The 144,179-nt window shown below is 42.3% G+C and overlaps 1 protein-coding gene across 3 annotated transcripts; it reads right to left on the minus strand.

Annotated features, from left to right (window-relative positions):
- Positions 1-26,914: 26,914 nt before the first annotated feature.
- Positions 26,915-119,683, minus strand: LOC310922099 (transportin-1-like). Of its 3 annotated transcripts, XM_083882441.1 has the most exons (25): positions 119,592-119,683; positions 119,172-119,285; positions 116,539-116,614; positions 111,308-111,457; positions 76,658-76,764; positions 75,938-76,071; positions 71,156-71,237; positions 70,057-70,179; positions 62,971-63,089; positions 55,739-55,799; positions 54,901-55,072; positions 52,069-52,221; positions 50,689-50,914; positions 49,769-49,940; positions 48,174-48,260; positions 47,311-47,418; positions 46,931-47,089; positions 46,746-46,833; positions 45,754-45,852; positions 45,438-45,533; positions 42,587-42,662; positions 41,680-41,779; positions 40,167-40,241; positions 34,076-34,218; positions 26,915-28,485 (listed from the first exon to the last, which is right to left on the minus strand). In XM_083882441.1, the coding sequence occupies exons 2-24, from the start codon at positions 119,274-119,276 to the stop codon at positions 34,111-34,113; spliced, it is 2,676 nt and encodes an 891-aa protein (XP_083738567.1). In that variant the 5' UTR covers positions 119,277-119,285; positions 119,592-119,683; the 3' UTR covers positions 26,915-28,485; positions 34,076-34,110. The 3 variants fall into 3 exon arrangements, with proteins under 3 accessions (XP_083738567.1, XP_083738569.1, XP_083738568.1); XM_083882443.1 differs by lacking the exon at positions 46,931-47,089; XM_083882442.1 differs by lacking the exon at positions 34,076-34,218.
- Between the last annotated feature and the right edge of the window lie 24,496 nt (positions 119,684-144,179).

Raw genomic sequence — 144,179 nt, forward strand, 5'->3', positions numbered from 1 at the left:
TTAACAAGTGTGCCTGCACCAGTCAGTTTAAAAAAAAACAATAATCAAATGTATGTCAAAGCTTATGCAACACTTCCAAAGTAGTGCTAAGAAAACTGTAAGTCAAAGATAATGAATACTGTACCAGTACGAGTGTACGCAAAATGACAAAATCTAGCTATGTATAATGGAAATTACAAGAACACTTACTTTAATGTTTCAAACCAGCTAGTCACAATGAAAACAAGTTTCATTTCATGCAAGGATCAATAATCCAAATCCAGATTTTAAGTTTTTCCTCCATGTATAACTATCCAATTAAAAGTATAAATATTTGCACAGAAATTACTGACAAATCATGTTTCTAAAACAGACTAGAAAGTGTAGTTTCTCTAGTTGGCTACTGTTCAGACTACCTTCTGTCATGCAGATAGAACTGAGTTGTCGGTACAGAAGTATAAACTTCTGAGATGCAGTTTTGCTTTGACATGAAAGAACTGTGTAAGTTGTTACGGTTAATGTCGTTCCCCCAAACAACTGCATTGGATGGGAGACAATGAAGAGATCAAACTGCAGTAGAAGTCCCATCTACGCACCAGTGGCTGCAAGTGTTAAGATCGCCTAGCGAATACTGTCCTGCTCGTATCTGCACATCCCTTGGACCAGCAAACCCTCTCCCCCATCGTTTCTCCCTAATGGGCCCCTGAGCACTGCGCAGGGCAGGGAGCTTCCCCCATGGCCTAGCCTGGCTGAGGAGAGGCTAGGCGCGGCAGGTGAAGGAGGCAGAGGGCTGCAGAGAGAACAGCAACCCCCATCCCTCCACCACACTCCCCGAGGCAAGGCCCAAGCCCAGTCCCCAAGGTGACATAAGAGTCGAGGTTGCTCCTGCAAAAAGTACGCCAGCTGCTCTGTACTGCGCTCCACCGCAGCGTGCCCTCCCTGTCCGATTCACGACACAGAGGAACCGGCCCGCGGCACTTCCCTACCCAGAAGCTCTCCACGAAGTACGCCATCATCACGCCACCGCCATGGCCCTGAGCGAGTCCATCCTCAGCCGCCGAGACGCAACACAGAAACAGGCGCCACCACGGCGCACCACCCTTCCCGTTACAATGGAATCGCCTCCTTCCACACAGCTTCGCGACCCCCAGTCCCGCGCATGTGCTCAGCTGCCGTCAGGTGCTGTGGCTCTTGCGCAGGCGTGTCGCATTACCCCGGGTGGAGGAATGGCTACCGCATACCCAGAGCATTCGCCCTACTGCAGTTTAGAAGTGGTATCTCAGAAGTGAAGAAACTCTGATCTCTATAGAAGTATGAATATACTTGCATAAGGTACACAGAAATCTTGAGTAAAAGTCCCTCTAAAATATTCAGTTACCACTAAGGAGTGACTATACTGAAGGCTAGAATGCATATGAATTATTTGACACCCAGGAGAATAGATTGACACGCGGAAGGACTCTAAAACTCAGAGACAAAGTGGGTTTTAAAGTAGGTATGTGATTTATTCAGTGCTGGGCAATATGAGTGATAGCTCCCAAAGGCATGCGCAACCCCTTGCTCACTCCCATTCTCTTTTAACCTCTAGAATGTTACATATGCATCAATTTTCGCAATACACCTATGCATATTCATTCCTTGGCTCCTCCTCTCTCCGCTTCGTATGCTAATCATCTTATCAATCCTTTGCACCTGCGCAGTTGTCTCTGGTGGTCATCTCAGGGGTCTCAGAGGTGAACTTCTGACCTCGTTGCCTTGCGCATGCCCACTGATCTTTTGGTCATAGTTCAATCCCTAAGGTCGGGTTTATCTGGTCCTGGGGGCCCAAGGCGCCTCGTTATCTCAGTGTCTGGTAGTCTTGTATTCCTGTCTTTTGTTCTGGTATGCATCTCCCCCCTCTTATCAGGCTTCTTTGCATTACTCCTTGCTGTTCTTACACGCAGCCCTGTCTCTTCCTTCGAAGAGCAGCAATACACCCCATCTGAATGCCTATCCTTTAATCAATATCTTCTATTTTCTATGATTAATATCCCCTAGTTTTTAACCCCATGTTTCAAGATTAATGCTGTTTGAAGTGGCTACATAACCAAGCATCTTTCCATCAACACATTGTTGGGAAAATCTTTAATTGTAACAAATAGTGTTTAAGTCTTGTGAATTCCTTTAGCTTTAACCAACAGTGTTTAGTCCTGTATTAATATGTGCAAGTGGTTATCTTAGCCCTAAAGACTGTGGGCCTGAGCAATGCTGATAAGAAGGTATATCTTGGCCAGACCACATTGCTGAGATGCAGTCAAAGAGAAAAAACATTTTTGTAGGCTTGTGACTGAAAAAGGATAATTTGAGGAATAGGATGTTCCCCAAATGACCAACAGAGACCCTCAAAAGACCCCCTACTCTAATATAAATAAGCTCTGATAAGTGATTTAAATATGTAAAAAAATTTGCGAGGATGTTTAGCATATATGTATGAATTTCAGAAAATATCATGAATATGCATTAGTTACATAGATATAAACTAGTCTGTTAGCTGTGGTATGTGTGATAGGAGGAGATATCCCCTGCATGTCTGGTGCCAAAATAAAGTAATGCTGCTTTCTAATACTGAAATTAGAGTGTTAGAGAGTTTTACTCCTGACTTTCAGTCACAATATGATCTTTCAAGGCATTTGGTGACTACTAGGTGTTGGAGTCCAGGACATCCCCTTGGATGACCTGAGACCTGGGAAAGAGAATTTGAGCCCTGGACAGGGGGGTGTAGAACCGGTCCAGGGGGGTTGGAAACCTTGGCACAGAGCCCAGGAAGACACTGAGTTTGATCTTAGCCCATGGGAAAAACTTCCAGCATTAGGAGAGGAATTGCAAATCACCAGGAAGTGAAAATAGTAGTATAACACAGTAGAACATACAAAATTCAGTAGTTTTAAGATTCTTAGAATAGAGGTAAATGGGGGACAAGATGGTGGAATTTGGGTGGTACCTCGTGTCCCTCTCCTTCTTCCTCGTCCTCCATCTTCTGGGGTGGTGATGAAATAAGATAGTTAGAGTGGATTGGGTCAAAGCAGAAGTGACCCTCTTAGTGTAAGCACTAGGCATTGGTGTGAAATAATAAATATCCTATACGTAATTATCTGTATAAATGTAAGGTGACGTCCCATCGGTGGGCAGTCGCCTCGTGTCCCAGCCGCTGTCCGGACCTCGGCTGGGAGCGGAGAAAAACTTTGTGATATCAAATAATAAACAACTCGAGAAACCAGAAAGCAAGGCCTTGAAGACTCCGCTTCTTTGTACCAACGCGACTCGGGGCTTTTAGAGGGCCAAGGACTTTAAACAACTTGAATCTCGGGTGAGAAAACCAACCCGAGAATTGGCGTCCCTGGGTACTTTCCAGTGGACACACCAAGCCCTCTGAAGCCAGGAAAACAGCCACAGAAGACAGGGAAAGATTTTTGGCCAAAGCAGCTGCCTTCAAATTCGCCTTGGACAGACGAACTTCAAGGGCCCTGAAGTCGTCACCCTGAGATCTGCTGGTCGGTGATCAGGACACCCCCGGGACGAATTTGAGAACACCTGCACCCTGTTTTTCGGCTTTGGTAAGACCGGTCGAATTTAGAACACATGGGGGTGGGAATCTCCCAGGAACAGCAAAGGATCCTAGCAAAATTAAGGGTAGTTGTGTCTGCACATCCTGCAGGCCTTTCTGAGAAGGAGCTTCAAGCTCTTCTTTTGTGGGCTCGGTGTAACTTTCCACATTGTGAGACCCACGTTGTATTTGAGCCTGCAGTTTGGCAAGAGGCAAACAGGGAACTTTACAACAGAGCAACTAAGAAAGATAAAGCAGCTGCAAAGCTTTTGCCCGCAGCGAGAACCATGCTAGAGTCCATTTCACGTAACAGAAAAGCAGTTCCTCCTTCTTTACAACAGCAGAGGACTGTGCAAGAGGGACAAAGCAAGGTTTCTTCCGCTGGGCAGCAGCCAGCAGCGACTTGTTCTGCCTCTCAGCAGCAGGCGGATCCCAAATCTCCTAGTGGGGATGTGGGAGGGGAGAGCCATCAGCTCACCCAGGCAACATCAGGGGAAAGCCAGCAGCTTCCCCGAGGTGAGGCACATGATGCACAGCAGCTTGTCTCGGTGCCTCAAACCCCAAAGCCTGATTCCCCAAAGCCAGTCCCGGGAAGGCAAAAACTTGTACTTTATCCCAGCGATCAAGATAGAGATATGCGTTCTTCTGAGACATGTCCCCTGGACATGGGACAATTGCCCCAGGGGGGGAAACAGGGAGATTTAGAACATATTCCATCTAGAAGCCCGTTTACCCCCCCGCAGATATCACGCGAAATCGCTTCGCCGCCTCTCCCTCCAGCAGAGCAAGGACAAACACAGCAGGGGGGAGGGGGAGGGCGCCAAACACCAGAACAGCAGGGAAAACAACCCCAAATCGCGTCAGCCGCGGGAGATAAGACTGCAGCGCATGCGCGCGAAAGTGATCTGAATCAGTCGCGCCGGGAACAATCATATAGCGGTGACGGGGAACGTAACGGGGGGCAGTGGGAAAACATACCGTGTCAAGGGGGCGCGGATCGCGGGGAAAAACAACTCGCGGGCGATCGTCGGGATTTTGCAAACCGCGGGACCGGGACAGCAGCGGGGGGAAAGTCCATGCCGGTAGCTGAGCGCAGGTTGATGACGCAAGCTACGGGGAGCAATGTGGACCAAGTTACGTCCGCATCGCAAAGCATGGGCAAAGAGCCAGAAAGGGCGGCGCAGGCGCAGGCGCAGAGCCATGCACTGCAAACCCCAGAGGCGCTTGCGGCGGATTTTGGCGCAGGCGCGGTGGGAGTGGGGTGGATTCCAAGCCGCAGTCTCGCTCGGGGCGGGGTAAACCCCGATGGCGAGCGGGACGGGGCGGTCTCTGGGGGCGGGCCGAGAGGGAACGCCTCCCAGGGGGGTGCCGGGACAGCGCAAGCAGGATCGGAGCAGGCGGGGGTGGCGCAGGCGGGGATGGAGAGTGGCCAGGGCGGAGAATTTCTCCAGGGAGCCGCCCCCTCACGGCAGCCGCAGACCATGACCCCGCCCACGAGCGGCGCTTTGATACCAGCACAGCAGGCGCTCAGTGATTCAAAATCAGCTAGCTCGTTCATATGCATGGGCGCACGTCCAAAAAATATTACAACAGTTTCCAGAGATCCAGAAACGGAGAATTTGTTACAAGCACAGCGTCTTTTGTCGGAGCTGATGGAACAGATCCCAGAAAAAATACCTAGTGCCGGACAGGGTCCAGCTGTCTCGATGACAGCGCCACCTAGTGGCGGGACTGTACAATTACAGCAAACACGGCAACTTCCATACTCAGCCAGTCCAGCAACAGCGCCAGCTAGTGGCGGAACACCCACATTACATAATTTTTTCCCAATTACATACAAAAAACAGATTTATTCTCCAAAGCAGCAATTTCTACAGGAACAAACACAGCCTGTGTCAACTTTAGAGGATCACGAAACAATTCAACTACAACAACAAGCAGTCAGCACGGATGAAAGCATGATTCATATCACTGCTTCGCAAGGCATCCCTTTCATATCAACAACAACAGCAACTGCAGATTCTTCATCTCAAGCTCCTTCAATTTTATTATCCAAAGATTTCATGAAGCAATTTCTCCTGCAATTTAAAGAAACAGCTTTGGAGCTCAACCCAGATTCAAACACTCAATTCCCTCAAGTGTTCCTTTCACCAAAAGCCAATCAAGCTCCTCTTCAATCAACTGCACAGACGCATTCTCCATTTATCCTCCGGCTACCCGATGGATCAACCCTCTCCTTTGGTAGTGCTGCACAGGGATCACGTGCTGCACAGAAATCCCAGCTTCCTACTCCTCAATTAGGAGGAAAAGAAATCTCAAGAAGAGATATATCCCTCAGGGATGAAGGGATCACATCTCAAGAAGATGTGAACAAACACCAAACACAAGAAGACTCGGGAATGACAGGAGCAGCATCATCATGGAAATCGCAGCAATTAATTCCATTTTTGGAAGATTCACAGATATCTGATGCACAGGTACCCAGTGCAACAGATTGGACTGAGATAAAGAAAAAAGCATTGAAAGAATTCAATTTAACAGGTGCAAGAAGTCTAGCATTGCCAGTGGCATACGATGCGCAAGGTCAGAATCCGAGATGGGAGCGATTGGATCATGATGTCATCAAGGAATTAGTGAAAGCCATCCGTGATAATGGATTGGGATCCCCGTACTTCAAGCAGCTTTTGAAGGCAACATTCAACATATATGATCTAACGCCTTTTGATCTCAGATCTATCGCATCAATGATTCTAACAGATTCGCAAGTCCTTATCTGGGAAGCAAAATGGAAAAGAGCCCTTGAAGAGCTCAGAAGAAGATATCAAGGAGGACCAAATGCAGGCATCACCGTGGCAGAAATGGCAGGTGATCCACCAAATGATGACCCAGGTCGTCAAGCAAGGAATTTGCCACGAGAGGTGTTGACAGATATAAAAGAAGCAGCAAGAAAAGCAATAGTGCAAATTCCACCAGCAGGAATTCCAGGAAGCATTTATACAGAGGTAAAGCAAAGCCCAACAGAATCTTTCTCCTCATTCATTGATCGTCTAACACAAGCAATAGACAGGCAAGTCAATGATGAGGGAGCGAAGCCACATCTGCTTCGAAGTCTTTCTTTTGCAAATGCCAACGCAGACTGCAAACGCATCATCAGTGCAATGCCAGGCCAGCCGTCCTTGGCAGAAATGTTGGAAGCATGCAGCAAAGTAGGAACACCACAGCATGTCGCATCCATTCAAGCAAGCATCTGGGGAGAACAGATGGAAAAAATCATCAAAGCCCAGACTGAAAACCTTAAGGAGGCTTTGGCAGCTCTTCGACAAAATAATTCCACAACAGTAATGACAGCAAAACTTTCAGGAGCACAATGCTATAAGTGTGGCAAACAAGGGCACCTCAAGAGAAACTGTCCAGAACATGCAAAAAATGCAAGTTCATCAGGTGTTTGTCCAAGATGCAGAAGAGGGAAGCATCAAGCAAGCCATTGCCATGGAAAAACAGATGTGGATGGAAGACCTCTGCCTCTCTCGGGAAACTCCAAGAAGAGCGCGAATCGTCAACGCGCGACGACACAAGTGATGGCGATGACTCAAAATCAAATTCCACAAACAGGACAGTTGTCGGGGAACGTCAATGTGATACCCTCAGCAGGACAATCTACAGGATCCCCAGTGATCCAGACTTGCTGCCACCAGGGGCACAATGTGACTTGGCAGCTTCCAAAATGACTTGTTTCATGAATGAGAGCCATGCAGTGATACCCACAGGGGTCACTGGAACTTCATTGAAAAGCCAAGAATTTTTAATTATAGGTAAAGACAGAAGTAGTATTTTAGGTCTCATCATTTACCCAACACTTGTTTGGGCAAACTGCAATGAAGAATTGACAATCTTAGCCAAGGCTCTTCGACCACCGTTGGTCATTCCTGAGAACACTTCCATTGCCAAAGCCATTGCATTGCCATCTCACACCACGGAACAGGTCATGCCAGTGTTTCGTCAACAGGATTCCCCTTCGAGTGAGCACGTGGAGGTTCATGCCACATGGGTAAAGCACCTAGGTCGAGATCGACCCATCATTACATGTTCTTTGACCTACGGCCAGAAGACAATCACGCTCCAGGGAATGATTGACACAGGGGCCGATGTCACGGTAATTTCACATATTTTTTGGCCCAGAGAATGGAGCCTGATTGCACCTTTGAGCTCACTTTCAGGCATTGGAGGAAGTTCTGTTTGTCCACAGAGTGAAAATGCAATTCTCATCTCAGGACCAGGAAAAAAGACGGCAGTCATTCGTCCGTTCATCATACAAAAACCCATCACAGCGTGGGGAAGAGACATTTTGGCACAATGGGGTGCGAGATTGGAACTGGATTTTTAGTGGGGGTCACTGTGGCACTCACCACTTTGAAACTGACCTGGAAAACAGACGATCCTGTCTGGGTGGATCAGTGGCCCCTTGAGCGGAAAAAGTTGAGTGCACTTAAGTTTTTAGTTAAAGAACAGTTAGAAAAGGGACACATCAAACCAACCAATAGTCCCTGGAATTCTCCGGTGTTTGTGATCCGCAAGAAAGCCTCAGGTTCATGGAGACTGCTTCATGATCTCAGAAAAATCAATGAGGTCATTGAAGAAATGGGTCCACTTCAATTAGGACTTCCAGCTCTCTCAATGATTCCGAGAGACTGGCCACTTGTGATCATCGATCTCAAGGATTGTTTCTTTAACATTCCACTTCATCGAGATGATGCTCCTCGATTTGCATTCTCCATCCCAAGCATCAACAGACAAGAACCTCTGGAAAGATACCATTGGGTGGTTTTACCCCAAGGACTCAAAAATTCTCCAACGATTTGCCAATGGTTCGTGGCACGAGCTTTGTCTCCAGCGCGAAAGAAATATCCGGAGGCAAGAATCGTTCACTACATGGACGATCTGCTCATCGCAGCATCGACACAACAGGAGCTGCAGAAAGCTCGTGACTGCGTGATTGCAGAAATGCAAAATGCAGGATTGGAAATTTCTACTTCGAAAATTCAAGAATCTGCACCTTGGAAATACTTAGGATGGAAGATCTCAGAACAGACCATAAAACCTCAGAAAATTCAAATCAAAGCAGAAGTCAACAATCTGCAAGACTTGCAACAACTTTTGGGAGAAATCAACTGGATGAGACCAGTCTTAGGAATCACAAATGATGAACTTACATCATTGTTTAACCTTTTGAAAGGAGACTGCAATATAAAGTCTCCCAGAACTCTCAGGCTAGAAGCTCAGAAAGCCCTCGAAAGGATTGCAGAAGCTCTTCAACAGAGACAGGCACATCGTTTTGTAGAATCATTACCATTCTTCCTTGCAGTGTTGGGAAAGAAAATACAACTGTATGGTTTGATTTTTCAATGGGATGCATCTCACACAGACCCATTGCTGATTTTAGAATGGATCTTTTTATCTTACAGGTCTCCAAGAACAATTCTCACAAGTCTGGAAATGATAGCTCAGATCATCATCAAAGCTAGGTCCAGACTGTTGACAATGGCAGGCAAAGATTTTACAACAATTTACCTGCCTTTGAAAAAAGATTATTTTGACTGGGCATTGCAAAAGTCAGAAGACTTGCAAATTGCATTGTTAGATTATCCTGGCACTTGCACGATCCACTTTCCAAGCCACAAATTGTTGAAAGCAAAAATAAGTTTTAGAGAAAAGCCAAAAATAAGTGAGGTGCCGTTGGACGCAATAACCATATTTACTGACGGCTCAGGAAAAACTCACAAATCAGTAATCACATGGCAAAATGCAACAACAGGAAAGTGGGAATCAAACATAGAAACAGTGCAAGGTTCACCACAGATAGTGGAGTTGGCAGCAGTGGTTCGAGTCTTTGAACTGTTTTCTCAACCTCTCAATCTGATCACAGATTCAGCATATGTAGCAAATGTGGTCAGAAGGCTTGAAAATTCACTTTTAAAGGAAGTTGACAATGAAGATTTGTATTCATACTTACTTTGTATGAGGACTCTATTACAAGAGAGAAAACATGAATATTTTGTTTCTCACATTAGGGCACACTCTTCCCTTCCAGGATTCTTAGCAGAGGGCAATGCACACGCAGATGAATTGGCTATGCCAATTTCAAACACTTTGCCAAACATCTTTGAGCAGGCAAAGTTGAGTCATGCATTTTTTCATCAGAATGCTCAGGCATTGATGGAAGCCTTTCGCATTTCCAAAAGCCAGGCAAAAGAAATCATCAATACCTGTCCAGACTGTCAGCGTGTACAGCCTCCTGCATCCATGGGAGCAGTCAATCCAAGAGGATTGCACAGTCTGCAACTGTGGCAGACAGATGTCACCAAATACCCATCTTTTGGCAAACTTAAAAACATCCATGTCTCAGTAGACACATTTTCAGGTGCAACTTTTGCATCATTGCACACAGGCGAGATGGCACAACACGCTTGTCGACACTTTTTACAAGCGTTTGCATCATTAGGTGTGCCGCAAGAAATCAAAACAGACAATGGTCCGACCTATACAGGGAAAGTGCTTGACAAATTTCTGAAAAGGTGGGGTGTCCATCACACTTTTGGTATCCCACATTCTCCAACAGGTCAAGCAATCATTGAAAGGACACACCAAACACTAAAAGCCCTTTTGGAAAAACAGAAAAGGGGGGAGGCGGATGCAACACCACACATGCGCTTGAACAAAGCCTTGTATGTGTTGAATTTTCTAAATGGCTCTTTTACAGAGCCCACTCCGCCAATCATCAGACACTTTTCAAATAATACAAAAGCAAAACTGAAGGAGAATCCTTTAGTTTTGGTCAGGAACCCAGACACAGGACAAATTGAAGGACCATTCAAATTAGTAACTTGGGGCAAGGGTTATGCTTGTGTCTCCACAGGAGCTGGACCAAGATGGGTGGCTGCAAAGAACGTGAAGCCCTACCGAGTCCAAACGCAAGCAGACGCGGACCCCAAGACAGGCACGCAGACATGAACAGATGTCAAGACAGCGGACATCCCCTTGTTCTACATGCAAGAGAGACTTTGGGATTTGGGTTTCCCTTGGGACTTGGGTGGTGGTGCATTTTAGGAGTTCCTAGGGGAAGGAGGCCTCAGATAGCACACATTTGCCTCATTTTCTCATTGGTTGCCTTGAGCAACGCAGCAGATTGGCCCATGGCTCAACCAAAGGAAAATGTCTGGGAAACTCTGGCCAATGCATCAGGGCTGGACACCATTTGTTTGACACACTCAAAACCAGGGAAGCCTTTTTCAACATGTTTGGTAGGGTTGCCAGTGAGCAAATGGCCGATTCCAAAAAACGTCCCTCCAGCAATCTTAAAGATCATTTCAAATCCAGTGGACAAATGGGACGTTTGGACAAAGTTCCTTCCTGTGGCTCCTTTTGAACCTCAGGAACTGGAAATTCTTGGATCGGTCAGAATGAAATTTTGTGTGAAATTTAATCACTCTGGAGTGGCAGAAAACAAAACAATAGATGTCACTCCAAATCACATAATTTATAGAAAAGCATCGTCTTGGTGTAACTACACTAAGATGGTGAGCAGACCATCCAACCATGATCCAGTGCAATTGCCAAGAGGAATCTTTTTTATTTGTGGGGACAGAGTTGGCTGAGTAAGCATGCCCGAGCCATTTCTCTTACACTGAGTGACATGTTAATGGACACCGATAGTGTAAGACGAGCAACTATCCAAAACAGGGCAGCAATTGATTATCTTTTGCTGTCACATGGGCACGGGTGTGAGGAATTTGAAGGGATGTGTTGCATGAACTTGTCAGATCATTCTAAATCAATCCATGAGAACATCAAACAATTGCGGGAAAGTGTGAACAAAATTGGAAAGGTAACAGGGTCGTGGTTGGATGGCATGTTCAATTTTTTAGACCTTTCACCTTTGTGGAAGGAAATTTCAAAAACAGGTTTTTGCATCCTGTTGGGATTTGTAATTCTTCTCATGGTCGTGCCGTGCTTCTTTCAATGCATACGGCGACTCATGCACAAGGCTGCAAAAGAGGTCTTTTTGGTGCAAACAGGAGGGGGAGATGTTGGAGTCCAGGACATCCTCTTGGATGACCTGAGACCTGGGAAAGAGAATTTGAGCCCTGGACAGGGGGGTGTGGAACCGGTCCAGGGGGGTTGGAAACCTTGGCACAGAGCCCAGGAAGACACTGAGTTTGATCTTAGCCCATGGGAAAAACTTCCAGCATTAGGAGAGGAATTGCAAATCACCAGGAAGTGAAAATAGTAGTATAACACAGTAGAACATACAAAATTCAGTAGTTTTAAGATTCTTAGAATAGAGGTAAATGGGGGACAAGATGGTGGAATTTGGGTGGTACCTCGTGTCCCTCTCCTTCTTCCTCGTCCTCCATCTTCTGGGGTGGTGATGAAATAAGATAGTTAGAGTGGATTGGGTCAAAGCAGAAGTGACCCTCTTAGTGTAAGCACTAGGCATTGGTGTGAAATAATAAATATCCTATACGTAATTATCTGTATAAATGTAAGGTGACGTCCCATCGGTGGGCAGTCGCCTCGTGTCCCAGCCGCTGTCCGGACCTCGGCTGGGAGCGGAGAAAAACTTTGTGATATCAAATAATAAACAACTCGAGAAACCAGAAAGCAAGGCCTTGAAGACTCCGCTTCTTTGTACCAACGCGACTCGGGGCTTTTAGAGGGCCAAGGACTTTAAACAACTTGAATCTCGGGTGAGAAAACCAACCCGAGACTAGGCACTTTATTAACAAAATTTAGCTTATCCTCTCCAGTACCTACTCTTACAGTATTTTGCAGTTTCAGTGACAGGCTCCTAAACACTATACACTTCATCTAAAGTCAAAGAGTCTGATGAAACTGCTTCAAACCTTTATCTGCTTCAACGATAGTTCAGTTTTCCGGACTCTTCTTTTGCTTCATATAGATTATTAGCCAATTTGGATCATATTGATTGCTGGACTACAGATTCACTGAATTGCTGTCTGCAGCCAGTCTGGACCTGAACTGCTGCTTTTCAGTAAGAATATCTTTAGATAGTCTTCATAAGAGAGTCAGCACTACTGATCACTTTCTGGGATCCCAAAGAGTTCCTTATTCTACCTTAAGAAGATAATTCATTGTTCAAGACAACAGTGGTTTTTCATTATTGAATAAAAATAGAGGTCCAAATCTAAGTAATGATGTAAGGGGCTGCAGCTAACAGTCCTAGGCACACCACTGGTTAAGTGCTTTATAAAAATTTTATTTATGATTTTGTCCGCACAAAACTTTATCCAAGATTTAAAAAAAAAAGTAAGAAGCTCATATTCTATGTTGGGTTCCCCTGTTACCCCTGCCCTTAGAGGGGCAACACGTTGTGACGTGGGCGTGGACCCTCACAGAGGACAGCAGGCAGCAGCAGAGTCAAACATGGAAGGCTCTTTATTATCTGACTCCAAACTACTTATATACATTTTGTACAGAGGGCCAAGATTGGCCCAAGGACATTACAACCTCCTGACTCCATTGGTCACTATGACCATCAGTCAAATTCTCCTCTCAGAGAACAACTATGCAAAACATACAGATAAATTCTAAGAATACAATATTGTTTATGTGAAGCAGTGTGGGAAATCTGCTGCAAAGGTTCAAACACTTGAAAGCAAGAAAGTCGGGGCGACATCTTACCCTTTTACCTTAAAAAAAAAAGAAAAAAGGAAAAAAGAAAATTAACATAGTTCAATTTCTGTTCCCATGGGAGGACCATCACAGTGATCACCTCTGTCATTGACATCAGAGTGATCTCTCAGTGGTTCCTCCACTGTTGACCTTCATTCAGTCACGGTTTCTTGCTTTTCACATTGCAGGGTTAGTGAAATTCTGTGGCACCTGTAAGGTGCTCAATGGCATGCAAAGCCTTTGCCAATTAAATTTGCGGGGTTTCACCCTGCATTCCTCATTTTTGTTTTGAAGAACCAGGCTTCTGTGGCACAACACAGGTTCTTCAGCCAATGGAACAAACAACATTGCTGACTCCCTTTAAATTGAACAACCCATCTGTGTGCCATGTCGGCCACAGAAATTAAATCTGTGACTAAATGAAAACGCTTCTGGGAAAACTGTGAAAATGCCATGACAGCAGCCTCAATACACCCAAATGGGCTGCGCATCCTCAGGGGCTTCCAAAACTTTGCCCTCAAAATCATCCTTCCAAGGAACACTGGCCTACCTCATCCTCCCAAATCATCTGTAAAGACAGTGGGCCCTTGCACTAAATTTCTGAATATTTTTGGGCCACAAAAAAAAATCCAAGGGATTCTTGCCACTTGCAACAGCTCATGGCTCCAGAGCATTTGGCAGAGAAACACTGCTTGCAAAGCTCCAATCAAATTCCTCCCATAATACTGAGAGTAGAAATTGTACAAAAATCTGCACATATCAAATCCGCAAGCATTGTTGCCTGCATTTATCAATCGAGCAATGAGCTCATACAAAAATGATTGATTGCCATCTTTTGCGGCTGAACTCGAGCAATAATTAGCTCAAACAAAAAAATTATTTTTGATTGTTTGTTTGTTTTTTCAAACAATATTTTTGCCGCCTTGTGGCAGATGGGGCAAAAATGACCCATTCCAGAACGTGCAAGGGATTGGACATTCATCAGCCAGTGATACCTGCAGGATACAAATGAATCACAGAAGACGATCATTCAGATTCACAATTGAGGATTGGCTTTTTGGAGGTGTTATAAAAACCTCCAGTCCCCAGAGTTCTGTTCTGATGCAGAACACAGGAACATCCCAAGACTAGTTGAAGATTCCAGATGATCCTGTTCCAACATCTCCCAAACCAAGTCACGAAGGGCGACGAATGGATCTTGAAAGACAGTCCATTCCAGCTGCCAAGCAGCTAAGGAGAAAATCGCAACATCCGTTCCAAATTGTACCAGGACACTCTCTGATCAGAGCAACAGTCCAGTGAAATCCAGGGAGCTCAGTAACTTCAGAGCAGCTGCCTTCTCACCACCGACTCTTTGTCCTGTCAACAGAAACTCAAACTCAAATTAAACAATTCTGGTCCCTTCAGGGACACTGACAGGGAGAGGTGGGTGTGGGACTGAACTTTCCCAACAGACCTCCATCGGCTGTGAGGATTGGGAAGACTCTTCTGTCCGAGCACACTTCCTCTTTGCACCCCACTGCCCGTTTGACAGAGGCTGGCCATTCACATGGATGGCCTTGCAAACATTTGCCATGTGACCCAGCCATCCTCAACTTCCACAAAGAAACAAGGGAGTGATTCCTCTTTTTTTGCACTCTCTTTCTTTGTTTCTTGCTGGCCTGAGCATTAGTCTTGCTGGCCTGAGCATTAGATGAGGCATCATCGACCTCTAAATCCTGTCCCGTGTGCTTCACGGAGACAGGGGTGAGAATTTTTCTCATCGCACCTGCAGAGCTGGGGAATTCATCCCCGCCCTGCAGGGGGCGCCTTGCTGACCCACGGCTGCCCACAGCATCAGCCTCGGTTGGGACATCATTCGAGACTGAGGGGGACCCGAGACACCAGGATCCTCTGCAGCAGGGGAACACTCGCTTGTGGCCACCTGTGCCCTGCCGTCCCTTTAAAATGAACAGCGCAGAGCCGGCAGCTGCCTCCGTTGCGCTGCTTCTGCTCAGCGCAGGGGGGATTCGCAGCACTGGGGGGGGTGTGTCCCGCTTGCCAAGCGCTACCCCTCAGGCACGGGCGATTCGGGGGGAGTGCCACGATCGGCACACGGAGGAGGGGGGCTGGGAGGGTGTCCCAGCTCTGCATTCCTCAGTGGAGCCACGGCTACGGGGGCTCCAATGCCGGCCGGTTTCACTGCCCGGCGTGGGGCCGCCCCGCCCCTTCTCACGGGCAGGACCGGTCGCTGCGGGGGGGTTTCTTCTTGCTCTGGGGCCGTGCGGACTGGCCCCGGTCTGGCCCATTCACTCCTTGGGGCTGCTCCGCCCCGCGCAGAGTGGACGGGCTGCATTGCCTGCCCCGGGCTGGCCCCGCCACTTCTCTGGGGCCACCGCCCGCTGAGCGCGGACTGGGCGGTCAGTGTTGCCCGCCCCGGGACCCCGGGACGGCACAGCCTTGCGCCGTCCTGCTGCACGGAATATCTTATCGACATTCCACAATGCGGGCAGTCCGCAAAAACCACCCCGCCCCCCCCGATCCAAGAGCGCTCTCGGCGCTTCCAAGGCCAGGAAAGCACGGGGGGAGGGGGGAGTGAGGGAGGTGATCTTTCGCCTCCGCTGCTGCTTCTGTGGCTCAGGACTCGGAGAGGGGTGTCCCTCCAGTCCCATGGGGCTTTTGCAAGCCCCGAATTTCTCCACACTCCATCGCCAATGAGGCATGGGTGCGGAAGGGGTCTGCTCTGCGGAAGACCCTGTGCCCACCTGAGCAGGTGTGCTGAATGCAGGCAGGCTTCTCACCATGCTGCTGCGTTTCTGAGGAAGGGGGATCGGTTTTTCTCCACCATCTTCCCTGGCACCCAGCCCAATGAGGCTGGAGCTGTCCTCCGAGCTGGAAGGCTGAAATTTAGGCAAAACCTTCTCCAGCCTGTTCCAGGTCGCTATCAGTTCCAATAGCTTCACACTGCGATCTGCAAAGAAAACCTGGAGCAGATAGTCACCCAGAGACTTCCACTCTGCTGTAGAAAAAACTTTTTGAAGGCTGCAAAAAAACCCATGAGTTCTAGCATTATAGAACAATTTCTGGAGAGCATCTCCAGGAAAGGAGACTTCTTCTCTCCGGAGGACCTCAAGGCAAAGGTCCACCATGAGGGTTTCATCCTCTGAGGAGGGTTTAGCGATCATTATCTCTTACCACGATACCTCAGGCAGAGCAGCTGCAGTCTCTCACTGGGCACAGAGGTCCACCCGACGTGCAGTCTCTCACGCAGTCGGAGGTCACCGGTGTGACCTGTTCTCCCACGTCAGGGGTCCGTTCTCCGACGTTCGGGGTCACCAATGTTATCCAGACACGAAGGGGTCAAGAGATGTGACCCAGCTGAAGTCCAGACACGGACGGGGTCACCAATTGTTACGGGGGACCCCGTTCTCCGACAGTCGGGGTCACCAGATGTTACCCCTGCCCTTAGAGGGGCAACACGTTGTGACGTGGGCGTGGACCCTCACAGAGGACAGCAGGCAGCAGCAGGGTCAAACATGGAAGGCTCTTCATTATCTGACTCCAATAGCTTATATACATTTTGTACAGAGGGCCCAGATTGGCCCAAGGAGGTTACAACCTCCTGACTCCATTGGTCACTATGACCATCAGTCAAATTCTCCTCTCAGAGAACAACTATGCAAAACATACAGATAAATTCTAAGAATACAATATTGTTTATGTGAAGCAGTGTGGGAAATCTGCTGCAAAGGTTCAAACACTCAAAAGCAAGAAAGTCAGGGGTGACATTCCCCCTCTAGGGAAATTCTATCAGTTCTGGTTTGAGAATCTCCCCTACCTCCCGTCTTAACACTGATATCCTTTGCCCTTTGTGCTGCAAGATATTAGGTAAGGCATATTAGCAGAACATTAAAGTCATCCTGAAGAATCTGATGAATTCACAACTTTTGTCAAATTTATGTTACTTAAAAACTTCCATGAAAGTCAAATGGTTAGGAAAAATAGAGTTCAGAAGTTTACAGAACTATACAAGTTCATCAGGCAAAAAAATATTAGGGTAAACTTAAGACAGCCAAATCAGTAATATTGATATGTCAGCATGACTCATTCTACATTATGAAATTTCAACTATCTTTACCAAAGATACATTCATGAAAGATAAACAATATAATTCTTAATTGGTATAACAATCACTGGTAATTTGCTATACCTTTAGTACACCACTTCCTGTAGCTCCATGGTAACTTTAGGAGCTCCTTTCTTTCTAGGAACATTCTCACAAAGTTTCAGTATATGCAAAGTTTGGTACATTGCCAATGCCAAAACAGAAAAAAACTTCTGGACTCCTTTCATAGTTAAAACTTCTTTAAAAGTTTCAAGACTGTTAGATCTGGATCTCTCTCTTTTGATAATAGGAGTAAGCATGTGTATTTTAAACAATAACATGCTATAGGACTACATTTTTTAAAAAGTACATTATGTATCTGTTTGCTTGACATAAGTAAGCAGCCTGTATTATAATTATCATAGACTTATGGAAGACATGACTATAGTACTTTTTGCAGTCTGTGTTGCTATTTGTAAAGATATACACCAGGGCAAACAATGTGACAAAAGCTGCATTATCAGAGCTGAAGCTTTGAGATTGTTTTCCCAAATACCTTTTACATAGATGGATACTGTGCTACTAAGGAAGGAGAGTCAGATTCACTTCTACATTTTAGAGAGAAGTCCACATCTTCCACATTTTCAAAGCTATATAGCAATCCTTAATCTACTTGTTATAAATGCATATAATAAAGTTGGCTTTTTGCAAATATTAAAATGAATACTATATGTGTAGTATGGGAAGGTTTTACTGTTTATCTATTATTATTAACAGAAGTTTAGAAATGTGATGAATGTATATTTTGTTTGAGTTGCAACACAGTAAAGACTTTTTTTGTAACATCTAAAAACCGGTCAAACCAGAGGGGGAATCCTCCTGCATTCCTGAATTAAACTAGATCAAGATAGCGGTGAACCAAAGGCTACAAGAAGGAATTTATTGATCTCCTGATGTCAGAAGAACAAGACATAGGATGACTAAAGGCACCAACAAGAACTTTATCTACGGAAAGTAATAAAATGTTAATTTGGTGACATGGGACAGGACAGGTTGAAGGGGACAGAAACCAAGAAAACATCTGAACTCAAAGGAATGTTTGAATAATGCATTAGGGTCTATTGAATAAGTAACATACAGGTCCTTAAAAACAAGAGATCTGTAGGTGTAAGGGGTGCTCACTGGCTGTCTGCCAGGCACCCTCAGCTGAGAGCATTTTGCTTTATTTCTGTCTCCTAATTGTCTTTTTATTTATTTATTAAACTTACAAATTTTTCTAAGAAAGTGAACCTTGTTTTTCACATACTGCTACATCAAGATTTGCAGCAACTACTCCAGTGCTGCAACAATCTACCATCACACAGGTATAAAACCCATTATTGGGTTTTGAACAACAGCTTTTCATGAAAATCAGAATGAAATGCAAAATCTTAGACTTGAACTTTAAGGCATCCTGCAGCATATATACAATTACCTAGAAAACTACTTTGATAACGGATGAAGATCAGGATCAGTAGTTATATTCTTAAGTCACACTGGAATTACCCTCAAAAAATTAATTTCTTCAGGAGCAAACTTGCTCTTGAACTCCATATGCAATCATATAATCAAAGAATATCCTAAGTTGGAAGAGAACCATCAGGATCAAGTCCAATTCCTGGCCCTGCACAGGACACCCCAAGAATCATACCATGTGCCTGAGAGTATTGTCCAAACACTTCTTGAACTTTGGCAGGCTTGGTGCTGTGACCAATTCCCTGGGGAGCCCAACCAACCTGTGGGTGAAGAACCTTTTCCAAATATCCAACCTAAACCTCCTGTGACACAGCTTCATGCCATTCCCTCGGGTCCTGTCACTGGTCACTAGAGAGAAAAGATCAGTGCCTGCCCCTCCTCTTCCCCTCACGAGGAAGCTGTAGACTACAATGAAGTCTACCCTCAGTCTCCTCCAGCCTGAACAAAGTGACCTCAGCCACTCCTCATAAGGCTTCTCCTCTAGACCCTTTACCATCTTTGTTGCCATCCTTTGGACTCTCTCTAATGGCTTTATATCTTTCTTATATTGTGGTGCCCAAAACTGCACACAGGACTAGAGGTGAGGCTGCACCAGTGCAGAGCAGAGCGGAACAATCACCTCCCTTGCCTGGCTGGTGATGCTGTGCCTGATGCACCCCAGGACACGGTTGGCCCTCCTGGCTGCCAGGACACTGCTGACTCAAATCCAACTACCCATCGACCAGGACCCCCAGGTCCCTTTCTGCTGTACTGCTCTCCGGCCTCTTGTTCTCCTGTTTGTACATGTAGGGTTGCCCCATCCCAGGTGCAGAATCCAGCACTTTTCTTTGTTGAACTCCATATGGTTGGTGATTGCCCATCCCTCTCATTTAATAATGAATTCTACCAGCAACAAAGGGCTGCTCTTAAATTTTACCTTCCTATATTCTGTATGCTGATCTTGTCATCTGTCTCTAAAGTAGCACATGCTGAAAAACCCTTAGAAAGGACAATCCTATTATGCACACTTCCTTTTGAGACTGGGCTGGTTATGAAAGTCCTAGATTACTGATTGCCTTACTTTAAGTGCTGCTGGATATAAAAAGAGTGATATGATATAAATATATATAATGTAAAGAGAGATAGAGCAACTTTTTACATAGGCAGATAGTGAAAAGACAAGGGGGAATGGTTTTAAAGTATAAGAAGAGATTTAGATTAAATGTTAAGAAGAAATTATTTAGAGGGTAGTGTGCCACTGGAACAGGTTGCCCAGAGAATATGTGAATGCCTCATCCCTGGAAGGGTTCAAGGCCAGGTTAGATGGAGCTTGGAGCAACCTGAGATAGTGGGAGGGTGTCCCTGGCCATGGTGGGAAGGTTGGGACTAGATGATCTTTAACCTCCCTTCTGACACAAGTCATTCTGGTTCTATAAAACATTCATTTAAGATGCTAGTACTTACTCTATTCATCTTGTTTGTTTATAGAAGTAGTAATTAACCTCAGACTCAGGCCTGAGTCAATAGACAGATGTTTTGTTCAAGTTCCCCCTTGACAGTAGCATGCTCTAAACAAGTACCCCATGACAGAATTGGCATGGGGAGGGCTATTTGAATGCACACAAAACCAAAACTACACCCTGCCTTCCCAGTCACTGGTTTACTCCTGTTTTATAGCCAATAGGAACTGATCTCTTTTCTAATTAACTCAGTCTCTACACACCTACTGTGCTGTCAACAGCTATTCCATGGTCTTCTCTTTCTGAAGGCAGAAATCAAAGTCCTTATTATAAGCAGACTTTCAGCCAAATATGCAGCAATTAATTTCTACTATATATTTTATTATGAATTTACTTAGCAGTTATATCATGATAATGTATTTTATTTAATTTACTACAATACAGAAGGTCCCTGTGCTAGACATGTAATTGTCAAGATTGTTTCTAGGTTATTGACCAACTGTAAATATTGGAAGCAAACAAAACAATCAACTTGACATGGGTAAATTTTGTACAGGGAGCTACTAATGTTAGTTTCATACTTTCATTTTAGAGACTCCTATATCAGGAAGTTAAATAAGTTTAAGGACAGATCTTTAATCAGTTTGTATTATCGCCCCATAAAAGCTAGATAAAATTAGACTAAGACCATTGCAAGATTTGGTTCAAGGTCTTGAATAATTTTCATTTAATTTTAGCTTATTCCAATTTTTACTTAGTAATTGACATACACAAATAATTAGAATGACACCACAATGCCCCATTGAGAAGTGAGAACAATATAACACCATACATCTACTAAATAAGTGAGCGGCAGAGGAGGATGGCACCATAAATTTACCAAACAAGGAGATAATGCAGGAACAAACTACTGATAGCAGGAACAAGCTATTGATAAGACCAAACAAGTCTTCGGCTTGAACTTTTGTGCTAACTTTAGTCAGATAACCAGCATAGCAAAATTCACATCTGTACAAGCCCCTTACTCACATAAGCTCCTTCCCTATAAAGCATGTGTGATAAAATAAATGGGTACTGTTGTTGCGGTGCATTTGAGATTTACCCAAGTCCTGCATGCTTTTGTTCCTTGTTTTGTAATGGTTTGTCCCTATATCCTCTGTCCAAACCCCTTGGTCTTTCCTGGGTGGTGGGTCCTGTCAATCACCTTGCCATTCCACCCAAAAGCCTGGAAAATTCTGATGGGACTGTGGGGTGATTTGTCAGGTTCTCAGTTCCCTTCCCTCTTTTATTGTTCTGTTAAGTATCCCCTGTCACCCCCTCCCTTTGGGATTGGTTCTAGATTGCCCCTTGCTCTGTCTATGCCCCCTGTACTAAAGCCGAAATCCAAGGTCCAGAACTCACTCTGTACGTGGGCAGCCCTCTGGGTGGAATAAAGCCTAGTTGAAGCCCACATGGGAGTCCTCCTTTCTTCTTCCACACCGTTTGCCACGTTTCTGCCTGAGGCTCAGACCCACCAGATTGCAAAGGTACTAAGCTGTACCCCTGAATGTGGACTTTGTGAGCGAGCTAGCTGGTAAGCAGCTCAGAACCCCTGCATACTGTGTCTTTAACTGAAAGTGAATTATTAAAAAACTATGAATATTGATCTAATACCAATATCCAACTATGACGGACAAAGACTCTCTAACAGTTTAAAGATAGAAAGTGTATGTTTATTACGATGTCGGGCAGCGTGCGGGATAGCTCCCAAATACACACATGCAATTTACAGATGATCACAGGGTCTTTTTAAGTACAGGAGTATTGAATACCCAAAACACAAATGCATATTCATAACTCTGGTACATCCCATTCCCCGCTTTGTATGGTAATTAGCCCAAAAAGCCATTAAGCATGCTTAGTTTGTTCTTTGAAATGGGTCGGTGGTCTTTTTTATGGGGTGGGGTCCCAAAATGATGAAGTAAGATGGGTCTTCCTCTCTTTGACTTTTTAACCTTTAGTGTTACGTGACAGCTGAATCCTGTTTTCCAGGACTGTTTGATTTATGATTGTATTGTATTCATGGGGTCTATTGATTATTCAGGATGCAAAGGCCTAGTTTGACAGCTTCCATGATTTATCAGTTCCTTCCATGATTCATCAGTTCCTTCAGTCTGGCTTCTGTTAACAAAAGGGAAGTTTAGCTACCTTACCTCAGCAATATTTATTTTAACTAAAGTCTTTAATTCTTCTAAATCAATGTTTCAAAAGTGAAAACATATTTCGCCAATTAATGTAGTTTTAGATCGTTGCATATACTGGAAGTTATGATCTTTCAATGTTTGAAGTTTATGGAAGTGGGTAACTAGCATACTGAAGGTGTGCCAGCTTTGTGGATTCATCACCCAGCACCCATCTCTCTGCAGACATGAATTAAACAAATACCTTGACTGTGTGTGGATTGGCTTCTTGCACACTGGGTAGAATCTACATTTGGGACAACATCCTCATTTGGTCAGATTTAGCTAGCTAGCCTCAGCTGTTTCAAACAAAAATATAGGCAATGTAACATTTCTCAGTAGTAGAGCAGTCACCAGTATCACCCCATGAACATTAATTTCAGTTCAGGTAAACCTCCTATGTCTACATTTATCATCCCCCAAGAAGCATAAAACATCTAAACTGACCTTAACTAATCCAAAGATCATTTTCATTCACAAAAAATTAAAATCCTTGTTATTCAAGAGACTCCAGAACTTACATGTGTGAACCAAAAGAGTACCCTACTGTCAGACAAAACACAAGCTGTACATGACATTTTCATCTTTAATTAAAAATTGGAATGCAACATATATATTTTAACAACTTTATTAACATGGTCAAGCAATGATTGGCATCCACATCTATTATGTCACATCATACAAATGTAGATACAAAATTACTACAGTACAATATATATTCTCTGCATGATTCAAAATATTTGGTGGCCCCAAAAACTCTAAAATTCAGCAGCTTATCAAAAATTAAAACAATATTCTATTTAAAATGAAGTTCTGTTAGCAAATAGGCAGACTTCAAGAAATATCACTCAATTTAGTAGTTTGAAAGGTTGCAGAAGGATATGTTTTAAGGATACATTCCAACATTATGGCAGACACAGAAACATCAGTTTTAAAGCTTTCAAGCAAAACTCATACAACCTAAGTTGTCAGCAGAAAGATCAGTCATCTTTAATTTTAAATTATTTTCTATACTGCATCCAGTTGAAAATTTTAGAAGTGCTCAGTATTAGTAAGTCAGCCATACATAGCTACCTATTTCTTCCCATGAAAAAAGAAAGTATTACATTAAAGATTTCAACAGCCAAAGAAGCCTGCTTATATCCATATTTTTTTTCTAATCGCTTTCCCACAAAGATCACGTAGGTCTTCTCAGTTTTGTTGTTCACCCAAAGTAAGAAATTAGATACTTTAGGTGAAAGTAGCACAATAGAACCAGCTTATAGAAAAGTGATATACTATAAGCAATGAATTCTTTGAGATGTGGACTTGACTTACTTAAAAAGTATAGTGTAACACCAGACAGGGATTCACCTTTTATAGAGACATTTTAACTGCCCTCACAAATACATTCAAGTAAGTATCATTATTTTAGGAGAATATACTCTACAAGGCAAGCAACAAGAGTACTCACCTCAGAGTTTTCCATTTAAACTAATTATCCAAAACTGGCTTGCTCCAACCATTACGTGCAAAGAGCAAGCATCAGTATCAGACAAAAAAAAGTAGACTGATGGTGCAAGTCATTCTGGTGAATGCATAGTGAGTGAAATACACAGCTACTGATCAAGCTTTACTTACTCAAGATGAGGTAACTGGAAATACGCAATATATCACAAATATGTATACAAACCACATCAGCATCTACCTGAAGTAACTGCAGGATGTTTTGCAATTTACATCAGTCATTTCACTGTAGAGCTTAACCTTTATCTAAGATAAAAAGTTACTCTTTAAGACTCTATGTAGAAGCTTTATGCATTTATGCTCATAAAAGAGAGAGCATCAAAGCAATTCATATTAATTTGCAACTTCTTTCCTTGACAAAATCTGAAAGAAAAGATTTCTAACACAATGTTACATTTGAAGCATTTTTCAAGAAATATTTCAGTTGTTTGAATATGGATGCATTCTCCTCAAGGGAAGAATATTTTTGCACTTTTATCTGTTAATACATTCAATATGAATACAATAGGTGAAACAAAAGTCATTATTGTCCAACAGTAGAAGGTTAATTTAGAGTAAGTTTAAGACACAGGAGCGCCGTAATATGAAATACATAAACTGATATAATTAGGACACATTTTATAAGCATGTGTTCTGAACAAGAAGGGTACGAGAGTATTCACCTGAGAAAAAGCTAGTATTTGAATATTTCTAAGTAGCAACGGGTTTCACTTGAGTAAAACTACTTGAAGCTTTAAAATATACATTTTATTATACAATATATGCAGTATAAGTAATTAAAATTGATGCTTACATAAAAGTCCTAAAAAAACCCCCACCAAATCCACAGTGTATCATTAAGTCTAGTTACAAAACCTATGATGCTTCATAATTTTTAAAAATTACAGTTATTATAAATTTTAAACTCATTCTTCCAAAATTGATCTTTCGAGTACAAGCTTTAAGGAGTAATAAACAAAAGCATAAGAATTAGCTCATTACAATTTAAATATATACATATTCACCAATTTAGAAAATAATCAAGCTTTGGAAAAAAGTTACAAAATTGATTCTATTTTCTTGCCCTGCTTAGAATAATGAACTATTCTAATCAGTTTTTCCAAAATGAAGAGTTGTTTCCTGAATTTATAAAGAAAAACATTTAGTATTGAACGTATAGTTTCACAGCAATTTAGAACTGCCAAAAAGATGCATTTTATAAGGATTTTAAATACCCTTTCTGTTATCAACTTAGGTTGATCAGCAGCTTTTCTTCACGCTGAATCCTTCAAAAAGGTAAACTTAAAACAGGAAAAAGACATATAAAAAACAGTAAACACTGACCTCCTGAGGCTCCTACAACAAAACTATTCAAGTAGAAAATCTACACCATTACTTAGCAGTGGCTATTTTTGTAGCGTAGCAGACTAACAGCACTTTATTCAGTGTGTAAGGAGCAAATGAAGCTGTACTTTTAGCATGCCAAGAGGCAGAAACACTGGAATGTAACAAACTCACAATTCTACCAATATAAACATTCAGTAAACATTCAAGAACTGTCAAGCCTACACTACAAGAATTGAAATGCTTTTTATTTATCCCATGATGCAATAATTGAATTATAACTGTTAATGCTGATTCAAAACTTTTCTTGCCTCAGATTAGACCGTAAATGGCTTCTGCAAATCTCTGCACTATATTATGCATTAGGAATATAGTTTATTTGCTTTAAAATATACCACAAGGGAACTTTACTTGCTGATACAACATACTATTTTGTCAGTACTTTTTATTTCTGCCCTAATTATTTTCTTTGCTGTTATACCAGATCAGTTCATATCTGTACAAATACCTATTAAAATACTATGTACAAAAGCAGTATCCTAAGGTAATGTGAGGTGAAGTGGGTTTATGTGGTTAAAGGGGCTTTCTGAAATTTAAACAGTTTAGCTAAACCCAGATTCTAGCTGTAATGGTACAATATTATTTAGGTAGGTTTTCTATTCTACAATTTGCTTTAATGTCATTTCTCTGAAACTCTTCCCTAATGTTCAAATGCACTCAAAACTATAGCCAATTTGTGTCTAAAATAATATCCTACTGTTTTTTTTTCTTCTTCCAAAATTGATTTCAAAGTGTTTTTAGTGACTAAAGCTCTTATGAATTTTCTTCAGTGCTATTAGTTAAGAAAGAATTTTGTATTTGCTACCAAAGCAATGTAATTTGAAAGGAAGTTATCACATGCAAATTAGACCAAATTGAATAAATACTATGTACTAGCATTAGTGAATGTACTTCATACATGTTGAAACTATTCCTCAGGCATAATCCATTCATATTTGCAAAGCCACAAAAACCAAAATAGGATGGGGTGGAGAGTGGGACAAATTTAAAATGTGCATGTAAACACACCCCCCCAAACTCTTAAAACAGCATAACAGCATTTATAAGTCCACAGTCATACAGCTCAAACTGCAGTGCAATGGCTAAATCATTTAGCACTCAAAGAACAGAACCATGCAAAGAGCAGCAAGTTCTTAAAAAATACCACACAACAACTGCAAACAAACAAAACAAAACCCCACAAACAAACCACAAACCACCAAAAAGAAACCAAAATCCAAACTGTTATCCAATATCCAATTTTGCAATGCAAAGGTGAGAAAAGAAATCTATAAAAAGGCTGCTATGGCTTAGTTTTGTTTTGCAGGTTAATTATGTAGCACTTGAAAAATGGAAAGGTGTGGTTTCACCTCTGACCAGCACAGTTAAGTCTCTCCATTTTCCTTTAACATCATGGGATACTCTTTAGGCAATCTAGAGACTTGCCATTTTCAGATAAACACAAGATCAAGTTTACCAGTTAGGATTTCACATTCACAGTACATAAGAAAATACACATTGAAAGAAAAGTAATGGATTACCTTAACAAATATTTATTCACAGGAATACATGTAAGTAGAGAAAAAAAGAAAAAAATCAACAGAAAAGCTAAACAAATGAATTTGAGGATCCAAACCAGCTTTCACTCTTTAGCTTTAAACTTGCACCCTTGTGCATTTAATTATATCACAAAGGGCCACCAACATGTGCCCATACATTATAGAAACCCTGCATTACATCCACTAACTTAAACATTTCTAAGACCATGCTGTGAACAAAAATTAGGCATAAAAGGTAATATACTGAGTGGGAATAAACACAAATATAGCAACTGTCATCAACTTCTACAATTGTCTTTATGTCCGAATTAACATTTATGCAGTCTTTAATGGGTCTTACCATGTAACTCATTTTTAGAGATTCTGCTAAAAAACACTAGCATATAACCATGCAGAAAGCACATCACACTGACAGCACAGAGGCAAATATTTTGCACAGTTATATTAGCTTTCCACATTGTGCAGGTTTCACACAATACGATAGGAATCTTAATCTTAACAGATCCTAAAAAGGTATTTCAAGGCCTAATTGTTAACTACAGTACTTTATAACTATATTCTTAATAAAAATAAGATCCACAGAATCTCAGAAAAAAGAATTTTAACTGCAGGGCTATATTAAATTGGTAAACTGCAACATAAGACTGGTGCCACATAGGTAAATGTATACCAATTTCATTCTATGTGATGCAAGCATGCTACTTTCCCACTAATTTAAAATACCTCTGATCACTATGAGTCAGAATACATGCCTGAACCTTAAACTGCATGTTAAGAATAATGCCTTACTCTAGAAATTAAAGCTAATTAATTACAATAACCAAATTATGCTACTTCAACTTTTTTAAATGCAAAAATTAAGATGTGAATCTTTCCTTTGATTTGTCCCTCCCCTTACCCCAAAAATGAAAGGAGTGACTCATTTGCAGCTTGCAGGTTTCTTCATTTCGTCCAGCTAAACCTCTATTAATTTTCAATCGGGTTTCAATACTGTACACTGCAAGTGCCTGCTCCTAATACTGACACAAGCTGCATTTTAAATTTATTAATTTAATTTGTTATTCATTAACATGCAAATTATCTAGGAGTCCCATTAAGCAGGATGAAATAAAGTAGAAAATCCTTACTTTAAAAAAACAGAAGAAAAAAAGAAAGCCTTTTACTGTCTGTGACCTCCATTTGTAGGTTTCCTTTATTGTGCGCAAAATAGTATGCCTCTTTATGTATCCCTATGGTTCAATTATATGGTTCTTATTTTGGTACAATTCCCCACAGTAATCCAGAATGTGCTGTTTTGTTAATAGACTTTTTTTCTTCTTCACATCCAGTGCAGAGTTGTAATAGGAGACTATTTCCACCAACAAAGGCTCCAGATGTTAAAACATTTCCCAACATTGACTTAATACAGTGACAGCAACACCTCCCTCCCACCCCTCCCAGTAGGGTTGGGACTGTACTGTATTCCCTACTGGTTTACCCTTCCCCCCAGTAAAGGGTAACATTTTCCCTGGATGCAGAGTCTCCCTCATAGTCTCCCAGACTGAAAGACCTGTAAAAAGAAAAGACAGAGGTATAGTTAAATCTTATCTTGAACCTTAACTGACAGATCAGTGCATAAACAAAGAGGTTTTTGCCTTTTTTAAGTGGTAGGTGCCAACCTTTAATGTAAAAACAAATTTAAGCCTAGATTTTCCCTTTTAAGAAAAGACCCCCTTCATACCAAATAAATTCGTGAAACAACACCATATGCTTTAAAGGTAGACTGACAATTCCACTATTGTGGCTTAGAATTAAGATAAAAGCAGTCCTATATATTCTAACAAGCTTGTGCCTTTTTAGTACAAGATTATGAGGTAGTTTGAGAAAGAATATTAAAGATACCTTCTACTAACCTAACAATTTCACTTTTAGGTGGATTAAACAAGATGTTTTGTACTGAGGAGACACTATGGCTGAGACTAATTGCCAATTTTACCACTTTGGAATCCTCTCCATTAGGATGAAAGAACCCACTTATTTCAGAACTAAAATTCCCTAATTTATAAATATGTAAATGCTTGAAAATGGTTTATTTTTTTAAATTCATTGTTCAGATAAAAATGTAATTCAATTTCTTATGTCACTGACTGACAAATCTTAGGCTGATTTTTAAATAGTTGTCCATTCAACAATAAAACAGAATTGCATGATTCACTCATAATTTCAGCGCAAAAATTCTAGAGCAAGTATCAAATTTATATAGACAATGAATAAACTTAATTTGCCCTCTTTTTCTGGGTAGTATAATAATCTCTTCACAGTATCACACTACATGTGGAAAGCTTGATTTATACATTGTGAACAAACAGCCTACAAAGCAAGGGAGTATAAGAATAAAAGTATTCTAGAGTGCACAGTCACTGTTCTTTTCTGAAGTTGAATCATTCTCCAGACAGAATTATAACAATTGTGAATTGGTCCATAAAGGGGAACATAGAAATATTAAACACATCAGCATGCAGAAAACATCAATGTCTACAGTCAGGAAAGTTACAGATTACATACAACACCAGGCCTGCTGACACCCGACAGGATGCATTTTTCTCAGAGGGGAAAAAGGGATTTTGCACTGGAGTTAGTGGGACTCATTGATAGAACTTTAACTAGACTGAAATGGGGAAAGGGACAAAACCAGGCTCAGCAGAGATGATCAATGGGATGGCACACCCAAATCTGAGGGACTGAGTGCCAGTGAGATTCTTCAATCTGCCACACAAGGTATCAGCTACAACGAACCACACTTGAAATGTTTCTGTGCCAAAGCACACAGCATAAGGAAACAATCAAGAGGAGCTCAAAGCCTTGGTCCAGTCCCTGAGGTATGGCATCGTGTCCTAGTTTTGGCCAGGATAGGGGTAATTTTTTACAGTAGCCAGCAGGGGGGCATAGCCAGACCCTAATGTTATTTGATACCATCTCACCTCACTTGTGAAGGCCTCACGTGTGAGGGTAGTAGGGACTCACTCTCTCCTTTCCAGTGGCAGGTGAAATGATCCAGTATTGTTTGACTTTCTATGTAAATAATTTCTTTGTCTTATACATTTTTCTATTAATAGTTGGTATCACTGTTTCCTTATCTCATTGCTGTTTCCAGCAAATTGTTCTTATCTTGACCTGTGATTTTCACCTTTTTGTGCCTCTGTCTTGGGTTGCAATGCAAGATGTATTCTATTCCCAATCTGTTGAAACCGGTTGAAGAGGTGTTTTTTTCTTTATCTCATAACTTGGGAGGGGAGGGGGTAGGTGTCTTTCTGTTAATGAGCAGCTGTTAAAACCAGGTGGGGCAGTGTTTCTTTATCTCTTCCACAACCCATCCTCCCTCCAGGGGGATATCTGCTGTTAATAGGCCATTAAGACTCACTGCATGATTGATAAAATTACATCATTCCATTGTGAGATGCTCCACCGAGTGGGGAGAGCCAAGCATTCCTACCGGGATAAAAGCTGAGATTCAGAACAGCAGAGCAGCCTGTTTTCCACTGGATTCCCAGAGGGAAGACTGGACCCATCTCACCACCACTGGATCCTTCTACAGGATCATCTCCACTCCAACAGAACCACATCTGTCACTCCAGAAGGACTTATTTGGACTGTTCCCAACACCCTGACCAACAGGATGTCAGGTCGTATTCTGACTCTGTCAGTGTTTCTAGGATTTTTTTGTTTGCTTGTCTTTTTTTTTTACTACTAAATTTGTATTTTTAATATTCCTAGTAAAGTGTTATTCCTATTCCCATATCTTTGCCTGAAAGCCCCCTAAGTGCAAAATTATAATAATTTGGAGGAAAGGGGTTTACATTCTTCATTTCAAGGGAAGCTTCAGCTTTCCCTGGCAGACTCCTGTCTTTCCAAACCAAGACAGCCTCCAATTCTCAACTCCATCCCTGGAGTGGGAAGGGGAAGGTGAAAGGGGGGGAGCGAGTGAGTAGCATCTACCTTGGAATAGTCTTGGTGGAAGCACTGAATTGGGGAGTACTATTCCTAAACCACAACACAGCGGTATAAGCGAAACCTAGTGGGATGAGTCCTGTGACTGGAGTGCCATGTTGGATGGTTACAGGCTCTTCAGGGGGGATAGGTAGGGCAAGAAAGGTGGGGGGTGGCACTGTATGCAATGGACAGGTGAATGTAGGGAGCTTGCAGTTGGCAATGGCATGGTTGAGAACCTCTGGGTAAGGATTAATGGACAAATAATGTGGATGTAATCAAGGGAGTCTACTATAGACCATTCAGCCAGGACAATGACACCAATCATAGAATCATAGAATGTTGAGTGGTTGGAATGGACATTAAAAATCATTTAGTCTCAAGCCCCCCTGCCATGGGCAGAGACACCTCCCACTAGACTAGGTTGCTCAAGGCCTTATCCAGCCTGGCTTTGAACACTGCCAAGGTTGGGGCATCCACAACTTCCCTGGGCAACCTGTTGCAGTGTCTCACCACCCTCACAGTAAAAAAATTCTTTTTAATATCTAATCTAAATTTCCACTTTCAATTTGTACCCATTGCTCCTTGTCCAATCATTACAGTTCCTAATGAAGAGTCCCTCTTAGGCTTCCCAATAGGACCCCTTCAGATACTGGAAGGTCTCCACAAAACCATCTCCAGGTTTAACAGCCCCAACTTTTTCAGCCTGTCTTCATAGGCAAGGTGCTGAGTCCTCTTAATCAACTTAGTGGCCTCCTCTGGACTTGCGCCAACAGTTCTGTGTCCTTACACTTATGTTGGGGACAACAGAACTGTACACAAGCAGGCGGGGTCTCACAAGAGCAGAGTAGAAGGGGAGAGTCACCTCCTTCAACCTGCTGGTCATGCTCATTTGAATGCAGCCCAGGATTCTGTTGGTTTTCTGGGCTGCTAGCACACATTGCCAGCTCATGTTGAGTTTTTTATCAACCATCATCCCCAAATCCTCTACAGGGCTGCTCTCAATCACTTTGCTCAACGTGTAGATGTGTCTGGAATTGCCACAATCCAGGTGTAAGACCTTGAACTTGGCCTTGTTGAACTTCATGAGGTTTGCACAGACCCACCTCTCAAGATTGTCCAGGTCTCTCTGGATGCCATCCCTTCCCTCTAGCCTATAGCGTGTCGACCACACAGCTTGGTGTCATCAGCAAATTTGCTGAGGGTGGCCTCAATCCCACTGTCCATGTCACCAACAAAGATGTTGAACAGTATCACCTCCAGTACCTATTCCTGAGGGACACCATCCATCACTGGTCTCCATGTGGACAACGAGCTGTTGACCACAACTCTTTGCATGTAGCCATCCAGCCAGTCCTTTATCCACTGAGTGGTCTGTCCATCAAATCCATGTGTCTCCAATTTGGAGACAAGGATGTCATACAGGACAGTGTCAAATGCTTTGCGTAAGTCCAGGTAGATGATGTCATTTGCTCTGCCCCATTCACCAATGCTGTAGCGTTACTCTAGGAGTTAATGAAAAACACCTCAAGGAAAAGTCATGGGTCACAGCCAGCATGGCTTCATGAGGGGAAAGCCCTGCTTGTGAAACTTAATTTGCTCTTATGACAAGATAATCCACCTATTTGACCAAGAGAAGTCTTTGGAATTTCAGTAAAGCTTTCAATATATTCTCATGGTATCTTTCTGGACAAAATGTCCAGCACACAGCTGGATAAACACATCATTCAATGGGTGAGCAACTGGCTCATGGGTCAGGCATGAAGAGTTATAGTAAATGGGGTTACATCAGGCTGCTGACCAGTGACTAATGGGGTTCCACAGGACTTCATCTTAGGCTCATTTCTCTTCAACATCTTAATAAATGATTTGGACGCAGGACATGAAGAGATACTAAGTAAGATTGCTGATGACACTAAACTGGGAGGACCTATTGACTCCCTTGAGGGCAGAGAGGCTCTGCAGAGAGAACTTGACAAATGAGAGGGATGAGCAATCACCAACCATATGGAGTTCAACAAAGAAAAGTGCTGGATTCTGCACCTGGGATGGGGCAACCCTACATGTACAAACAGGAGAACAAGAGGCCGGAGAGCAGTACAGCAGAAAGGGACCTGGGGGTCCTGGTCGATGGGTAGTTGGATTTGAGTCAGCAGTGTCCTGGCAGCCAGGAGGGCCAACCGTGTCCTGGGGTGCATCAGGCACAGCATCACCAGCCAGGCAAGGGAGGTGATTGTTCCGCTCTGCTCTGCACTGGTGCAGCCTCACCTCTAGTCCTGTGTGCAGTTTTGGGCACCACAATATAAGAAAGATATAAAGCCATTAGAGAGAGTCCAAAGGATGGCAACAAAGATGGTAAAGGGTCTAGAGGAGAAGCCTTATGAGGAGTGGCTGAGGTCACTTTGTTCAGGCTGGAGGAGACTGAGGGTAGACTTCATTGTAGTCTACAGCTTCCTCGTGAGGGGAAGAGGAGGGGCAGGCACTGATCTTTTCTCTCTAGTGACCAGTGACAGGACCCGAGGGAATGGCATGAAGCTGTGTCACAGGAGGTTTAGGTTAGATATTTGGAAAAGGTTCTTCACCCACAGGTTGGTTGGGCTCCCCAGGGAACTGGTCACAGCACCAAGCCTGCCAAAGTTCAAGAAGTGTTTGGACAATACTCTCAGGCACATGGTATGATTCTTGGGGTGTCCTGTGCAGGGCCAGGAATTGGATTTGATCCTGATGGTTCCCTTCCAACTTAGGATATTCTATTGTTCTTTGATTAACATAACATTATTCAATGCCAAGTTAATATAATATGTGGTTATGAATGTATTTACCTTCTCATTGCTAAAGTGTCTTAACAAACTTGCTTTCCTATACTAGGGAAATATTCCTGCCTTAGACCACATCAGTCATCTACTAATTCATAAGTCATAAGGGAGCCTGTTACTTTAGTATGATGGCATGAGGTTTATAATAATAATTTTGCTTATTAAACCTAAACAGGCACATTGTTACACCTACATTTCCAACTTTATCTTGATACACTACTGTGTATATGGAAAGGTGGCTGTTCCCACATATCTGAAAAATTTTAGTCTAGTGAATTAATTATGTTTCATATAATGTAAGCAGGGAGGAAGACTTGTTATACAGCTCTGTTTAGCAAGGAAGATTTGTGTGCTTACCTCTAATTATGGGACTGCAGCCACAGTGAATAAGGTTAAACTCCATAGTAAGCTGCAAGGCGCTCTTTTAAGGGAAGAGGAAACTGGTCAGAGAAACGCCTCCAATTCTCCTCCCCAACTTGATTTTTAAATCCATGAAGAATCTACAAATGAGAGGAGGGAGGGAAATCAAGATAATCATTAAACAGTAGATACACTAGATTTACTAGCAGTATATGCAGTAAGCCATAAACTGCTGGATTCTGCATCTGTCCATTTGAATGTCTCATTTTAATATTTAAATGGTACTAAGAGAAAAAGGAAGTCCAGGAAACTTCCTAGCCTGGTTCGGCCTTTGGACTACTATTCATTGCTTGTCCTCCATGCGAGTGGCAATGAAGTCACAAAGTGTAGTTCAAGGGTGATCAAAAGAGACTTTAAGCCCTTGGGATGGTTGGTGAGGGAAGCAGGAGCACAGGTTATTTTTTCCTCTGTTCTTCTAGGTGCAGGCAGTGACATTGAAAAAAACAGATGGACCCAGTCTACTAATGCAGGGCTCCATGAATGGTGTTACTGGCAAAATTTTGGTTTCTTTGATAATGGGGTGGCCTACATGGTACCTGGCTTGCTGGATTCAGATGCAATTCATCTTTCTCAAAGGAGGAAGAGGATCTTGGGTCAAGAGCTAGTGGGGCTTATTGACAGGGCTTTAAACTAGATATGATGGGGGAGGGGGATATCATCAGGTTTAACATTGATAAGGTGTGGGTTGGCATGCCATCTCACTCATAGCAGATAGATGCTGGACCCAGCAGGAGATGCCCAGAGCCTGAAGAAAGATTAAAGGTCAGCAGGAAAGAACCTGAAAGGCAGCACAAAGGAATTCCAGCCACTCCAGACAGAAAGTCAGCTTCATCTGGGGCCCAACATAAATGCCTCTATGCCAATGCATGCAGCATGGGGAACAAACAGGAGGAGAAAGACGAATCTTATTGGCATCATAGAGACGTGGTGGGATGATTCCTATGACTGGAGTGCTGGAATGGAAGGATACAGGCTCTTTAGGAAGAATAGGCCAGGAGAGATGAGGAGGGTGTGTGGCCCTCTATGCCAATGGCCATCTAGAGTGCATGGAACTCTGCCTGGGGATGGATGAGGAATTGACTGAGAGCTTATGAGTCAGGATTAAAGGGAGAGCAAGGACATGTGACATTATAGTGGGAGTCTGCTACAGGCCACTCAACCAGGAAGACTGAGATGATGAGATTTCTGCAGACAGATAGAAGTGGCCTCACGTTCACAAGCCCTGGTCTTCATGGGGGACTTCAACCACCCTGACATCTGTTGGAGGGATGACACAGCAGGGCACAGGCAATCCATAAGGTTCCTGGAATGTGCTGATGAAAACTTCCTTCTCCAAGTGAAAGAGGAGTCCACGAGGAGAGGTGCTATGCTGGACCTTGTTCTCACCAACAAGGAGGGGCTGGTGGGGAATGTGAAGCTCAAGGGCAGGCTTGGCTGCAGTGACCATGGAATGGTGGAGTTCAAGACCCTTGAGGCAGCAAGGAGGGTGCACAACAAACTCACTGCCCTGGATTTCAGGAGGGCTGACTTTGGCCTCTTTAAGGATCTGCTTGGTAGAATGCTGTGGGATAGAGCCCTGGAGGAAAGAGGGGCCCAAGAGAGCTGGATGGTATTCAAGGATTGTCTCATCCAGACTCAAGAGCAATGCATTCCAAGAAAGAGGAAATCAGGGAAGAATACCTGTGTGGATGAACAAGGAGCTCCTGGACAAACTTAAACACAAACAGGTAGCTTACAGAGGGTGGAAGCAGGGAAAGGTAGCCTGGGAGGAATACAGAGAGATTGTCCAAACAGTCAGGGATCAGGTTAGGATAGCTAAAGCCCTGATAGAATTAAACCTGGCCAAGGACATCAAGGGTAACAAAAAAAGCTTCTTTAGGTACATCAGAGATAAAGGAAAAACCGGGGAAAATGTGGACCCTCTCAGGAAGGATACAGGAGACCTGGTTACCCAGGACATGGAGAAGGCTGAGGTACTCAATGACTTTTTTCCCAGTCTTCATCAACAAGCGTTACAGATAAACTGTTCAAGTTCCAGAAGATGAAAGCAGGGATTGAGACCGGGTTCGAAACCATTTAAGGTACCTGAAGGTGCACAAGTCCATGGGACCTGATGAGATACATCCACTGGTCCTGAGGGAACTGGACAAGGAAGTGGCTAAGCCACTATCCATCATATTTAAGAAGTCATGGCAGTCCAGTGAAGTTTCTCCTGACTGGAAAAGGGGACACATAAATCCCATTTTTAAAAAGGGAAATAAGGAAGTCCCAGAGAACTACAGGCCATTCAGTCCCATCTCGGTGCCAGGCAGGGTCATGGAGCAGATCCTCCAGGAAACTATGCTAAGGCACATGAAGAATAAGGTGGTGATTGCTGACAGTCACCGTGGATTCACCAAAGGCAAAAAAAGCCTGAAAAATTTGGTGGCCTTACATTATGAGGTTACAGTAGTGATGGATGAGAAAAGAGCAACTGATATCATCTACCTGGACTTGTGCAAAGCATTTGACACTGTCTCGCATGACATCTTGGGCTCTAAACTGAAGAGACGTGGATTTGATGGGTGGACCACTCAGTGGATAAGGAATTGGCTGGATGGTCACACTCAAAGTGTGGTCAACAGCTCGGTGTCCAAGTGGAGACCAGTGATAAGTGGTGTCCTCGGGGGTCAGTGTTTGGATTAGCACTATTTACCATCTGTGTCAGTGACATGGACACTGGGATTAAGTGCACCCTCAGCAAGTTTGCCAATGACACCGAGCCGTGGTGGAGTAGACACACTGGAGGGAAGGGATGGCATCCAGTGGGACCTGGACAGGCTTGAGAGGTGGGTCTGTGTGAACCTCATGAAATTCAACAAGTCCAAGTCCCATTGCCCATGGGAATCATATGAGGTTTAAAAAGACCAAGTAGTGGTGCTGCACCTGGGTCAGGTCAACCCCTGGTATCAACACAGGCTGGGTGATGAACAAATTGAGAGCAGCCCTGCCAAGAAGGACTTGGAGGTGCTGTTGGATGAGAGGCTGGACATGAGATGGCAATGTGTGCTTGCAGCACAGAAAGCCAATTGTATTCTGGGCTACATCAAGAGGTGTGACCAGCAGGTCAAGGGAAGGGATTCTGCCCCTCTGCTCTGGCAAGACCCCACCTGGAGTATTGCATCCAACTCTGGGGTCCCCAGCACAGGAAGGACATGGACCTGTTGGAGTGAATCCAGAGGAGGCCCTCAAGATGATTAGAGAGATGGAGCACCTCTCCTACAAAGATGTGCTGAGAGAGCTGGGGTTGTTCAGCCTGGAAAAGAGAAGGCTTTGGGGTGACCTAATTGCAGCCTTCTGGTATCTGAAGAAAGATGGAGAGGGAGTTTATACAAGGCCGTGGTGGTAGGTTGGAACTAGATGATCTTAAAAGTCCCTTCCAACCCAAACCTTTTTGTGATTCTATTATTCTAATGTCTTTCTTAAAGGAAAAAAAACCAACATTTCAGTTAAGGGTGACATATACAATAAAGCTACACACACAGATTAGCATAAAATATATAAATATACATATACATATGTGTGTGTATGTAGTTTTAATGACTATGGTCACAACCTAGAGTTAGGCTAAGTATTTTGTCAACTGACATAGTTTATATGTTAAGATTACTGAGTTCACAATTATTTTTTTTTAAACCTGTAATATGTTCTTGGAGGAAAGCTGAGCCAGAAACACCACCAGCATTTGACAGAATGAATGCCTGTCAATTTCTTACAAAAAAAAAAAAAGTATTCTGTGAGACCTGTGTTTTTTCCATGGAACCTGTAGAAAACTGTTACTAAAAAGGAAACTATTAAAATCTTTTGAGTTTTGAAAGAACAGGGATCCACAGCATAAGAGGGGAAAAATTAAATAATCAAATCTACAGGTTTCAGTCTGGACCCTCCAATGTAATAAATTAACTGAAAGCTACAAAAATTGAATGACTGTCAAAAAGGTCTTAGTATTTTAGCTCCTCTTAATAGAAAATAATGAAGTCCCTAAAGCTTTGGTTTGTTTTTCTTCTTTAAACTGAAGGGTACTCAGTTGTGGAACAGTCTGTCATGAACACATCCTCACAAAAAAGGCAATGTCAGAGTTAAAGCTCATGATACTGAGTTCACCCTCAACACAACTTTCTCAAGCAGAGCTGTTCTTAAACAGCATGTAGCAAAAATATTACAGTGTCACAAGTTAATTTATTGCTTTTCTCCCCGAAAGAGACCTTCCACATAGACATTCACCTCTCTTTCCTAACCCAAAGAGTCTGATTTGCCAGCTGCCAAGAAACTACCAAAAAAATCTAAGAATGTTCAGGTACGACAAAAGGAGCACTTTAAAAAAATTACCTTACATGACAATTTTAGCAATTGAGCTTTAGTTACAGTATTTGGATATCTTGCTTTTATAAAATGTGATACAATTAGGGTATATATCAGATCTCAACACTGGCAGCTCATGTACCTTTGCTCTTTGAAAGAATATTTTCTCTCTTAGCTCTAGTGCTCCAAAACCAACAAACCAACCAACCCACGCCCCAAAACCCAAACACTATCCACTATAAAGAGAAACCTCGGGGGACTACAAAATTTTTTTCTCATTATTTCTAAAAGGCATAATTATTGCTGGAAAATATGCAACTGGACTACAATAATCATGTATTCAACTAACATAAAAACTCATTCCAATGGGGAAGTAATCAAAAACGTTTGTGTGCCATCACTTGAAGAAAGCCTTGTCTCTGTCCTTGCTTGGCAAAAACCACAAAAAATACACTTTAAAAAGCAAGGATGTCCTTAAGCCAAGTGACCAAGAAACACTGTGTCTACTTTGAATGCATTAGATCCCACATGGATATCCTGGAAAGAATCTGAAAAAGAGGAGCATAGCTTATTGAAGCAAGTATTGAATGCTGAAGGACCAGGAGAGAAACATGTACTGAAACTGCTTTGGACAATCATCACAGACAGCATCCTGGACTTTGTTTTAAGCTTGTATTTTCTGTTTCCTTATGCTGATGCTAGAATACTCAAAGCCATGCATTTCCTGACCCTGATATTCCTTCAAAGCTTCTCAGATATTTGGTCTCGTAACTAGGACAGTGAGATTTTTGTCTTTGATACTCAAGACAGGATTCCAGTGTTCTAGTCCGTTCTGATGCACACACTTGGCATTACTTGAAGAGGAAGTACCAATATTGGCCTACAATCCAAGTATGTACTTAGAAATATGTTCTCTTTTATCTTTAAGAGGACCATTAACTTTTGACACATACTTGCTAAAACTGGGGATTTCACTTTACAACATACAAGGAAAGCCACACTACTGAACAATAACAGCATCTGTGCATGAAATTGAAATAAGTTTATTTTGTTCTGGTTTTTAACTGAAGACACCAGTGCATAAACACAATATACTACTTTCTGTCTCTGTGTGTGTTTTGTTAATTTTACACGAGGCAAACAGTCCTTTTGCTTAAATTCGATTGACATTTTGTCTAGGGATGCATTCTTGGCTATCTCTCTACGTAAGTTTCTTGAAGACTTGCTTATCCAAGAGGAATTCTGAGGAGGATTAAGCAGTCCCAAAAACTTATTTTCAGCTGAAGCAAGATAAACAGATCAGGATACTACTGGAAGATTTTTCCATTTTCAATTTTCTAGATATTTCTAAAAAATAAAAAATTCTTCTTGGGAGGGGTGGGTCTTAAACCACATAGATCTTATTTTCTAGAAAAGAAAAAAAAGGGAAAAAAAAAGTTTTCGATGTAGTATAAACCCTCCTGTTCTTCCAAATGCAGGCAAAACATAGTAGGCTGGACATTATAAAAATATAGGTTAAAAAAAAATCAGGTTTTTATGATATTTTGTTTGAAAGTTTATGACTGCAAGAAAGCCTTCATGACCACAAATACAGTAAGTGCTAATAATGGAAATAGAAAACAAGAAAAAAATAAAAGGATCCAAAAATAACCACAGTTCAGATATACTGTCATACTAGAAACATTACCTTACAGAACATGTCTCGGAGATCATCTTTTGGGTTAATCCACGATGCAACAGCATCACAAAAAAATATAAAGTCCTATAAGATTAAACAATCACATAGGTTAGGAACCTCACATTTATAGGTCTGAAAATAATGCCCAATGTTTGTTCTATGAACTATGCAGGGTATCTGATCCTAATTCACAACTGCTTTTAGTTTTATGCCTTTATTTTCTAGTTAATTCAGGCAATAATGGTAAGCTATTGTATGTTTAAGTATATGGAAATAGAAATAGCTGAGTGTAGGGATACCTTTGTTTAATAGGATTTTTTATTAAATCGAACCACAGTTAAAAACACCCCAAATCAACAAACACCTACCCTCCCACACCACACTTACCTAACTAATTCTTTCAGTACACGTTACAAGTTTGAGAACCAATTATCTTAATAACAATCAACAAACTCAGGATCATACTTGCAACTTACTCTCATGTATTTTCAGGTGGGGAAAAAAGCTGTTGTATTTTGTTAAGCAGAGCCAGAAGTTGTTTCTGGGATATGCAGAATGTGTACATGTTCAAAACTAAAGCTACCCCAAAATCAGTATTTTGCATTACCTCCTACTATACCATTAAAACATCAGTCTTAATGATTAATTTGATAATGCATGTTTTTGGATAGGAACTGAGGATAACAACTACATAGGAGGAGAGCTGGGATAATGAAGAGAGTCCTTAATTGCTCCCTCTGTTTAGGCTGTGTGAAAGAACAGACAGTAGAAGAGGGAAATGCTAAGTACAAGATAGGGAATAAGTGAAATGAACTGAAAAATTCAAAACATGATAGAGGTTCAATTCTTGCATTTCAGGGAGAAGGATTCCAGGCAGAGGAGGGGGAAATTCACCTTTATTTTCCTCTTAGAAAATATTATCTTCATACAGCTTTACCTTGGAGTTGCACAGACTAAAGAGCAAATCATATTCTATTCTTGAGATGTACAATTTATTTTAAAGAAATGCATCTTCCTTGTCATATTGACTATTTAAGCAATATATCCAAAGTTGAAAGAGAATCTTCCCTGCCCAAGTTTTAAGAATGAAGGGGTGTTAATTGTTTTTGTTCTGTTTCTTTTTTTAAAAACCTAGATTGTATCTGAAAAATAGGTTTCTGTATGTCAGTTTGCCTTGTATTTTCATACATATCATCAACATAAAAAAGAATGATAGAAGTATCAAAACACAGTTAATCAAAGTTCATTATTGACATATTCCTTGTAAGTAAAAGACAAAAATGAATTTAACAATGCTGTCTTTTCCTTTCCATAGTTGATAATTACTGAAGCATAAATCCTGAAGTATCATGATATGTATAATTTGAAATATAAACATTTTGGTCTCCTTGATGCCTAAAAAGAAGTTACAGCACATACTACTGGGAATTGACATCAAACTAAATTTTTTCATACTCCGTACACAGCTTTCACTAAATTTCACATAAGCAAAGAAAAAAGAAGATCTATTTATATATCTTACTTGGACTACTCCACTGGGGTTGACTGAGATCATAGTACATATCCCACGGAACGCTGAATCCTTTTCCTCGTTGTCTCTTATATTTCGCAGAGAAGTACACCTAGTAAGTTGGAGAGCAAAACTTAAGTAATTCTATTACTTTTTCATTCAATCAAGTCAGGATTACATGACAGCATTTGATGGAATAAGTCACACTGATAAAATTATCTGAAACACTATCTTGAACACTTAGAAAGATACTTGTTGCACACAGTATTTACTAGTATATTCCCATTAGGTATCATCTACAGAATCTTGCTCTCCTGTTGCACTATATACAGTTAGAAAGTGTGACCTGTATTCCATTAAATACAAAAGAAACACATATATAAAATAATTATAGAAACTATCATTATTAGAAGCAGAACATATGATACTATTGCAGTATGAATAATGTCAGATATCACTTAAAGAACAATTATTTAACCTTTACAGCAGCAAGCAAGCTATTTTATACATAACAAGTATAGAAATATATTCCTTACAGCAATTCAAGCCTCAGACTGGATTTTAAGTAAAGTAATGCACAGTAAATTTGAGAGTATTTGCATGCATTGCATTATCATTCTCATGGATTTTAAAATGCTCTTTCATAGTCAAGCTTTAACACGCAAGCATGTGACAATCTTATCCCATGCATAAATTAGTCGTTAGCCACAACATAAAGGATACATGACGGTGCTACTAAAAACTCACAAACCTGATAGGACAAGATTAGTCACATGGTTGGCAATGATTAAGGATTGAGATTTTGTAACCAACTGAAAATATATCTAAAAGTGAGATAGAAGAAAGAAAGAAAGAAAGAAAGAAAGAAAGAAAGAAAGAGAAGAAAAATGAATTAAAAAAAAAATTGAATAATACACACCAGGGTCTTATAAACTGCTGTAGCATGGGGGCCACCTCTTGAGGACAAACGTAACCAAGACGACCAATTGTTATTGCTAAGGTAACGCAATCACGGTTATACACCACCAAACGCCAACCAAGACATGAGCAAATGAGGGGGGAGGAGAAAAAAATAAAGAAAAAACAACAAATAACTCAGAAACAGAAGCCAACAGAATCTGTATATGATACTAAACATAAGATTTCAGTGCTGTTTATTACAACCCCTTGAATAAGAGACAGCAACATATATGGCATAGTCTCCAGGGTAAAAGAAAAATTAAAGAAGTAAATGAGAGAACACCAAAAAACACAATTTGAAATACAAAGGCTTTCTGATGTAAGCAGTCATTCTGCTCTCTTCAGAATCACCTCTTACAGTAAATTTACCTACTATGCACTTCAAAGTTTTTAATAAAAAGTACTATTATGGATACTATTGATAGAAAGGAATTAACCATTTTCAGTTTTAATATCAAGTAGTCCTAAATATTTTATTTTTTCAATATTTAGAATTCAAGATTTTAATAGGCCTATATCAGTAAAAATACATTTATAAACACTTTTACACGGAATACATTGTGGTCTATCTAATAAATAGTAAATAGATTAAACACTCTCAGAAACCCAAATATTTGCTTTCTTGTAGAAAAATTAAAGTGGTTTCTCGCTCATAGCAACTGACTGGAGAAAATCAAATTTTTAATCCAAATACTTCTCCTGTTCAGAAAAACTTCCTCATAAAAGTTGTATAATAATCTGACTTCTGATATAAAAGCATAAAGACAAAAAAAAAAGTAAAACTGCTTCTCTGAATGATTAGGTATTGTGGTCCTTTATTCTGAGGGCCAGACTGAAGATAATATCATCATACAAGTGTGTTTTAATGGTGTTTGCTCAACTCACAAAAGATTAATCTTTAGAAAAAAGAGAAGGTGAGAAATAATGTATCCGGATTACTTGAAGCAAAATACATGAATAATACTAAAATCCAGCAGATTTATATGAAGCAGAGAAAAGAAACCTATGTTCAAGGGACATACTATGCAACACTAATTAACAGGCATTTGTGAACAGATTCATGAAACATGCAATAAAGCAGATGATGCCTTCTCCAATAAAAGTTTAGTGTAGGATACACTAGTGGTTTAAAATGTACCCATTCCATGAAAGCTACATCTCACCAGTAATGTACTATTTTGCCCAGACATTACTTGATTTCAAATTTTCAGTAGATCTAACATAAAACTTCATTTGAAGTGATACTTTCAAATGAAAATGCACTTTTAAGGTTTATCTGTAAATTCTCACAGCTAGAGTCTGTATGAGGAATAGCAATTTCTGTCAAAGCTTAACTTTTTGGCATGCACTTATTATTTTCTATGCTACTATTTTACTTAAGCTGATCTCATGTTTCCATAACAGAAGTGTTTTCATAACTCATTACATAACAACCCACAGTAGAAAGTATTAATACTCTTGCGCATACCAATGGCATATAGCACAATATCCCACAACAAACTTATAATTACACCACGCTCAACATTTATTTGCAGTTATGCATCTGCATTTAAAGTAACTATTAAGATACTAAAAAAAAGTCAGTGTTTGGATGCCTAAAAAAATTCTCTAGCAGTGATGGAAGCAAACTTTTAGGTACTGGATGTTTCTCAGATACAGATATTACATATCCATCAGTGCAGATGAAGGAGGTTGCAAGCAACAGGTAAGAAAATTTATATTGCTATACTATCCATGGTGCATTTCATAACAAGTAAGTAGCATAAAAATTATCTTTTCAAAAAGCAGTACCTATAATATGCCAGACAACTAGGCAATTTTTCCTTCAAGTTCACCTTCTATACTAAATGAGGGGATGGGGTGTGGAGAATACTGAAGGAAAAATATGCATAGAAAGAAATCCCAATTTATCTCATACTTAGCCCAAGCCCAAATGTAACAAGCACTGAATTTGCATAATTTTCAATTATGTCCAGTATAACAACTAAGCTATCATTTTTCTTACAAGACGGTTTTCAAACAGAAAAAAGTCAAAAGATTCTCAGTTAGTAAAATAGTAAACCTGAAACCTGTTAAATTATTAATAAAGTTTTGCTGAAGTATGGAAGGTGTTCTTCATACGAGAATGTGCCCTCTATAAATGCAAAAAACCAAGCCTCAGAAATTTCAGTTCAATAAGGCATTTGGGGACTGCTTCCAATTTGGAAGGCAAAGCAACTGGCCAGAACATAGAAACATACATGCCACTGTTAAGACTTCTTTTCAGAAATTTGTTATTATGTGACCAGGTAATAGAAATAATACATAATTTCAGTTATGTTGTGGTAAAGCTGCCATCATAGATCTAGATTTTTGTGCACATTACTCCAAATTAATGTTTAGAAACAGTGCATTACTGTAAATTCAAACAGTTCATTATTTGTTATATATATGCCAATTACATTTGTTTCAAACACTAGACACATACAGTACACATGAAAGGACGTGCATATATTAAAATCAGTGCTAAGTCTTTAAGTGTTACTGCATACATCTGTCATATTGTATACATAAATAAAATTGGAAGAACACTTAGATTATAAATAAATATAAAATGCTATAAAGGTGAGAAAGCAATAACTTTATTAATCAAGATATATGATAGATGTTTTTCTGCAAGACTGAGACTTGTAAGAGTTTCTGCAAAACAGTTATTTTTGCTTATAAAACCCAAATATATAGCAACAAAATAAGCTCTATTCAATATTTTTAAATCATTGTAGAAATAAACATTAATTCCCTTCACCATAAATTATTCAGTTTTTGGATACCTGTGTTCTCTAACAATGTCTTTGGTGTGTTGGGTCTGTTAATTATTTCTACAAGCTGGTGCAACACCATAGGAATATAATGCTGCATCTCTATACCTGAAACAGCAAAAAAAAAACAAACAAACAAACAAAAAAAACATTCAGAAGAAAATGATCATTAATATACATAATCTATTTAGATCTGGTACATCAAACTTACTGTCAAAGACAAGAATGTAAAACTGAATTTAAATTTTTAACATGAAAACATCACTAGAAATAAAAAACAATCCACAAACCATTCTAAATATGCAAATATTCAAAGAAAAAATCTTACCCATTTGGATGGAGATTTCTCCAATTGCCCAGGTGGCATTGTTACACACAGAAATGAATTCAGGGTTTAGGTTTGTTCCCAAAATGGGCATGAAATCAGCTAGAAAGAACAACATTTTAAAATCTCATCACACAATACAAACATCTTGTTCCATTACTGTAAGATCACAAGGAGAGGGAGTTTAAAAAAATCATCTAAGCGTATTTAAATTCTTGTAAAGCATTATGCTTGAATTAACAAGAGCTGTATTTTTGCTATATATCAGATTAATCTGGATGATACAATCTAAGTAGATCAATGCAAATCCTTTCAAACTATGATTTTAAAATATTTCTAATAGATGTACATTTATGTAACTCTAGAAACCTTTTTTTTCTCCTTCCCAGGAGTAGGGAAAGAAAAGCACACCTGGATAGCTATGTATTCATCTGTGCTAAAAAAAAAAAAATCCAAACACCTCTCCCCAAAACAAACAGCCCCTTCAGCAACAAAAACAAAAAAACGCCAAACACAACACCAAGCCCCCACAAAAAAACCCAACAGCCAACAACAGTGAAGCCTAGAAAGCAAATCCCAGCCTTGATTAAAATGACAGATGTTATAATCTGTCTTTGTGACTAATATTTCACTAACATTTAAATTCCAAGCCTATCCAAGCATCCATAGATTCTAGTAGAGCAAAAAACCTACAAAACAACTGTTCTAATTGAAGTCTAAGTACATCTGTTTTTCTCTATTCCAGCAAAACAGGAAGCATCTTACATTATAAAAAGTCAAGCAACAAAATGAACTTTTGCACTGTCTACAAAAAGAACAACACGTCTTAAACACAGTTTAAAGGAGAAAAGACTACGGACCCTTGCTGATAAAGGAAAACTAAAATCTACAACACCATGACAAAGTAACCCACAGAAAACGTAACTTAATGGCTGAACCAGCCTCCTATCAGTTTGTAAAACAAGTTAATTATTTAATATGTAAAATAAACATACCGATGCAAGGTTTAACATGCTGAAAACACGCCTTTGTCAGATCACCTAACAGTGCAAAAGAACTCTGCCGTACCTCAGGCATTTTATCCTAAAGAGAGGAAGAAAAAAACCCCTGACAATTCTAGAAGTGTTTCTGATTCTCTTTTGAAAGAAAATTCTTGGATTAAACGGATTACTCATCTCACCTGCATACATTGGTACATTAGTGTCAGGATATTGCTGCAAGCCACTAGCTGTTCAATGTTGCCTCCAAGTCCTTCAGCTAAACCACTGAGTAAATCAAGAGCTACAATCATGAAATCTTTATCTGGAGCCTCATATTGGTCTGGCTGAGCATTGTGCAACTGCAACAAATAATTATGCATTTTCAAAATGAGTATTAGATTTTCTCATGGGCATGCATAAAAGTAAAAACAAACAAACAATTAAGTTTCATAACTGCAGCTTCATTTAGATATTCAATAGTTAATACTACAAACCTCCCTGGAAACCCCTAACTTTACATAGTTAATATATTGGTTTAAGGAGATATTCTGAAAACATTGGAATAGCAATAGAAAAATACCATGGCTTGTGCAAGAGTCTTCTGCACCAGATTTACACAACGCTGGTACACAGGCTCACAGTACGGAAGAAATCCAGATTGCAAGGCAGTAGCAACTGATGACAGGCACTGGAATAAAATAAAGAAGAAAAAAAAAGCGAGAGAGACACTGACTTTCTTTACCTCCTCCAATTACCCTTTACTTGTGTGAAGTAAATTAAAAGCTTTTTAAGTATACCCACAAGTAACTGTTTAAGTAAAAACAACCTGGAAAGGGTAGTACTGATTAGCTGAGCCAAGGCAACCATCAGCTAATTGTCACTCTCTCCTACATATGTCAGTTGAGAAAATTTCTCAGGAGCAGCATCTTCTTTGAGGTGCCTAGGCAGTTTATATGAAGACAATTACTATAATTCAGCTAGCATTTACACTAAGCTTCACTATGCTGGCAATGTGCAAGCCTTAACTTTACCCAAGAGTTATTAAACTAATTTCTCCGGAAGTGCTTTCCTGCTTCACACTTGGAAAGTACAGAGAACAAACTACATTGTCTGGTTCATACCTTCAGCCTGTCAGTAATTGTTTTAATGAAGGGATGAAGGGAAAGCAAGGAGAAAAGACAAGAACAACAGGGATGAAACAATTTTTTAAAAACAAAGAATCCCAAATAAAACACGAATGGCAGGGGAAAAAATAATTCTAAAAGATTTCTGCTAAACTTAATAACATTTCTTCAGTTAAAAAAATTCTCACTATTGTCATAATATTTTCTCCATAATGGGAAATACCTAACATTGACAGCATTTAGTCACACTTCCTAGCAGGAACATCCTTAGTAAAAGAGGCGATTCCCAAAAGACACATATTCAAATTTTAACATTTACCTCTAATAAAGGGAAGAGATCTTTATCTTCATCCTTCAACATGTTCCACTTCTGGATTAATGGAGGCATTAGCATCTGAATATATTCCTGTTTAAGATGAAAATGCATCAGCTACTGAAGCACTCAATTGCATACTAGTTTATTTCAAAGCTAGAAAATTTATATATTCTACTTTTTCAGGAGAAAAAATTATATACTGTAATTCAACCATTGTTGAAATATATAGAGGTAGTTGAATATTAGAACTTAAAATTTATGTCCTAAGATTTTTTGCTGAGGCACATAAGTACCTTTGCAAAACAAAACAAATCTTTTCCTCCAGGTTTGGCTTCAGTCTAGCAACTTTTAATAGCTGCCTGGGTTGTTACATATCTATAGGATTGACTTGGGCTACAGAAAATGTTTTTACCAGCAATGCAATCTGGCTGTGCATCTGCCAACTGCTTTTCTCAATCATCTTCCATTGCCCCGATGCTACAACCCTACCCCTAGAAGTTCCTGAAACCTCTTCCTCATTCAATTATTTATCCATGAAGAAAGTAATTTTCTATCCCTCCAGAAATGTGCACTTACCGATTCTGTATAAAATGTTGCATTTTCCTGATCACTGCTGTCACAGTCATAAGGACATTAAGCAAGGCATCCTTGTAGTACTGTTGCTCCCAGAAAGTATGCAAAGAGGCAACAGATGCTGCCAGCTAATGCTATGTCCAAAGATACAATATTCTAAGTGACTCAAGAAAGTCCCACCATTACCAGGAGCTCCCATTTAGCTTCCTCCTGGTGCTGTCAAAAGTCAAGCTGGCCAGGGCCAGAGAGAGATTGGAAAAGATGTCCTTTGATAGTGTGGAGTCTTGAATGGCAAGTAAAATGCCATGGCAACAACCCAAATTGTTTTATTTTAGTTTGTCTATGTCATGTGAAGCACTATAGAAAAATAAACCAAATTTCAACAGCCATCATAAGATGCATGTGACATGTATGTGTATCCTATTAATGAACATGTACACTACAAAAACCCCACTACACTTGTCTGTGCTCTTTGTGCTTTACTCAAAGGATTCTGTGTTTTTAGATATAAAATGCACATCTATCCCTTTCTCAGATAAAGCAATTTCTAATGATGATGTGCTTCGATGCATTGGAAAGACACTCAGAGCAGTTTAGCTATACTGAAAGTGGTTACAAACAACAAAAAATAGTCATTATCATTAGAAATTAGCACACACATTTCACCAATTTCTTTAAAGTCCCATTTCATATCTATCTATCTATCTATCTATCTATCTATCTATCTATCATCTATCTATCTATATATATATCTCCTTTGAGCTGAAAAATTCTGAGAGTAAGGAAAAAAAGTCGCAATAATGAGAAGAACATTTTGCAAGCCACGAAACACACAATTATTCATTCAAAATGGGGTATATTTTTGTAGTGCGAAAATTACACAGTCTATGTATATTACATGTAAATATTTATTATTATTGAATCCAGCATTTTTGTTTTAAAACATATAAAGCACACTACAAAAACCACTCAACCAGTTTTTCAGTATATGATGAGTGTTTCTACAGAACATAAGGTATACTCACAGGTTTATTTAGATGATGTCCTACAGAATCTGCTAGAGTTCCTATAGCATCATAAAGAATGAGCAGGTTTTTATGCTGGTATTTACTAAATGCGAAGACCAAAGTGTCAAGTATATATGCAAGATAAGGAACAAGCTCTGTACAAGCCTCCTCTTCTAGAGTAGCAAAGGCACTGAATGACAAAAAAAACCCCACCCCAAACAGGTCAGTCAGTATCTTGTAAAAAACAAAACAAGACCATCCCAAAATGCCCCACATTACCCATTCCTGTTTAAACATAGAACTGTGTTTAGTCTTTAAATTCATCCAAGGTATACTCCTGCCCTACACAAACTGACATGTAAAAGCGTTCTTTGTTGAGCTTCCTGAACAAGTGCTATATCCATTCCATTAATGGTTTGTTCATTCTTTTTTTTTTTTAAATATCGGCAGACAAGGGACAGAAGGGAATCTTACCTCCAAGGACCTCATTTCAAGAGAAAGGGAACATCCCTTGAAGTAGTTTTAACCCAAATTTTTTGGTAATCCTGAGCTAAATATAAACATTACTAATGCAATGATAGGATAGTTTTCCAGTATTGACCTTGCTCATAGGCCTATAAAAGCCAGATTCCTGGTCAATGAAATTACAAATATTGAAAATAAACAGGTGTGACATACAGATAATTTCTTTTACTGCAATAGATTGTTTAGTTTGTTTTTCATATATTCTAAAAGCAAACCGGACAAGAGAAAGACAATTATTTTACCACAACACAGTTGTGACAATTTCAGAAGCAGAACCCACTCCAATTTAAAAGGAAAAAAAATACACTAAGAGCTAGAAATGGAGTTATAGAATAATCAATTAAGGCATTAAAATATTTTCTCATGAAAAAGCAGTGTCATTGATAGTACTTTTTGTTTAAGCTTTGGCTCACCTGCAGGCAGCTTCTTGTACTCTCTTGTTGCTATCCAGAATGCGCTTTAGCAACTCAGTCATTAATGGCTTCAAGTATGTGTCTGGGGGTTGACTAACTACCCAGTGTGCATAGCGACTAAGAGTCCAGCAAGTGATGGAGCGCACAAGAGCCTTTTTATTAGAGAGGCACTGAATAAGGTGAGGAATCAGCTCAGGAAGATATGGAATCATACCCTGCATGCAGCCTAGAAGGAAAAATATAGCTATTACAGTATGAGAACTAGAAAACATAATAGAGCTTTTTGTTATTTCCTAGAAGGGATATATTATCTTCTTCTATCATGTAGTAATACATTTTACCAATATACAAAGCAAGTCTACCTAATTTATGTTAAGTCCTAAAAAGAAACCCCATAAACAGTAATTAAATCCTCAATCAAATTTACATTCATTCCAACTACATTTCTACTTCAGTGCTTCCCCAATCCCCATAAATTCTGCTTTATTAAAGGGAGTACAGCAAGAACGTCCAAATAAAATTAGTTTACAAAGCTTGGAAGTCTTATGCCAGTCTACTCAGAGTTACCAAGACAACAAGAGGAGAAAGATTAGGCCTTGATAACTAATCATCATATCATTAAAAAAGATTTCTTAAAAATTTTAATTTTCTTCTTGTTTTCTCCTAATATAACACAAATACTGACCAGCAATAAAAGCTGCACACTTTGAGTCAGCAAGGGCAGTAATACACTGAGATTTGCAAGAGGTACTAACTTTTACCTCGCTTGACTTGAAATCAAAACCAACAAAAATGCTTTCTAGCAATAATGAAAATATATGTTCACTAGGCACTGCTGGAAAAGATAGATAATCCAGGTATGGACCCAAACATATTCCTTACATTTGCAAAATGGATAGAGATTATGGAAATACAGGCAAAAAGCCAAGACTGTGAGTAAATACAAAGAAATGGAAGTTAACACATTTAAATCAGAGAGCCATCAACAAAAAGCAGTTCAGGGCACTGAAGTCATGGGACTTGTCTTCTCCATTCCTGAAAACACTGAATTAAATGTAAATATTCCTGTCGTATCAAATCAAGGTAGTATTTCATGAGAGACCAATAAATATATGCTACAGAGTTAAGAAAGGGAGGAATAAAAGAAATTATCTAAGTTATTTAAGCCTCCAAAACTGCACAGATTTGAAAATGAAAAATTAGACAAGTAACTGCAGTTATCAACTAGTAGATGTAGAGATTAATCACTAAGAAAAAAAAAAAAAAAAACAGCTAAGGATGTATACTTGCTTTCACAAGTAAATTCACCTAGAAGGGATCCCAGAGCTGCTTTAGAACCAATAAAAATTCAGTAACCTGATTCAGTAACTGTTACCTTACCTTCAGCAATTGCTCCAAGAACAAGGATACCAGATTCCTTAACTACCCATTCGGGATGGAAAAGCAATTCCTTCAAAAGGGGCAAGATGTGTGGCAGAAGTTCATCACGAAATACATTAGCCAGGACATCTAGAGCAGCAGCAGAACATTTCCCTGAGGGGAATTAACAATGTTAATCTTCTTATTATACAAGCAGTTGTAGTTACAGTATGATTCTCATTTTAACTTTGAGATGTCAGGGTATCAGGAGGAAATATACTTTAATTTCATTACAGTACACAGGGATCCATTGTGCTCTGGTACAAAGCCATAGCTTTTAGAGAGCCATTTTTGCAGCATTTTTATAGCCACTAAAAGGACTTATACACTAGGGATATTAAAACACTCACTGACAGGAACTACACCATTATTTTGCGACATTATATACACTACATAACTTCAGGATGGTGTAACACTACAAAAGTGGGAAGGTCTGTGACATGAATGCAACATGTTGGAAAAATTAAGGAGAAAGAAATAGCAAAAAAATACTAGCAAGTAATTAAAAGAAAATGTTCAAACATGATCTATGTCTTAAAGCAAAAAAAAAGGCAAAATCATCAATCTCTAGAGACTGAAAGAAATTTACTGACTTCTGCTCTGAGCTTACTCCTAATTCCGTGATGCATCTATACAAAGAACACGACTTCAAAATTTGTTTGGAAGTTTTTTATCTCATATTTTAGCACACAAAAGCTCATAAAAGAACAACTTCAAAACATGATTCAGAAATCCTTACTCTGGTTTTCTGCTGTGGGGCTGACATGTCTAGAAAAATAATGCTAAGATTGATTTATAAAGAATGCTCGTATTACAGAATCTATAATGCATTTTTTCCAGCTTATTATGATCTCAGTTCCTTGATCCAACTGAAACAAAAGTATATACAAATCAGGTAATCAGGCAAAATATACATAGCAAATGTAACATGCAAAAGCCCTAAACTGGATCTAAACTGCTAGTAGGCCCAAACAAGACACAGACAATTTTTCACTTGGGAGGTAGCAACTACTAGAATAGACAATAAATACAAATTTTTTTCTACTCTGCTCCTAGATGATGTCCAACAGGTTTGAATAAAACCAAACATGAGCCCTCAACTCAGAGCAGATCTCCACTAAAAAACAATAATAAACACCACAGACTCCCCAAGACCAGCACCTGCTGCTTCAGTTTAGACTGTTTCAGCTTTCTACTAGAGGAAAAAAGAGGCGGGCTCCCATATTTAGTTACCAGGTCTCATTAGTAACCAATGCTGCTGTCAGGATGTGCTGATGTTTCCTCTCTGTTCAAATTGGAAGTCAAATATAGAACATTGGATAAGAAATTGGGCACACAATTCTGAAATTCAGATAATCCAAATTCTCTCTAGTACAGATGACATACATTAAAACAGATTTCCTAACTGTTTTGTTTTCTCTCTTTTCTAGACAGCTTTAGCTTCCTCATCTTAACCAACTGTGGATCACAGAGCACCCTCTGTCATTTCAGTTATGTTTTCCAGAAAATATTGATTTAATTCTGCAATCTCTACACACGGCGACTACAAGAATAGCATTATGAATTTAAAACTATAAAAAAGATACTTTACAAAGGAAAATATATTTGTGTTTTTTGTCTTCTAAATTATAATAATAATAACAGTAGTTTCAGTATTAGTATTTTAAATTTTAGATATGTCTTAAAGTTGTTCGATCCATAAACTTCAAGGCACATTCATCTGTACTACATCTGAACAACTGGTGATAGTGGTCAGTAGTAGCATGTAGGAGGAAGAAAAAATTGAACACAAACCAGATTTAGAGGGAAGACTGAACTAAAAGAAAGGATTATTAAGCTAGAGAACAATGTGTAAGATTGTATTGGATCTGGCTGAGCTGGAGTTCATTTCCCCATAGCAGCCCTCACAGTGCTGTGCTTTGCATTGGTAGCTGGAAAAGTGTTCATAACATACCAGTGTTTTGGCTACTGCTGAGCAGCACTGGCACAGCATCAGCACTCTCTCAACATTCCACCCCCCATCAGTAGGGTAAGAATGGGCAAGATCCTGGGAAGGGACACAACCAGACCAGCTGACCCAAACTGACCAAAGGGATATCCCATACCATATGATGTCAGCTCAGATATAAAAGCTAAGGAAGGGAGGAGGAAGGGGGGGACTTCATTATTTAGAATATTTGCCTTCTGGAGCAGCCCCTACGAGTGCTGAAGCCCTGCTTCTGGGAAGGGGCTGAACATCGCTCACTGATGAGAAAGAGAGAATAAACCTATTTTGTTTTCCTCTTTGTGTGCACATAAACTTTCACTTTTGTCTTAGTAAACTGCCATATCTCAACCTACTAGTTGTTTTCCATCTTATTTTCTCTCCCCTGTCCAGCTGGGAAAGGGAGTGATAGAGCAGGCTTGGCAGGCACCTGGAGTCCAGCCATGGTCAATCCACCTCAAAGACTTCTAATAAAGTAAACAGTAATAAATGTTTTCTATTACCTTGTAGAATCAAAATTCAAAATCCAAAGCTTCTGTTGAATTGCATCTAGTAGATGTTTGCAGGTCTATTGGCCATATTCAAACTAAGTTTGGAGGTGGCTAGATTTTTCAATAGTTATATAGCCAAAACATTACCTGAAACAATCCCCCTCTGCCTGAAACACCAATTATATCAGCAGATAGTTAATTTTCTATTCAAAAGCAAAGCCTCAATATTGCTATACAAAAAACTCCTCTGTTTACTGTGGTTCTTGTATTATGCAAGTAGCTATATTTTAAAACATTTTACACATTACTTTGACATACTTAAATTCCAGTCAGAGATAGTATCATCATCATCAAGATCATTGTCATCATCATCATCATCATCTTCAATATGATCTTCTTCATGTGGCTGAGCTACAGTCCGTGAACGATGAAAACGAGGTCTTATGTCCTGTTCACTATCTGGAATAGCTTCATCTTCTTCAACATCCCCCTGTCAAAATATGTCTTATCAGATAAACCAGTGCAATTATATTGCTGAAGGAAGTTAAGAATGTAGTGCAAATTTTAGTTCAATATTTCATAAACGTGAAAAATTCACATCCCACTTGTGCTGCCTAGCTAAGTAAAAATGTCATTGTTCCTGCATTGTGATACAGTATTTACCAGAAAAATTTCAGGAAAACAGAAGCAACACAGGTAATCTCAGAGAAAAGCACAAAGTACTCTTCTTGTTAAGAAATTACTCTTGATGGAAAGGAATTAGAAAGAAGAAATAAAGAAATTCTAGTACACAGAAACATTGTAAAATGTTCTGATGGAAAAAGCTGTGTAGTTCAAGCTAGAAGTGCATTAAATTAATTCTGATAATTTCTTTATAGGCTGCTTTGCTGCAGTAATTAATGGGTAAAAGTATCCCAGCTCTGCCAAAATTGGGTGGAAGGGGAGAGGAGCAAAGCAGGAAAATCCACAGATTATTTTCCAACAAACATGGCAGCAGTTGCATTCAGTTTTTGGAACAACACACCTTGCCCCAGAAAGCTAAAACTCCATTGAACAGATGGCGGACCAGATCTGGTCTACCAGCTCAACCATTCTGATTTACAAGTCAGAAGCTAACCAGATATTCTTACTGAGTATAAAAGAAAGGAATGCTTACCTTTAACAGAATAATATCAATCTCTGAATATTTCATACCATTTACCAGCACAGGTATCAGTCTACAAAGAAATATTGATACATGTCAAGAAGGAAGACCCTGGAAACTACAGGCCTGTCAGTCTCACTTCAGCACCTGGTAAAATTATGGGGAAAGTTATTCTGGGACTTATTGAAAAACACTTGAGAGACAATGCAGTCATTGGTCACAGCCAGCACAGATTCATGAGAGGGAAGACCTGCTTAACCAACTTACTTTCCTTTTACAACAAGGTCACCCATCTAGCTGACAAAGAGGCACCAGTAGATGTGAAGATTTTTAGCAAAGCCTTCAATACTGTCTCTCACAGTATCCTTCTGCACAAAATGTCCAGCACACAGCTAGAAAGGTTTATAATTGATTGAGTGAACAACTGGCTGACGAGTCGGGCTCAAAGGGTTATAGTAAATGGGGTCACATCAGGCTGGCAACTGGTTATTCATGGATTGCCTAGGGTTCAATTTTAGGGCCAGTGCTCTTTAATGTTTTTATAAATGATCTGGAAGCAGGAATCAAATGTACATTAAGTAAGCTAACTGATGATACTGAAGTAGGAGGAGCTGTGGACTCCCTGGAGGCAGAGGCACCCTGCAGAGAGACAGATAAATGGAAGGGCTGGGCAATCACCAACCATATGGAGCTTAACAAAGAAAAGTGCCGGATTATGCACCTGGGACTGGGCAACCCTGAATGTACAGACAAACAGGAGAACAAGAGGCTGGAGAGCAGCACTACAGAAAGGGACCTGGGGGTTCTGGTCGATGGCAAGTTGAATGTGAGTCAGCAGTGCCCTGGCAGCCAGGAGGGCCAACTGTGTCCCGAGGTGCATCAGGCACAGCATCGCCAGCTGGCCAAGGGAGGTGATTGTTCCACTCTGCTCTGCACCGGGGCAGCCTCACCTCAAGTGCAGTGTGCAGTTTTGGGCATCACAATATAAGAAAGACATAAAGCTATTAGAGAGCATCCAAAGAAGATGGTGAAGGGTCTCAAGAGTAAAAGACTTATGAGGAGTGGCTGAGGTCATTGGTCTGTTCAGTCTGGAGAAGAGAAGGCTGAGGGGTGACCTCATTGCAATCTAATCCTCAAGGGGGCCAGCAGAGGGGGAGGTGCCGATCTCCTCTCTCTGGTGACCAGCAATAGGACATGAGGAAATGAAGCCACATCAGGGCAAGTTCAGACTGGACATTAGGAAAAGGTTTTTCACTGAGAGGGTGGTTGAGTCACTGGAACAGGCTCCCTAGAGAAGTGGTCATGGCACTAAGCCTGATAAGAGTTCAAGGAGCATCTGGACAACAGTCTTAGTCATATGATTTAGTGTTAGATAGTCCTGCGAGCAGCAGGGAGTTGAACTTGATGATCCTTATGGGTCCCTTCAAACTCAAGATATTCCATGATTCTATATCAAAATAACACATAAATAAAGCAAGCTGGTTTTCAGTTAGCTGGTCCATAATTTTGGCTGTAACCACACTCCCCTCGCAACAATAACAAAAAAACCCAAACAAAAAACCCCAGACAAAAACTTAGCCTGATAACAAGTCAGTACCTTAACCATACTCCATTTCATGAAGTTCATTAATACTTTGTAAACTGAAAAAGTGGTAATTTCTAACTAGATGTAGCCAGATGGCACAACTGAGTTTTAGACTTTAAAAGTAGGATATTCTTCCACATGATGAAATCTATTTTGAAGTACCTTTCAGAAATTAAGTCAAAAGCTTTTTGGTAAGAATTCACATTTCCAAAATATGCTTGATAAACAAGTTATTATGTTGGTTCTCCTGTATATTATTTGTCACTTTACTTACCTGTGGCTGAAAACTCTACCTTGCTACTCTTAAGGATGGAAGTCTAACTACATTGAGCCCGCCTATCCTTTTGTGATTACTTCAAGTATCACTTATTAAGACAAGTCCCTGACATTGCAGAGATCTTGACATTAGTTGTCATTAGTCTATATTAGAACGTTACTTAGTTATTAAACTGATTATGGCCATTGGTCTTCAATGGTAATGATATATGGCAAAAAAAAAAAAGGACTAGGGAAAAAAAAGTCAAGTATTTCACATATAAACACATTAGCTACAAAAATAAATCCATAAAAATAAATATATATATTACATGCCAAATCAAGCTAATACTGAAATCACCATGGACTGACCAAGCACCAGCAACGGACTCAGTCTCTATATTCTGCAGCTGAGGAGTATTGTTACTGAAGGTATTCAAGCCAGCAATAATAGTCACACATCTCAATAACAATATGAACTAAACAAAAATTTCCCTCCAATAACAACTGGAACATGACATTAACCTGTGTATAGGCACAGAGGCAAGAGGTGGCCACACCACTGCTCTATGGAGCAAGAGAGATTGATTTTAGTCATGGGGGCATTGTGGTGGTGCATCCCTCCCATCCTTGGGCCTGCCCTATGACCTCAGAAGCTCCAGACAAGTCTTGACTGAACCAGCTGAGCGGTGAAGCATCCCTTGACCATACCACTTGGGCACTGAAGTGTCTCTGTGTCAGGAGCTCCTGTATGATATAGGTGGGAACAACATTGACCATGACAGGAATATCAGGGACAGCAACAGGGTTGCTAGGGCATGTAGGAAGAAAATTAGGGAGGCCAAAGCTCAATTTGAACTTAATTTGACAACTTCTGTAAAGGATAATAAAAAATCCTTTTACAAATATGTTAATGGTAAAAGGAAGGATGAGAGCAACCTTTGTTATCTATTGGATGCAGGAGGGAACTTAGTAACTGTAGATGAGGAGAAAGCAGAAGTGCTTAATGCCTTTTTTGTTTCAGCCTTTAGTGGGAAGATGGCTTGTCCTCAGGATAATTGTCATATTGGGTTGGTGGATGGTGTCAGGGAATAGAGTGGTCCTCCTGTTATCCAGGAGGAGGCAGTCAGAGAAATGTCGAGCTGCTTGAATGTCTACAAATCTATGGGCCCAGATGCGATCCATCCCAGGGTGATGAGGGAGCTGGCAGATGAGCTTGCAAAGCCACTCTGCACCATTTACCAACAGTCCTGGCTCACTGGTATTGCCATAATGCTAAGCCTTCTGATGACAGTTTACATACTTTCTTTCAAAGTCTCTCAAAACAATCTATATTGTTTTCATTCCTCTTGGTGATGGACTTTTGGATTCACCACTGGGGTCAGAGAGGTGTTCCTCTCAATGACCAATCCTTGACCAAATCCCAAATACTATATAAACCCTAAATCATAATAAACTGTTTCTTCTTTTCCCTGCTTCTACCTGACGGGTAAGTGTGGTTCTTTTCGTGTCCTTAACTGTGACACACTGGTGAGGTTCCAGATGATTGGAAACTGGCCAATGTGATTCCCATTCATAAAAAGGGTAGAAAGGAGGATCCTGGTAATTATAAGCAGTTAGCCTGACCTCAGTACCTGGCAAGATAATGGAACAGTTTATATTGAGAGCTATTATGCAGCACTTACAAGATGGCCAGGGTATCAGACTCAGCCAGCATGGGTTTAGGAAGGGTAGGCCATGTTTGACCAACCTGGCCTCCTTTTATGACCAGGTGACCTGCCTGGTGGATGCAGGAAGGGCTGTGGATATTGTCTATTTGGACTTGGGCAAAGCCTTTGACACTGTCTCCTATAGCATACCCCTGGATAAGCTGGCAGCCTGCGGCTTAGACAGGAGCACTCTTTGCTGGGTTAAGAACTGGCTGGATGGCTGGGCCCAGAGAGTGGTGGTGAACAGTGCTGCATCCAGCTGGCGGCCAGTCACCAGTGGTGTCCCTCAGGGATCGGTATTGGGGCCAGTTTTGTTTAATATTTTTATTGATGACATGGATGAGGGTATTGAATCTTTCATCAGTAAATTTGCAGACGACACTAAGCTGGGAGTGTGTGTCGATCTGTTGGAAGGTAGGAGGGCTCTCCAGAGAGACCTGGAATGATTGGATGGATGGGCAGAATCCAATAGGATGAAGTTTAATCAGTACAAGTGCCAAGTTCTGCATTTTGGCCACAATAACCCCCTGCAACATTATAGGCTGGGGACGGTGTGGCTGGACAGTGCCCAGGAGGAAAGGGACCTGGGCGTTCTGGTCGATAACCGACTGAACATGAGCCAGCAGTGTGCCCAGGTGGTCAAGAAGGCCAACGACATCCTGGTCTGTATCAGGAACAGTGTGGCCAGCAGGAGCAAGGAGGTCATTCTTCCCTTGTACTCGGCATTGGTGAGGCCGCACCTTGAGTATTGTGTCCAGTTCTGGGGGCCTCAGTTTAGGAAGGATGTTGAGATGCTTGAGCGTGTCCAGAGGAGGGCAACAAGGCTGGTGAGGGTCTTGGAACACAAGCCCTATGAGGAATGACTGAGGGAGCTGGGGTTGTTTAGCCTGGAGAAGAGAAGACTCAGAGGTGACCTTAATTACTCTCTACAGCTTCCTGAAAGGTGGCTGTAGTCAGGTGGGAGTTGGTCTCTTTCTCCAGGCAGCAACTGACAGAATGAGAGGACACAGTCTTAAGCTGTGCCAAGGGAAATATAGGCTGGATATTAGGAAAAAGTTTTTTACAGAAAGGGTAATAAAGTATTGGAATGGTCTACCTGGGGAGGTGGTGGATTCACCATCTCTGGATGTGTTTAAGAAAAGACTAGATGTGGCACTTGGTGCCATGGTTTAGTTGAGGTTAGGGTTGGGTTGGACTTGATGATCCTGGAGGTCTCTTCCAGCCTAATGATTCTGATTATCTACCTGACCAAAGTGAAGAACAAGGATATGCAGTTATCCTTGTTAGACTTGGTAAATAATTTACCTGATTCATAGCCCAAGTGACGTGGTACCATTGTTACAAAACCTTTTTAAAATTAATCACAGCCCAAGTAGAACGGTACCATTGTCACCGGACTTTCAAGGAAAAAAGCCCAGTAGTTACCGACTTGGGTTAGTGAGGCCCTTTGAGGGCCTCACTGGACTGCAGCAGGCTGAGTCAGCACCTCCCTCTGAGTGGGGCCTGTCAGAGCTTGCAAACCCTCAAGTTTGTGATACTCAAAGGACCATTGCTGAAGATGAGACCTAGGCTGATATTTCACCTCCCATCTCCATGCTCCTCCAGGTGCAACCCTTGCTGGTTGGGAAATGCAAAGGGAATTGATGTATTTCACTGAACTCAAGGGGAATTTTCGATAGGTGCATTTACACACATAGAAATAGGTGCACACATGGGTTTACCTGTGCATGTGTGAATTGATTATAGTATGAATGTTTTCATAGCGAATCTATAATTAAGTCACTGTTATACCTGTAATAAATCCTACTGAATAACTTTTTAAATGTTAAATTACTCAATGATTAAGTGCTGCTAAAGTCTTCTGCACCCTTATCTTTTGTATCCATAGCCTTTGCACCCTTATCCTCTTTTGCATTCCTGGTCTCCATGCAAATCATTCTAAATTGATTCTAACCCAATTTTCCTATGTATGCTTCATCTATGTAGTAATGGAATGAGCCTTGCCATCGAACTCTGTAAAGTCACACTTTCACAAATACATATCAAAACTTGCTTTATGCCAATAGTTTTGATGGTGACTGAGAAGCTGAAACCACTTGTTCACAACAATTACCTTCTGAACTTTCAATGAAAGAACAGTAAGTATTCAGATTAACACCCATTACTTGTCATTTCTGCAGCATACTTCATGAAGTATGCAGGAGGTATATATTTTATAAAAAACCTACAGGAGCAAAATGGAACAAGATATTAAGCAAACAGGTTTCTAGAAGATCTTGTCCCACTTAATCTAATATAAAAAAATTAAGGTTATCAAGTATTGTAAAATTTATATAGTGCCCTAATCAAAAAGACTCACCAACAAACAAGTTGTTTTCAACAAATATAACATTGAAAAATAAGAGATATGTAATGTTAGTCTTACCTGTTTTACTAGAAATTTAAAAGCTCCTTTAAAAACCACAAAAACACAAAAACCAAGGATGAAGCTGTTGTAATGTCAATGTTCATGTCAGACAGAAGAGGTTTACAATTTATACTGAGAAGGTGACTAGTATTAATATTTATGTTGGGAAGGAGGTAGGTAGAATCAAGAACTGTGCTATCATTCTTTTGCATTTAAAACTATAAGAGTAGAATTTAAGTAAAAACATTTTAAAACTCAAAAGTGATTTCTCATAACGTTGGTTCTTCTGTTTTTAATTCCTATTCCTGTACTGCTACAGAAGTTGCTTTAATCTCAATTCTGTTTTCTAAACGCTTATGAAAAATGAAATTTGGAAAGCCCCTCCCTTTTTTATAAAATTGCTTTACATCTAAAATGGTCATTTTTGCTGAGAATAATGCATCTCTTCTCTCCACACTTTCTCTGGAAGAGCAGAATCACAGAGCGAACTGCTTTAGTGTTTTCAAAAACCTTCCATGCATATATCAAAAATTGGGTCTTCATTTACTGGGAACACAAGAATTTGTTTCCTATTGAAAAAGTCTTTAGTCTGGAAATAAGTCATCAGCACTGTTGAAGACATGCAGATGTTTAAATCTCAAGCATGGGTATTCAATTCCCATTCAATCAAGGATCTACATTTTAACGCTTATGATAACTTTTTGAAACTTACAAAAAAGTTTTTGAAGCTTAAAAAACTACTGTCAGTCTAAAGAAGAATGAAAAACACATTATACATGCTTTCAAGCCTAAATTGCCCTGGCAACTGATATGAAATTTATTCCTAAATCTAAATGATCTTGTCATTTTGTTATGTCTTCATAAAGATTGGAAACCCCCGGCATGACTATGCACATAGAAGCATTGCACAGAAATGCTCACAATAGCAATTGTCAAGAAAACATGTTCATGGTACACCTAATATTATAGGTAACATCACATGGAGATGTTTGTTTAAGCTTAAGTGCATGTTAGTATACCTTTGCCTCCACCTGATACTTAAGCTTGAGATAAAGCATCAGTGACACAGTTCAGGTTGTCTCAGGAGCCAAGTCTGAAATCCTCAAAAGTCCTTTCAGTGACCTCTGTGGTACAGCCATTTTTAATATGCACAAGAACTAGCTACAAGAAACTCCTCCCAAGCATACAGCAATCTAGATACAGTCTCCAAAAGAGTAACCAGGAAAAAGTTAATTGAAGTTAAAGGATGACTATTTCAAAATATCTAGTTCTAATTCTTCATACTTACTTAGCAAGATGCCGACATAATACATCTTTACAAATTGGCTGTTCAGCCAAAGTCAGCCAAAATTCACAAGCCTCCAAAGCAACATTTTCATCTTGGTCCTGGGTCCTTTGAAGCATATACTACACAAAAAAAACCACAATCTTGTATAAGTTTTAAGTGAAGAAGCTATCAACATTGCAAAGTGTGTTTGCAAAAATAAATTATGCTCCCAGAGTAATTTTGTTTCTTTGGGGTGATGGGAAGAAACAGATATAAAAGACTACTTAAGACTATAGTGAGAATAAGCCAAGAGAATTATTTCTCAATGCTAGATGATTCAGATTCTAAGTTTTTTCCCAGTTTAAGTGAGAACATTATTACCAAGAAACTATAGACAGAGACCCAAGATAATAAAGTTTCCTGAGAATAGTGGGGGGATTTAAAATTATTTTACCACTCCCTCCCTTCTCCTTTTGAATAAAAGAGTATAGCTACACACTTAGTAAGATGGAAATACTTTTTATATCCAGTACCATAAAAAAGCCTCTCTTTCAAATATTGGTTATCAGACAGGATGCAATTAAGCAAAACCCATAACAGAAGAAAAAAAGTCTCATTTTTTCCAAGTATGAATGGTAATTCAGAGATTCAATGTCAAATCTTTAAGCTTACTGTTAAAATTTAAACCCCCTTAAACAAAAAATAATCAAATACCTACATAAGCAGAAAGGCTAAATATACCACGGCTACATCAGTTTCTTGTACATGACTGCCAAAGCAATTTAGAGAAAGTGCTTGCAACTTCCAAAACAGAAATTTCTGCATTCTTCCATGCCAGCTCTTATTTCTGAAACAGTTGGTTCTTCCACTCATTTTAGAAGCCTCATGGAAGTTCATGCAGCTACCTTTCATCACATATTCATTTAAAATGAAGAAAATTAATTCCCCTTCAGAACAACATTTCGTTCTCAAAATTAAATAAATTTGGGACAACCTATATTATCCTTATGCATTTCAGGGATGCAACATTTACAACAAACATATCCCTTCCTACAGAACTGCATTCCTACAGGGCTGCATCCAAAGCAGCATGGGCAGAAGGTGGAGAGAGGGGGATTCTCCCCTTCTACTCCGCTCTCCTGAGACCCCACCTGGAGAATTGTCTCCAGCACTGAAGTCCCAACACAAGAAAGACATGGACCTGTTAGAGCAAACCCAAGGAAGGCCACAAAGATGCTCAGAGGCCTGGAGCCCCTCTTTTATAAAGACAGGCAGAGAGAGTTGGGGCTGTTCAAACTGAAGAAGTGAAGGATTCGAGACCTTCTAGCACCTTCCAGTACTTAAAGGTGCTTCAAGAGAGCTGGAGAGGGACTTTTGTCCTGGTTTAGGGCAAATTTGGGAGAAAATCTCCAAATGGGGTCCCTCCAGAATAGCAAATTCAAGCAGCCCCTCCCTCAACTGGTTTTGGAAAAGATTTCCTTGGAGAAAAGTGAAAAAACTATTTCTTTAACAAGCAAAGTATCCACAAGCACAAAAAAATGAATAATATGAAACAATAAAACCTCTCGCTGTCCAAAGAGATGGCAAACCCAGAAAGTCCTTGTCATAGAGTGTAGCTCGGCTTGCTCAGTCTCTTATCAGTCCCTCTGGCACTGGAAAATGCTGTCCTGGGCCCTGGTGGGCCGCAGGTGTGAGCTCCTGGTGCTCCTCTGGGTTTTCAGTCCAGAGCAGGTTTAAATAGTTCCCAGAAAAAGAAAAAAAACAGTCCAGGGAACTTCTCTGCCTCAGCTAGCTAAAAACTAACTAAAAGCAAAGGAGATCTTTGTCCTGCTGTCTGTCCATGCTGCAGACAACACAGTCCAGAAGCAAAATGTGGAGGAGTGAGTGCAGTTTCTCAAAACAAACTTGGCGCTTCTCTTTCTCCCCGCTTCGCTCTCAGAACCAGTCTTAAAGGTACAGAATATAGTATCCAAAAGAAACAGAACAGACGATTGGAGATACAAGCATCATAAAGTCACCCTAGGACAACTTTTTACACGGGCATAGAGTGATAGGAACAGGAGGAATGGTATTATGCTGAAGGAGGGTAGGTTTAGATTAGATATTTGGCAGAAATTCTTTACTGTAAGGGTGGTGAGGCCCTGGCACAAGTTGCCCAGAGAGATTATGGACTTCTCTCTTCATTTCTGGCAGTGTTCAAGACCAGTCTGGATGGGGCTTCGAGTTGTAGGATATGGGGTTATAATTGTTAAAGTTATTAAAGCTTATGGTTACCAGAAAGCTCTGTAGGAAGGCACAGCAGCACCCTGGATGGTTAGAGGTTGGTTGGGGAGTGAGAGACAGCTACGCATGGACAGCATGTGAACGGGAAGCTGATTGGGTGATGGAATGTGTGGACAGCAGACTACAGCTGGGCCAGCCAATGGGTGCCCTTCTTCTGTTAAGTTTTTGTTATGTCCGAAGGAAGTTGAAGGTATAAAAGGGGAGTGTTTTCTACAATAAAGTGATTTTATTTGCATGCACAAGGGGATCCGTGTGTCTTTGTTCCCCATTGCTACACCGAGTAGCCTGGTCTAGCAGAAGGTAGTTTTGCTTGTGGGGGAGGTTGGAACTAGATGATTTTTAAGGTCCCTTCCAATCCAAACCATTCTGTGATTCTATGAAGTGCACTAAATTGCAAGTGTTCCCTAAAAGGTCATTTTTGTGATTAAGAACTGATGGCAACAAAAATACTGCTCTATTTTGAGTTATGAACAGATTACAGCTTGGAAAATTTGAAAAACATCCTATCCATTTGTCTGTAAATTGCACACTGCTTCTCCTCCCACTTCGCCTTCTCCATCTCTCTGGGTCTAGCTTAAAGCTACAGGACCCATTTCCAAGCAAAAAGACAGACAATGGGGATACCAGCATCATAAAGTTGCCCCAGGACATCATTTCAAGTAAGGTTAATACAACTGAAGTGATTTGGCATTTTTCCCCAGTGGGCTTGAAAATCAACACTTTTGTTGTATCCAGTTATTTGTCACAAAGACAAAACCAGAATGACAAAAAGTAATGTCTGTTTGAAGGTTCTCCTCACACTGTCATTTCATCTTTAAGCATGTATTATAATATATGCTCCATGAAGTTAGATAGCAGTAGATTGAAAAGGAGGCTACTTACACTCAGTGGTATAAGAGCCAGATACACAGCCTGCAAATCATAGAATGGCTTGAGTTGGAAAGTTGGAAAGGACCTTAAAGATTATCCAGTTCCAACCCACTGCCGTGGACAGCAAAACCTTTCAATAGACCAGGTTGCTCAAAGCCCAATCTAACCTGGCCTTGAACACTTCCAGGGATGGGGCAGCCACAGCATTGCTAGGCAACCTGTGCCAAGGCCTCACCACCCTCATCGGGAAGAATTTCTTCCTAATATCCAATCTAACCCTGCTGTCTAACAGTTTAAAACCATTGACTCTTGTCCTGTCACTACACTCACTGACAGAATCCTTCCCCATATTTCTTGTAGGCCCCCATAGTAAAAACAGTGATACTAGTATAAAAGCAAAGTATGGGAACAGTATTTGAAGGCTTTTAGGTTTATTTAGTATTCTTGTGCCATACTTTAATGAGTACTTTTAATGATAAGCTTAAAAAGTGACTTTAGGCAATGGAAATATTTGCTTCCTAATAAAAAATTACAAAATAGCATAGGAACATTATTCAGAACTGGTTTGTGTACTCTGTAACAGTGTTGTATTAGTCTTGCTATGTCAAACCATCAAGTAAAGAATGATGCACAAAGCATTAAGAAAAACCCTTTGAGCAGTAAAAGAAAGCAACAGGATGCAAACAATCTTATTTCTTTAGCAACAAGCTGAGTTTCTGTGTTATAACTTCATACTATCAACACCATTCAAGTAATCTCATTATGCATTGTAAAATAAAAAGTCAGGACTTCTATTGAAAAAGATCTTAGGCACCACGTGCCTGGATAAATATGCTGTATGAATATACAAGTGTCATCTAATAACTGAAATCTATTAGGTCAGTCTACTTCTGATATCTCCTGTTGTCATATTCTCAGACAAAGGAAGGAGGAAAAAAAACTCACAGAGAAATACTGTTGCGGTGTGCATTTTGCATTTTCTAAAGTTCTGTATGTTTTTTGTTATATTTTTATAATGGTTTGTTCAGACACCCCCATCCCCAAACCCCCTGGTGGTCTTCCCCTCGTGATAGACCTGTCAATCACCCTGTGAGGGTCTGGAAAATTCTGGTGAAGGTGCCCTTTGATTCGGCAAGGTACTCTGGTACCATCCTTCTTCATTGTTCTGTTAAGTTTCCCTGTTCTGGGTCACATCCTCCCTCCCCTTCTATTGGTTCTGGGTTCTCCCCTATTCAGGGACGCCCTCGGGTACTTAAGGTGAAAACCGAGGGCCAGAGCTCACTTCTGCACGTGGGCAGACCCTGGATGGAATAAAGTCTAGTGAAACCCACATGAAGAGTCCACTCTTTCTTCCACGCTGTCGACCACGCTCCAGCCTGAGGTTCAGACCCACCAAACCTTCATTATATGGTGGTCAGAGAGCAAGCTAGCTGGTAAAGCAGCTCAGGAAACCACTATAAAATACATATCTGCTTCTGCTCACCTGGAAGTACATGCTCAAAAAACCCACTGAAATTCAAATTCAACCATCCCTGTTCCTCCAAGAACTTGGCAAAACAGTTAATATTAAACCTGTCTGGTTTAAAAGCATGACACTGGCCAAGACCTTCTGTCTTAGAATCACTGCCGAATCATTAATATTCTTAACTACTTTAAAAGTAATTCTCCATAAGCATAAAAAACCCCTATCATGTGGATACAAGTTTCTCTCTCTTTAAGAATACCTTCAGTTAGAGCAGCCACCATTAGAAACATTCAGCTTGGAGGTATTCAAGCTTCAAAAGGGCAAAACCAGACTAATTTGAATGAAAACTAGTTCAGATATTACATTGTCACATATGAATATGTATGTATACAGAACCAGGCAAATCATTAACAGTACACAGTAGTCCCAAAACGGGGGGGGGGGGGGGGGGGGGAGAAGTCTGAACTTCACAAAAAAATCACTTCTGCTGTCTTTTGTAGAGAAGATGTCTAGTAATAGTTTTCCCAAAAAAATAAGGGATACAATGAGAATACAATATTGGATCTTCTGGTTGCTGACATAATTTCTACCTGCAAAGTCCAGAAGTTCCTTACTGATTTGTTTGCTGACAACTCCAAGTTGTGTGGTCAAGTCGACATGCTGGAGGGAAGGAATGGCATCCAGAGGGATTTGTACAGGCTTGAGAGGTGGGTCTTGTATGAACATCATGAAGTTTAACAAGGCCAAGTGCAAGGTCCTGCACCTGGGTCAGGGCAATCCCAAGCACAAGTACAGGCTGGGCAGAGAATGCACTGAGAGCAGCCCTGTCGAGAAGGACTTGGTAGTGGTAGTTAATGAGAAGCTCAACATGAGCTGGCAATCTGCGCTCGCAGCCCAGAAACCAATCGTGTCCTGGGTGGCATCCAAAGCAGTGTGGCCAGCAGGTCAAGGGAGGGGATTCTCCTCCACTCTTGTGAGACCCCATCTGGAGTACTGCATACAGTTCTGGGGCCCCCAACATAAGGAGGATGTGGAGCTGCTGGAGCAAGTCCAGCAGAGGCCACGAAGATGATCAGAGGGCTGAAGCACCTCTGCCATGAAGACAGACTGAGAGAGTTGGGGGTGTTCAGTCTGTTTCCAGTTCAGAAACCTGTTCAGAAAAGAAGGCAGATCATAGAGCACCTTCCAGTAATGGAAGAGGGGTTGGAACTAGATGATCTTTAAGGTTCCTTGTTCCTTCCAACCCAAACCATTCTGGGATTGTATGATCACAGGAGGATGAAGAGTCAGAGAAGTTATCACTTGTTGACAATATAATCTCCAAAGCTTTATTGTCTCTCTCTCTCAAAAAAAAAAAACAACAAAAAAAAAAACAAACAAACAAACAAAAAAAAAACCCCAAACCAAAGAAAAGAAAAAAACCTATCACAAGTACTAACAATACCTACTTGTCCTCTGTTAGATGAGAAGATATGTGCCAGGCTTGGTGTCATGGAATTCCAGACAACACTAGACAGATGCTACAAGTCACCTCGATTTTATGCCTCTCTAATGCCTTTGTCCAGAAGCAAAAAAAAAAAAAAACCAATAACAAAAAAAAAAATACAAAAAAAAACAAAAAAAAAAAAACCCAAACAAAAACAAAACCAAAACAAACAAACAAACAAAAAACCCCACAAACAATAAAAAACCAAACAAAAAAAAAACCCAACAAAACCCAAAAAAACCAAACAAAACACCTGCTTTATATTGTCTGGACTTGGCACTTATGGAATTTGACACTGGGTTATTTGTTCATATATGTGCATGAGAAAGATTCTGATCTTTGTTATATTTCCAGCCTAGCAAGTAGTGTATGTAAAGGCTATCTAGAAACTGCCAGTATTTCCCAGAAACATGGAAATTACAACTCAGTTGAGCAAACAAGTACCAGTTGATTGGTCATCTGGTAGGCAAGTCTGCACTAATCTAGAATAATCAAGGAACTATCCAAGGACATCCACCTATAAAATTGAATGCAATGTCAGGCAGCTTTGTTAGTAGCTCAAAGAGTATCTCAGATATTTAAAATTACATTCCTTATCCTTGCTGTGGCAAAAGATCCAAAAAAGGTGACAGCTTCAATGTGTAAACTGTAACAGTATCAGCACCAGAATCAAGATTTTTAACATGATCTCACTTGTGGTCAGGCAATGCCTGGCTGCTCCATGGTATAGCTGGTCCTGGCCATTTCAGGATCAATTAACTTAAAGAAGAATGAACAGCTGCCATATGCACTGTCAAATACAATATCATGTTGGCAATTAGCTAAAAAGAAACTTTTGCAACCTCAGTCTTGAAGGAAAACAAAGAGTAGGCAAGCACGAATATAAAACAAAGAGTAGGCAAGCACAAAAGTAACATACCTATTCTGATGTATGCTTTTAATTTGCTATTATTTCTGCAATCCAAAACATGTTTCATCATACAATCTGAGAAATAAGACTCACCTCAACTATACTAATCATATGAGGAAGCAGGCGATCCATTCGAACTTCCAGCAACATTACCAGAGCACGACAAACATTTTTGCGTACTTCAGGCTCCTCATCACCAGCCAGTGCAAAAAGATTCTGTTGGAAAGTAATACCAGTAGAAAACTTTAACTTGTATTAAAATTTACATTATTGGAAACTAAAGTATGCAAACATACTTCTGTACCATCCCATCCCACACCTCAGAAAACTGTATTATTTCCTAGACATATGGTTTAGCAAATGAACTCTTCAGACTTTCAATGTGTATTGTTACCCAGTGTTTTGGTCATGAGTACATTAGACACAAGAACATTATTCCCTGATTTTTTCCCTAAACATTAATGAAGTTCTGAAGCTAGAAAATTACTTCAGAACACAACAGCAGCAAATAAAATACCCTAGTTAACCCACAGTATCATCCTTCTAATCCACATTCAGTAGCAGTATTCAGAGAGACCCATAATCTAGACTCAGTGACATGGTGATCTGTCACTTTGATTCTTTAGCCTTCTGATTATTTACATTTTTGAACTGGAGTTTCTCACACATGTAACATAAACAAGTAGATTGTTTTTGCATACTTCACTGTAATAAACTTCTAAATGAACCACTGGAATCAAAAAAGTGTTCCTCTCATCTACCAATCCTTGACCAAATTCCAAATCCTATTTAAACCCCAAATTATAATAAACTGCCCTTCTTCTTTCCTCACTTCAACCTGACAGTGAGTGTGTAGTTCTTTCATGTCCCTAACAGTAACAGTGATCCCTATAGTGAACTCTCCATCACAGGTAAGTGACAGACTGCTGCCAGTACCTCTATGCAAGAAGAGTTTCCTGTATTTATGAAAAGGAAGCATTTTCAAAATACTAATTTCTTGGGCTGGGAGAGTGCTTAGACTAATTTGAGCATTAGCATGTAGAATGACTTTCAACCCACGGGGATTGAAGATAAGAATGGGAAGCCATCAATGTGGAGTTTAGGGGTAGTGGTGGTTGTAAAACATTATTCAAAGCTCTTGATAAATTAGATATGTTATTTGACTTATCTCTCCAACCAAAAATGCACTCACCTCAATAAAAGAATCTATGTGCAACATAAGAGCTTGAGTTCTGCTGATGATAAATTGATTGACACACGCAACAGCATGAGACCTACAAATTGAACAGTTAAAATATATATTTTTTTTACATCTTAAACATTTTCTAAACTGTACATAGGCATCAAAAACATTAGGAAGGAAATCACACTGTCCAAGCATCTTCTAGAGGCAAGAGGGATTAAATCTGAACATCTGTATTGTTACCAATAAAAATTACTAAACCACATTTTTAAGTACTACCTTTTACTCCAATATATCTAATAAATAATTTTAAATTAAGTATTCAGTAAATAAGAACCATAGCAGGATGACTACCTGGCTCATTTGTTCCAAACAGTATGTAAGGATGCTCTTTTTCAGTATATTATGATTATCAATTTTCTCTGATATTGTTGCCAGATGAAGAATCATTTGCACCTGGTGAGCTAACACAATACTTATTTTTCAAAGACCACTGGCTTATGGAATCACACAATGCTTTTCTGTAGGAAGAACTGGAAAGCAGCTAGCCCAGTTATGCCAACTTTTACCAGTTAAATGGGCAGTCAGGTATGACTTTGGGGTTGCTGACCACTGGGGACCACTAAAAAGAACCTCAGGACAGAAGAATGCATGTGTAAAAGGGAGGGAAAATATGTTAATGACTTTGGGGAAATGATTATAATACATATGTTTCTTCTGGGAATGCCTACGTATATGTATGTAAAATATAGTATATGAGCAGGAGCTTTCTGTACTCAGGATGCACAATATTTCAGAGGAGATATCCCCCCCCCCCCCATGCATCCGGCTGAATAAAGAATGCCTGTTTCCTAATGCTACATTAGTGTTAAGGAGTTTTATTTTCACAGATTTTTGGTAACAATGTTAACAATTCCATACAAGTTAACATGGTGAATTTTTAGCATGTCCTTCTTCATTGCTAAGTATCCAACAGCCTTTGCAAGATTTTTACTATTGAATGAGACCAATATGCATCAGTAATATAGTTGTAGCTTAGAACAAATACACACTTGCATTAGGATACATAATAAAACACTAATGGTAGAAACAAACTAAAAGTGAAGAGCTGGTTCTTCTATTCCATTTCATGCAAAGCCATTGCTTACAAGTCTTTTTCATTCTCAGAGACACAAAAGTCAAATTATATAAGTAAAGGCACAAGATAAAGCTACCTTTAAAAGCCTCTGAAGATCCATTCAAGTATTTTTACTAATGTAACTCCAAACACCTAGTCTCTTCAGACATTTCTTGGAAGACAGTCTCATAAAAATATTCAAAAGTTGTCTCTTCACAGATTTAAATACTGATAATATTTAAATACTGTTAAGTACTAATAGTATTTTACTGATACAACTAATATTCTTCATACTTCAGTATTATGTACTGAAACCAGGCCACAGGTCAGCAGATGATCTGCTTTAAAGTTGAAACTGGTTTACCTATCTCAAAGCAAAAGCTTATCTTTCTACAAGTGCCAGTTCATGCTTTGTTATATATTTTTCTTAGTGTATCTATTTTAGGTGAGTTTCTAAATCTTATTTAAGTCCTATCAAGATTTATTCCTAGTTATACTCTTCCTTTTCCTCATCTACACTACTGCTGGCAATAACTGAGCCCTCCAAGTTGTAGAATCTTTCAATATAATTTTCAAAGAGGAGTCCAAAAACACATTTCAGAGAATCACACAGAATGACTGAGGTTGGAAGGGACCTCTGTAGATCATTTGCTCAAGTAGGGCCACCTACACCTGGTTGCACAGGACCACATCACAGCAGTGTGAGACTGGAAGGACTGCTGGCTTGAAACATTTTGGGTGCATGTGTGAGGGAAGGGGCAGGTTGGGCCTTGCTCTGGTGAGGCAATGCCCTGCTCTGCACACCTCACGCCCCCCGGGCCTGTATCCCAGCCCCTGCAGGGGCCACCAATCACTGGCACACTGGAGGCAATGCTCCATACCCTGCCCCTGGAGCCCCAATCTAGCCCCAGAGTAGTCAGATGACTGGAAGTCCCACCTGGGGGAAGGGCCCAGGAAAGCCAAAGGGTATTTAACCCAGGACATGAGGCGAGCACATGTTTTGACCCTACTTCCTCTTGGAATTTCTATCAGCTGAACACTGCTGGAACTAGGACTGGTAGCTATATTTGTTCTTTTCTATATCTTTTTTTGTCTGTCTCTCTCTTTCTTCTTCTTTTAATTCCCTCTTCTTGGAGTTTTGAATAATTTAAAATTGGATGGGCTTGGAATTTGCTAAGTTGAATGGGCCAAGTTAATGCTTTGAGAAGTGTTTTATGTTGATTGAATGCTGCTCTAAACTTTTGCCAAAGTTCTCTGATTTTACAAAGTTGACAGTAAAAATTTTTGTTGTTTTGACCCCTTGAGAATATCTTGTCAGTATATCTCCCGTGCGTCAAACTCAGAGTATATGAACAACTGTAAGCCCTTTTAAGAGTCTTATCAAACAAGTTTTCTGGGGCCTTAAAGATTGTTTTTGAATATCTCCAAGGATGGGGACTCTACCACCTCTCTGGGTAACCTGTGCTAGTGCTTGGTCACCCTCACAGTAAAAAAAGTGCTTCCCAATGTTCAGAGGGAACCTCCTATGTCTCAGTCTGTGCCCATTGCCACATGTCCTGTTATCGGACACAACTGAAAAGGCTCTGCCTTCTTTGCACCCTCCCTTTGGGTATTTATACACATAGATGATGTCATCCCTGAGCCTCCTTTTCTCCAGGCTAAACAGTCCCAGCTTTCTCAGTCTTTCCTCATAGGAGAGGTGCTCCAGTCCCTTCATCATCATTGTGGCCCTTCACTAGACTCTCTCCAGTAACTCCATGTCTCTCTTGTACTGGGTAGCCCCGAACTGGGCACAGTACTCCAGGTGTGCCCTCATCTGGAGGGTAAGAGTAAGGATCACCTCCCATGCTGGCAACACTCCAGCCCAGGATGACATTCACCTTCTTTGTGGCAAAGGCACATTGCTGTCTCATTTCAGGGTAAAAGCTACTGTTCTTGTTGATAAATATTAGCAATAAAAAATTAATTTTGTAATTTTTTTTCTGTACTTCTGTTACTTTGGAGAGATTAATACTGTATTAAAGTAAAAGGATGTTGAACCCATTTAATTTGATCTAGCTGAAAGATAAAGAGCTTTATAAGTTTTGGTGGAGTTAAAGGAGAAAAATACTTTTCTGCAAGAACTTAGAAACCATTATCAGCAAATGATTTTTTACTCTCTCATTGCTGCAGTCATAACAAAACAAATGCAAGATAGCTCTTTCTAATCAGAATTTGAAATTTTAACCACAGCATTGAAATTTTCATAATAATATGCAAATTCTTAAAAAATAATTTGATTTTCAAAGAGAGATTCTTGATTTGGAAGATGCATAAAGAGGTGAGTCTGATCTATTAAATAAATAGATAAGCATGGAAATGACTTATGCATGAAATTGTCTATTTGGACTTTAGCAAGGCTTTTGACACTGTCTCCCACAGCATACTCCTGGATAAGCTGGCAGCCCGGGGCTTGGATAGAAGCACTCTCTGCTGGGTTAGGAACTGGCTGAATGGCCAGGCACAGAGAGTGGTGGTGAATGGTGCTGTATCCAACTGGCGGCCAGTCACCAGTGGTGTTCCTCAGGGGTCTTTGCTGGGACCAGCTCTGTTCAATATTTTCATTGATGATATGGATGAGGGTATTGAATCTTTCATTATTAAATTTGCGGATGACACAAAGCTGGGAGCATGTGTTGACTGCTTGGAAGATAGGAGGGCTCTGCAGGGAGATCTGGAATGGTTGGGTCAATGGGCAGAGTCCAACAAAATGAAGTTTAATGAGTCCAAGTGTCGAGTCCTGCACTTTGGCCACAATAACCCCCTGCAGCATTATAGGCTGGGGATGGTGTGGCTGGACAGTGCCCAGGTTGAAAGGGACCTGGGGGTTCTGGTCAGCAGCCGGCTGAACATGAGCCAGGAGTGTGCCCAGGTGGCCAAGAGGGCCAATGGCATCCTGGCCTGTATCAGGAATGGTGTGGCCAGCAGGAGCAGGGAGGTCATTCTTCCCCTGTACTCGGCACTGGTCAGGCCACACCTTGAGTATTGTGTCCAGTTCTGGGCCCCTCAGTTTAGGAAGGACATTGAGACGCTTGAACGTGTCCAGAGAAGGGCAACAAAGCTGGTGAAGGGACTGGAAAACAAGCCATATGAAGAACGACTGAGAGAGCTTGGGTTGTTTAGCCTAGAGAAAAGGAGACTCAGAGGTGACCTTATCACTCTCTACAACTTCCTGAAGGGGGGTTGTAGACAGCTGGGGGTTGGTCTCTTTCTCCAGGCAGCAACTGACAGAACGAGAGGACACAGTCTTAAGCTGCATCAAGGGAAATATAGGTTGGATATTAGGAAGAAGTTTTTCACAGAAAGAGTGATTAAATATTGGAATAGTCTGCCCGGGGAGGTGGTGGAGTCACCATCCCTGGATGTGTTTAAAAGGAAACTGGATGTGGCACTTGATACCATGACCTAGTTGAGGTGTTAAGGCTGGGTTGGACTCGATGATCTTGAAGGTCTCTTCCAACCTACACATTCTGTGATTCTGTGATTCTGTGATTCTGTGCCTTCTCATATTTGCATATGCAGGATCATTTAAAAAAACTAAGTGTGTTTTAAACTGATCTACAAAATATCAACCTCGCTGCTCATGTAGCTCATGTAAATAAATGTTTAACAGATAACTTTAGTATAACACCTACCTTATTTTTGGACTGCTGTGTTTGAAGAACTGCAAGAATTTAGGTATCATGATATTGAGTGGTCGGTCCAATATATCACTATCTAAAATTTCAGCAGAATCTTCGCATATCTTCTGAAGAGCACCAAATGCACCCTGTTTACAAACAAAATAAAAAAAAATAATACTAATAAAAAAAAAAAAAAAAACACAAAAAAAACCACCCAAAAAAACCCAAAGCAAAAGAAAATCTTTTATTTTACATTTTGAAGAAAGCAACATTTTGGGGTTTTTACAGAACAGGTAATTTTAGCAAAAGACCACAGTAAATGTAGCTAATTAACAAAGTGAATGTAGCTAACTAAATATGGAGTTAAATTAAAACAGCCTTAAAGACTTTTTATTTAAGCACTTTATTGTCATCTGTAAGATCTCATGCTGGATGAGTCTATAATAGGTAAGTGGTAATCTTAATTTTAACATTCAGTGCTCATTTATTTAATCATATTTTTAGAAATGATTAAAAGCAAGACTTTTTTAAAAATCAGACAAGATTTTTCTCCTCATAGCTTAAAACAGTTGAGCTGGTATTTATTTTCCTTCATAAATACTGAAAAAAAAAAAGATTATATATGTGCATATATACCCACACAAAATACTATACATATGTATATTATCTATGAAGAAAGGCAAAAAATAATCAAATTTACATGATAATACATTTCAAATTAAGCTTCCTTACCTCACAGGTATTGTAATCTTCAGAATCCAACAGGCTGCAAAGCTTTGGTAAGAGGTCAGGCCAATTCTGCAATTCCCCTTTTGAAGCAATGGTTGTTATTAGAATGCCTAAGTGAATCAGAGGAATAAAGGAAATGAGGTCTCATATATCTTCACAAGTTTCACACAATTTTTTCTCATTTTACTCTTCTCAAAGATCTAAGGAGTTAAGAAATTTATTGTTTAATTAAGAGCTGTCAAGCATAAAAAGAGGAAGTACATTTAATTACAAATGATATTTGAAGGGCTTCGAAATGCAAAGGCAGGTTGCCCCTTCCTGCTATCATGAAGGGCTCAGATGTAAGAAGTCATGCACAAAGTAATTCCAGTTAAGGTTATTACCATGCCCAAACACTGCAGGGCAGGTTCTGCTCCAAGTTTACTAAAAACTGTATAAATCTTGACCTCCGGTAGAGTATCCATCTTAAGTCACCCCCTCTTTATTATGATGCAAAGGTATGAACACTGGAAGCTGTCATTCAGTAAAATGATAACCCATTGCTAAATTATGTGTTTGCAACTTTACTATGTTTACAGAAAACATTAAGGGCACATGCTGATGTCCAGGTGTTAGAAATATAAATTACTTTTTGGTAGAATTGCCTTGTTAAGGTTTAGGGCTTGACATGCTTCAATGATCTCAGACCTAGGGGGAGGTTACCAAAGCATGGGGAGAAGGATGTACCCCTGATAGTGGACACAAAGAATGCAGAATTTACAGGCCACAAGGACATTTGGCAGAACTCCCAAGAAAAGGAAGAAACTAATAAAACCAACTCAGCAACAGTGTTGAAATCAGCTCTGACTCTGTAAAAGGTAAATCTGCCAGGGGGAGATTGTGACCAGACTCATAGACCACTGACCCAAGAAACCCACTGACCTAAAAGAAGAGGAAGATTGAGCATATGGACTAACTAGCATAAGAAATGAGAAAATCGTTAACCAATAGAAGGTAGAATACTAATTAATAAAAGAACTGGGTAACTTTTAGGCAATGAACATTAATGCCTTTGTTTGCTAAACTGTATAAATAACATAAAGCTTTGATGATTGGGGAGCCAGCCTTTTGTGAATTACCACCCAGCTCCCTACTTTGTGCCTTTTAGAACAATGAAATAGAAGTACCTCGTCTCGGTGTGTGAATTGGCACTGTGCACAGGGCAGAAGGCATACATTTGGGACAAAAATTCTAAGACAGATATCTACTAACAGCTTACACACTACGGCAGATCATCCAGTGATCAGCTGTAGGGGTTGACTGATTCAGATCCAGCAGAGAGGATGGCCAAAAGAGACACTTCCATTTTTAACAGATACAGAAATTCCAGGAAAAACTAATTAGGTGACAGGAATGGGGAAGGCTGCTTATAAACTAGGACTGACTATGAGTCCATTCTGCTTCAACTAATAATCTCCCAAATGACAAGTGATGAAAAAAAGCTTTTTTAAGCTTTTTTCATAGAGCTAATATATCCTCTTTCTTTGAAATAAAATGTTAAAGTTGTTATTAAATATACAAGAATACAGAACAATATTACATAGAAACCTCCAAAATAGATGCATTTAGTTCCTGGTAAGTTTGTGGGTCCTAAACATATGCAACTGTATTTTTTGAACTTGAATCCATACTTCAACGTTGGCACAAGGTTTTTTAAAACCCGTACCACACAGCTCAAAAAAGTTTCACAATGTTACTCATTTCAGAGTTTAAAAAAAAACTAAGTAAGGATACAACAATGTGTAGTTATCATTGCATCTCAAATCACAGTTCTAAAATAGACTCTATTGCCATCTTTATCATCCTCAGTGAGGTGACTTCTGAGAATGAGATTTATCAGTTTGCTTCCATCTTGATCAAAAGGTATCAGCTTTTGTTTGGTTAACATCAGATGCTAAAGACTACAGATGATGCATTACTTCTTCCCTGATGCTATTTTGATGTATTTGCTCATCCTTCTCTCAGAACTCCAGAGATTTTGTGATTGGCTCATTAAGTTGTCAGTGCTTGAACAGCAAAAATACGTATGTATCTGTGGTGGTTTGACCCTGGCTGGATGACAGGTACCCACCAAAGCCACTATATCACTCTCCTCCTCAACTGGACAGAGGAGAGAAAATATAACAAAAGGTTCATGAGTTGAGATAAGGATGGGGAGAGATCACTCACCGATTACTGTCAAGGGCAAAACAGACTTGACTTAGGGAAATGAGTTGAATGTGTTAACAATCAAAACCAGAGCAGGATAATGAGAAGTAAAACAAATCCTAAAAAAATCCTTCCCCCTACCCCTTCCTCCTTCCCAGGCTTAACTTTATTCCTGATTCTCTACCTCCTTCCCCCCTGTCAGAGTCTGTCCAAGGATGTGATATGCCTCATGACTGTCTCCAATGATTGAGGACTGAGACCCCAGACTCTGAAAGGAGCCCCTGGCCTGGCTGAGGTGGAACGTTTGCCAAGTCTCGGAGGACTGGTATGCATCTCCATGAGAACGGAGTGCAAGAACAATGGAACTGGTCACAGTGGACTGAGCCAAGGCTGCTTGTCCAAACTGGTCTGTCCGTACCAAAGGTACGGTTTGCAGCTTGTTCCTGAGCACCCAACCTCAACACAGGTGGTTCCTGCCTTGGCTCTGTGCCCCTCGCTTTGGTTCCCGCCTTGACCAGCCTATAAAAACTCTGGAGACCCCCACTCACTTTTGTGTACACCCCAGTGGAGAAGATCACGTCTATAGGCATCATTAGGCCTCAAGGACTCATCCCTACACATTGGTAGCTATAATCCCTTTCCTCTCTCTCTCTCTTTCTTACTATTCTTTATTTCTCTCCCCACTATCGCATTTGTTGGCACTAAATAAAGGTGCATTTTTGATTGAGTAAACTGAGTTGTGCCCTGCTGTGTCTTTTGCGCTCTGAGATCCTTAAAACCAACCATCAGGTTTCCTGCATATATTTGCAGACCCTGACACCCCCACAGCAGGGCAGGGAGACGGAACATGAGGGTTATGATCAGTTCATCACACGTTTCTGCCACTGTTTCCTCCTCAGGTAAAGGAGCCCTTCCCCTGCTCCAGCATGGGGTCCCTCCTACAGGAGGCAGTCCTCCACAACCTTCTCCAGCATGAGTCCTTCCCACAGGCTTCAGCCCTTCATACACTGCTCCAGCATGGGTCCTTTCCATGGGGTGCTATCCTTAAAGAACAGGCTGCTCCAGTGTGGATTCTCCATGGGTTCACAAGTCCTCCCAACAAACCTGCTCCAGTGTGGGCACCCCTTCCCACAAGGCCCAGATCCTGCCAGGAGCCTTCTCCAGCATGGGATTCCCACAGGGTAACAAACTTCTTTCAGACATCCACATGCTCCAACCATGCTCCATAGGCTGCAGGTGGATCTCTGCCGCTTCATTAACCTCCATGGGCTGCAGGGGCACACCTGCTTCACCATGGTCTGCACAATGTGTCAGAGACTGCAATAGTTCATGCCTCAAACACTGATATAAAGTTTTGCCCATTATAACAAAACTATGAAGAAGCCCACCCCTGGCTAAAAGATGTCTGACTGGAACTTTGGACTGAAAGTCAAACTGCTGATTAGAAACCCATTCTTCAATCATCACAGGCCCAGGGAGAAGGAAACAAGTAAACAAGGAAAAGAATGAGTGCCAAACTCAGCAGTCATGCTGAGAGTCACCTCTGGCTAGATGTGGGGTGGGGGAGACCACAGCCCACAAAAGCCAGGTTTACACAGGCTCCCCCCCCGAAATGAGGAGAGGGGAGGTTTTGGGTGTGTGGCGTGACCTCTGGTCAGAGGCAGTGAATACCCACCCTCCCTTACACAAACTGGCCCAGCTGTGGAACCTCCAACCCCACAGAGACAGCTGAGGGGGTGTTATAATCCTTCAAAGATGTTCCAAAGTGCTCCCCAGAAGTCTTGCACCACAGGATTGCACATGATGCAACAAATCCAGTCTGCTGCAAGAAACTGTCCCCCCCTCCAGAAGTACCTGGACATTGCCACCTGGCCTGAGTGTATATTAACCCATCGGATTCTGTGCTTTTCGGGGGGACCTTCACCCTTAAGACCAGAAGAAGAGGGTCAACAGGATGCCATCAGGATCTATGGAGTGGTGATACTTTCTACTTAGTGTCTCCACCTTACTCTCTCCCCCCACCCCCCAAACTCCTCTTTCCCTATTTCTTTCTCTTCCCTTTTCTTTCCCTAATATTTACTATCTAATAAAATCCATACTATTGTTACTGGCATATGGTCTCATTTGCACCTTAATTTGGGCTGAGGAATACCTAAATAATTTTAATAACCAAACCTTAACACTATGGGCTGCAGGGGAATCTCAGCTCCAGTGCCTAGAGCACTTCCCCTCCCCTCCTTCTGCACTGACCTTGGTGTCTGCAGAGTTGTTTATCTCACATATTCTCACTCCACTCTTCTCTGGCTGCAATTACATCTGTGCCATAACTCTTTTTCTTTCTTAAATGTTACTCCAGAGGCATTACTACCATCACTGATTGACTCAGCATTGGTCAGCAGCAGGTCCATCTTGGAGCCACTTGTCATGGGCTCTGTCGGACATAAAGGTCAAAGAAGTCATCCCTGTAACCCCACCCACTACTAAAACACGGCCATGCAAACCCATTAGAGCATCTGAAAGAGCAGCTATGCCAACTGTGGTAGTTTAGCACGGATGTGAGGGTTTTTTCCTAAGTTATAGCAGATGTTGACAGCTTGGCTGACCAATTAAAGAGTTAGTTATGGCTCTGGAAAACTCAGGCTTAAAATCAGAGGATCCCAGGTGACTGGTCTTTTCTCTTCCGGCTGGCCAGAAGGTAACATCGTAGGCAGTGGAGGGCCCGGGCCAGGCCCCGCCTCCCCCATGCGGTTGGGACCGGGCCCGGCCGGGCCTCCGGGGGCTGCTGCCCCTCGAGCAACGGCCCAGGCTGGCTGTGTCCCCTCTTCCCCCCTCGGCTGCCGACGCGGGGGGGAGGAGGCTGCAGATCGGCAGTGCTGGCCCCGTGCCAGGGGCCGCGGGCGGCCGGCGGGGAGGAGCTGGCCCTGGACTTGGCTGCCGGCGACACTGGCCTGAGGGAGAAGAGAATCTTTCCTCTGGGCCCCAGGGAGTAGTTCCGAGTCTGAGTCCGCTTTGAATCTGACCAGGGGGTGGGGGAGGGCCATCTATCAGAGTTCCTGAGCGTGCTTCCCCCCTCATCCCCCATCACCTGCTCGGCTTTGAAGTTCGACACCGGGAGCCAGCTCGAGAGAAAGACTCTTGGCAAAGACATTAACCCTTTCCCTCCTCCATGGAAGACAGAGTGATTTAAAAGGTAGAGAGACAGCATGAGACAAAGTCAGCGAAAGAACTGATAAAGACTATTGGAAGAAGGGATGGAGGAAGTGGACATTTGTGACTGGACTTGTCTGGATGCAAACCATGGAGAAATGGACTGTTTCTTGTAATATCATAATGCTGTTTGGGGGAATGCATGTTCTAGTCAAAGGGTTGTGTACTGATATAATTGAGATTTAATTGAGAATTCTGAATAGAGTAAGCCTCCGGCTCCTGGGGTAAATGGAGATCTCAGCTTTTGAGATGAAGATGATTCTAGAGAAGAAGTGATTTTGAAGCCCCGGCTCCTGGGCATAAAAGGAGGTCTCTATTTCTTTTGAGATAGACATGATTTTAGAGATAGAAGAAGAGAATCCTTGTTTTATACTAGAAGAAGCATTCTTAAATAGTACTCCAAATATGCTGAGGCCTATGAGTAGCCAGGGGAAAGGCTGCTAATGGGTGGGACTGCACAAACTGCAAAATTCCAGGCGACTGCAGATTTGTGACATTGAGAGACACCAGACTGTTTTTTCTTATGGCGAATGTCTCCATGGGACTAGAGAAACTCTTCTCCCAAAGTGATGCAATATTATGTTTAAATGGTTGCAACTGACTGAAAATCATAGTTTTCTCTCTATGTTGTGTGGGAAAGTGAACAGTTTGTGGTAGGAGAAGGGGTTGGTTTAGAAGTTTCATTTGGTTTTTTTCCTTTTTTCTTTTTTTATTGTGTGTTAATAAATCTGATTACCTTAAGTTGGGCCTGTTTTGCCTTTTTCTCCCAAATCCTATGTCCCAGAGGGAAAAGAGAGTAGACACTCAAACCACTACACTAAATTAGGCAAAACAGAAATTCAGCGAACATGAAACCACTACACCAACTTACTTATATGCTAACAAGGAAGCCTAAGCAGGTAGCAATATTTTTACACCTAGATAGTATGAAGAGACCAGTGAGTACTGGACCAACCTCACTATTAAGACACAAACCTACAAGGATTCAATACTTAATTACTTCACACAGGAGGGTGCAAAAATACTAAATAGCAACTCTTATAACATAAGCTTACAGTTTATCAGTTGGTACACATCTTCAGAGTTCATACATGCTTGAATAATCCTTGCAAGGACTACTTGAACCTCAACTGTAATTGAGCTACTAATCCACAAATGTTTCCTCAAATCAAACAATAAAATACTCAAAATGAAAATGCTCAAAACAAATACACTTAAAACACAGCCCCAGCTGTCACCACCACCAAACCACCCTAAAGGTGCAATCCAAACACAGGTCTAATATATTCTCCTGAGGGACCTGGCTGACGTAGTTGCCAAGCATCTCTCCATGATATTCGAAAAGTCATGGCTGTCAGGTGAAGTCCATGGAGACTGAAAAAGGGAAACATTGTACCCATTTTAAATAGGGTTGAAAGGAATTACTGACCTGTCAGTCTCACCTCTGTGCATAGGAAGATCCTGGAACAGATCTTCCTAGAACTCTGCTAAGGCACATGAAGGAGAGGGAGGTGATTTGGGACAGCCAGCATGGCTCCAAAGGGCAAAACCTCCCTCACCAACCTGTGACCTTCTGTGACAGAGTGACTACATCAATGGACAAAGGAAGGGCTATGGATGTCATTTATCTGGACTTCTGTAAAGCCTTTGACACAGTCCCCCACAACATCCTTCTCTCTAAATTGGAGAGGGATGGATAGGAATTGGTTAGACAGTCGCACTGAGAGGGTATTGGTCAACGGCTCAGTCTCAATGGACATCATTGGCCAGTGGTGTCCCTCAGGGGTCCATTTTGGGACCAGGGCTATTCAACATCTCTGTCAATGACATAGTGGGATCGAGTGCACCCTCAGCAAGTTTGCAGATGACACCATGCTGAGTGGTGCTCTTGACACACCTGAAGGATGGGATGCCATCCAGAGGGACCTGGACAAGTCAAAAAGTCAGCCCATGAGAACCTCATGAGGTTTAAAAAGACCAAGTGCTGGTGCTGTACCTGGGTCGGGGCAACTCCCGGTATCAATACAAGCTGGGGGATGAACAGATTGAGAGCAGCCCTGCCAAGAAAGACTTGAGGGTGCTGGTGGATGAGAGGCTGGACATGAGCTGGCAATGTGCACTTGCAGCCTAGAAAGCCAACCGTATCCTGGGCTGCATTCAAAGCAGCATGGCCAGCAGGTCAAAGGAAAGGATTCTGCCCCTCAACTCTACTCTGGTGAGACCCCCTCCTGTAGTACTGCATCCAGCTCTTGAGCCACAGCACAAGGACATGGACCTGCTGGAGCAAGTCCAGAGGAAGCCACTAAGTTGATTAGAGGGATAGAGCACCTCTCCTATGTGGAAAGGCTGAGAGAATTTGGATTGTTCAGCCTGGAGAAGACAAGGCTCCAGGGTGAGCTTACAGAAGCCTTACAATACCTGAAGGGAGCCTACAAGAGAGATGGAGAAAGACTATACAAGGACAAGGGGGAATGGCTTTAAACTGAAAGAGGGAAAGGTTAGATTGTAGATTAGGAAGAAATTCTTCCCTATGAGGGTGGTGAGGCCCTGGCACAGGTTGCCCAGAGAAACTGTAGATGTCCCATCCCTGGAAGCATTCAAGGCCAGGCTGGATGGGGCATTGAGCAACCTGGTCTAGTGGAAGGTATTTCTGCCCATGGCAGACGGGTTGGAACCAGATGATCTTTATGGTCTCGTCCAACCCAAACCATTCTGTAATTCTATGATATTCTTATATTTTTTTTAGTTATCTCCATTGTACTCCCCTGACAATTCATTTTGATACCAAAAAGGTTATTTCAATTTCTACTGTGACTGTGAGCCTTTAGTAGAGAAACAAGGCCCGCAGAAACTGCTCTCCAAACAAGGATGTTGAAGATAAAGAAGAGACATCTGGCTCAGAAATGCAGCTACAGCCAAAATAAGGATCGAGTTTGGGAATTTGGGGAACATGGGGAAAGTTTTATGGTAATGGCCAAATTATAATATGCATGTAGTGACTGTATATTAGAAATGTACTTGTAAAAATCAGGGACCACATTAGGAGGAGTTATCCCCTGTACCACTCCAGGTGCTTGAATAAATGATGCCCTCTTTAATACTAAATTGGTGTCAAGAAGCCTTATTCAACCATTTTTGGTAATTTGGTGACAGTAATTGGCGGCCCAGATGGGACCTTGGCCTCTGAGCCTTGGCAGATCTGCAGTTGACAGATGTCCAGCCAGTGCTGAGGAATTCTCAGGGAGACCCTCTACCATGGACCATCAAGGAGTTTGTGGAAAGATCCCTATAGTAAGTAAAGGCATCATTTACATCTTGGGGTTATTGACAAGGGGGTACTAAGCCTGCACTAAGTTTCTGGTAACTCTGGTAATTCTGATAATGAGGTGTGACTCCCCTGGCAGGGTTTTATCCCCTGTCCTGTCTGTTGGTAAGTTTACCAGGGGGAATTAGAATCCCCCAGGCCTGCAGTTCATGACCCAAGGACGGCTAAGGGTTTGCATCTTCTCTGATAGGGGATTTGATTCCCCTCTGAAAGTTGCATACCAGGCTGAGTGGCTGTAGCACCTTGGCTGTGTTTGGATAGGGGTTTCAATACCTCCTGGGAACTTAAATCCTTTTGCCATAGCTGCATCTGCAGTAAAGAGAAAAAGAAAAAAGAAGGGGAAAGAAAAACTGTTGTCTATGCATACTTTTCTGTGCTGTGCTGCTGGATCCCCGCCCCATGAGAGCTGAGTGCCTAACTTCCAGCAGGGGCAAGAGTGGGTGAGCAGGCAGACAGGCATCCCCCATCCCCAGCAGCGGCTTAGCCGCGGCTCTGCTCAGACACAGTGAAACACATGGCTGCCATCATCTTGGCCCTGAGCGGTGGGAGGCAGAGATTTAAATAATAGTCCAATGATTTTTGGGAACCAATTGGCAAAAGAATTAGAGACCTGGAAGGAGAACCCCAAAGGGTTGGTCCTGCAGTATGTTGATAACATCTTACTAGCAAATGAAACTAATGAAAAGTATATGGAATTGACTATCAGTCTTCTAAATTTCCTAGGCCAAGGAGACTACAAAGTACCTCAGGTAAAAGCTCAAATCATGAGGCAGCAAGCTATCTACCTAGGGTTAGAAATAATATCAGGACAGTGGAAATTGGGAATGGACAGAAAAGAGGCCATCCACCAAGTACCCCAACCTGCGACTGCCCGAGATTTAAGAGCATTCTTGGGCATGGCTGGGTGGTGTAGATTGTGGGTCTCGAATTATGGACTTTTAGTTAAACCAATGAATAAGCTTTTAAAGGAGGCCCCAGAAGGACCTTTGATTTGAACTCCTGAGAGTGAACATGCATTCTGTGACTTAAAGATGGCCCTGATGTCTGCACCTGCCATAGGACTTCCAGACTTAACAAAACCCTTTGAGCTTTTTGTGCACAAAAGACAGCACCCAGCCCTTGGAGTTCTGGCTCAGAAGGTAGGAGACTTCAAGAGGCCCATGCGGTACTTTTCAAAACAACTAGACAATGTCAACCAGGGATGGCCCAGATGCCTGCAAGCTGTAGTGCACACTGTTCTTCTCATCCAAGAGGCCAGGAAATTGACTTTGGGACAAAAGATAGTAGTGTATACTCTGCATGCTATAATCACTGTATTGGTCCAAAAAGGGGGGCATTGGTTTTCCCCAAGCTGTATGCTGAAATATCAGACTGTTGTAAGGGAGCAAGAAGATGTGGAGTTGAAAGTAATCACACCAGTAAATCCAGCCCAATTCCTGTACACTCCGATGCAAGAAGAGCAGCTAACCCATGATTGCTTACAGACAATTGAGCAAGTTTATGCAAGCCGACCAGACCTCCAAGACACAGCCACTGAAGATCCAGAGATAGAGTTCTTTATGGATGGAAGTAGCTTTATGCAAGATGGAAGATGAAAAGCCAGCTATGCCGTAGTCATCTCAACCAAGGTAATAGAAGCTGTACCACTGCCTGTGGACACCACAGCAGAAAGAGCAGAGCTCATAGCACTACAAAGAGCCTTGGAAATGGCAGCAGGAAAAAGAGTAAACATATGGACTGACTTGAAATATGCTTTTAGCATTGTTCATGCCAATGGATCCATATGGAAAGAAAGAGGTCTATTAACAGCACAGGGATCTCTGATTAAATACTACACTGCAAAGCACACCAACATGGGGATTCCCACATTCATGTAGGAAATAAGACTTACAGATAAAGCTGCATGAGCGGTTGCACAACAAGGCATCCTAGCATTAATATCTAAGAAAGCTATTTCACTTCCAGAAGTTAGCCCTGGATATAGTCAAGCAGATTTAAAATTAGCTACTTATCTAAAAGCCCAGAATAAAGAGGGTGGATGGCTAGTAACTCCCAATAACCAGGTCATAGTCCTACCACAACTGATGTTACAAATTGTAAAAGAGAAATACCAGCAAACCCCCTGGAGAATCGATGCTATGGTGACTAGTCTACAGACTCAGATACTGAGTGTCCATATGACAAAATTTGGCAAGTCTGTTACAGAAAAATGCCCAATATGTCTTAAAAATAATCCTTTGAATTTGAAAAGACTGTCTCCAGTGGAGATTATTGGCAAATTGACTTTTCTGAGATATCACGCCAACAAGGATACAGATATCTCCTAGTGTTAGTAGATACCTTTTCTGGGTGGACAGCAGTTTTCCCCTGACACATCAACAAGATCAGGGAAGTAACCAAGATACTCCTCAAAGAGATCATACCCAGGTTTGGGGTGCCTATAGGGATGTCATCTGATAGGGGACCCCATTTTATATCTGAAGTGTTATAGCAACTTAGTAAACAGTTGGGTATAAATTGGGATTTATATACTTCATGGAGACTGCAATCTAGCAGAAGGGTTGCATGAATGAATCCAACTTTAAAGAGACAAATTAGCAAAATGTGCCAGAAAACTACCTTGAAATAGCCATAGTTGTTACCATTAGCCTTGTTACAAATTAGGGTGCAACCCTGAACTAACCTGAAGGTGAGCCCATATGAGTTGATGTTTGGGAGACCATATTCTGTTACAACTTTCCCTGGATCTGAGGAACAAATTGGGAAACAGGAAATGGAACAATATTTCATTTCATTCATTTCATAATGTTCATAAATTAACATTTTATTGTTCATTTCATAAACAATATTTAATTTCATTTAATCTTTGAATGAACTAAAAAGGTTTATCGTTCTCTCAGAACCTCTTGCCCTAGCCGCCCCAGTTCATTCATTTCAGCCCAGGGATCATGTATACATCAAGACCTGGAAATCTGAACCAATTCAGGAGCAGTGGAAAGGACCTTATCTAGTTCTGTTGACTACAAGAACAGCAGTGAAGGTAAAAGGACAACTCCTGGATACATTGCACCCAAATTAAGAAGGCTCTTGACTCAGAGTGAACAGTAGAAAACACTGGACCTCTGCAGCTGAAAATCTAGAAGACATCTGTAAATGAGTAGTGAACTGTATAGACTAATGTTTATGGGAATCTTTTTGTCTTTAGGAGGAGGGGTTGAAGAAAATTTAGTATTAACTTTAATCCAGGGGTTTGGTAAAATGCATTATCTGTCCAGCACTACAGCTTGCCTCCCTATCCTCGGTTCAGCAGGGGAAACTATACCCTGGGGAATTATTCCTATAAACCTGTCAATGGTAATTCAATATGATAATCTGACTTATTGTTGGGGGTTAGGTTTGTTCCTTTTTATTCTGAAGATTTTTTCCCCATAAGTTACCAAGGAAACTAAGTGTTGGATACTTAAGAGTAGTTGACCAAAACAAAGAGGTGGCCAAAGCTCAGAGGGAGAGATGTTCTGGGGCAGGAAAAGGACAGAGCTTGAGGCAGCTGGGCACTCTGTTTTTTGGCGTTTGGGGAGAGAGAACAGCTGGGTTGCAGCTTGCTACGAGAAGAGTTCACTGTGGCCAAAGGCGGTCCAGTCCTGGGAGATCTACCATCATCTGCTTGCCCTGGAATTCTGAGCTCCTCTGTCGCCCTGCTGGAGCTGGGCCAGCCCTGCCCTGCCATCGGCTTCTTTGGCACTGCTCCTCTTTGCTACAGTGTGACCCTGCACCTCCCCATGCCCTGCTGGGCCATCCTGCCATCACAGCTACCAGCCTTCATTCCAGCTTGGTGTTCTGAGAATTCCTGCAGGGACACCGAGACCGAACTCCCCTGGGTTTTTGTAAAGCAAAGCCCTCAAGGTTCTTGGTACTGTTTTGTTATTAATGCTGTAGTTGTTGTTTTTGTTTTGCTTTGTTATACATACTAGTAAAGAACTGCTATTTCTATCCCCAAATCTTTGCCTAAAAGCCTCTAACTGCAAATTTATAAATGGAAAAAAGGGGGGGATGGTTTACATTCTCTGTTCCAAGGGAAGCTCCAGCTTTCCCTGGCAGATACCTGCCTTCCCAAACCAAGACACATGCAATAGCAAAGGCAAATATCACCCACTATTTGGATGAGAAGGAGAGATGTAGGCGATGAGGAAATGGTATTCTTAAGGACCTGATAGCTTGGAGGCCTGGAGATAATAGAACTATTTGTGAGAAAAAAGCAGATAAGGAGTGTCCAACAGGGTCCCATAGTCTCGACCAACATTTTCTGGATTTCACCTTAGCAGCCTCAGGAGGCCAAGCACTCAGGTTCTTAGATTTATGTGTTACTAAAAATCACACCCAAAATGTATCAGACTTGTCAGAGTGTCAAACTCTCTGAAGCAAGCCTTATACCTGGACAAAGCCCTTAGAAGGACGATGGAAATACTTGCGGAGGGTAGAGTGGTGTCTGGATTGGGGAAACACACCTATATATAACCTAAATAAAAGTCAGTGGAGGTGTAGAGAAAAATAAAACAATGAAAGTTGATCTAGCACCATAAGGTTGATGGCCAAATTAGTTTCAAATTGCAGTAAGTAACCTTTGAATTGTGTTAAATCTCTGGAAGTTCCTTCCCCAGGTTACACTGTCTGGGCTACTTCAGATGGATATTGGACCACCTGACTCCTACTTGGACCAATCACCCAGCAAGTTACCTTACGATTATTAACCTTATGCTCAACTTGGAGAAGAAGCCCCATAAAAGCCCAGTATTGGAGTAAGGTAAAAAGAGACACCGAGGATGAATGGACAGGGCCTTCAGTTTCCACAGCGTTTGAATAGGCTTTACAGAGTTTTCTCTTATCAGAAGCCATGGCTCTAGAAAACAATATTTTGTTAGAAAATCTAACTTGGCAAGTAAGGAAACTATCCAAAGCCACAGAAAGGGGATCTCAAATTATAAATAGGCAAATACAGGCAAATACTAAATTGACATTACAAAACAGGCTAGCCTTAGATCTATTGCTGGCCAAAGAACAAGGGGTTTGTGGGTATTTAAAATTGGATAGAGAACATTGTTGTGTACACAGCCCAAATGTAACAGAAGATCACCGAAAACAACAAAATGTGGCAAGTTGCTGAAGATAGCAATGCTATCCAAAAGGCCTCTGAAACTAATTGGTTCAATAAAATTCTTCAAGGAATAGGGGGATGGTCCCTGAGAGGATGGCTGGATGAAATACTGGAAACAATGATAATTATAGTTATAACTGTAGTAATTATTGGTCTTGCTATTGGCTGTCTTCCCAAAATGATCAATCATAATCTTGTGGGAATGTATGCAACTATAGATAGAAATCAAGTTGACACTTATCAAATGGCCCTAAGGAATTTGAGAAATTTCAAAGGGGGGAATTTATACAAAAAAGGTTATTTCAATTTCTACTGTAACTGGGAGCTTTTAGCAGAGACACTGTGACTGTGAACTTTCAGCAGAGAAAAAACTGTGAACCTTTAGCAGAGAAACAAGGCCCGCAAAAACTGTTCTCCAAGCAAGGATGTTGAAGAAGAGACATATGGCTCAGAAATGCAGCTACAGCTGCACAGGACCGAGTTTAGGAACTTGGGGAACATGGGGAGGGTTTTATGGTAATGGCCAAATTATAATATGCATGTAGTGGCTGTATATTAGCAACACACTTGTAGAAACTGGGGGGCATGTTAGGAGGAGTTATCCCCTGTACCACTCTAAGTGCCTGAATAAATGATGCCCTCTTTAATACTAAATTGGTGTTAAGGGGCGTCTTAGGGTGACTTTATGATGCTTGTATCCCCAATCGTCTGTTCTGTGCTGTATATTGAGTTCTGTGCCTTTAAGACCGGTTCTGAGAGCGAAGGAAGCAGGGAAAGAAGTGCACAGTTTGTTTTGAAAAACAGCGTTCACTCCTCTGCATTTTTTCCCCTCCCTAGCACAGACAGCAGACGGACAAAGATGGTTTTTTTTGCTTTTAGTTAGTTTAGCTAGCTGAGGCAAAGAAGCTTCCTGGACTGTTTTTTTTTTTTTTTTTTCCTTTTTCTTGGAACTGTTTAAACCTGCTCTGGACTGAAAAACCCAGAGGAGCACTGGGGAGCTCGCACCAGGGCCTGGACCCCCAGAGGGATGAATAAAAAACTGACAGAATCAAGCTACACCCACAGCAAGGACTTTCTCAATTTGCCATCTCACTCCAGACAAGAGGTTTTATTGTTTCATATTATTCGTTCTTTGTGCTTGTGAGCACTTTGTTTGCTAATAGTTTTTTCCACTTTACTCCGAGGAAGTTCTTTTCCTGGACCAGCTGGGGGGAGGGGCTGTTTGAGTTTGCTCTCCAGAAGAACCCTATCTCAAGGGTTTTCTCCCAAATTCACCCTAAACCAAAACAAGGGATCTTATTCAACCATTTTCAGTAATTTGGTGATACTTCAAACAATCAATTAAGCACAACCTTAAACCATTACTGTCATTAAGAAAATGGAGCATTAATATAGTTCACAGTAAAGCAAATTCACAAGGGATGAGACAGCAGGAAAAGCAGAGATGGACATTTTCCTCTAGTCCAAAGTCCTTAACCCAGATGTCTGGAGAAGGAATCGTATAGAGAAAAACAAGGGATTCTAAAGGAGCAATAACTGGTAGATTATTTGTCCTGATTCCATCTGGGATAAGAGCTCATTTTCTTCTCAGTAGCTGGTAGAATGCTGTGTTTTGGATTCAGTATGAGAATAATACTGATAATACACTGATGTTTTGGTTGCTGCTGAGCAGTCCTTACCCTGAGACAAGGGCTTTTCAGTCTCATGCTCTGCCAGTGAGGACCTGCACAAGAAGCTGGGAGTGAGCACAGCTGGGACAGCTGACCTAAACTGGCCAAAGGGATATTCCACACCATAGAACATCATGCCCAGTATATAAACTGGAGATGGGAGGCTTGGCCAGAAGCTGCTAATTACTGCTTGGGGACAGGCTGGGCATCGGTCACTGGGTGGTGAGCAACTGCATTGTGCATCACTTATTTCTCTTGGGTTCTGTTACTCCCTCTCTCTCCTCCTCCCCATAATTACAAATATTATTATCAGTAGTATTATTAGTTCAATAATAACAACAACAAAAATTTGTTTAGATTATTAAATTGTTATTATCTCAACCCATGAGATTTACCTTTTCAATTCTCCTCCCAACTGAGGGGAAGATGGGTATGGAGAGGGAGTGAGTGAATGGCTGCATGGTTATAAGTTGCTAAGTGGAGTTAAACCACAACAGTCCTTTTTGGCACCCAATATAGGGCAGAAAGGATTAAAATAACAGATCTTAACCAGAGCTTGTTAAAACAAATTTGTTTTAAGTATTTATTCTATTAGTTTAGTAGTTGCTGGTCACAGTGTGTTTTCATTTGCTGTGCCATGGTTTGACCCTGGCTAGATGCCAGGCACCCATGGAAGCTGCTTGCTCACCCCCCACTGCAGCTGGACAGAGGGGAGAAAATATAATGAAGGGTTCATGAGTTGAGATAAAGATCAGGAGAGATCGCTCACTAAATACAATCAAGGGCAAAACAGGCTCACCTTAAAGATCTAAAGTAAATGTATTGCTAACAAAATCAGAGCAGAATAATGAGAAGCAAAATAAACCCTTAAAAACACCTTCCCTCCCCCATCCCTCCCTCCTTCCCAGTTCTACCTCCTACCCCAGCAGCACAACGAGGCATGGAAAGGGGGTTATGATCAGTTATCACCTGTAGCTTCTCCTGCTGCTCAGGGAGAGGAGTCCTCCCCCTACTGCACCATGGGGTCCCTCTCACAGGAGACAGTTCTCTGCAAACTTCTCCGATATGGCTCCATCTCGCAAGCAGCAGCTCTCTGCGAACTGCTGCAACATGAGTCCCTCCCACGGACAGCACTACCCCTCAAACTGCTGCAGCATAGGTCACTCTTCCACGGGGTGCAGTCCTTCAAGGACAGGCTGCTCCAGCCTGGGAGCAGGGCCTCTCTTTCCACAGGTCTCCCACAGGATCACAGCTTCCTCTAGGCATCCACCTGCTCTGGTGTGGGCTCCTCCACGGGCTACATGTGGATCTCTGCATCCCCCATGGATCCCCATGGGCTGAAGGGGGATAGCCTGCTTCACCATGGTCCTCCACCATGGCCTATAGAGGAATCTCATTTCTGGTACCTGGAGCACTTCCTCCCCTTCCTTCACTGACCTTGGTGTCTGCATGTTGTTCTCATATTCTCGCTCCCACTCCTCTCTAGCTAGAATTAAAACTGCACCCCAAACTCTGTTTTGATTTCTTCTTAAATATGTTATCACAGAGGCGTTACCACCATCTCTAATTGGCCCAGCCTTGGTTAAGCAGCATGTCCATCTTCAGAGTCATCAGGGATTGGCTCTGCCAGACATGATGGAGGCTTCTAGCAGCTTCTCACAGAGGCCACCTCTGGGCCCCCCTCACTACCAAGAACCAGGCTGTGCAAAACCAATACATACTGGTTTTGGTGTATGTGTTCCCTGTGAAGTAGTGGTTTCTGATATGAAAGAATCACTGATCATGAACCTAATCTGGTATGTGTAATCAGAATTGGGGTCCCCTCTGTAACTCGGGAGACATCTTGTGGGGAAGATCAATAATTATACCTTTTATCTTTTTTCCTTGGGGATCCAACATATGAGATAAATATCTTAAAACTTTTCCTTTCTTTTACCTTTGGAAGCCCTCCAGCCCTCCAGGTTGAATATACTGATTACAGTGGCATTTCAGAATTTTAAAGATTTTTATTATCCTTGGAATACCCTTGAATCCAATGTGGTCCTTTTACTACTAACAAGCATGGGCTTGCTTATGGTTCAGATCTTGTTTAGGGTTAAGCAACAAACTGTGATCACCCCAACCTCTGTGACAAGCACTGCAGATTGAGGAAGGAGAGGGACTGTACCTACTCAAACCTTGGCAACAAGCATTGCAGCTGCTTCAATCCCCATGATAAGCAGTGCAGCCACTAAAACTCCAGTGATGGGCACTGCAGCTATTAAAATTCTGATGATAAGCATTGGGGCCACTCAAGCTACTTTAAACCTTGCTACAAGTACTGTGACTACTCAAATTCCAGTGATGGATGCTACAGCCAGACTTTGATAATGGGAAATGCAGTTGAACCAGAGAACCAACCTACGCTGGTATCAGTCACCCCTATACACAAGAAGAAATGCACATAAAAATCATCCTGTTAACTAAACGGCAAGGATGGCAAAGCAGGGCCATCACAGGAACAGGAGGAAGAGGCAGAAAAAGACCAAAAGGCAACCACTTCATCCCTATCCCTGAGTGATCTGCACAAGATGAGAAAAGATTTCAGCCATCATCCCAGTGAGCACATTACCACCTGGCTGCTCCGATGCTGGTATAATGGGGTTAGCAGTTTGAAGTAAGAGAGTAAGGAAGCCAAGCAGATGAGATCACTTTCTATGGAAGCAACCACTGACCCTTCTGCTGTGGGTTTGCTGAAGGCCGAAGAACAACAGGTGCTGATTGCTACCACAAAAGTGCACCAGAAGCTATATCGCACCGAGACTGTAATTCCCATCCATAAGCTGATTCATGAACTGGAGAGCCAAGAAGTGATCAGCAGGACCCTCTCACCCTTTAACAGCCCCATATGGCCAGTGCAAAACTCTAACAGAGAATGAAGGCCAATAATAGACTACTATGGCCTGAATGAAGTCACGCCACCTCTGAGTGCTGCTGTGCTGGACATGTTGGAACTTCAATATGAGTTGGAGTCAAAAGCAGCCCAGTGGTGCCACAACTGGTATTGCTAATGTATTTTCCTCAATCCCTCTGGCAGCAGAGTGCAGGCCACAGTTCCCTTTCACTTAGAGGGGTGTCCAGTATACCTGTAATCAACTGCGCCAGGGGTGGAAACACAGCCCCACTATTTGTCATGGACTGATCCAGACTGCACAGGCTGAAGCTCTGGAACACCTGCAATACACACTAATGACATTGTGTGGGGCAACACAGCAGAAGTTTTTGAGAAAGGGAAGAAAATAATCCAAATCCTTCTGAAAGTGGGTTTTGCCATAAAACAAAGTAAGGTAAAGGAACCTGCACAGGAGATCCAGATTTTAGGAATAAAATGGGAAGATGGACATCGTCAGATCCCAGTGGAAGTGATTAACAAGATAACAGCAATGTCTCCACCAACTAACAAGAAAGAAACACAAGCTTTTTTAGGTGTTGTGGGATTTTGGAGAATGCACATTCCAAATTACAGCCTGATTGTCAGCCCTCTCTATCATGTGACCCAGAAGAATGATTTCCAATAGGGCCCTGAGCCAGGAAAAGCCTTTGAACAAATCAAGCAGGAGATAGTGCATGCTGTAGCCCTCAGGCCAGTCAAAACAGGGCAAGATGTAAAAAATGTGCTTTATACTGCACCTAGGGAGAATGGCCCTACCTGGAGCCTCTGGCAGAAAGCACCAGGGGAGACTCAAGGTCGACCTCTATTGTTTTAGGGTTGGGGATACAGAGGATCTGAAGCCCATTATACTCCAACTGAAAAGGAGATGCTGGCAGCTTATGAAGGTATCCAAATAGTTTTGGAGGTGATTGGCACTGAAGCACAGCTTCTCCTGGTACCCCGTATGCCAGTGCTGGGCTGGATGTTCAAAGGCTAGATGTCTTCTCTACACATCATGCAACATGTTACATGAAGTAAATGGGTTGCACTGATCACACGAGCTCACATAGGAAACCCCAGTCATCCAGGAATCTTAGAAGTGATCACAGACTGGCCAGAAGGCAAAGATTTTGGAATGTCACCAGAGGAGATAATACGTTCTGAAGAGGCCCCACTGTATAATAAATTAACAGAAAGTGAGAGGCAATACGCCTTGTTTACTGATGGATCCTGCCATCTTGTGGAAAAGCATCAGAAATGGAAAGCAGCGGTATGGAGCCCCCTACAACAAGTCTGAAAACTGCTGAAGGAAAAGGTGAATTGAGTCACTTTGCAAAGGTGAAAGCCATCCAGGTGTCCATAGACATTGCTGAATGAGAAAAACGCCCTGTACTTTATACTGACTCATGGATGGTGGCAAATGACCTCTGGGAGTGGTTGCAACAATGGAAGCAAAATAACTGGCAGTGCAGAGATAAAGCCATCTGGGCTGCTGCGCTGTGGCAAGATACTGCTGTTTAGGTAGAGAGAACCTGGTTGTGAAGGTGCATCATGTAGATGCTCATGTACCCAAGAGTCCAGCCACTGAAGAGCATCAGGACAACCAGCAGGTGGATCAGGCTGCTAGGATTGAAGTGGCTCAGGTGGATTTGGATTGGCAACGTAAGGGTGAATTATTTCTGGCTTGGTGGGCCCATGACACCTTGGGACATAAAAGAAGAGATGCAACATATAGCTGGGTCAATGATCAAGGGGTGGACTTAACCATGGACACTACTGCAGAGTATCTATCCCAGGTCTCTTCAGCATCTTTATTAACAACTCGGACACAGGACTTGAAGGAATACTAAGTTTGCTAACAACTGTTAAATCCCTTGAAGACAGGGATGCCCTGCAGAAAGACCTAGACAAATTAGAGAGAGGTGCAATCACCAACTGTATGAAATTTAACAAAGATGTGTCAGATTCTGCACCTGGGAAAGGGCAACCCTGGTTGTGTGTATAGACTGGGGAATGAGAGGCTGGAAAGCAGCACTGCAGAAAGGGACTTTGGGGTCCTGGTTGATGGAAAGTTGGATATGAGTCAGCAGTGTCCTGGCAGCCAGGAGGGCCAACCGTGTCCTGGGGTGCATCAGGCACAGCATCATCAGCCAGGCAAGGGAGGTGATTGTCCCACTCTGCTCTGCACTAGTGTGGCCTTGCCTTGAGTCCCGTGTGCAGTTTTGGTCACCACAATATAAAAAAGATATTAAACTATTAGAGTGTCCAAAGGAGGGACATGAAGATTGTGAAGGGTCTAGAGAGGGAGCCTTATGAGGAGCAGCTGAGGTCACTTGATCCATTCAGCCTGGAGGAGACTGAGGGGAGACATTGCAGTCTTCGACATCCTCATGAGGGGAAGTGGAGGGGCAGGCACTGATCTTTTCTCTCTAGTGACCAGTGACAGGACCCGAGGGAATGGCTTGAAGCTGTGTCAGGGGAGGTTTATGTTGGATATTATGAATAGGTTCTTCACCCAGAGGGTGGTCGGGCACTGGAACAGGCTCCCCAGGGTTCAGGGGACATGGTCAGAACTACTCCCTGGGACCCCCTGCAATTGGCAAATCTACAGGAAAAATATGGACAATAACCAAGGGTGTCAGAAACTAAGTATTTATGGAGAGTGAGCCTCTTGGGGGGAGACAGAATATTGCTGGACGGAAATGAAGCTGACAGATCCTGAGGGCCAAGAGTCTTATTAAATCTAGGACCTGAGCCTACCAATCAACCCCATTCCATAACCAGCAGTGTAGGAATTTTGGAATTAGGTTTGAACTACCCATCCTGGGCCCCGCACCAAGGCCTGTGAAGCCTGTGGCATAGCTAGAAATTAGTTGGTGAAGTTGTGACCCAGTTAAAATTAGATGTTAAGGTGTTAATGGGAGATAGTGGGTTTTCTAGGTGTTAATAGGTATAGTCATTAGTGTGAACCCTTTAGCCACCTTAAGGAACAAGTGAAACAATATCTATTTACATTCTTTCTGTGTTGTGTGCCAATGAAAATGTATCTGCATTTGTAAACTATCTAGAAGAGTATATAACCTGCCATTTTATTAGAAATAAGGGGAGAAAGTAGCATTAATCATACTGATTGGATCTGCGTTTGCTCCCGTCCAGCTTCCCATTTATTTTTAAGGATCCACTCACTTTACAGCAGGGTTGCATGTTGGGCAGGAGGAATAGATGTTATGGAAAGAGGAGAACCAGCTTCCATACCCATACAGTCAGCTAATGAAATAGCCGCCACTGGTACAAAGGCAGGTTTGCCTCCAGGAAGTGTATAGATGTGCAAATGGAGACACCAATCTCTGCAGAGGTGTATCCTAATATATTAAGACCTCTGTTGAGAGGAGCCTCAACATTGTTAAAAACTTATTTAGTGGGGCAACAAGATGAAATTAGAAGAGATTTAATGCATAAAGAAGCATTACAAGATCCCCAAGCCCTGAGATGAACTATCCCCACGTGGGCAGGACTCTTGCATGATAGAAACCATGCAAAGAAAATGGGCTGAGAAACTCATCACAGAGAATAAACTCAGGCTATTGAGAGGAGCCCAACAACTGAAATGTGAACATACCCCACCCAAGATAATAGAAAGATCAAAAATCCCTCTTCACTTCTGGGAAGAGTGAAATGAGCTGTGGAGGATGGCAGTGACTTTAGGTATTTCCCGTGCAGCTCTGAGCAGACAACCGACTGCAGTAACAGCAGACTTAGTCAAAGTAGTACAATGAAGAAAATGAAAATTAGAAGGCTCCTAAGTACATATATGTTGAATTTAAAGTGTTAAGACCCTTAGTTATTGTATAATAAGTGTATTAATATCTTGAATGTTTATTTTGTAATGTAACAATGAGAAGCCACCTTGGTAAGCAAAAAGAGGGGGGCTCTTTGAAAACCGCACCCCCCCCAAGCAGCCGGAGGAGAGAAAAGCCCCCGCGCCTGCCAGAGTGCCCCCCCGAGCCGCTGAAGAAACCGAAAACAAAAGCTGTCGGCATGCCGCTCCCCCCCCCCCGAGCGGTCCACTCGCCTCGGACCAGCGCAGTCTGGCTCCCAGAGCCCGCAAACCGCCGCCGCGCGGCACGGGCTGCCGAGCTGGCCCGAGCCCAGTGCAAAGAACCCCTGCGCTCCCAAAGTCTGCTCCCGCCCTGCGGCACGGCCGGAACGTCCCGCCCCCACGTGCCCGCCGCCGCTGGACCCGCGCTCCCACCACCGCCGCTGCTCCTGGACCCCTGCCGCTGCCGCCGGAGCCATGCCGTGTGCCTCCGCAGTCACCGCTGGCGGCCCCGCTCCCACACCACTCCCACTGCGGAGCCGCCAGAAGCATACACACCCCCTCCCCCCATCGAAACCGCAAGACCCCCGAGCTGCCAGACCCCGGCCCGACCCCCCCGCACCGCGGAACGGCTGCCGGCACTGTGGCACCCGCTAGCTGCTCCCGCCGCCGCCCCCAACAGGACCTCCCGCCGCCATGGGCTGCAGCGCCGATTGCGAAATAACCCCCCCCGGGCGACCCCGTGCTATCAACATGTAAATTAAGAACCCCGGTGTACACTGGGACTCTTTTTAAAACCAAAAAACCCCTATAAAAACAAATCAATGTAAAATTTAAACCCACAAAAGACAGTACTAAACCGTGTATACCCTAAAGTATTAATGAACAATTTTTTGTAACTCGCTGTAACCTAAAAAGTACCCAAGAAAAAGCAGGACCCCAAGCCAACCCGACAAAAACAAGAACTCCTTAGACCCCCGGCGAGGAGAGAGTTCCCAGCTTTGCAGGAACTTCAGATTGCAAAGCTGACCAAGACCCTCCTCCTCAAGGGTAAACTCGGAAGGGCTGAAACCTCCCTCGAGCCACCCTTGTAAGAGCTGATTAATCAAGGCATTTTAAGGAGAAAAATATTATCTCCGCCCACTTTTAACATACAACAAGGGGGAAACACAAATAACATAAACCCTTCACAGGAAAACCACCCCCCACTCCCCCCCAACCGTTTTGAGACAGCAGAAACACATAAGGGAAAAAACCCTTGGGCCTCATCAGTGGCCTATTATGACCTATCAATGGTCTGATAAGGATGGGTCCCATATCTACTTACCAGTAGGACCTAGAAAACAAACTTTGAATTTTCTAATTGATATAGGAGCCCAAATATGTCTAATCACCTCCACAGATGCTGAAAAACTAAAGTTTTAAAAGAAAAAAGGTTTTAATGGACAAAGTATTATATGTTATACTGCTAAATTACATTTATGGTTACCTGGGGAAAATGAATGACCTCACATACATTTGCAATTGCAGACCATGAAGAAAATATTTTAGAATTCAATATTCTTAAAGGAAAAGTTTGGCAATTGCCCAATGTGAATGTTTGGTTATTTGGGCCTGCAAAAACTCCAAATAGTAAATTTTCTGGAGAAAATAGGAAAATTAATCTATTAAAAATGTCTCCAGTTTTACCTGTTTTGACTGCAACCAATATCAAACAGTACCCTGTTTCCGCTGCAGCCAGAGAAGGGATAAATGAAGTAATTAGGGATATAGAATACAGGGGTATTTTATTTAGGACACACTCCCCATACAATTCTCCTGTTAGGCCAGTAAGGAAATGGGTGCTGGTGCTTAACTACTGATTATTGGTGGCTGAATGTCAACACAGGACCATTTCCTGCAGCTGTCCCAAACATTGCTAGTCTCACTGCTACCCTGCAAGTAGCTGCACATAAATGGATAGCAGTTATAGATATAAAAGACATGTTCTTCAAGGTTCCACTTCAGGAAGAAGAAAAGCCTAAATTTGCATTTACTTGAGAGGGGACATAATATACCTTTAACTGCCTACCCCAAGGCTATAAGCATTTCCCAACAATAGCACACAATGCTCTAGCTGAATCCCTTTAACAAATAGAAATCCTGGGAGGGGTACAAATTTATCAGTACATCGATGATGGGGGGTGAAGGGGAAGATTCGGTAAGAACAACAGCACAGGATATATGGAATAAATTAAATGATGAGGGGATCGAAGTGCTTTCTGCTAAATGCCAAGGGCCCTCTAAGGAGGTAAAATTCCTGGGAGCCTGGTAGATTTCTGGTCAGGCTGTAATCCCAGAGAAAACCATTACAAAATTGGATGCTAAACCCACCCTGACTACTAAAAGGAACTTCAAAAGATCATGGGTACTTTAGGATATTGGAGAAATCATGTTCCTGGATTTTCTATAATAGTAAGGCCATTGTACTCAGTAATGAGGAAAACCCAGACCACGGGAGTGGCTTGATAGTCACAAACAGGCTTTGCAAACACTAATAGAAGAGTTAAAAACATATCAATCACTTGGACCAGTTCATCCCAGTGATCCTATAATAGTTAAATGGGGTTTTGCTGAACATAGGACTTAATGTAATATGTTCCAGAAAGGCCCTCATAGACCCAAATAACCAAAAGGGTTCAGTTTCACAGCATTAAAAGATACTGACTGAAGAGATATGCTGACTGGGAAAAGGAATTATTGTCTCTGACCCAAGCTGTCAAACAGGTAGAGAAAATTCAACAGCATCAACTTGTGCAAATCCAAGGACCTTTTAACTTGTTAGCCAGTATGGAAAAGGGCAGTTCTCTGCCTAATGGGATTACACAAAAAACAACAGTACACAAATGGTATGCATATTTTTCAGGACTCACAGATCAGATGGATATAACTTAAGGACTGACAAAACCTACAAAATTGCAACCCCATATATGCTGGCTTTGCAACAGCCATATAAGCCTAGTCCTATACAGGATGCTCCTCCATTAACTTCAGACTCTGAAGCTAGATACCTGGTTCACTGATGCCTCAGCCAAACGGATTGATGGCAAATGGAAGTACAGAGTAGTTGCTCTTAACTTTCAGACAGGAATGGAAGTAGAAGAAGGAATGGGAAATGCCCAGGTGGGAGAATTAAAGGCTGAACTGCTTACAGTAAATGAGAAAGAAAGAACAATATATGTTTGGGCTAATGCCACACAGTGCTAGTGTCAATGGGAAGCATTAGGTTGGCAGGTAAATTGAAAAGGAGGTTTGGCAGAAGGAAGATTGGATATGGTTCTTGTTACAGGCTCAGTCCCAACCAACCAACAAAGGATAGTTCAAAGCTCATGCCAATAAAGCCTTATAGACCAATTGAAACACCAAGGTGGATCATATGGCAAAAATTAGAAAGATAAAAATTGATCACTTGGAAGATCCACAACATTGGTATTGATTGGGTAAGTGGCTACTCTGTAAACTGGGGCATACTGGAGGTTTTATGTTTTGCCTAACAAAGTAGAGGTTGGCCATTGACCAGGAAGATGTGTAAAGGCATTCTCACACAATGTCCCCAGTGCCAATTAAGACTTGTACAAAATCACCCAGACCAGACACTGCCTTTACTTATGAAAAAAAACACTGTGGTCCACTTGGCAAATAGATTATATTGGACATCTGAAGACATGTAATGGTTACAAGTACATCCTAAGAGGTATGGAAGTGGTATCTGGACTGTTAGTTGCTACTAAAAGCAGGCAAGCTGATGCCAAAGCTGCTCTTTAAGGACTCTGTAATTGGTTTTCCAGTCTCCCTATTCCAGATTCTATACAGAGTGACAATCACACTTCACCAGTGTGATGGCGCAAAACAGGCACAGAAAGAAAAGTATCAAATGGGTTTTTCATGCACCTTATTATCCCCAAGCAAACGGAATGGTGGAGCATACAAATGGTGTGCTGAAACACTACCTTAGACCACACAAACCTGGATGAGATGAAAGGTTACCCTCTGTATTATATGAGATAAATAACTACTATGAACCAATGGGTAATCCTGTTTCATGAGCTTTCTTGAGCCCCATGTCTCTTGAATCAAGTTCAAATGATAAGATTGAAGCCTTTTAGGAGAATTTAAAATTAGGCCAACCAGTCATGGTCAAATTACTCCAAACTGGAATTGTACCCATGACTCTAAGTGACACTCAAGCACCACTAGCCTGAGTGGCTACTGACTCTAATGGTCACCAACAGAGAATCAGTTCCAGATGGATATTTACCACATTTTCAACTAAGGAAACTAACCTGTCCCATCTTGTGCATCTGCTGAGATATACGTTATTTTATTTTACAGGTCAATGGCTGCTATTGGTCATCATCCTGATGGTAACATCAGGAACACTACAGTAGACCCAATATCCTCCAACATACTTGGAGGCCTGCCTAAGCATGGACTTGCAAGACAGATCCCATGGGCCAGTATGTATCTGTTTACAAGGGTCCCCCTACAACTGGTAGATGGTGGTGTCATGCATTAGTAGAAGTCCTTTGAAAATCTACTAAAGACACAGCCAAAATAGAAACACAAAACATGGAACATCACCAGTTTGTCTCACCCCAATTCTAAAGGACTGCAAAGTGAAACAGAAAAACACAGTTTTAATTCATTATGAAAGAAGCTGAGTATATCCTGGAGTGTATAAAGGTGCCTAGCATTCCTCTCACGAGTGCCACCAAAATTATCAAAAAGTCTGTAAAACTGACCCCAAACATCTCACTGGTCAGGGCCTATGTAGTCAAATTGGTAGGACAACAAATATTGTCTAATCCCTCTTGGTCTTGTCCTGGGTAACCCAAAATTACTGTATTCCATTTTTATCTGTGGCCAAAATTGTTAGTGTTTCTTTAAGACCTGGCAACATGGCTGGAAATGAAACCCTGGGGCTGGGGGAGTACCAATCTTATTAAGTTTGGGGCACTCAGGCAGGAGCTCTCTTGTCTCTTGGTTCTGGCTCTTTTCCTTTCCTTCTTGCAGGGAGAGAACTGAGGTAGTGCAGGCGGAGGCTCCCCTTCGGTTTTCCTTTGTTTCTCTCCAGCCTCTGAAGGGGGTTGCTTTGGGCTGGTTGCTAGACTGGCAAATGTAGCAACCTGAGAAGCTGCATTTAGTAAATAAAACTGTTTCAGAGTGAACTTCGCAACATCTGTCGGCAATGCAGAGCCAGAGCCAGTCGGGCCTGGGGGGTGCTGTTTCTGCTGCTTGCAGAGACCATTTCTTCCTCCCCTGCAAAACACCAACAGCTTGGAGACAGCAGCACTGACCCTGGCTGAGTCCAGTGCATGGCAGGAGGCAGTGAGCGGCAGCACTGACGTCACACACATGCACCACCACAGCTGCCGAAAGGAAGCGGAGGAAGCAGACACTGCAGGGCTGGAGCTTCCCAGACAATGCCAGCAATTCCCATCTGCCACCAGAACTGTTTTGTAAGCTTCTACATCCCAGTTTTTTGTTCCAGGGGTAAACTTGAGGCGAGCAAAGTTTGTCAGTAATTTTCCCTTTGTCTCTCCACACATGGTCGACTGAAGGTACCACCTTGGGGGGAAGGGTTTGTGTGCCATTTTCCCTTTGTCTTTCAAGCCACGGGATCATCAGTGGAAGGTGTCATTTTGGGGAAGGGGTTTCTCCACCATTTTGTTTCTCTTTGATCCCGGGGAGTCTGTGAGATTTAGCAATTTTGTATCTAGTCATTATTTACTGTTATTTTTTGCCTGTTGCTGCTTCATTTTTTAGTAAACTGTTATTTTTTCATTTATATCTACTCGTATTTATTTCTCTTTATTGGTGGAAAGGGATTGGTTAAAAATAAATGGGAGGTAACTAATTTTGGAGTGTTTGTCCCCTTAAATTATCTTAAACCAAGACAGGTCTTTAAAAAAAGTAGAAATGTCCATGCAAACTGATGTTACAGCTATCAGACCAAAGTGTTTGCCTTTTATACATACCTCTTCTCTTGGATGGTATGCCAGGCTGAACAAGAGGACATTAACTTGTTTTAGGAGGGATGTAACTGGTATATTTTGAACTGGAACTGGGGTATTAAAAACCATTGATCTTGAAACCCTGGCTAATAAATTAGGTACAACCATTAGTGATTTGAGTACTATAGAGCAATCTTTAGAGTCCTCCTTATCTGCTTTAGGAAACACTCGGTGGTTTGCTTCAACTCTCTTTTCTGAGACAGAAAAATATCCAAGTGCTAATCATGAAGTACTGGCTGATGCTTCAAGAATTACTCAGTGTAATGTGTCTGGCACTAAGCTGTATCCAAGCTCACTTAGGGATACAAACTACCAGTGCTGCAATAATTAGAGAATGGGGAAATGGATTTTTACTTATTGTGATAGATGTAGTGTATAAATTCGTGTATAAAAATGTTGTATTAAAAGTTTGGACTATTAAAAGATACTTGGGGCATCTCCGGGATTCCAAGGCCCATTGTGCAGCTGTGAAACCACAAAATTTGCAACAGAAACAACAGGGCCTGGCTGGAGATGGCCCATTCATCAAGGATGGACTTCTACTTAATGGCTACTCAAGACCTGATATCAATCTTGGTGGAGGATCCTGAGAATGATCAAATCAGCACCCCAAAGGAGGAGTCCAGGAAGACTCTTGAGACTTCTTTCATACTTAAGGGAAATCCTTTCAAAACCTTACTCGGGAATAAAAAAATGCATGAATATTTGGACTTTCAATAGACGTAGCCTCTGGACAGAAAAACTGTATAAAAGATGTATGCCGAGACCCAGCATTCGTGGGCAAGGTTGGATGGCACCGTTGCTGCTGGTAACCTGTTCACCCAGCAATCAATCTATGTTATCTGATTTTATTGTGGCCTTTTAATTTGATCTTGGAAAATTGCTAAATAAATTATTTTAATTTGGATTGGCTTCTAATCATTTATAACACTTATTGAAATTTGAAAGGTAATTTGGGGCAACGTAACTAAATTTCAGAGGGAATTTCAATCCTGGTGGTCTTCAATCAAATGTTCCTATGACCCAGTTGCTAATAAGGCCACAGCTTTTTTATGGACAATAAGATATGGTTCAGTGTATATCTAGCTTAGTTCTGGCCAGGACAGGGTTAATTTTTTGCAGTAGCAGGGAGGGGGCATGGCTAGTACTCAGACGTTATTCTATACCACCTCTGGTCATTGCTAGGGGAGGGGAGAAAAAGACTTGCTTCAGAGGGGTTGAGAAAACATAGTGGGCGGAGCAGTCCAGTATTGTTTATTGTCGGGGGGGGGGGGGGGGGGGGGGCTTTCCATGTAAATAGTTTTTTTTTCTTACACCTTTTATTATTAATATTGTTGCTGTTACTGTTGGTTTTCTTATCTCATTGCTGTTTCATGTAAATTCTTCATATCTCAGCCCATGATCTTTGCCTTTTGTGCCTCAAATTGGTGTGGGAGGGAAGCAGCGCATGGTTTTAGCAGGAGTATTAAATTTGAAAATACCATTCTTAAACCACAACAATACCATATACCAAATCATTACACTAGGACTAAATCACAACAAAGCCATACTCTATCCATTGCAACACTGTACATAGGCTTTCAAAAAAAAACAATCACACACGGCAAACAATTGAGGTAGATGCTTGTATGGTGAGAGTATGACAGGGACTTATATGTTAAAGTAACACTTAAAAAGTCCGAGATACCTGTTTAGAAGCAGAACAAAGCATTTGTCACTTTGAAATGTACTCCAAATGATGCCTTAAGTTTTAGCTTTCATGTTTTTCAGATTCTGTGCTGCTTAGGGGTGTAGTTCTGAGCCTCATATTAAGTGCTAGTAAACTCTCTTCACAGAGTAGGTAGACAAAACAAATCCTTTTCCTGCTGAAGACCAAGGACAACGAGTACAACTCTCAGGCCCAAAAGCATAAACAATCGTGGACCAAAGAGACAAACAAGAAGGATGAGACCTCACGACCTGAGGCTGTGGTTGGACAATTGGGCCCCAATATGCAAATGGACCAAAACTTATAAAAACGTGAGACCTTGTGACCAGTCGTGCATTTTTGTGACCATTTTTAGTCCACCTTGGGTGTAGCCCTGGTCAGGCTCTTGTGCTGCCCAAGATGTACCCTAAAGGCCTTTCAATAAATATCTACTTTATTCTCTACCTCTGTCCAGTCTCTGTTTCAGGTCAGCCTTCCCAAGGCATCACGACGATGATCCTGAATCCGTCTAAGTATACATAGGACAAGGATGTGCAGCATGTTTAAGAACCCCTTATGTTAACAGTAAATAACACAAAGATACAGCTTTCTAACCACTCCAATCTATGTATTCGTAACTTTATTAACATAGCAGGATGTGATGTCAACTATTCACTACAAGAAACTGTGTTCTAGAACATATACGGCAACTTTGTGTTATATGACACTTTGTCTCCAACACCTAATGGAATGGACATTACCCTGGTCAAAAAGCTGTTGGAACATCCTGATCTACACAAACTGGGAAAACAACTGAAAAGGGAAAGTTGGAAAACACTAATCACTGTCCCAGATGATGTGGAAAAAATACATCATGTCCTAGAGCAAATGAAAGGGGATGGAGAACATAACTAGTGAGACAATATAGCAGCATACAGCTGGTTTGTAGCTAGACAAAATAAATCTGATAATAACAAATCCAATTCGGCTAACTTGGTTTGTTCTAGAAGTCCCTAGGTGAACAAAGACCTCAGACAACCCCATTCAAGCCCTGGATGCAGACACATCACTGGCCAGAGACCTGGGCAGTGCAGAGATTCTCAACCAATCAGCTGTCCAGGCCCAGGAAATTCAAACTCCCTATAAAAGGGAGTTTTGGACAATAAAAGAGGTTGTCTGCTGATGACCCTCAGTGTGTACTGTGTCATGCATCTGTCTCCAACCCACAACCATCATGTAAAAGGACAATTTGTTCGGATGCTGTTGGGAGGAAACAGGTAAAAGCAGAAGAATGGTGAGAAGGATGGTAGATTCGCTCAAGGGACCTTGCAGCTGGGAATGCCAAGGCCTGGAGAATAACAGCGTGGCAAACTCCATGTATTATGCCTACTGCTGCTTATCCTCTGTCTGTTTTGAGAAGTAGAATCTCTGTGTAGAGATAATGTAGGTGTTTGGAGAGACTTGGAGACCCCATAGACATGCTTGAGCTCCCAGTTTTAGGAGATGGAAGATCAAAGCTCAGAGATCATAAAAACTTCAGAGGAGATCACAGCATGATGGTAAACTATGCGTGTGTAGGCCCTTGATAAATGGGTGCAAACAGCAGCCCCACCCTAGGAAGGACTGAGCCTGACAGTGCTGTGTTCATGCTTGTGTGTCTCCACCCAGGTGTTGCTTCGGAATCCTCCACTTAGTGAGGTAATAAAATAAATTTATTCCTTGCATTTCAGCCATTGTTTTGTGGTTGCTCTGGCCATCTGCCTGTGTTAACTCACATAGATGGTTTCCAACCGCAACGGGCATTCTGGACTTAATGTTACATCCTGTTATTACAATACTGTTATTAATCGGAATCTGTTTTTTATTAGTAATCATTGTATATATGTGTGGTACCTAATCCAACAAATAAGGATACTAACCCTTCCAGAAGTATATGAATTGAAATAATAAGTGGGTTTTTTGCCAGAATCGATAGCTAACTCTGTATTATGATCTGTTTAATATTTCCGGCTAAATTCTAACTGATTTTGATAATAACTTTGTGTGTAAACATGTAATGTATAATTATAAAATAGCTAATACTATCAAACCACGAGTTAAGTTAAAATAGTAAACCTTAGGAGATTGATGTACCTCAACATATTTAAGGATAATGTACACATATGCAGTGGATGCTTTTATAGCATGAAGGCAAGAGATACCTGCATTACCATTTCATGAGATAATGATTGACTGAAGTCACATGATAGAGTATAGCAGGATACTCTGCCTGGAATGGGGAAAACAACTCAAACCATGTCCTATTTGCAAAGCTATCAGAGATAAATGAAGAAGGGGGAGTCCTGCTGCTTTTGGTGTTGAACAATGCTAAAACCAGTGTGACTCACCAATCCCAAAGTTAAACACCCTGATAGCGAGATAAAGATGTGGTAGACCTGGTAAAATACCCGGATAAAGGAACAAATTATACTACTGATAACTAATCTAAAGCTGCTGAGCTGACACAGCTGGTCTGGAGACATATGACTGACAGTCAATCACTTTATACTATAAAAGCCCAGTCCCAAATTTTAATGTCAGGGTCTTTTAACATACCCCTTCTTGGAGTGTATCTGTGGAGATTCCTCCCTTAAATGGGGACACCTCTCAATGTTACTCCTCGAGGCCGAGCAAAAGAGATTTGCCCACGATCATAGGTATGGGTGAGTAACATCAGTCTCTACTTAATTGTTTTTGCTAGCTTTAATGTTGCTTCAAAATAGTGCATTATACTATACTAGTAGTTATAGCTTCTATACTGTGCAGTAAATCTGATTAAGATATTTTTGTCTAATCATTATCATAATAAGTCATATATATTTATATAAATACATCCGGTTTGTCATCCTTAATCCTGCAGGACAAAGTTGTATAAAGGTTCAATTACACCTATATAATCCTTTAGACATAAACTGTTAGCCAAGTCTGGGGCTATGATTGGATCCGGCTGCACCCAGGCTCCTCTCTCTGAGGAGTTTTAGAAAGCAAGGCGGTCCTCTTTGCACCTCGTGATTCAACCAGAGGGCTTCTCTAATAAACTTTGTCTGTAGGTGTCCCACTTTGCTGCAACATAGCCACTCTGCCCCAAGCGTGTAGCACTGCATGGAGTTGCAGGACCTGGCACTTGGAGTGAATGAACTCAACAGACTTACACAGTCCATAGTCCATAGACTAAGGGAGTATATCTGTGTCTAGATCTATCAAAAGACAGGTGATGGAGTACTGGGAACTGTGACCTGGCATGATCTAAATGGTATGGAATTAGGGATGGAAAATGTTCTGGATTCTGCTGGGAGAGTTCATTTTCTTCTCAGTAGCTGGTACAGCGCTGTGTTTTGGATTCAGTATGAGAATAATGCTGATAACACACTGATGTTTTGGTTGTTGCTGAGCAGTGCTTACCCTGAGTCAAGGGCTTTTCAGTGTCTCATGCTCTGCCAGTGAGGAGCTGCATAAAAGAAACCAGGAGGGAGTATAGCTGGGACAGTTAATCTGAACTGGCCAAAGGGATATTCCACACCATAGAACATCATGTCCAGTATATCAACTGGGAAGAGTTGGCTATGAGGGGCCAATTGCTGCTCAGGGATGTGCTGGGCATCAGTCAGTGGTGATGAGCAACTGTATCGCACATCACTTGTTACTCTTGGCTTCTGTAACTCTATGTCCTTCTTGTGACAATTATTAGTAATATTATTTGTATTTTTTTATTATTGGAATTATTATTTTGTTTCAATTATTAAATTGTTCTTATCTCAACCTGATTCTCCTCCCCACTGAGGGGACAGATGGGGGAGTGAGCAGGCATCTGTGTGGTACTTAGTTACTTAGGGGTGAAACCATGACATTATTTTATAACAGAAATCAGCTGATACAAGCTGAATGCCTTTCTGAACTTGCACTCAATCCCTGTTTTTTTCTACTATACTTAAATATACATTTATTTCACTTTTTTCTAGTTTTTGGAGTGGACAAGGAAAATTACAATTGTAATAATTGGGGGAAAATCATATTTTCAAAGAGCAGACAGAAAAGCAACATTACCTAGAAATAAGTAAAAATAACAAATATTCATGTTATGGAAGAGGTGTACTAAACCACAGGATTTAGGAAATAAAAAAAAAAAAAAGTACAACAAAAACACTTGTAGCTGACATTCTGATCACCACACTTTATCTACTGTTTTCTGACAGAAGCTATTTAAAAAACATAAACTCATTATGTTAATGTATGTAACATCTGGTGTAATGATTCCCTGAAGAGGTGTGCATATGGGGGAGCAAAGAGGAAATCAGCTAACAGAAGTGTTTTATTAATGCAAGTGGAGTGCTGAAATAGTTCTGAAATCAGAACCTTTACCTTACTCCTGTTCAGTCATATTTCAAGAGGTACAAACTGAATTGCTAATTCAGTTTTAAGAGAATAGGAAGGAAAAATATATTTGTATATTCACACAAGATTAATATCAGAATCAAATCATGGTGTAGTTGTGGCAATTATCAGAAGCAAACAGTTTCAGGAGTTTAATAACTCTCACTAGCACAGCTCTCACTTATATCAGTAACATTTTCAGTGTGCGGAATACAGTAATAAGAGTTAACTTACCTACAGTAGCTCTAATTAAGGGGGAGGAATCACCAATATTGTTCAAACATTCACTTTTAATGAAGTCAGTTACCCCATTTGGAAAGTTGTGAAAATGTGCTTTTACATTATTCTTCAAGATGAGACCACTCAAGGAACGTGTCGGCTCATCTGCAACCGAAAATAATTGCATTTATAACTTCTATTAGGATAAAGTAAATTTGCAGAACAATGCAACAAGATCAAAGCTTGCAGTGATAAATATTAATCTCTGTTTCCTTATCTCTCCTTCCAAATACAACCATCAATTTACATAACAAAGTTTTTTAGTTTCAGAGTTCACTTGTGAGCAGATTCATGTTTAGTTCTTCAACCAAGGGCATAGGTAACTTGGTATTACTTCTGAAGCATGCTGAAAGTGAGATGTGGATGTTCTACATAGAAAGGATTAGTTTATAGTATAGGAAAATTTAAATTTAAAGTTTATAGCAATCCTAATCAGCTGATAAAGCTAATTTTAATCAGCATTTTAGCCTTTGGTCAGTTGTGCACCCCCAGCCTACCCACTGGTGGGGTGGGGTGAGAAGCAGAAAAGGCCTTGGCTCTGTGCAAGCCCTGCTCAGCAGTAATGAAAACATCCCTGTGTTATCATCACTGTTTCCAGCACAAATCCAAAACACAGCCCCATACCAGCCACTGTGAAGAAAATTAACTCTACCTCAGCCCAAACCAGAACAGAAGCCCTGATTTTGGCAAGAAGTAAGGATGTTTAAAGTTCATTTGCACCAAGAGTTATAGTTTACACACAGATCTATTCTAGGCCTTCAAAACTATTAGCATCCCCAAAGAAATATAAGAAAAATAAGAGATATAACTTTCAAATATAAAAAATTTTAAAACCAACAGTGCATCATAACACAAGGACTCTTATCATACCCATGATGATTGACTGAGGGCCATTAAAAATACTTTCTAGTGCAATCGGTGCTAGTTGAACAAAAATTGCACTTTTAAAAAGAGGGGGTACTGCTAAAATTAATTTTAATCAACTGATTACGAGGTCCAAAACCAGAATGCTGTATACGAGTAGTAGGACAAGATTTTAAAGTATATTTCAGTCTTCCTTTAAAAAGCACTAATTTTCATTCTCTGTAACTATAAATATTGATTTAAAACATCACTCTTACATAGAATTCAGTAACTTCATAAACCAGGAATCCACCCAATGCATATATATTTAAAAGAATTCTATAACTTTGCCTATACTACAGGTTTTAAATACCTACCAACTTCTAAACAATGTAAAAATAAAAGTTCTTGCAGGGCACTGCATTTCAAGGGCAAAAAACTTTTCTAGGAGAACAGATTTACAATTTTAAATAAAAATACCAAAAACTAGATGAGCGGACATACCTGTCAACTACAGAATGTGGTTATGAGATGTGACAAGTATTATTATTATTATCATTATTAGCAGCATTATTGTTATTACGTGGCAAGTCAAATGAAGTAATTTTATAATTTTGCTTAAAATTTTGAATATGTCAATAACAAAGGTCAGGTAGAGAACATCCTAAAGGTGGACATTCTTACTTGAACTCTTGATCACTCAGGTTTACCTGAAATGCTCTCTGAATTCAAGGTAAAATCTCTCCATTAATTATTACATTAATTTATTATGTCCAATTATTATTTCCTTGCATATCTATAATCCACTGATAGGTATGTACATGTCCAAGAGATACAGTCCTCCATGAGCAGTTATTCAGAATTAATGTTGTGTCTGCCCAGGAAGGAAGCCAAAGGAGTTTTCTTTTTATTTACACACTATTTACAGCCCTTGCAAGCCGCAATGAAAGCATTATTTTTAGCAGCCACAGTTAGACACAGAATCACAGAATCATTTAGGATGGAAAGGGCCTTTAAAATCATCAAGTCTAACCATTAACCCAGTACTGTCAAGTCCACCACCAAACCATGTTTTCAAGTGCCACATCTACACAGCTTTCAAATCCCTCCAAGGACAGTAACTCCATCACTTTTGGGAAACCTATGCCAGGGCTTGACAACCCTTTTATTGCAGAAATTTTCCCTAATACCCAACCTGAACCTGCCCTGGTGCAACTTGAGGCTATTTCCTATTGTCCAGTCACATGTTAACTGGGAGAAGAGGCCGACCCCCACCTGGCTACAACCTCCTTTCAGGTAGTTATAGAGAGTGATAAGGTCTCTCCTGAGCCTCCTTTTCCCCAGGCTGAGCCCCCGGGGCTTCCTCAGCTGTTCCTCATCAGACTTGTGCTCCAGACCCTTTCCCTGCTTCGTTGCCCTTCTCTGGACATGCTCCAGCACCTCAATGTATTTCTTGTTGTGAGGGGCCCAAAATTGAACTCAGTACTTGAAGTGCAGCGCCACGAGTGCCAAGTACAGGGGAACAATCACTGCCCTGGTCCTGCTGGCCACACTATTTCTGATACAAACAAGGATTCCATTGGCCTTCTTGGCCACCTGGGCACACTGCTGACTCATGTTCAGCCACTGTCAACCAGCACCTCCAGGTCCTTTTCCATGGGGCCGCTTTCCAGCCACTCTTCCCCAAGCCTGTAGTGCTGCAGGGGGGTGTTGCAACCCAATGGCAGGACCTGAAGTGTAGCCAGGATGAAAAATTATGATCCAACCACTCTCTTGCAACACTATAAACAGCAGTCTAAAGTAAGACCCTTTGAGCTCTCCTGGCCCACAGCAGCTGCAAACAGCAACCTCCCTGAGTGAGACCACTGACATGCAGCAAACTCTTTAAGTTTGCTATACTCGGAGGATCACCGAACAATGATAAATCCGGGACTGATGCCCCCACTCCGCAAGGCTTGACCCTTCGCCCACTGAGAAGATGCAAAGGCATCTGAAGTGAGTGTTTCACTACCTTTGAGAGGAATTTTTCACAGGTACCTTGTACAGACTCTTTATATCTGTGTGCATGTAACTGTGCATATGCTATAGCAAATATGGAAGAAACTCTGAGATTCTTAAGTACTTTAGATTTGTAAATTAGGCCTGTAAGCAAGTTACTGTTGTGCTACAGTAAATCCTATATGATTCCTTTGCTAAATTGTTTAAATTATAAATTAAGTTAATGCTGTTAAGGTGCTGTCAAGTTTAAGTTAGGATAAGTACTGATAAGTTTAAGAACTGTTAAGTTTAAGTGCTGTTGGGCCTTTAGGCCATATTAGTTTTGATCCTTACCCTTTTTATCCTTTTGTCTCTCTCCCACCCCTCCCAGATAATTTTGGATTTATTTCAGTTTCGATTGATTGACTCTAGATTATTTTGCTTGCTTTTCCACCGTGTGCCTTAACCATCTCGTTAGTAGAGTGAACCTTGCCAATGAAGGTTCTTGTGCTTTTGCTTTTATTTTAAACCTGTTTTTACTGATACCTTTACCAGTGATTCTTTAAGCAATCTTAAAACACTCATTTATGACACAGTGGGAACACTAAATTGTAGAGTAAAATTCCTAAACCATGACAGCCTTATTTGGTGCCCAATGTGCAGCACAAAGGTTTGAGATAACAACAGATCTGACCAGAGAAGGTTGGAAACGAAGTTGATCTAAGCATTTGTTGTGTTAGGTGCAGAGCCACTGGTCACAATGTTGCTTGGTCTGTTCATGTGGGTGTGGTGCCTAACCCTGTGTATGTTTCCAGATATGCTCCTTGTGGTGCTCTTTTTCAGAGCAGGGAGAGGGATCAGAATTGCTTTGTTGCTGTACTGTAAGATATCAGTTTATGACATGATAACATCAAGTGCAATGAGGGTCATTTGGGATGTGTATTCAGTGTTGCTCTCCTGCCCTGGCCTTGGGTGCTACCTTTGGGAGTCCATTAATAATTGTACCCAGTCTCTGGGGGGAACAGGGGAGGATGATTTTCCCCAGCCTTTAACCCCCTTTTCCTCCTTCAGGCCTGTTACAACAATTTTTGGGAATTTTGAATTCCTGTTGGATGTTAAGGAAAGCATGTTCTTGTTGCTACATCTGCCAGGTCTCCAGTGCAGTCCACACCATGTTTAGAGGTAAGAAAGAGGTTTCTAGGGATGTTTTTAAGAGATCTGCCCTGAGGGTAGATAGTCATTACTGATAATTACTAAGGAATTGCCTGAATTTTCAAACTGGAGGAGGCTACACTATGCCATAAACAGTTTGTACAAATGTCCATAAAAATAAGCCAACAGTAAGTAACTATATTATATTAGAATTAAGGCTTCAGAATGAAGATTCTACAGACATAATATTTGGACAACTCTAGGATGTGATTGTGTGGTTTCAGGTAGGGTAGAGTAAATTTCTTCTTAGTAGCTGTTACAGTGCTGTGTTTTGGATTTAGAATGAGAATGATGTTGATAACACACCAACATTTTCATTTTTTGCTAACTCATGTTTATCCTAAGTCAAGAAATTTTTTCCTGTCTCATGTTCTGCAAGTGAGAAGGTTCACAAAAGAAACTGGTAGGGAGCACAGCTGGGACAGGTGACCTGAACTGACCAAAGGGATATTCCACACCTTAGAACGTCATGCCCAGTATATAAACTGGTGGGAGTTACCCAGAAAGGTGGCCGATCTGGGTTTGGGAACAGGGGTCTGGCATCAGTCAGCAGATGGTGAGCAATTGCATTGTGCATCACTTGTTTTTCCCTTTTTGTTATCATTTACCATTATTACTATATTTTACTTTATTTTCAATTAATTAACTGTTCTTATTTCAACATACAAGTTTTACTTTTTATTCTCCTCCCCATTCCACCAGGGTGAGGGGGTGAGATGGGGGTTGAGCAAGCAGATGCAACAGTAATCTTCTAAATATTTAATAGATTGATTACTAGAGAGATCACAATCACAACTGGATTTAGCAGCATGTTTTATAATGTGTATAGTCATGATTTATCACCATGACATGCAAAGGTATTCTACAATTTCACTGTAGTCTGATAGAAGTATGATGCTCCCACTTTTTTTAAAAGATTTCATTGGACTTTTAGAATGGAATCTCTTTCAAGACTGAAACTACAAGCACCATGTTATCATATCTTTTTCCGCAAAGATTCCCAAGATAAAGAGTTCTTCTACATGACTATGGAGATCAACCCACCAGCATAGTGAGTATAGAAATCAGTTTCCTTTTTCTTTCAAGCTAAATAAAATAATTTTTTAAAAAGAAAAAAAAAATAGAATAAACTAGTCAATATCCCAAGAACTTACCTTCAGACTTCAACTTTGTAAGAACAAAAATCAGGTAGTTGTTGAAATCTGGATACTGATTGAGTTGTTCTAGTTTCTGAAGAGAAAAACTGTTAAGGAAATTATAATCTTCACACACAGCATTTATAGCTTTCTGAATACTATGATTAAGTGAGCTATGTACTACTGCATCATTTAAAAATTCTATGACTATAAGCTCACAACATACAGGCTATGAACAATTTGAAAACAATTTCTGTAATTTTCATACTGAAGCAGTAGCTTTAGTTATGTTGAAATCTGTGAAAAGAATCCAAGAACAAACACAGAAATTTCCACCCTCCCCAAACTCCCTACATTCCTCTGTACAGTTTTAGATTTCAAAATTTACACTTAAAAGACAACAAAACCTAAGGAATACATTGAGACACAATCACATAATACATCATTTTTTTACTCCACAATAAATAAAAGCTTTTCAGCATTAAAATACAACTATGATGATTTTTATAAGCTAATCACTTTAATATTAGTCATATACATTTTTATGATGCTAACTAGCCAATCTGAGCTTTCAGCTGTGAGAAGCTGTTTCCTTGTAAATGCCCAGATATTTGTACAAAGAAGTTCATGTTTATCCATGCTCTCTTAAAAAAAAAATCCTGTACGTAAAACAATTTTCTAGAGTGACACCTCTCTGAAAAAGCATCTTACTAACAATACCAACCTCTTTACTATGTTCTCTGGGGCAACTGCAAGAAGAATTATTATGTTTCTTAACAGTTAGAAGGTATGTAGCTGTTTTCCTAAAATTTGTCATTACTTTTGCCTCAAATTTCTGAGTATTTTGCCACTGCTTTCCTAGAACAGCATTCTGTCATTTTCCTTGTATCTTGTTCTTACACCCTGGTATTAATTATTATTATGCTCAACAATATTTTAAGTCATAAGCATGCAGTTACCAAATATACTAGATATCATGAGTATGGCAAACAATGAAGACATTTAACAAAAAATATTTTTAGAACTAGTAGGATTATTTTCTTCATAGGCATTTATTTTACTTGCTGTACAGCTTAAGCTCTAAATATCCAAAGTTGCTAAACCCTAGCCATATATATTTATGTTGACATTGATGGCCCTTCCACTGATCAATAGCCAGATGCCATTATTTGAAGCAACCTTTAAAATGTAATTTTACATGAAAGCTACACTATAATCACTGTTGCTATAATCACTTTTGTATTTGAAATACTAAAGAGCACCTGTTTAAATTTGAGGCATTATCAGAACACTCAGCAACTTCTGTATAGTATTTTTCATAGGAAGCAATACCACCTTAAGAATCTGAAACACAGCTGCAAAAACAAGGTGAAATCTACCTTCACCTTTCAGGTAAGAACAGAAACCTTCCAAGGTTTGACCATATCTACTCGAAAAGCCTAGAAGTCGAGCAAATTTGGCTTCAAGCTAAACTTCTAACACAACATGCATACGTATTCTTACCTACATAAGTTTTGTTGCCTTTTGTGAAGACCTTCAAGCAAATGTCTTAAATAAAAAGGGATCAAGATGCTAAACTCATATTCGTCATAGGAGGATATCCTTTCAGGACTTCTAGATATTTTAAAGCATCTCTATAGTTAGCTCAAGGAACAGGAGACAGTAGATGAGAGCTTTATTTTTCAAGACTTATGCTTCTACTAGACTTAATGTAAAATTTTCCTCTTTCAATCTTTGTTCCTTAAAACCTTGCTATTTCATCACTTCTACAATCAAGAGAGACCTGAGGGGAGAACAAACAACTCGACACCCAAACAACAAATCAAGAATCCACAACATTAACGCAAAATGCACTGCAAAGCTGCACAAGCCACATAGGGTAGATTCCACTCTTCTTGTGAGATGTAAAAAGTGTAACGAACAGTATTTCAGGCTCAGGATTCTAGGCAAGCAGAAACATCCTCACAACACAGCAAAACACGGTCAGAGCCAGCAGGTCACCGAGAGCGTGCAGTCGGCTCCAGCAAGAACACTCCTCCCACCAGCTACGACTTTCGCCCGTGAATCCTAGTGCCGGATTAGTTTAGGAAGCCCCTGCTCACCCCTGTTTTGCCGTAGGGGCGACAGCTAACCCGCGCCGCATCATCAACTCAAGCCTGGCGAGCAGAGCCCCCTCCCCCCCACCGCGCTCCAGCCTTCTCGGTGGGATTTGCTGAGGATGAGGGCTAGGTGCTGGCAGCGACCCAGCATGGAGTAATCTGGAAAAGCAGAAGATACCAAAGCAGCCACAAAGGAGCCAGGCCTTTAAAAATAAAATAAAAAAAATAATAAAAAAATAAAAAAAAAAAACGAACCTTGGCTCGGGGCTCGCAACAGGTGCCTGGGCTCTCGGCGGGGGAAGGCGGCCCACAGGCCGCCTTAGCGATTCAAATGGCGCGCCACGGCCACCCGCTGAAGCGGAGGCTCAGCCCACAGAGTTCATTGTGGTGGCTCCCCGGAAAGGCCTGCTGCCACCTGCCTGTCACAGCACTGGCCTGTGGCCGCGCTGCTCCTACCCGAACCCCCCAGCCTCCCTAGCGGTCGCCCGGACGGCCGCAGCCCCCGCTCTGCCTGCTCCGCCCGCCCGCGGCGTAGGCCTCGACCCAGGATACTTGTTGAACGGCTCTCTGCGTGGTGGTGTCCGGGGACTGCGATTCCTTGAGCAGCTGCAGGATCTGTAGAAGCCCCTGTTCGTCAGGCTTCCACTCATACTCCATCTTGGCTTGCTGAAAAAACACCAAACAAGAGGCCGCGATTAGCGGCGCGGCAGGCCCCGGGAAGGAAGGAAGGAAGGAAGGAAGGAAGGAAGGAAGGAAGGAAGGAAGGAAGGAAGGAAGGAAGGAAGGAAGGAAGGAAGGAAGGAAGGAAGGAAGGAAGGAAGGAAGGAAGGAAGGAAGGAAGGAAGGGAGGAAGGGAGGAAGGGAGGAAAGGATGGAGGAAGGGAGGAAGCAAGCAAGCACGCTAGCTAGCTAGCTGCATGACGCTCGGCCTGCTCTCACCCGAGCCCGGCCCCACAGAAGAACAGCACTAACCTGCTCCAGTACACGGACTGACTCACGGCGAATTTGCAATCTGGCTCTAAAAGCCGCCTTGCGTCTTCCTGGGTCCTAGCGCCGCGCACGCCCCGCCCGCCAGCGCCGCCGTCAGCCTTTCCCCAGTGCGTTCCACACCGTCAGGAGCCTGGGGACGACAAAAGGCGAGCCCCTCAATCCCGGGCGGGGGAAAATGGGGCGCCTCCTCCACAGCCCTTCCCCACCACCACCCGAAAACAGAGAGAACGCTCGAGCAGCCCCGACAGGCAAAGGGCGAAGCAGAGCCTCAGCCCGGCCTCCTCGGGACAGCTGCGGCCACGCACCCACAGCATCTGTCAGCGACCTAGGAGGCTGCAGCCCGCGACGAAGTGGGGATACGAATGCAGACCGAAGAGTTAAGAACGTGGTACCTGCTTTGCTGTCTGCTTTACTTCTACATTATTTAGTTTAATGATGGATAGTTTTCATAAGTTCTCAATGTCATGTGTAAAAAGGGAATAAGACCAACTACACAAAAAGGGGGGAAGAAACTACTTTGAATACCTAGTGTATCTTATCCTTAGCGTCAAATTATATCAGAGGAAATCTCAGGTCAAAATTAGCAAATTTTGTGTATATAGAATAAAATAGTTCAGTTGGAAGGGACCTACAATGGTTTTAGGAAAAAAAAATCTTCACAGAAAGTGTTGTCAGCATTGGAACAGGCTGCCCAGGGAAGTGGTAGAATCACCATCCCTGGAGGGATTTAAAATGCATTTAAAATACATTTGTGTTATATACATATTATATATATATACCATGCATATGCTACTGGGCAAAATAAGAACATACACTGATAAAACCCAGTCTAAAATATGAAAAGCAAAACCAGTAATTACTTATCCTTTTACAATCTTATTTTTAGTCATTGTGTTTGTAATCATCCTGCTAACATTCCCCTTTAAGTTAAAACTTTCTGCTTGCTATTCTGCAGCACAGTACTCAATATGAGTGTCACACATGCTGCACATCGCAGCCTTAACAACTGTTCAGAGGCACTGAGGACAGGAAAGATTAGCAGTTCCTAAGGGTGGCCCAGGTAATGTTGTGTGGTTCCTAATCTCACCTCACCAATGCTTTCAATTAAATCCATATTTAAGTTAGTCAGCTGTCCAGTCTCATGCACTAAGAAGTGTCCCAGAGACAAGTGTCTCCAGGTGCTAAAAAGTGTCATGGAGGTACTAAGAAGTGTCCTGGGTGAGTAAAGGCTTGTCACCAGTTAGTAAGAAAGGATGGGCACAAAGGTTTATATGAAATTTTTGTGAGCAGTCCCTCTAGTACAGAAAAGTGTCAAGCAAAGAATCTGGGTTAGCTAGACTCAGGCCATTAAAATCTATGCTTGTGTCTCACAACCATGTGGGCAGAGTTCTCCATAGTGATGTTTGCACAGATAGAGCAGATGAAAGATGAGGTCCAGCAAAACAAGTAAGCTCTAATTTGGGTCTCATTACCCTAACTGCTGCCTTGCCAGGCAGGCTGTGGAAATTCAGTAATCTTTGAGACTTTTCGACCACTATCAAATTTGGTTGAAATTGATTAGAGGTTCAAAAGTTACTATTCAGAAATTATGACACAATGATTACATCTGTCAAATTTTATCAGGAAACCAAGTGCACTCAAGAAAAAGAAGATTAAATGTGGAAAACAAGAACCAGAATAGAAGGTTGAGAGAACAGGAAAAAGCAGGAAGATATGCAGGCCATGGATGCATACCTAAGAAAAACTAACATAGGTTTTCTTTCCATTAACATAACCAGAATTAAATCTCAATAAGATCTTTCTTCAGTGGAAGAGACAAAAGCCTACAAATCAGAGTATGAATGTGAGCCTCTACTATTAGTGGGGGCATCAAAAAGCTTTAGACAATCATCCTCCGGGGTAGGTTCCTCCTAAGGCTACATACAGGATCCTTTACCACAGGGAACTACTCAGCATATATAGAAATCAAAGCAGGTGCCTGTTCTGGTTCCGGCCAAGATAAGCAGGATGGGGCGTGGCCAACACATTATGTTATTCATTACCACCTTACATCATCGCTAGAGGTAGGCAAAAGGGACTCTCAACTTCTGAGAAGGGCATCCCTTTCAAATGGAACAAAGCATGGTGGGGTGGGGAATCCCTCAGCCACTGTTCATTGTCTCAGGGTCTATTGTGAACATTTTTGCATGTGAATCATTCCCTTTTTGCAAACTTTAATAATTAACATTGTTGCTGTTACTTTTCAGGTTTTTATCTCACTGTTTTTTCCAGTAAATTGTTCATATCTCAACCTGCAACCTTTGCCTTTTGCGCCTCTAATTCTCCTCTCCAGCCACCTGCATAGGGAAGGGAGGAGAAGGGGGGGAAGAGGGGAGAGGAATCAAGCGGCAGTGTGGTTTGGAAAGTCTCTGTGTGAGAAATTAATTGGAGAGTAAAATTCCTAAACCATGACAGCCTTATTTGGTGCCCAATGTGCAGCACAAAGGTTTGAGATAACAACAGATCTGACCAGAGAAGGTTGGAAACGAAGTTGATCTAAGCATTTGTTGTGTTAGGTGCAGAGCCACTGGTCACAATGTTGCTTGGTCTGTTCATGTGGGTGTGGTGCCTAACCCTGTGTATGTTTCCAGATATGCTCCTTGTGGTGCTCTTTTTCAGAGCAGGGAGAGGGATCAGAATTGCTTTGTTGCTGTACTGTAAGATATCAGTTTATGACATGATAACATCAAGTGCAATGAGGGTCATTTGGGATGTGTATTCAGTGTTGCTCTCCTGCCCTGGCCTTGGGTGCTACCTTTGGGAGTCCATTAATAATTGTACCCAGTCTCTGGGGGGAACAGGGGAGGATGATTTTCCCCAGCCTTTAACCCCCTTTTCCTCCTTCAGGCCTGTTACAACAATTTTTGGGAATTTTGAATTCCTGTTGGATGTTAAGGAAAGCATGTTCTTGTTGCTACATCTGCCAGGTCTCCAGTGCAGTCCACACCATATTTAGAGGTAAGAAAGAGGTTTCTAGGGATGTTTTTAGGAGATCTGCCCTGAGGGCAGATGTTTTGGGGAAATTATCTGCTTCAATGGTTTGGAAGTTCAGCCCTGAACAACTACTGAATCCTGATAAAGTGACAGAATATTTTGCAAGGAGAATGCTGAGGCAACTCCAGAGAGGAGCAACTTATTGCAATGTACTGGGCCCTGGCTACTCTTTATCGGACACTGCTTGTCACTAGACAGCACCCTCAGAGAGAGGAGGAGGAAAGCAGACCAAAGGCACTGTGGCCACTCAAACTGTAGCTGAACCAGGGGAACAACCCATATTGGTGGAAATTGCCCCTATACAGAAGAAGAAATCCAAGACTAAATCAGTTTGCATAGTGAGTGATAAAGAGGAAGCAGGGCCAGAGATAATCACTTGATCCCTATCCCCAGAGGTGAGCTGCAAGATATGCAAAAAGATTTTAGCCTCCAGTTGGCTGAGCCCCTACTGACCTGGCTGCTCCAATGCTGGGATATTGTGGCCCACTATATGAAACTAGATGGTAGTGAAGCCAAGCAACTGGGATCCTTTTCCCAGGATGTGGGCATCAACAAGGGGATTGAGAAGATGACAAAAGCTCTCATGCTCTAGAGGTGACTCCTGTCTGTTGCATTTCACTGGGGAATGTTTTTTCCCCCAGGACCCCTGAAGCCTGTAACCATGTAGTTTGACCCTTCCTTCCTTTCTTGACCCCATTGGCTGAGGTCCAGCTATCTTTTCCTTAGCAGAAGATTAGAAAAGGCCCTGTTCTTCCTTGTTCGCTCTCTTTCCCCCCTGGAACCCTTAGACCCTTAGAGAATAAACGCCTTGGAATAATCCTGGGGGAAGAGCCTCTTTTGGAATCTTTTGTCTTGTCCCTGAGATATTCCTCCAAAGCCTCTCAAGGAACTGAGCTAGCCAAGGAGCCACGGGAGGTTTAGGGGGGATATTTCAGTTGGTGCTCAACGTAGGTTTTTATGAAATATTAAAAGCCCACGCAATAGCTGGAGTCCTTATCCAGAGGTCTCAAAAGCTTTTTGAGTGATTCAACTACCCTCTCACCTATCAGCTGTTTTTTGCACAGCTGCGGGTGTTTGGGATGGGTTGGTAGCTTGCACCACGCCACACGCAAGTTGGCTCGGGACAGGGATTTCTAATGCTGCAGCAACGACATCCTACGGTCCACAGGAGACAGGTAAGACCCCCTCGTGTTGCAGCTACCCCAGGAATAGCCCCTAGCTGAGTGCGGAGTTTTTGCCAGTGGATCGTGGAAAGTGCGCGGTGGCCGGGTGCCCTAGGACCCAGCAGACGCGATTTGCATAAACGCGGTTTTTCGGGGGTTTTTTTGCTGGCTGGAGCTCCACGGCAAGCGGGGCCGCCCCCGGCTGGCAGAGCCCGCGTTTCGGGGGTTTACAGAGCACAGGTGGAGTCCCAGAAGCCAGGCTACGGCGGCTGGACCCCCCCTGTGCCCCCAGAGCTGCGGCGCCACGGTTTTGCCATCCGTACCTGCCTCCTCGGCTGAGAGCGAGTATCGGGAAAGTTCGTGCAGTGTTTTTTCGCGTCAGGAGGTAGATATTGGACAAATAGCTCTTAAAACATCAGAAACATGGGCGTACGGCTATCTATCCATCAAAAGAGTGTATTACAACAGCTTAAGAATATTTCAATTAATGTTAGAATCCCTAAAAAGTTATTAATACATTTTGCCTGCTGGCTGTCAGCTGAAATCCCAGATTCTGCCTTGCAAGATTTGAATTCCGTTTCATTTTGGGATAAAATTGGACAACTATTAACTTTAAAAGTCGAAAATGGTGATAAAAAAGCTTCTCTATTTATTCCAATATATTTACAAGCTCGCAAGCAGCTGTTAGAAGTGGAACAAAGCAGACAGACACAGATAAATTCTCCAAATAATCCTTCCCTTTATCCTGATTCCTCTGTTATCGAACCGGAGTGGCTTAGCGAGTCCCCCCAACAGAAACAGGATTCCAGGACTGACAATGGTAGCCCGGGACTCCTGAGTCTCCCACAGCACCGCGTGGTGGAGGGGTATGGGGGACACCATGTGCTTGCTGCCCCTTCCCACAATCCCTTCTCCCCCCTAATCCCCGCCCCTACTCCATATCCCCTACCCAATCCATTCATGGCTTTGGCTATCCCGCCCCATCCTTCCTCCCAGTGCTTTCCCCTCCCTCCGAGATACCGCGGGGACGGGGGCGGGTCCTTTGCAGCCTCCATCCCTGGTGGGAATGGGGGTGGGCAGCTCCCAGCCCCAGCAGGGGGGCCGATTCCCTCACGGCAAGGGGACATGAGCAGCCTCCTCCGGGACCCTGGGAGTGGGGGGAGGCTGCCTCTTGCCAGACCCCAGGGGGTGGGAGAGGGGATACCTCCTGCCTCCCTGGGCACTGGAAGAGCAGCAGAAATTTTAGAAACTCAGAAAAATGTTGATGAAGGCATACCCTCTGTGGCACCTGTCGTGTATCTTGGTAGGAGAAATGTCAGAAGAACTTATAAGCCATTATCCTACCAAGATAAAAAGGAGATTTGCAAAATACAGAGAGAATTTGGAAGATCCAGTGAAATTTTTAAAGGCACGATGAGGGCAACTTTTAGTTCAAATGAGATGGTACCCAGTGACATCAAAGACCTATTCAGATGCCTGTTAACTCCCTCAGAGTATGATCTGTGGGAAAGCAGGTGGAAAAGGGCTTTGACAACAGTATTACAGATTCACCGAACTCCTGGTAAAGCAAAAGACAATGATGATAACGATATTACACACGATCATCTGTGTGGTGAAGGTGATTGGCACTGTCCAGAAAAGCAAACTCAACTATTATCCAAGTCAATTTTAGATAAGATCTGTAATGTTGCAGAAAAAAATGTTTTATCAGCTGCCAACAATTGAAGTTAATGGCAGTTATGTTAACATTAAACAGTCTCCTTCAGAGAATTTCTTGCAGTTTGTGGACTGGCTGAGAGCACAAGTGGAAAGAGGTGCAAGACCCGGTGGTGCAGGCAGAATTGAGCAAAGAGATGGCTCAAAGGAATGCTAATGAGACCTGTCGTAGAATTATTCTTAGCCTTCCCCTGGACCCATTGCCTAGTCTCGCACAGATGATAGAAGCCTGTATCAGGAAAGCAGAACTGTTCAGTGCACCTGAAAGGAATCCAGGACTGGCGCACCCACAGTCTGTGGCAGCTGCGGTACCAGGACTAAGGAGGTAATCAATGTCACCAGACCAGCTGCAGCACATCATCTGCCTCCATTGCAAAAAGTCAGGACACTTCGCCAGAGCCTGCCCACAAAACCAGGAACAGAAGAAGTTCAGCAAACAAAAAAACTGAGCTTACAGCGTGTATCCGCCGTTAATACAACTACGCGCAAAGATATAAATATAGTGGGACCCACACAGGCGAATGCCTCACTCTTTAAAAAAATGGGGGAGGATGGGATACACGGTGTGGGGGAGCAGAAAAAAAAAAGTCAAATGCTCAATTAACAACGTTTGGCAGCCATGAGGTCGTTTTAGGCTTGTGACTACCAAAGGTTTTCATTTCAGGTCTACTGATTGGACAGTCATTGCAGTGGACCTGTCAAACATCTCACTGGACCTTATGGTTTACCACATGGGACTGGACAGTGAATATTTTGTTATAGGGGACACAGCACACACACCCTCATGGATTCAAGTAGTTCCTATGACCATTAAGGGAAAGATAACATGCCTTATGCTGTTGGCACGCTGTATGCACCCACCATTCTACCTGGTAGAGGGGCAAATTCTTGCCCAGGCCATTCCCATTCCAGCAGAGGTCATAGCAGATGGAAAATCACTGGAAGTCTACTGGGTGGAGGTGGTGGGAGAGTATAAACCCTCTATGGCATGCAGCCTAGCCTGTGGGTCAGACCACCTCCATGTGGAGGAAGTGCTAGACACCAGGGCCAATATAACAATTATACCTAAGACCATGTGGCCATCACATTGGGAATTGCAACCTGTAGTGGGCAAACTTCAGGGCATAGGAGGAATCACATTGGCAAAAATTTCAAAAAACATTGTGCAAATTGAGGCACCTGACGGAAAATTGGCAAGTGTCCATCCATTCATTGCTGAATACAAGGCCCCTCTGTGAGGGAGAGACACCATGTCCCAGTGGGGAGTCCAATTGGTCATTCCTGAGACATCCCAGGATTTTTGAAAATAGTCACTGTGGAGCGCCCTACCCAAAAGTTAATGTGGTTGGATAATACCCCAAGATGGGTAGCACAGTGACCATTGAGTAAAGAGAAGTTTAAGGCGCTTGAGGAGCTTGTGGAGGAGCAATTGGCTCAAGGACACATAGAAGAGACAACAAGCCCTTGGAATTACCCAGTCTTTGTAGTAAAGAAACCGGGGAAGGTCAAGTGGAGGTTGCTCCATGATGTCCGGGAAATAAACAAAATTATAGAGGACATGGGATCACTCCAACCAGGGATGTCTGAAGACAGGGTCCTGATAAGAGAGGGTTAGACTAGACAAACGCAGATACGACCAGTATGGTTAATTCTACGAAGTCCGTTTATTACGTGCAGTGTGGCTACTTTTATACTATTCTACATTGTTTATACATGTAACAACTTTTTCATTGGCACACAAGAGAAGAAAGAATGTAAACATACATTGTTTGGTTTACCCTTAAGGTGGCTTACACCTGCATGCTAACAATTCTATTCAGTGACCTTCAACACCCTATTATCTTTCCCAAACACCTTAATACCTAATTCTAACTGTGCCACAACTAGCTAAGAAATTTTTGCTGTGTCATAGGCCTTGGGCCCCAACTAGGGCCCAGCTAGGCCTCAACCAGGCCTCAATTTGGCCTCAGCTAGGCCTCACTTAGGGTAGTTCAAGAAGGTCTAAATACACATCATGCCCTCCTTTCCTGAGGAAATCCGTTACAGATGTCTACTCCAACAATGCTCCCTCGAGATTGACAATTGCTTGTCCTAGATATCAAGGACTGCTTCTTCCAAATTCCATTACAACCAGAAGATGCCCCACGGTTTGCATTCTCGATTCCCACCATTAATCGAGAAGCCCCAATGAAGCGCGATCACTGGAGAGTTTTGCCACAAGTCCTTAAATCGAGCCCTTTCATATGCCAACAGTACGTAGCCTCATTGCTGTCTCCAGTACGTGCCGAGAGAAATGACGCCATCATCCTTCACTACATGGATGATGTGCTTGTGTGTGCCCCCAATGACTCAATACTCCAACACACGCTTGACCTAGTGGTTAAGGTTTTAACCTCTGGTGGATTTCAATTTCAGGAAGACAAAGTTCAAAGGATGCTACCTTGGACGTACCTGGGTTTGGAAATCACTGCAAGGACTGTTGTTCCACAGAAATTGGAAATTCAGTGCAATCTCAAAACCCTAGCAGATCGCCACTCCTTGTGTTGGTCTTTGAATTGCTAAGACCCTGGCTAGGCCTCACAAATGAGGATCTAGCCCCCCTCTTCAATTTATTGCCAGGGGAGAGGGAGCTGGTTTCTCCCAGGGAACTGTTCCCAGAGGCAAAGACAGCAATCGAAAAGGTACAGAAGGCCTTGTCAGAGAGGCAGGCTCATTGGTGTGAGCCAAACGTGCCTTTCCATTTCATTGTTCTAGGAAAACTGCCACATTTGCATGGTTTGATTTTCCAATGGATCAAGGGGAAGATGGATTCCCTCTTGATCACAGAGTGTTGTTTCCTCTCTCACCAAAGATCCAAGACCATAACTGAGCCACAAGAGTTGATAGCTCAGCTGATTCGCAAGGCCAGGGTGAGAGAGTGTGAACCGGCAGGTTGTGACTTAACATGTATTCACCTTCTGGTAAATCTTTCTGAAGAGGGAAGTAACTCACCTGAGAGATTGACCAAAGAGATGTTTGAGCATTTGCTCCAGGGCAATGCCAGTGTCCTGGGTTGCAGTGTAGGATGTACACAAAGTATTTATTCTATCACCATCTTCATGAACTGTTGAAACCAGGTGGGCTAGTGTTTTCCCAAGCCCCCTGCCTCTTCTGCTAATGGCCTTTGGAGTGTCTTCTGCTAATGGCCCATTAACGCCTTTGGGGTGTCTTCTGCTAATGGCCCATGAGTCACAGGTAACTCCCTCCAGGGGTTATCTCTGTTAATGGGCCATCAAAGACCCATTTCACACTTCTCATGCTATTGTGAGATGCTCTGCCCAGGGGGAGGAGCCAAGCATTCTCACCTGGATACAAGCTGGTATGTGGGACAGTGCAAGGGCACTTTTTCACTGGATTCCCAGAGGAGCAGGGCTACCAGACCTTTCTACAGGATCACTGCTTCAGGAAGAGCACCTCACCTGGACTGCTTCCACCATCCTGCTCAGGTTGTATTCTGACTCTGTCAGTGATCCTTCGTGTTATTGCATTTATTTTATTTTACTTTTACCTTTTTACCTTTCTTCTTATTAAATTATATCTCTGACTTGGAGCCTCTCATTCGTTTTGCTTTCAAACTACAACATTTTTTGGTACCCAACGTGGGGCACGAGGCACTGAGAAAAGTCAGAACTACAGTTTTGTATTTGAGAAGACACCTGTTTGCTATGATACTCAACATGCTTACATGTGTCCTATACCTATCTCTCTATATTTTTCCACACATGGGGTATTATCTGCCGGTCTTAATGCTCCTGCGTAGACCAGGGTATGCTACTAAAATTGCCTTATTGGTCTATTATGTCCATTGCTTGATAAACTCCGAGGCAATGAACAGCATTCAAAATATATACCCAGTTTTGGATTCGTGTCCTGGTCTAGGATGCTACATCTGGGGCCTCAACAATCTCACTCAGCCCCTGTGGGGAGGAGTAAAGAATGTTTTTTTCCAGCTTTTTAGGCATCACACAGCAGTTTTTGAAAATATTGAGTACCCTCTGGATGCCAAGGACAGTATTATGTTATTGTCAGCCCTGCTTTCTCTTCTCTGCACAGCCCTTTGTTTTTTCTGCACCATGCTTAGGATCAAAACACTACCTGGTGTGATACAGCGTGTTCCTAAGGAAGAGGAAGAGAGAAAGAGAAGCAAAGCAACATCATCAGCATCTACACAGACTGTCACAGAGGAGAAGGGAACCAAAGGCAAGGCAACAGTGTCCTCATCTACACAGACCATTGGAGAGGAAAAAGAAGCCAGAAGTGAATCAACAGTGTCTGTGTCTACACAGACTGTCACAGAGGAGAAAGGAACCAAAGGTGCCGTCAGCATCTCCACACAAACCGTTACTGAACTGGAACAACCTAAACCAGTAGCAGTTGCCACCACTCAGAAAAAGAAGTCAAGGAGCAAATCAGTCCGCGTAGTGACTGACGAGGATGCAGCAGGACCTTTGCAGCCAGCAGAAGAGACAGAGATAGAGATCATTACTTGCTCTCTATCCCTGGGTGAGTTGCGTGACCTACGAAGGGAATTCACTCGCCAGACCAACAAGTCCATTCTGACCTGGCTGCTCCGCATCTGGGACGCTGCAGCCAATGACACCATTCTGGATGGAATTGAGGCCAGGCAACTGGGATCGCTGTCCCGGGATGTGGCCATTGACCAGGGGATTGGGAAAACCCAAGAACCTCTCAGCCTCTGGCAGCGACTGCTAACAAGTGTGAAAGACAGATACCTTTATAAAGAAGACCTCCAAGTGCACCAAGGAAAATGGAGCACAATAGAACAAGGTATCCAATGCCTGAGGGAATTGGCTGTGCTGGAGATCATTTTTTCAGAAGACGAGAGATTTCCTAAAAGCCCAGATGATGTCCAGTGCACATCACGGATGTGGTTGAGACTTGCACGGCTTGGACCAGAGATGCACTCACGTTACCTGGCAACACTGCAATGGAGGGAAAGTGAGGACAAGGTGGGTGTCTTGGCTAATAAATTAAGAATTTACGAGGACACTGTCGCCGCCCCAGTTCGTACCCATGTCTTGTCTGTGGAAACGCGACTGGCTGAGCAAGTCCAGAGCTTGATTGAAGAAGGCTATCAGAAATTAAAAGAACTTAAGAAAGAAATTTATCATATCTCACCAGAGCTGACGAGAGTCTCTGCCATTAGGAGCAGGCGTCCCCCAGCCAGGGAGAGAGGATACACACCACGAGGTAACCTCTGGTCTTTTCTTCGAGAGCATGGAGAAGACATGAAGAAGTGGGATGGAAAACCCACCTCCTCCTTAGCAGCCCGGGTACGTAAACTGAAAAGAGGAACACCTACCACAAGAAGCCCATCTAGAATCAAGGTTGCCCCAGTCTCTCAGAACTCCAGACGGTACAGGAATGATGATATGACTGATCCTCTGGAAGGGACCTCAGAAACATACATACAGGAGGAGAAAAATATATGCCATGACCAGGAATAGGGGTGCCCTGCCTCTAGCCAGGAAGAGGAAAGGGATAATCAGGTCTACTGGACTGTGTGGATCTGATGGCCTGGCACATCTGACCCACAAAAATATACGGCGTTGGTTGACACTGGGGCCCAATGTACCATGATGCCATCAAGGTATATAGGAACAGAATCCATCTCTATTTCTGGGGTGACAGGAGGGTCCCAGGAACTGACTGTATTAGAGGCTGAAGTGAGTTTAACTGGGAACGAGTGGCAAAAACACCCCATCGCAACTGGTCCAGAGGCCCCATGCACTCTCGGCATAGACTATCTCAGGAATGGATATTTCAAAGACCTGAAGGGATATCGCTGGGCTTTTGGGATAGCCGCAGTTGAGAAAGAAAACATCAGACAGTTGAATACTTTGCCTGGTCTCTCAGATGACCCCTCTGCTGTGGGACTGCTCAGAGTCGAAGAACAACAGGTACCAACTGCCACAACAACAGTACACCGCTGCCAATACCGCACTGACAGAGACTCTGTGATTCCCATACATGAGATGATTCGTAAACTGGAGAGCCAAGGGGTGGTCAGTAAGACTCATTCACCTTTCAACAGCCCAATATGGCTTGTGCGTAAGTCCAGTGGAGAATGGAGACTGACGGTGGATTACCGTGCTCTGAATGAAGTCACGCCACCGCTGAGCGCTGCTGTGCCAGACATGTTAGAGCTTCAATATGAGCTGGAGTCCAAGGCAGAAAAGTGGTATGCGACCATTGACACTGCCAATGCCTTCTTCTCCATTCCTTTGGCAGCACAGTGCAGGCCCCAGTTTGCTTTCACCTGGAGGGGTGTGCAGTACACCTGGAACCGACTGCCCCAGGGGTGGAAACACAGCCCCACCATCTGCCATGGGCTGATCCAGGCTGCACTGGAGAAAGGTGAGGCTCCGCACCATCTGCAGTACATCAACAACATCATCGTATGGGGGAACACCCCAGGGGAGGTCTTTGAGAAAGGAGAGAAGATTATCCAAATTCTGTTGAAAGCTGGTTTTGCCATTAAACGAAGTAAGGTTAAGGGACCGGCTCGAGAAATCCAGTTCCTGGGAGTCAAGTGGCAAGATGGACGTCACCAAATCCCCACAGAGATAATAAAGAAGATCACTGCCATGTCCCCACCTACCAACAAGAAGGAAACACAAGCTTTCCTAGGTGCCATAGGCTTCTGGAGGATGCACATTCCTGAGTATAGTCAGATTGTGAGCCCTCTCTATCTGGTTACCCGCAAGAAGAATGATTTCCACTGGGGCCCTGAACAGCAACAAGCCTTTGTTCAGATCAAACAAGAGATTGCTCACGCAGTAGCCCTTGGCCCAGTCAGGACGGGACCAGATGTGAAGAATGTTCTTTACTCTTCAGCCGGGGACAACGGTCTCTCCTGGAGCCTGTGGCAGAAGGTGCCTGGGGAGACTCGAGGCCGACCATTGGGATTCTGGAGCCGAAGTTACAGAGGCTCCGAAGCCAACTACACTCCCACAGAGAAGGAGATCTTGGCCGCCTATGAAGGAGTTCAAGCTGCCTCAGAAGTGATTGGTACTGAAACACAGCTGCTTCTGGCACCCCGATTACCAGTGCTGGGGTGGATGTTTAAAGGAAAAGGTTCCCTCCACGCATCACGCCACTGACACCACATGGAGCAAATGGATTGCTCTCATCACACAGCGCGCCCGTATTGGAAACCAAAATCGCCCTGGGATTCTGGAAGTTATAACAAACTGGCCGGAAGGTGAGAATTTTGGATTATCGTCTGAAGAAGAAGAAAAGCAAGTAACGCGTGCCGAGGAAGCCCCACCATACAATGAGCTACCGGAGACTGAAAGACGATATGCTCTCTTCACTGATGGCTCCTGCCGAATTGTAGGCGGTAACCGGAAATGGAAGGCTGCAGTTTGGAGCCCCACACGACAAGTTGCACAGGCTACCAAGGGACAAGGTGGGTCAAGTCAGGTTGCAGAGCTTAAAGCTGTCCAGCTAGCTTTGGATATTGCTGAACGAGAGGAATGGCCGAGGCTGTATCTCTACACTGACTCATGGATGGTAGCTAATGCTCTGTGGGGATGGCTGAATCGCTGGAAAAAGGCCAACTGGCAGCGCAGAGGAAAACCCATCTGGGCCGCTGACATTTGGCACGACATCGCTGCCCGAGTAGAGAGACTGACCGTGAAAGTTCGACACGTGGACGCGCACGTGCCCAAGAGACGAGCTAATGAGGAGCATCACAACAACGAGCAGGTGGACAAAGCTGCCAAGGTGAAAGTATCACAGGTGGATCTAGACTGGCAGCACAAGGGAGAACTGTTCTTAGCTCGTTGGGCCCATGATGCCTCTGGTCATCAAGGAAGAGATGCGACATACCAATGGGCCCGTGACCGAGGGGTGGACCTTACTATGGACAGCATCTCTCAGGTCATCCACAACTGTGAGACCTGCGCTGCAATCAAACAGGCCAAGCGAGTAAAGCCTCTGTGGTATGGTGGACGATGGCTGAAGTACAGGTATGGGGAAGCCTGGCAAATTGACTACATCACCCTTCCCCAAACCCGCCAAGGAAAGCGCTACGTGCTGACCATGGTGGAAGCCACCACTGGATGGCTGGAAACCTACCCTGTGCCTCATGCCACTGCCCCGAACACTATCCTGGGCCTGGAAAAACAAGTCCTGTGGAGACACGGCACCCCTGAGAGAATTGAGTCGGACAACGGGACCCATTTCAAAAACAGCCTTATAAACACCTGGGCCAGAGAACATGGTATTGAATGGATATATCACATTCCTTATCACGCACTAGCTGCCGGAAAAGTTGAACGGTGCAATGGACTACTAAAGACTGCCCTGAAGGCACTTGGCGGGGGGACCTTCAAGAATTGGGAAATGAACTTAGCCAAAGCTACCTGGATGGTCAACACCTGAGGGTCTATTAATCGAGGTGGTCCTGCCCAGTCTGAACCCTTGCACACAATGGATGGAGATAAAGTCCCTGCAGTGCATATGAAAGGCATTTTATGGAAGACTGTTTGGATTAATCCCGCCTCAGGAAAAGGCAGACCCATCCGTGGGATTGTCTTTGCTCAAGGACCTGGTCACACTTGGTGGGTAATGCAGAAAGATGGGGAAACCCATTGTGTACCACAGGGAGACTTACTTTTAAGGGAGAACAGTGTGTAACATTATATTCTCTATGTGTATGCATATCTTTGTAAGAATGTATTGATTTGGATATGATGTAGATGGTAATAGAATAAGGGGTGGATTATGTCCTGGGTTGCAGTGTAGGATGTACACAAAGTATTTATTCTATCACCATCTTCATGAACTGTTGAAACCAGGTGGGCTAGTGTTTTCCCAAGCCCCCTGCCTCTTCTGCTAATGGCCTTTGGAGTGTCTTCTGCTAATGGCCCATTAACGCCTTTGGGGTGTCTTCTGCTAATGACTTTTGGGGTGTCTTCTGCTAATGGCCCATGAGTCACAGGTAACTCCCTCCAGGGGTTATCTCTGTTAATGGGCCATCAAAGACCCATTTCACACTTCTCATGCTATTGTGAGATGCTCTGCCCAGGGGGAGGAGCCAAGCATTCTCACCTGGATACAAGCTGGTATGTGGGACAGTGCAAGGGCACTTTTTCACTGGATTCCCAGAGGAGCAGGGCTACCAGACCTTTCTACAGGATCACTGCTTCAGGAAGAGCACCTCACCTGGACTGCTTCCACCATCCTGCTCAGGTTGTATTCTGACTCTGTCAGTGATCCTTCGTGTTATTGTATTTATTTTATTTTACTTTTACCTTTTTACCTTTCTTCTTATTAAATTATATCTCTGACTTGGAGCCTCTCATTCGTTTTGCTTTCAAACCACAACAGCCAGTCTCCAGTTATCTCTGGACAGCTACAGAGGACAAATATCAGTCTATGCCCCATCTCACAAGTTGTTCAATGAGGAATTCCACCTCATTCCTCATGAGGAGTCGGAGACGACTCAAGGCTCTCACAGTGTTCACGGACACATCCGGGGCTTCCCAGAAGTCGATGATGACTTGGAGAAATCCACAGACTCAGCATTGGGAAGCTGATGTTGAGTTTGTGGAGGGATCCCCCCAAGTGGCCAAGCTGGCCACAGTGGTAAGAGCTTTTGAGAAGTTCTCAGAACCAATGAATTTGGTAACAGACTCTGCCTATGTAGAGGGAGTAGTCTCCAGAGCAGGGCAGGCCATGCTCAATGAAATAGAGAATGAGCATCTCTTCAGGTTGCTTTCAAGGTTAATTTATTTCTCATCGAGAGCATCCGTTCTATGTGATGCATGTAAGGTCACGCACTGATTTGCCAGGTGAAATTGCAGAGGGGAATCATCATGCAGACTCCCTTGCTGCACCAGTTGAAAAAGCACATCTCCCTGACATCTTCCAACAGGCAAAGCTGAGTCACCAACAATACCATCAAAATGCGCCAGGTCTGATCCGTCAGTTTCAGCTAACACGGAGTCAGGCTTGAGCCATTGTGGCCACCTGTCCCAACTGCCAGCTCCAGGCCATACCATCCATGGGCATAGGGGTTAACCCCCAGGGCCTTGGGAGTTGTGAAGTGTGGCAGACAGACATCACACACATTCCTAGTTTTGGTCGCCTCAAATGTGTTCATGTGAGCATTGACACATATTCAGGCGCAGTGTATGCCTCTGCCCACACAGGAGAAAAGTCTGTGCATGCCAAGCAGCACCTAGTGCAAGCTTTTTCAGTGTTGGGGATCCCAAAAGGCATCAAAACTGATAACAGCCTAGCGTATGTGTCCAAGGAGTTCCTGGAAATTGTCCAGCAGTGGGGAGTGGAACGTAAAACTGGCATCCCTCACTCCCCCACAGGTCAAGCTGTGGTTGAGCGTGCACACCAGACGCTCAAGCAGGTCTTGGCTAGACAGAGTAGTTCAATTGTGTGGATGTCTCCGCAGCAGAAGCGCTGCAAAGCCATGTTTACCATCAATTTTCTGAACTGTTCATTTGAAAACATGAGTCCACCAGTGGTACGTCATTTTAACGGTGGCAATCAGTTCAAATTGTCTCAGCGTCCACCAGTCTTGATTAGGGATCCAGAAACTTGGGAAACCAAAGGTCATTATGAGCTCGTGACCTGGGGTCGTGGCTATGCAAGTGTGGCTGCTCCCTCAGGCCCTTGGTGGATTCCCCAGAAGTGGGTGAAACCTTTTGTCTCCAAAAATCCAGCTCCAGCAGAAGGAGATGAGAGGCAAGTAGCCGTTGCTTCAAAGAGAAGACGCTGCCGGATGGAGGAAAAAGAATCTTCCTAAGTGTGTATTCCTTCCAGAAGAAACAGAAACTCTAACATGTTTTTAAAATGTTTGTTTTTCCCTTTTAGAGAAAACATACCTCACACTCAACCCTGTGATGAACCCCATCCAAGTTGTCATCTTGTTAATGCTGAACGGTCTGGCAACTGCATGGATCGTCCCTCAGCCACGCCAAAACGTCTGGGTGACCCTGGCACAGACACTTCAGCAGGAAAACATATGTTTGTCCACTGCAACAGCAAAGAATCATATGTCCACTTGTCTGGTAGGAATTCCCATGCAGGCTGGAGAATTTCCAGCAGGTTTGAACACACATAGGTCCAACGAAATTCCAGAGTCTCACACCCTCCGACCACGCGAAGATCATCATCAGCAAGCTGTGGTGATCATGAACCCCTTAGAGGAGTGGTTGCGAAGTTTGCTCAAGATAGCTCAGGAACCCCAAGAGTTAGAGTTATTGGGTTCTTCCCCTACGTCATACTGCATATATTTTTCTGTCATCCCTAAACCTTATAGCCCTAACGAGTTCCACAATATAAGACAGTGTCATGGGGAGATTACTGCAAAAAGGTGGTGTCATAATATAAGCCATATTGCAGCCTGACAACCCATCTCACTCAAGTCCCAAAGGCCTCCCTAAGGGATTGTTCTTGATTTGTGGGGATCGGGCATGGGCAGGAATTCCATCTCAACTTTTAGGAGGGCCATGTACCATAGGGCGGTTGTCCGTATTGACACCCAACCGTACTTTGATTGGTGAATGGACTCACAAAAGCAAATTGGCAAACAAAATTCAAAAGAGGAGTGCTGACAATTTGGACCCAAATTGTAACTCAGAAATTTTTCATTGGGCCAAGTCAAAAAGACTTGCTGTGTCCCTGTTCCTTCCATGGGTTGCAGCAGTCAAGGCTCTATGTGAGTTGGGCCATCTAGAGTGCTGGGTGGTCAAACAGGCAAACTTGACATCCACCGCCATCAGCTCTCTCCTAGAAGACAAGGAAATTACCAGACAGGACACACTTCAAATTCATGCTGCCATTGACTTCCTCTTGTTACTGCATGGACATGAATGCCAGGAATTTGAAGGACTCTTGCATGAACCTGACCTCGAAAGCTGCAAGCATCCATGCTGCCCTTCGAAGCATGAACAGCTTGATTGGACAAGTGAAACAAGAATCTGAGGATTGGTTCAAAGAACTGTTCAAGGGCTGGGGATTCACAGGGTGGTGGACTTCTATAGTTAAACCATTTTTTTTATTTCTTATTATTCTTTCCCTTGTAACAATAGCATTTGGAATCCTACGATTTTTGATTTTCAAGGTTATCAATGGTCTCATACCCTCTACCTCAGAAGTCAACCACATAGAGTTGGCAAATCTAAAGCAGTCTGACTTCCCCACCAGTTGTAAGTGGTGGGAAAACCCACATCCCGTGTCAAAATGAACCTAAGGTTTTTCTTGTAACGTCCTTAAACAAAAAAGGGGGAGTTTTTGTATTTCACTGGGGAATGGTTTTTCCCCCAGGACCCCTGAAGTCTGTAACCATGTAGTTTGACCCTTCCTTCCTTTCTTGACCCCATTGTGGAGGTCCAGCTATCTTTTCCTTAGCAGAAGACTAGAAAAGGCCCTGTTCTTCCTTGTTCGCTCTCTTTCCCCCCTGGAACCCTTAGAGAATAAACGCCCTGGAATAATCCTGGGGGAAGAGCCTCTTTTGGAATCTTTTGTCTTGTCCCTGAGATATTCCTCCAAAGCCTCTCAAGGAACTGAGCTAGCCAAGGAGCCACGGGAGGTTTAGGGGGGATATTTCACCTGTCAAGGATAAAAGTCATTCTCTCAAGGACAATCTAATAGTGTGCCCAAGCAGATGGAAAGCCTTGCAGAAAAGTATCCAGTAACTGAGAGGATTAGCTGTGCTGGAGATAATTTATAGGGAATTGAATAATGAACAGTCCCCTGTAGGTCCAGATGAGGTCCAGTGTACACAATCCATGTGGCAGAAATTTGTATGAAGTGCGCCATCATCATATGCCAATTCATTGGCATTGGTGTCAATGAAAGAAGGAAAACTAACAGTGCTTGGGGTGACTACCTGACTCCAGAAATATGAAGATCATAATTTTCCTCCCTACCAACCACAACCTTGCCTCTGGAATGACTGTCCAAGACTGTGGACAGATTTGAAAGACTCAAGGAAGTTAAAGAAGAAATGTCCCATACCACACCAGTACAGAGCAGAATCTCTGCTATTGGGAGCAAGTGCCCCACTGTGAGAGTCAGTCCACTCCACAAGGTAACCTGTGGTTTAACCTCTGTGACCACAGGGAGGACATGAGGAAGTAGGATGGAAAACCCACCTCTGCCCTAGAAGCACGAGTACATCAGTTGAAAGGAAGGACAGCTACCACAGGAAAATCTTGCAGGATAAATGCAGCTCTAGTTTCCAGTGGGCAAGTCCTCAGACAGAACAAAGGGCTGATGTCGCTTCTGATCCTCTTGAAGGGGCCTCCAGGTCATATCTACAAGAAGTGGGCAACATATACCATGACCAGAACTAGAGAGGCCCTGCCTCCAGCCAGGTGAAGGAAAGGGAAAATTGGATCTACTGGACTGTGTGGATCCAATGGCCTAGCACATCAGACTCACAAGGGTATAAGGCTTTAGTTGATACCAGCGCACAATGTACCCTGATGCCATTAAGATATGTAGGAGTAGAATCCATCTCTATTTCTGGAGTGACAGGGTGTATTGGATCTAGCTGAGCTGGAGTTCATTTCTCCACAGCAGCCCTCACAGTGTTGTGCTTTCCATTGGTGGCTAGAAAAGTGTTGATAACACACCGGTGTTTTGGCTACTGCTGAGCAGTGCTGGCATAGCATCTGCACTGTCTTTTAACATTCTCCCCCCCATCAACAGACTGGGAGCAGGCAACATCCTGGGAGGGGACACAACCAGGCCACCTGACCTAAATTAACCAAAGGGATATTCCATACCATATGATATCAGCTCAGATATAAAAGCTAAGGGAGGGAAGAAAAACAGGGGGCATTTGTTATTTTACAGTCTTTGCCTTCCAGAGAAACTGCTACACATGCTGAAGCCCTGCTTCCTGGTGTGATATATGGTATAAAATAATTTGTGCTTAAGAATTAAAGACTTCAGCAATTGGAAAACCACAGGCGGCGACGGGGAAGAAAACAATTTGCAATATAAAAGGGTGGCTTCAATCAAAGCTGAGTCTCCTCTGGGGATGGGCCCGACAACACCCCAGTGATAAGCACCCAATATGCATCTACGATAAGACAATCTGCGTCGTCAAGGGCGTACCTCCCAATGCTGGATTCCCATAAAAAGAATCAAGTATTCATCTCTTCCCATAAAACTTTTCAACAGACCAGCAGCAAGAAAAGAAAGTACATGAATATGTTAGAGAAACAAGAACGACAAAAAAATGAAAACACTCCTGTTTGGTCGAAAAACTGTATAAAAATGAGCCCTGCAAAAGCAGAATTTGTGAACAGAGGGGGATTCGGAGCGATAGAGTCCGAATCTAGGTTCACCCAGCGCTGACCCCAGGCTTGACGCTGTTTTTGATTGTGGCTTTCCGAAACCGATTTTGGTATCGCAATAAAATCCACTTTAATTATCGATTTGGTTACGTCGTTTATAACAATCATGGCGACCCCAATGTGATCCAATTTTTGGGTCTACGGTCCCCCCTTCTCCACTCAGGAGGTGCCCTGCTGATTTTAGCGGCCTGACGGTGTGGGGAAACCCCATAGGACCGATTGGATCCCAAACCGATTGAGATCAGAGCCACAATCAAAAAGGGGAGAAAGGAAAAATGAGCTCAGAGCTCTTGGAGAACTCGGGGAGGACCCAGGAAAGAGGGTCTTCGGAGCCATGGCGCAGTTTTCACTCATAAAAATCTACGTGCACAAAGAATCCACACGGGAAAAGGAACTGTAAGTACAGCGTGGTTGAGTGGGAGTGACCGAGCGTGTGAATGAGATGTGATATTATCACGGAGCAAGTGTGGACCCCATGGTCGCAGTTCCGTCCTCCTGCGAGGGAAACAGTCGGTCAAAGGGAATTGAATGTAACGTGATAAACTCATTTTATGAGTAAAGTCCGAAACTCAGAGAGTCCGGAGGTTGGTCATGGGAAAGCTAAAAGGGAAGGGACATTCGCTGGAGTTCGGGAACTGGTAAACCTTTTAGTCTAGGACCAGGTAGGTCCAGGGAGAGAAAGGAGGAAAAATAACAGAGAGCTCATTACCAGCTGAAACCCCACAGGTCGGTTCACTGCAGGGTTAGTAGTCTGGTAATACAGAATAAAGTTAAGCATAGTACGGTACCATTTGAAATTTAGAATTTTGTGTGGATAATTGAGACCCAGCATAAAGTTGCGAAAGAGAGATGCTAGTGGGCAGATTACCATAATACCCCAGGAAAATTGGGACAGAGGAAAAGCAAAACCCAGGGAAAAACCCAAGAAAAACTCATGGGAGAGAAAGAAAGTGATGTACCCGAAATCCCACAAGATAGTTCATTGGGGTGGATGCTAGAACATTGGGAAGAGTGTCCCGCAAGAAGAAGAAAGTCTAAGGACAAAATGATTCATTATTGCATAGAAGTTTGGAGAGGGAGCAGAAGTTAGATTATTTACAGTAAAGACCAGAAAAGTTACAAAAGAACCAAGAGCATCTAAAGGTTTTGGCCGAGCACTTGAAGTTTTATGATACCCATGAGTAAATATTGACAGGTCACCTGAGGGAGAGGAGTACTTTATTTTTATGTTGTCTTTGTGTGAGCAAAAATGTGTTTGGTTGAGAGGTGTACTTCTTCTAGAGTTTATTTGTGTTATTGTATTGTGTTGTTAGAAAGGGAGTTTCCTGTGCTGTGAGAGGAGAGCAAGTGGATGATGTTCGAACTATCAAAGGGGTCAGTTGAAGTAGAGAGGCAGAACAAGTAGATTCCTGTGGGGTTGCAGGATTTTGTTTTAAAAGTTTTATTATAAGTTTAGTATAGTTTTAGTTACCCTGTATGGGCTCCCTGTCTTGGAATTTCTTTCTTATCAGAAATTGATAAATGTTTCTATGCCGTCTCAGGTTTTTGCCCAGAGACTGTTCCCTATTGGTCCTTTCCCCATGATGATCCCTGCCCATCCTCTCCAATGTATCCTTCTTCCCTCTGTCCATCACTGGAGTCCTTGTCTCCAAGGTCCAGAACCTTCAAGGAGATTTGGCCAGCAGTTGGCAGATTCCCCAGAGACCCCTCCCCAATTTACCTTTGATTTGTTATGAGTTATGTAACCCAGTTGGCATTTGTTGCTTTGCTTTGTTTTATTGGTTTAGAGCTTGTATCCACCCCCTGAGTTTGTCCTGGACAAAACCCCCCCGCAGCCCAGGTCCGGGGTCTCTCTTGAGGCATCGGGCATGAGGTAAGGGGTTCCCCTGTGATCCCCAATAAACCTTGGTTCCCCGAACCTCCGAGAGTCCCCTCTTTCATTTATACCACGGCAGTGACAGCGAAAGTCGAGGTGCTGCAGAGCCAAGAACTCACACATCGGTTCTGTTGAGGAGTATCAGAGCTACCAGGTGGTCCAGCCGAACATTGGGCTGACCAGAGAGAGATACGCACCCCAACAGATTCCTAAGGAAATAGAAAAGAGGATGAGTTAGGATCCAGGAGAAGAGGGAAGGGGGGGTTAGGCGCAGCCCCTGCCCGTGTTTCTGTCTGTGTTGGCTGTGCAGCTGCGTATCCCCCCTGCACGGTCGCTGTCTGTGGCTCCGCCGGCGCCTGTCGCGGCTCCTGCTGTGCCTCCCCGCTTCGGTTCGGGCTGTGCCGGGGTTCCTGCTTGTGTCTCTGTCAGACGGCCCATCCCTCACCCTGTATGGGCGGGCACTGCTGCTCGCCCGGGCGCTGCCCACGGCTGCACCATAGTCTGCCTCCACGGTCCCACTGCCACCTGCGCTTCCTTTTGCCCCAGTCCCCTCCCCAGCTCCAGCATCGCTGGGGGCTCGGTCTCACCCAGTATTGGTTGCTCTGCCCTCGTGCTAGGTTTGCCCCGCAGCCCTGCTCATATTACAGCAGAAGGCTGCCTCATTTCTGCTGTGAGAGATGCCGCGGCTGCCCTGCAGACTTAGGAGTTCCATCTGTTCCGAATGCAGGGTCTGTGGCGGGGCTGCCAGATGCCCCGCAGGCTGCCTGGCTTTTGACAGGAGATCCCTGTCCACACCATAGGCGCAGTCCCAGGCTCCTTTTTGCACCCCATATTCCTAGAAGACTCAGCTTAGGGGTCTCGATTTTCCCCTCTCTGCCTTAGAGGCATTAATCCATAAAACAATATCTGCTCTTATATCTGCAATAAATGACCTTCTTTTTGACACAAGAAGGCTAGCTAGAATCCAAAAATGTCTCGATTTGAGTTTTAAGGACAAAAGAGAGAGAAAAACCAAACTTCGACAGAGTTACATCCATTATAAGAACAAAAAGCTTGGTTTTCAAGAAATGAACATATTATAAAATGTTTAGTAATTTTAAAAGTAGGTCCTATAAAGGAAGTATTCCAATTCTTGGTTAATCTTAAAACAGAGAAAACATGTATCAAACCCAATAAGATGTAGAAGTAAGTGAAAAGGTCTCGATATTAGCAACAGTAAGAAAGAAAAAGTTTGATTATTGAGAATAGGGGTTAATCCTCTTAGAAAGAGAGAGGAATGTGTTGATGGTTTGTGAAAATGTCTTTCAAGGAGAAAAATGTTAGAATGTGCCTCTGGGTAGTTTAGAGTGCTTGCTGATTGAAAATAGTGCATGCTTTTAAAAAGGTTTTGAGGAAGAGAAAAAAAAATTAGTGCATTTTGCAGATTGGTAAGGGGTTTATTTTTAAATTCACTCATCTCATTTGGAGTTATGGACAACTGCTGCTCAAAACCCAGAACAGTTTCTGTTCAGAGAGGCATTAGAAGAGCATACTCACAATTATGCAGAGGTGGTAGAACTTCAGGCAAAGATAAGGCCAGACTTGGAGGAGGAGGAATTAGAAGAAGGAGAGAAATGGTTTGTAGATGGATCGGCAAGGATCATAGAAGGGAAGAGAAAGTCAGGATATGCAATAGTGGATGAAAAGTCAGGAAAAGTAGTAGAGTCAGGACCCTTAAGTGCTAGTTGGTCAGCGCAGGCTTGTGAATTGTATGCAGTGTTACGAACTCTTAAATGATTGAAAGGAAAGAAAGGGACAATTTTTACCGACTCAAAATATGCATTCGGAGTAGTTCACACTTTCGGAAAATTTGGGAAAAAAGAGGTTTAATTAGCACTTGTGAATGAAGGTTGGTTCATGGGGAACTAATAAAACAAATCTTAGAGGCTATTAGAGAACCTGAAGCGATTTCCATAGTACAAATAAAAGGACACCAAGTAAGAATGCAGTTTCGAACTCGAGGAAATAATTTGGCAGACAAGGAAGCCAAGAATGCAGCACTATTGATGGTAAATACCCCGGATGTCGAGGGAGACGAGACCCGGGAATATCCCTCGCATCCTTCCCAAAAGGAAATTGAAGGATATGAGAAGATAGGGGGAAGGTTGGAAGAAGGAAAGTGGAAACTGACAGATGGGAGAGAGTTATTATCTAAGGATTATACTAGAAAAATCTTGAGAAGGCTCCACCAGCAGACTCACTGGGGGACACAAGCCCTTGCAGAACAATTTCTAAAATTTTTCGGGTGCAAAGGAATTTATGAGTTAGCCAAACAAAAAGTACAAGAGTGCATGATATGTCAGAGAATTTATTGGATCAGAACACAGCAAACTCTCTTAGGAGGCCA

The sequence above is a fragment of the Zosterops lateralis genome, assembly GCF_965231275.1.
Source record: "Zosterops lateralis genome assembly, chromosome: W".
Lineage (NCBI taxonomy): Eukaryota > Metazoa > Chordata > Aves > Passeriformes > Zosteropidae > Zosterops > Zosterops lateralis.

Coding starts and splice junctions, on each gene's coding strand:
- LOC310922099 (XM_083882441.1), bottom strand. CDS start 119,276: ATGGAGTATGAGTGGAAGCCTGACGAACAGGGGCTTCTACAGATCCTG. Junction 70,180..71,155: donor ACATAGATTCTTTTATTGAG/GTGAGTGCATTT, acceptor ACTTTCCAACAG/AATCTTTTTGCACTGGCTGG. Junction 63,090..70,056: donor ATATGATTAGTATAGTTGAG/GTGAGTCTTATT, acceptor TTTTTTGTGTAG/TATATGCTTCAAAGGACCCA.